General features: G+C 37.8%; 1 protein-coding gene across 1 annotated transcript; it reads right to left on the bottom strand.

Annotated features, from left to right (window-relative positions):
* Nucleotides 1–21,132: 21,132 nt before the first annotated feature.
* Nucleotides 21,133–81,303, bottom strand: LOC128858522 (cAMP-specific 3',5'-cyclic phosphodiesterase-like). Its single transcript, XM_054094884.1, has 2 exons — nt 79,910–81,303; nt 21,133–21,601 (listed from the first exon to the last, which is right to left on the bottom strand). The coding sequence occupies exons 1-2, from the start codon at nt 80,995–80,997 to the stop codon at nt 21,598–21,600; spliced, it is 1,092 nt and encodes a 363-aa protein (XP_053950859.1). The 5' UTR covers nt 80,998–81,303; the 3' UTR covers nt 21,133–21,597.
* Between the last annotated feature and the right edge of the window lie 57,879 nt (nt 81,304–139,182).

The following is a 139,182-nucleotide window of genomic DNA, read 5'->3' as shown; positions in this document are numbered from 1 at the left end:
TGCCAACGTGCAAAGGTCCAAAAATCTTACGCAGAATCTTTCTCTCGGACACTCCAAGCGTCGCTTCATCGGATGTTGTCATCGTCCACGCTTCTGCGCCATACGTTAGGACGGGCATGATGAGAGTCTTGTAGAGTGTTAGTTTTGTTCGTCGAGAGAGGACTTTACTACTCAATTGCCTACTTAGTCCAAAGTAGCACTTGTTGGCAAGAGAGATTCTACGTTGGATTTCAAGGCTGACATTGTTATCGGTGTTAATGCTGGTTCCTAAATACACGAAGTCTTTTACAACCTCAAAATTATAACTGTCAACAGTGACGTGGGTGCCGATACGCGAGTGCGCCGACTGTTTGTTTGAAGACAGGAGGTACTTCGTTTTGTCCTCGTTCACCACCAAACCCATTCGCTTTGCCTCTTTATCCAGTTTGGAGAAGGCAGAACTAACAGCGCGGTTGTTAAGGCCGATGATGTCAATATCATCGGCATACGCCAGCAATTGTACGCTCTTATAAAAAATTGTGCCTGAGTGATTAAGTTCTGCGGCTCGTACGATGCTCTCCAACATCAGGTTAAAGAAGTCACACGACAGCGAGTCACCCTGTCTGAAACCTCGTTTGGTATCAAACGGCTCGGAGAGGTCCTTCCCAATTCTGACGGCGCTGCTGGTGTTGAGCAACGTCATCTTACATAGCCGTATTAGTTTTGCGGGGATACCAAATTCAGACATCGCGGCATACAGGTAACTCCTTTCCGTACTGTCGAATGCAGCTTTGAAGTCGACGAAAAGATGGTGTGTGTCGATTCTCCTTTCATGGGTCTTTTCCAGGATTTGGCGTATTGAGAATATTTGGTCAATGGTGGACTTTCCAGGTCTGAAGCCACACTGATAAGGTCCAATCAGTTGGTTGACGGTGGGCTTCAGCCTTTCACACAATACGCTCGCTAGAACCTTATAGGCGATATTTAGAAGACTAATCCCGCGGTAATTGGCACAAATTGCAGGATCGCCCTTTTTATGGATTGGGCAGAGCACACTTAAATTCCAATCGGCAGGCATGCTTTCATCCGACCATATTTTGCATAGGAGCTGATGCATGCACCTTACCAGCTCCTCGCCGCCATGTTTGAATAGCTCAGCCGGCAGTCCGTCGGCGCCCGCGGCTTTGTTGTTTTTTAGCCGTGATATTGCTATTCTCACCTCGTCATGGTCGGGTAACGGAACGACAATTCCGTCGTCAACGATTGGGGTATCGGGATCTTCACATTCTCTATGACATGCGCAGCTGTCACCGTTTAACAGGTTCGAGAAGTGTTCCCTCCATAATTTAAGATTGCTCTGTATGTCAGTCACCAGATCGCCGTCTTTGTTCTTACAGGAAAACGCCCCGGTCTTGAAACCTTCTGTAAGCCGCCGAACTTTCTGGTAAAATTTTCGGGCGTTGTTCCTGTTGGCCAGCATCTCAAGCTCCTCGCACTCACGTATTTCGGCCTCTCGTTTCTTCTGTCGGATAATACGTCTCTCTTCCTTTTTCAGCTCTCTGTAGCGATCCCACATGGCTCGCGTTGCGCCCGATCGCAGCGTGGCTCTATAGGCGGCATCCTTTCTTTCTGCGGCAGCATGACATTCCTCGTCATACCAATTGTTTTTTCGGGCTCGCCGGAATCCGATTTCTTCTTCGGCGGCGGTACGTAGTGAACGAGAAATGTTGCTCCATTGCTCGCGCATGCCGGTTTGTTGGGCAGTGCTCTCCGAGAGCAGGAGTGAGAGTCGAGTGGCGAATCTTCTGGCTGTCTGTTGTGATTGCAGCTTTTCGAGTCGAACATTCTTTGCGTAGGTAGATGTACGTTTTTTGCTGCACAGAGGCGGGTGCGCAGCTTGGCTGCAACAAGGTAATGATCCGAGTCGATGTTGGGTCCTCGGATCGTACGTACATCTAATACACTAGAAGCGTGTCTTCCATCTATCACAACATGATCGATCTGGTTTCGCGTTTTTCGATCAGGAGACAGCCAGGTAGCTTGGTGTATCTTTTTATGCTGGAATCTGGTGCTGCAGACTACCATGTTTCGGGCCCCGGCGAAGTCGATCAGCCTCTGTCCGTTACCGGATGTTTCGTTGTGCAGGCTGAATTTTCCGACTGTGGGACCAAAAATTCCCTCCTTGCCCACCCTGGCGTTGAAGTCGCCAAGCACGATTTTTATGTCGTGGCGGGGGCAGCGCTCATAGGAACGTTCCAAGCGCTCATAGAAGGAATCTTTGGTCGCATCGGGCAGAGGCACCTTCCCCATTAAGTGCAAATATACATATAGAATATATATACATATATGTAGGAAATGACGGACACGATGAACAGACATAATAGGAGACAGAGCGTACAGTGTATGACCGGACTAATACGGACAACAATGTAACGCAACAAAAATACCGAGATTAGCATACCGCGAACATACCCAACGAAGACGTTGACGATACGAATGACAGGACAGATGGAACATTGTGAACTAACCGGCCATCAAGCGAGGAACGCACAGGAACAAATTGTCTTAGTTGAAGTAATAAAGAAATTGTCTAAATTAAAATAAGAACAAATTGTTTAACTCGGAATCCTACATATATAATTATCAAATATAATTTCTAAGGGGGTCGAAATCTCTAACTGAAGGAATCGATTTAGTGATGCCTGTCCCCACTATTCGGGTGAAAAAGTACACATGATAACTTGAGGATATTCTAACTAAATTTGGTACATACAAATTAGTTTGGGCAAAAGTAAATCCATTATTTGCTCAGTTGATGGCTGTAGTGATCGATGTTTCGTAAAGTATCGATCAAACAATTTCAAATTTATGCCCGTTGTCAAAGTGACATTTAACACTAAAAATTCCTTTGCTGTTTTTTGTTTCTTCCATTCAGTTGTGAGTTACAATGGAAGTCAGAAAAGAGAAAATTCGATACTTTTTACAGTTTTTCTTTCACAAAGGCGATAATGCAAGTCAGACAACTGAAATTGTAAATGGTGTTTATTCCATTTCCATTCAGGCATTTTTGATGTTAAAGTAAATGCCAATAATGTCGATAGAGCACAAACAAAGGCTCAAAGTTGACCGGCATGCTAGTAGTCATAGCATCGCCCAGTAGCTAAAGATCGACCATAAAAGAATTTTAAGCCATTTGCACAAACATTTTAAAAATATGGATTTCTTTTTCCCGAAACTAACATATTTCGCCGCCGCCGTAGCCGCATGGGTTGGTGCGTGACTTCCATTCGGAATTCAGAGAGAACGTAGGTTTGAATCACGGTGAAAGATCCAAAAAAAAAAGTTTTTTCTAGTAGCAGTAGCCTCTCGGCAGGGAATAGCAAACCTCCGATTGTATTTCTTCCATGAAAAAGCTACTCATAAAAAATGTCTGTCGTTCCGAGTCGGCTTGAAACTGTAGGTCCCTCCATTTGCGAAACAACATCAAGACGCACGCCACAAATAGGAGGAGGAACTCAGCCAATTATATATTGTACATCTATATACAATTATGTATTATATATAGATTAATTAATTTTATATATATAATATTTCGCTTAAAACAAGACAGTTCTAACGTACGCTTTAAAAGTGAGGACAGACACAACAGGCATATGTATGTATACCGAAGGGCTCGGAATGATGAGAAGAATGAATGCCATGTCAATCTGTCCATCCGCGAACGATAACTCGAGCAAAAATTAATATAATTCCATGAAACTTGGTACACATCCTACTCTTTGTTCAAGGCCATTTGGTATTGAAAGTGGGCGAAATAGGTCAATATCCACACCCACCTCCCATATAACTGTAATTTTCAAAAACGCAAAAAAAAAACAGATATCTCTGTTACAATTAAAACAGAATTACTAAAATTTGTTAAAAATTACTAATCCATAAAATAATATGACGCAAATAAATCACAAGATTTGGTGGCTCCTAAAACACTCAGGCTAAAGAGCCCATTGTATTTAAAGCTCTGGAAACGTGGTAGATAGTCAAGGAGGGAGGGAGAAAAGTATCAGAGAAAGAGATAGGAAAGAATAGAGACAGAGATAGAGATAGTTAGTCCTGTGAGAATTTTCCAGATTCTTTGGCAAATCTGTAAATATCCTCCAGTTTTAGAGAGCAAATATTACTCATTCTCATGACATCGGAACCCAATACTCGTAGCCTTGCTCTAGCAAAGGCAGGACACTCACAGAGAAAGTGCTCAGTGCTATCCGCCTCCTCCAAGCATGACAGGCTTACCGGGTTCTCGATGATTCCAATGCTGGTCATATGCTGACCCCATGGGTTGTGTCCAGTAATGATATCGACCATCAACCGAATATCTTTCCTTCTAAGTTTTAGTAGAAAGTTTGACAGTTTTCTGTTCGGACTTGTCACAAAACACTTTGCAGTTCTGCAGCGTTCCAGACCGGACCATCGCTCTTTATGTAGATTGCCTACATAATCGCTGATCCAATTCTTGATTCCTGCGGCACTAATCCCTATTATTGACTCTGGCCCCTGTGGGGGCACCGCTGATCCAAGGTTGGCCAATTCATCGGCAATTTCATTTCCTTGAACACCGGAGTGTCCTGGAACCCATATAAGTACAAGCCTGTTTTGTCTTGCGACAGAATTAAGCTTTTTCTTACGTTCTTGAACAATCTTTGAGGTTTGCTTCGCGTTCTCCAGGGCCTTCAGTGCAGCCTGACGGTCACTGAAGACTCCAATCTGTTTCCCGCTCCATCTCCTCTCGATTATCCATTCGGCTACTTTTAGGATGGCAAAAACTTCTGTTTGGAAATCACGCCCATAGTTGTACTCCTCATCGAGACCCGACAATCATAAATATTATTGGGCAGATAAAACCATGGGCACTTTTTGTAAGTTAAGGCTAAATTTTCTTTCGTACCTCTGATGTTATAAACCATAACTTTAATTTTAAATGAGTGTGTTTGGTTCCAAAAATTAAGATTAATTAATTTTTTTTAAGGAATTTTCGGTATTATTTGTAGAATTATTTTAATTTCTACCTACGATTGATGCAGTAACTACCTAAGCGAGTTTGGTCGAGTTCCACAACAGTTGTTAATGAATATCGCCTAATGAAGCCACGCCTTTGGTAAATTGATCAATTGGTCTCTCCCATGCGGGGAGATCTGTGATCTATCCAGTGGAGCCGCTGTTTTAATCAAGAATGATTACAAGGTTTGACCATCATGGGGGATTCGCCAGCTGAATTTTGCCACTTATTTGACACCCAACGAACCAGCCCTTATGCAGAAGGCAAGGAAGTAACATGGCTGTGCTGATTTTCTCTAATATCAATAACACAATCTCAGCTTTGTCGTAAACAAACTGCTTCCACATCATAGGCGGCGTCAGCAAATCGGCTAATTTTTTTAATTCGCTGGGAGCCGGTTAACGATCTGATTTTGGTCACACTTCTGAGTTCTTTCGAACAAGGTTTTAATTGCTTCCTTGCGCATATACCGTTATAAAACTTAAACAGTTCAGCGTTGCATAACCTTAGAATTTCGCCGTCGCCAATGAGCAAAGGTCCATACGGCTTCCGAATAATCGGGTGTTGTCGCTTTTAATTGTTTTGCTTCTCAGCTTACTACTTACTGTGTGAACGAGTAAGCGTACTTCAAAAGTTAAAACTGTTAACAATGGCATGCGAGAAGAGATGTGAGCGCGCTGAACTTTTGTTTGGTGACAGTGGATAATTTGCCTTGCTTCTGTTAATCTGCGGACCCATTCGGAGTTTAGAAAAGGCATGATTGTAGTCAGTTTCATGTACGTTAATGTGTGTGTAACTTATGTACATATATGCTTATATGCACATACCCCCTATTCCAGAAAAACCGAGCTGTATACAAATAGAAGCAACTACCGAATATTTTGTTCAAAATATTTTGCATTAATTAATACAATATATTTATCGGAAGAAAGAAATTTCGATACACAACTTGCCTACTTTTTAAATTTATCAAATGATCCTTTTAAAAAATTATGATTAGAATACTAGCCAAAACTGAATGGTTTCAATCGATTCAACGTTCACATTCCTTGCCGAATGCATTTACGTAATTTTCTTTCTGAAGCATTCGATACATTTCGGTAAAAGATTCATCAGGTTTAGCAAAATGTCAACGACAGCTCTTTAATTAATTAATCTTAATTTTTCGACCATATAATCATTTTATTTATAAAGGGTTCAGTAGTTTTTGGAATAGAAGGTGCACGTTTATGACCAATGCTCACAAAGCATATCAAAATTTCTCTACGCGCCTAGGCGCCATGATTAAAGAGTTGAGTGCGAACTACCACAACAAAATCAACCAAATATATACACATATACGCACATATCTTGTTTTATCATTGCTGCTGAGAGTAGGAATATAGTGCGAGTGTAAGCGCGTGCGGAAGTGCACTAACTGCTCATCGGCAGCAGGATATGAGCAAAGCCCAACGACGGCAGCCCATTCAATACCAATGAACAATGAAAACAGTGCATAAAATGAACTGAAAAGAGAGCGAAAGAACAAATTAGTGAGTGAGCGTACATGAAAAAAAGAAGGAATTCGCTCACATACATACACTTCGCTACTGTTTGCGCAGGTCTAACAATGACAAAGCTGTTGGCAATCAGTTGCGTGATTATACTACTACATTTCCAAGTGAGGTGAGTAGAGAAGTAGGTGGTTATGCCTGTAGCGATGGGCACAGTCTGATAGTTTGGGGAAAGGCCAAAGTACAGAAAGTGAGCCATCTCTGGGTGTATAAAAAGGCAACTGGGAAAGCGTGTGTGAGTAGAAGGTTATCTGAGTATAGCAATTGAAATGTTTGACAAAAGAAAATTTCATTTGAAAATATATCTTTAAGATGTTCATGTAGTCTCCTACTAATGTAGCTGTGCATCTACAATGCTCACACATGCGAGTGTACATACATTTTAAGGCGCTCACCATAAAGTTACTGTGAAGATGTGCGTACGCAAAAACACAAAACGTCGTCATGGGACAAGTGCAACCAGTACGGGGATAAACATTAGGCCACATTTAAGTTTAATGGCGTTATTCGTACGTGTTGTTTTTGCTTTATAGGGCGCAACGACCAAACAGAAAATGTATGAAAGTGAAAAGAGAAATTTTGCTGAACAAACAAATTCACATTATTAAGCGCGGATGTAATATGTGGCACGCACTGGTCAATGACTGTAGGATGGATATACCCAAAGTGGTTTTTCGTAGACTATTTTGAATTAAAGATATGTCAATGAGCGAGGAAAGTACAATAAATACGATTGTTAAAAAAAAATGAGTGCTCTGGAAATATAATGGGTAGCAGGGGCAAAGAAAACCATGAGATAAGTATTTGCTACAGTGGTGATACATGTTGGATGATGAAGATGATTGGAGGCTCAGCTGGAAGTCTTATATGCATGATTATGCGTCCAAATGTTGATGAAATTTTAATTTAATTTGTTTTGGTCATGGTGCTATAGTACAGTTAGAAGGCCTTGTGAAAAATTCACACATGAAATATTTAGAATGTTGCCGGATAAGTGTTGATAAGAGTAATTTTAATGAGCCTTCATGGAATTTCGAAACAAAATAATATTTGGAAAATTAATTTTACATACACACACAGATAGTAAATATTATACACATATTTTTAATAACGCTCGCCCCGCTGCAGGAGGAGGAACTCAACCGAATAATCAACGAATGTTGTAAGCCACAATTATATAGATAAGTATTCGACCGTCGTAGCGGAATGGGTTGGTGCGTAACTAACGGGTGATTTTTTAGCTATTATCTTTTTAAACAGTTGGTTTAAACAGCTGACGCACGTTTCGTGTTTTGTTTCACTGTCAAAAATCTTCAGTTTGGTCTATAATTTAACCATGAATCGTCTTACAAACGAACAACGCTTGCAAATCATTGAATTTTATTATAAAAATGCGTATTCTGTTAAGAAAGTTTATCCCGCGCTTCTTGCATTTTATGGCCAGTTTGATCGACCCACTGAAGCGGCTATTCGAGCTATTGCAACTAAATTTAGAACTAAATTTACTTTATTGGACATCAAACCACCAACACGATTCCGTAGAGTGCGAACTGAAGAAAATATCGCAGCTGTATCGGCCAGTGTTAATGATGACCATCAATTATCGATTCGTCGCCGTTCGCAACAATTGGGCCTCTGTTACTCAACAACGTGGAAAATTTTGCGAAAGGATTTAGGTGTGAAGCCTTCCAAAATACAGCTGGTGTAAGAATTGAAGCCGAACGACCTACCGCAACGCAGAATTTTTGATGAATGGGCTCTTGGAAAGTTGGGCGACGAGCCACTCTTTTATAGAAAAATTGTGTTCAGCGACGAAGCTCATTTTTGGATCAATGGGTACGTAAATAAGCAGAATTGTCGATTTCGGAATGAAGATTAGCCAGAAAAATTGCAAGAGCTACCAATGTATCCAGAAAAGGTCACAGTTTGGTGGGGGTTACGGGCTGGACGTATCATTGGACCGTACTTCTTCAAAGATGCTGCGAATCGTAACGTAACTGTGAATGGTGAGCGCTACCGTGAAATGATATCCAACTTTTTTTTACCCCAAATGCAAGAGCTTGACTTGCATGACATGTGGTTTCAGCAAGACGGTACCACATGCCACACAGCACGCGTAGCAATGGACTTGTTGAGAGACGAGTTCGGTGAACATTTTATTTCACGTTTGAGACCTGTCAATTGGCCACCCAGATCGTGCGATATAACGCCTTTAGATTCTTTTTTGTGTGGCTATGCTAAAGCTCATGTCTATTCAGACAAGCCTGCTTCAATTAACGCATTGGAAGACACCATTAAAGCAATTATAAGTGAGATTCCGGCCGATACATTGGAAAGAGTATGCCAAAATTGGACTAAGCGGGTGTACCATTTGAAGCGCAGTCGCGTTCAACATTTGCATGAAATAATCTTGAAACATTAAATTATATGGACTGTAATATCGATTTAAATTAAAGTTTTATGCATTTATCTGAATTTCACGTGTGGTTTTTTGAAAAACTTTCCTATAGCTCTTAAAAAACACCCTTTACCATTCGGATGTGTCTAAGTACGAAACTCCGTAAACGAAACCCCAAAATGAAAAAGTTTTTTTCTAACAACGGTCGCCCCTCGCAGGCAATGGAAAAACTCCTCACAAAAACTATTTGTCGTTCGAACTCGGTATAACTGTGTGGAAGGGCCCTCAATTTGTGGCCAAACACCCAATTATATAAGTGTACACTTTGCATATATATGAATTTATATATGTATATATATATATATATATATATGTATACATAAAAAAATTATCGTTGATACTTGCTTTATGTTGTTGAAAAAAATAATGGCAGTATATATTATAAATTAACACTATCGTATTTGAGAAAAAGGTGTCTTTAGTTTTACTGAAACTTTTGTTGAAAAACTTGTAAGCCCTTTTTCTCGATTTTTTTGTTTTTTAGTTTTGACGTTAACCCAGTGAAAATGACGATTAGCGTGCTTGCTTTCGAGGGTATGAAACATATTGCTAACTTCTTAAAAGCAAACTCAATAGTTTAGCTTGCTACAAGTTTTAGGAATAATCAAAATGAGCAACGAGAATTTCTATCGACCGTTTTCGATTTTGTTAACAATGTTTGAGTTCTTAATACTGAAGGAATGAGAGACCCAAATTCGAATGCAAACTTGCGCACAAAATACTTTGCAAAATAAATTCCGTTTCCAAAATATGTCCGCTTCAGTTTATTCGAAAAAATATAAAAGAAAAATGCAAATATAACACAAACAAATATTGTATCCCCGTTTCTCTATCCCAGAACCATCCCTCTTTATAGAGCACGAGGAAGCACAATCATTGAACTTATTTGTGGTGTACGTTTTTGTCCAAAATTTTGTTCGTTTCCTTTCAGTGAGCTTCTAAATATATATTTACTTATGCAGAGTAGTGTGCTAGATCCTTTATTTTATTTTAATTTCAATTTTAACCACCTCTACGAGTACAACACACGAATTTAAATATACTAAATTTTAAAGCGAAATATTTTATTTTTGACAATTTTCACTCAACTCAACCGCGATATGTGCCTCTTTGTCAACGACTCTGTCATTGCTAAAGCATATCCATCTCCACTCTCTTGCGAACGAATAGAAAATAATTTAATTTATTCCGAAGATGGTAAAATTTGCCTGAAGAAATGAATATTTATAAATGAATATATATGTATAATGAATATACTGTATCTTAGGCAAGGTACATCCATAGATACTTTGGCATATTTTCTTTAGAGCAATGCATCCGCAGAGTCTTTCTCTGTTATATTTGCAAATGTTCATATTTCTTGTGAAAGTCGAATTTTTTATCATATGTTTGAATGGTTGAATTTTAATTGCAGGTAAAAAAATGTGTTAGATAAGTATTTGAGTATAGCGGCTTTCTTCTGAATTTCATTTATTTGAAGATTAATATTTCTTTCTAATTTACAAGTTAGAATTTGAATATTCCAATACACAAACGAAATGACAATCAGACTGGCGAAGAAGCGTAGAAAGGTTAGCATTGCTGAGTAAACAATACTTTCACACTTTCCCAAGTAAAAAGTCATTGGCCATCCATTTGCTATTCATTAGCCGCAACAGTGAAAAAGAATTCAGGTATTGTAGTCAGCTAACGAATTCGCTATGCGTTACCTCCTGTGATAGTGCAGTAGTGCAGCGACAAAGCATGTGTAAATTCGATAAATTCCTAAACTCTATTTCATGCTGAGTAAATATCATAATGCTATCTGTTTAGAGTATTTCATTAGAACATAATTTTTACCGAGAAGAAGTACAGGGTGGGCCATATAGCGTTTGCTTTTTGAACCACCTATTTTTTTGAGAATGGTAACACAAATGACATCTCAAATGTGTTCATAATTTACATAAAGGTTTGACATTTACGAAATGGGACGCTATACGCTTGAACAAAATTGGGAAATATTGAAAACCTATTTCCAAAGTGGTGAGTCTTCTTCTTCTTTTCTGATGAAGCTCATTTTCACATCGGTGGCTACGTCAATAAGCAAAATTGTCGGATTTGGGGCTCAGAAAATCCACACGTTACTGTAGAGAAGGAAATGCATCCAGTTTGGTTCGGTTTTTGATCTGGCGGCATCATCGGGCCATTTTTTTTTCGAAAATGAGCGAGTAGCCGCGGTTACAGTAAATGGCGAGCGTCACCGTGACATGCTCAACGAGTTTTTGTTTCCAAATATTGAAGAAGATGAAATGGACTATATTTGGTTTCAGCAGGACGGTGCAACTTGTCACACTGCCAAAGTTACACTCGAACTTTTGACTACAGTTTTTGAAAACCGAATAATCAGCCGAAATTCCGATATCAATTGGCCGCCTCTGAGCTGTGATTTAAGCCCGTTGGACTATTTTTTGTGGGGAGCCGTTAAGGACAAATGCTATGCGAACCATCCAGAGACGATTGATGCTTTAAAACTCGACATCGAAGTTGCCATGCATGAAATTGGAGCCCAAACAATCGAAAATGTGCTTAAAAATTGGGTTGATCAAATGGCCTACTGTAAAGGCAGTCGTGGCAGTCATTGGAACGATATAGTATTATTTTTCATTCATAAATAACAAGGTTCAATCTTCAAAATCAAAGAAAAAATTTGAAAAAATATTGATTAGTTTTTTTCTTGATAGCCGATTCAAAAAGCAAATTTTACATGTCCCACCCTATAGTATGCCAGAGGATCCAAAGTGTGTTATGTGCTCTAAATATTTTGGTTTTTAACTATTGAGCCGCGTTTTAGAAAACGCGTGATATGATCTCATCATTTGCTTGATTTTTTCATAAAATATATTTTATAACAACCCCAGCACATTTTCAAAACAATATATAGGGTTTTTTAATAAGAGGTGTTATTTTGATATTCAAAGAAAAATACTATTTTTTAATATAAATGATCGGATGTTGATTTCATTATAAAGAGGAAGGTATGCCGTTAGTCGTGGATAATAACATCAGGCAAATGACCACCGTTCAGGACAATATCCTTTTCATGAATTTTCCATAACCGTATTGCAAATAGGCTGCCCTATGTCCTCGATAGCCTCACGAATCCCATCTTTGAGGTCTTCAATCGACCCTGAGCTGTTAGCGCAGACCTTCTATTTCACGTGGCCCCAAAGAAAAAAGTCACAAGATGTTAAATCGCAAGATCTCGGTGGCCAATTGTGATCCCCTCTTCGAGAGATAACATGGTTCGGAAACTTTTCCCGTAAAAGATCAATGGTTTTGTTGCTTGTGTGGCACATAGGGCCGCCTTGTTGAAAATAAACGTTGCCCAGTTCAATACCACCCAATTCCGGCCATAAAAAATGGTTAATCATCTCTCGATAGCGCATTCCATTCACCTGCAACACCTGTTATTATTATTATTAGAAGGCCATTACGCACTGCGACCAGAGCTGATCTATTGTGAAAGGCCTATTTTGTAACCCCTAAAACTCTTTTTAAAAATTTTAGCACAGTTGTGGGTTTGTTGTTCCAAAGATTGCATGGAGATACCACCAAGGTGGTGAAGTCTCTGTCTGCCCAACGCAGGACATTCATAAAGCACATGTTCTGAGCTTTCTATGTCCGTTTCGCAAAAGCGGCAGACATTGGTTTTGGATAGACCAATATTATTTAGATGATACCTCAGGCTGCAGTGACCTGTAAGGTATCCTGTTAAGAGACGCAGATCTACTCTGTTTAGTGAGAGAAGTTTGTCAGATATTCCTTTGTTGGGACTTAGGAATAGTTTGGCTTGACGCTGACCGGCACAGTTTAGCCAGTGTGCGGCAAGTTTTCTTTCTTCCCATTTTCTAAGGAATTCATTAATGTGGGCTTTTGTCAGTCCACAGAATAGCTCAGGACCAGTAAGTTGCATATTTGCTCCTTGTTTTGCAAGGTCGTCAGCCATTTCATTTCCCTCATGTCCTTCATGTCCCGGAATCCAACATAGTGTTACTATGTTGAGGTTCCCTAACGTGTTGAGAAGGTTTAGGCAATCATTTACCAATTTAGAGGTGATAGTTGTTGATAGATGGGCTTTTAGAGCCGCTTGGCTATCTGAAAGTATGAAGATGTGAGTACCTCTTATTTCCTTGCTAAGGCATTCTCTCACACACAGGTTTGAAAATGATAGAGTTAGTTCTCCAGTCTGTTCGTTCATTAATTATAACTTGGAAGTTCCTGAAGAGTATTCGTTTGGGTGATAGTATATCATCCCTATGAAGAATGGGACTATGTAGGAAGTCTTCCAGGATCTTTAAATGTCCTTTCATATCCCCACTTTTAAGTTCAGATATACCTTTTAATCTTAAGGCACTCGAGCGAGCTTCCCTTTCAATTAGAATTGGAAGCGGTGGTATGTTCAGGAGCACACCCAATGCACCCGTGGGACATGTTTTCATAGCCCCTGTAATACCAACACATATCAGGCGATGCAGTTTGCTTAATTCGTTTGCCGCCTTTCTTTGCTTGACTTTGGGCCACCATGCTAAGGATGCATAAGTGACTATGGGTTTCACAACTGTGGTGAATGTCCAGAAGATCATTCTAGAGTTTATTCCCCATGTCTTACCAAAAAGCCTTGTACAGGCAAAGCCCTTGTGGCTTTTGAAGTAACTCTCTCGACATCGGAATTCCACGTAAGCGTTTTGTCAAGACTGACGCCAAGATAGTTCGCTTCTGTCGAGAGTTCAAGTGTTGTTCTATTAAAGGTCGGACATTTGAGATTTATGTTTCTTCTCCTAGTAAACGGTACAAGTGTTGTTTTGGATGGGTTGATGGAGAGCCCTTTTTCCGTGCACCTTTTTTTATTATTGTAAGGGTTTGCTGCATGCGATCCGAAATGGTTTCCTCATGCCAGCCTAATACATAAACTACTAGGTCATCAGCGTAACCCTGAATGTGAAATCCTAGGTTATTCAGTTTGTGGAGAAGTTCATCTATGACTAGAGTCCACAAAAGAGGAGAAAGTACGCCGCCTTGACTGCAAACTCTTGTGGCTTTAATAGATTTGATTGTTCCTCCTACAAGACCTGTTATTGGGAAGCCTTTTATTTCGATCAAGTATCTAATTTGTTTATGCCGAAGCATAACGAAATACTAATAGAGCAACACAGTCTCTCAAAGTAAGTGTAGAGTAATAAGCACAGAGAAAAATGTAATATACTATTGAAATATTCATGTGTGCTTATAAACTGAATGCACTGTAAGTCAAAAATACTGTGACTACTGCTGTACTGTAATAAAACAAAAAATTATGAGACGTGAAAAGATAACCTTGGCAACGAGTAGGTCGACAAACTTCTTTATATTATATTTAATCAAACAGATTTCTTCAACTACTCCTCTACTTTTTTTATACGCACTGCAGATTCCAGACTAATTAACCGATTGCATACATTTCTGGAAACCATTACAATGCAATGTAAATGGCCACAAATGATGGAACATGGTTTTTCTAAAAGCGGTTGCCGATGGCTAACCAGTGACAAGGCTACTAATACAACCACTATCATAGAAAGCGTGTGACATTTGTAGGCGGTATACAACTGTAAGTCTATCTAATTTGTATGAACAAACCTTTAGCGAATAATATGTATACCAATATTTACATATTTACATATTTATATATATGATGCTTTGCTTTATTTTAATAACTCTGTCTGTATGCAACGCCCCGATGTTGCCCAAAGAAAAACAGGTGTATATATATGTATATACTCCTAAATATTGTCAGCTTCCGGCCTACTCAGACAACAACTCGTCCCAACTGTGTGCCTTCAAATAGCAACTTTTGTCAAGTCAGAAAACAATAATGGATTTGTTATTGCACTCAAGGGATTGACGCCCATCCTGCGCTTACACGACTATTGTAGTAGGTATACTACATACAACCGTGTCACTGAAACTGATGACTGCCTGTAACTTTGCCGTTTCCGCCTTCAATAGTAGTTTATGTCAACTCAGCTGCCATTTTGCCTTTCATTTTTATTTTTGTTTGTCTTTTCGTTGTTTCAATAGTCTTGCCTTTCAGCGCTGAAACGCTCAACGTAGTTCTTTTATTCAACTTCCCTCTCCGTTTTGTGTATATTTCCATTCAAGTCCGCTTTTATTTTGTTTGGAATTTACATTCATAAACATTCCCATACACCCACGAATTTTTGGCGACCTTCGATTGTTGAGTGGCATTCTACGTTGGTGCTTAATCTTTAATATTTGTGCGTGCATGTTGGATGGTTGATCAGTTTAATACGAGTAAAAGAGTTGGCTAATACTGGTAGGAAGACGAAATTATAAGCATATTTTATCGCTTAAATGCTTTTAAGGGCGCGGAATTTTAAAGGTGTTCACTTCGTCATACTCATAAATGTATTTGTTTATGTATCGTTCGTTTTGACACCGCAAAAATAGTTGAGGGCACTATTTATTTCTAATATTCAATCTACTAAGGGATACCTGAAATGAATTTCAGCTATGGGTGAGAGTAAGTAACCCAATATTACTATATGAGATGACGTAATTCCATTACTCATAGATGGATCAGATGGATGGAGTTTAAAAACTTAAAGACTACAATAGTGATTTCCAAGTGGTGATTTATATGCAATGTCAGCCTTGAAATCCAACGTAGAATCTCTCTTGCCAACAAGTGCTACTTTGGACTAAGTAGGCAACTTAGCAGTAAAGTCCTTTCTCGACGAACAAAACTAACACTCTACAAGACTCTCATCATGCCCGTCCTAACGTATGGCGAAGAAGCGTGGACGATGACAACATCCGATGAAGCGACGCTTGGAGTGTTCCAGAGAAAGATTCTGCGTAAGATTTTTGGACCTTTGCACGTTGGCAACGGCGAATATCGCAGACGATGGAACGATGAGCTGTATGAGTTTTACGACGACATAGACATAGCGCAGCGAATAAAGATCCAGCGGCTACGTGGGCTGGGTCATGTCGTCCGAATGGATACAAACGCTCCGGCTTTGAAAGTATTCGATGCGGTACCAGCTGGTGGTAGCATAGGAAGAGGAAGGCCTCCTCTGCGTTGGAAAGATCAGGTGGAGAAGGACTTGGTTTCACTTGGTGTGTCCAATTGGCGCCGGTTAGCACGAGAAAGAAACGAAAATCTCGTAAGCGGTTATCGCGCCAATTAAGAAGAAGAAGAAGATTTATGTGCATATCATGATAGGTTTCCAAAACGAATTAGTTTTATTTACAATTTAGTATATGTTGAGCAAATGTGCAAGTGGGTAAAGTTATGTTCAGAGCGAATTCATATCTTTCTTTTCCCAACGTGTGCGTGGCATAGGTATTTTTTATTACTTTTTGGAGGTAAATAACAGTATATTTCTCTATTGGTGTTAAACGCCGAAGCAGTCGAACTTCAAAGAAAAAAGGATGTACCATCAGATAATCTTTATACAATACATACATATGGATCAACAAAAGCCATTCCAAGCAGCCCTATACGAGTACAATAATTTTACAACAAGTATTCTCGTTAACTTTTTCAGAAGTCTAAAAAATGCTTTTATACATAGATTACATTCAGTGCACTCACATCCAGCAGACTGCAAAATATTGCCATTGGCCCGCATATGCATATATGTGAATATAGTTGGGTTCGCTGTAGTGATTTTGTTGTGGCAGCAATGTAAAAAATCAGTAATTGCAATTTGTGTTCATACACAACATCACTTGGCATTGACGCATGTCAATCAACATTCTTGTAATTTCGTTTTTCTTTTTTCTAATCGCGCCCAAAATAGTGATGTGGTTATTATTAAATTCTTCAGCGAATGCTTATGAATTAAGAAAGTTGTCACGCTTAACATTTTTATCAAGCAGTCCTTTTTGTCAAAACTAAAACAATCGATAACGGACTCAAAATAAATACATAGGCGTGAAACCTGTGATTGAAAAGTTCCTATTTTCTGAAAAAAATGAAGAACTTTACAAAAATTAAATTTCCTTGAAGAGTAAAAATCCATGAGTTAAACATGGCGTGCAGAAAGTATTCATGCATTCCAACTGCACCTTAAAAACAAAAAGCGTCTTAAGTTTAGAGTTTAACTAAAATTGTAAAAGTCTAAATAGTTAAAAAAGTACAAAAAAAAAATATATACAATATATATATATATATTAAATAGAAGTGAAAAAATAGGTATGGTAATGAATTATTATTATTGTTTAAACTTCTAAAAACCCTTGTAACTTTTTTAAATATTAATATTTTTCAATCCGGTTTGGCTTATTTTCTTCACCAAAGACCACAGTATCAATAAAATCACAGAAGCAGTGAAAAACATTTTTTATATATAAATAAATAAGAAAAAGTTAACGCAAATCACAGAAATCGTTTTAAAAATAAGTTAGCTTTTGTACCGACATCCATGCCAAAAAAAAACTTCTAAGACCCGGTGACAAAGATGTTCTCAAACCTGACGCAGAAAAAAGTTCATCTTCTTTACAACCAATACGTAAAAAAATCCTGAGAAAGACGGCGACGAAAAAAAATATAAAAACTTGAATAACGTAAATTTTTGTGCATAATATTTTATAATAATGTTTTTTTATCTTAGAAGTCGATATATTTTCATTATTTTAGTTTTTAAATATCTCCGACTAAAAAATTTCAAACGAATCCGATGAATTTTGAGTTTCGAAAACCATATTGGATCCATCATTTAGAATCTTTTAAGTTTGATATTGGATTCGCAATTAGCGACACCAGAAAACCCTAAGTAACGAGTTTAGAAAGAATTCGATGCATTTTTTAAAATTTGTCCGCCATATTGGATCAGCTATTTTGATTTTTTTAAATCTCACAACAGATTCGTAATCAGCGACCTCCAAAAGCCCCGAGTGAACAGTTTCAAGCGGATCTGATGAATTTTGAAAAAATATGTCCGCCATATTGGATCCGCCATATTGAATTTCTGAAATCTGATATCGGATTCGTAATCAGCAACGCCAAAAACCCCCGTGTATTGAATCTTAAGAGGATCCGTTAAATTTTAAAAAACATGTCCAACATATTGGATCAGCCATTTTGATTGTAAATAATCTACTTCATATTCATATTCAGCGACCTCGCAAACCCCCGAATAACAGTTTTTAAATGTTTTAATTAACTTTTGATGTTGAAACAATGCCACAATTTGTGACAAAAATTTTGACAAATCATTAAAAACCACCATTTACAAAGTTATGAATAAATTTTGTGTAACAAATTTTTTGAAAACAGACTTCAGTATCGTATTCATTACACCTCAGACTGTACTTTTGTTTTTTTTTTTTACTTTTAACAAACTTTTAAACAAATTATTACTTTCTGGTTGTCACCATTTTAAAGAGTCTTTCACACACTATTCAAATCAACAAAAAAGTGAAAAAAGATTTTTTGACACGTAAGGTACCTTTTCATAGACCAGGTCACATATAAGAATCTCTACGAGTCTCTTGAGCTGAAGGACGAAGAATTCTATGTCCAATAACGCTTCGATGGAACAAGATCCCGTTATTTGAAACATGTATTTAATATTTATGAACCTAGTGGCTTCTGATTTCAGTCAGCTTTTTATTTGTAAATTATACTAATATTTCCTACAAATGTTCTTCATTTCATTACCCACTTCATTTCATTACCACTACCCCGTTATATGAAATTTTCAAATACTAATTTTTCTTGCCAGCGCGTAGTTGCTTTCATCATTGCATATGGACAGCCTCATTTCAACTAAAAGCTTAAAGTACAAAATTTTCTTAATTTTCTCAAAATGAGTAAACTTTTTTCACATCTCCATACACATCAGCGTATAGATATACAGATGTATATGTAGATACATACATATGCACAGCCATAGCCATTGCGGAGCCCGACATAGTAAAATGAGAATATCCACTGGTATTTCGAAAAGCATTTGCCAACGCAAGGCATTCCTATTGTAGTTATTATAGTTTTTGTGAATGACTTTCTGCTATGCCGACGTATCTGTGCGTATTGTACACACAAACATACATGCAGAGGGGCTGCTGCAGAAATGTTGATGGTTGCTTTTGCGCTAAAATGGGTGAGGAATTGAAGGAGACAAAAGAAAGGCTACGACAAAAAGAGAGAAGTAAGCTGGAGTAGGGCTTTGCAAAAAGCATCAATGATTTGTATGTTGCTTTGCGATGAAAAATGCTGCTTCTTGGAATGTGTTGAACTATGCATATAGAGAGGCCTGACTTTTTTCTTTATATCTATATAATATACTTATAGAGGAATATGTGACAGACAATCGACGGCAGCGTCTGCGAATGAGCATGCAGGTCGTCATCCCATTAGTCAGCATGCCAACAAGCAGACGAATGGGTGAATAGGCGGGCGATTAATCCCATTTCATTGAAATACAAGAAACATAGGGAACATAGAGAATGGAGAAATATAGATCGATGTACAGAAAGGAAATTGTGAAAATACTTGTAGAGATTAGTGGTTGTACTTTCTGTCTTTAAGTAGCGTAGTTAGCCAATCGATAAATTATTCAGTGCGGTTTATTCAACTAACTTTTTTCACTTTCACTTTCGCCTTTATAAGCCGCTTTTTATTACTTATTCTCAATGGGTAAAAAACTGTGCTTCTGCCCCTTTTGTTTGAGGTTTCTCTCTAGCTTGACTACAATTTTTTATACAGAGATACGATTGTTGTGCTTCGTGGTCGGTCGCAGTTCGTATTATTGAGGTCTTTCTCATTTTACATATTTCTGGTACTAAGTCTTTTTTTTTTATCAAATGCTGTTTTATCACTATTATTTTTGAGTTAAGAGCATAGAGATTGGATGGCAGGCTGTAATCAACTAAAGATTTGTCAATATACTATTGTCTACAGTGGATAATATTAAAGTAGTAGTACCAATTCTTGAATATGAAAGAGACACCTCCACTTTAAGCTCCATTTTGGCTTACTGAGAGTCCTTACCTTAATTGATGTTCTGAAAGGCATCCTGGAGGGAATATATTTGTGAGCAACAGAAATTGGATTTTAGTCAAGTGATCCTGGTAACACTAACTTTCTGAGGAGAATTTTTATTAGAAATCAGAGTTTGTTTAAATGATTAGACTAAATTTTTAGCACTTGAACACCAATAATTTTTGTTTACCATAGATGCGTTCCCAACAGTGTTCACGTAGCATTCTTTGTATAAAAGATAGTATTTTACTTCCAAAAACTATTTAGATAGGGCCAGAGGCTAGTTATTTTTTTCTAAGCCAAGATATATTTTCCATTACGAGGCCAATAAAAACTAAGTAAAGAAGAATTTACGAGAACTTTATTTCACTTTTAGTGTTATTGTCTTTTAAATGCAATTGAGATTCGTGAGCCAAAGTACATCTATCATGATTTTGTTATTCGACTATTTGCTATTTGAGGGCGTGGCTGAATCAGGTGTATATGCAATTTTTAAGTATACGAGGCGAATTTTCAAATTTTGTGGACTACGTACATTCGATTTTCGACAATTATTTTTTTTAAGTTGGTACACTCATCTCGCAGATATGTTCACAGTTTTAGCAATAACGCATATTTATTTTGTTTGTGATGAGGTATAAATAAGAAAAGTGTTTTGCGTGTTCGGCGATTTTCTGCTCGCTGGCATATGTAAATAGCTATAGAAGTTAATGTGATGACAAATGCGCTTTTCAATAAAGGGTTTAAAAGAGATACCCGTAAATGGTTTCTTTTTCAATTTAACGCTTTTAGAGTACCTTAACAAAACACAGAAAAATACGATATTATTAATTTTATGGAAGGCTTTGCGTTGCACATGAAGAGGTGGAAACTTTCAAGTTATAATCAATTTGATTATAAATTGGCATATAAGAAATTTTAGAATCGTATTTACTACTTTTATCTTTTATAGGCACTTATATTATATATACTAATTCTACTATTTTTTCGCAAATTAAGGAATCTTGACCAACTTTGAAAAACAAAATCAAAAGTAAGTATTGGAAGAAATACGTGAAATGAATGAAACAATAAAATCAGAACTATATTAATCAATATTTGTAGGCATGTATGCATCCCGAGATTTTCGGTCGCACAAACTGCGTTAATGCATGGCTCAGCCCTGCGTATACTTAACTTATTTCATTTTCTGCTTTTAGTCTAAAAGTGACGTGCCACTTTAATTGAGTTTAAGAACTTCATTAATTTTATGATATACATGAAATGTGTACCCAACACTAGCCTCACCATTCCCGCTGTATATCTCACTGGTGTTGAGAAGAGCGTGACGAAAAAACGCCAAATAAATGATTTCGTATACGCAAACCTTTCGCGTCAATTCAACACCAAAACTTAGTTTTGAACTCAAAAGTATGTGTTTATTACGAAACTTTAACGAGTGCATCGTTACTAAAACCTTACCTGCACTGAGTATTTGCAAAGCCAAAACCAGCATTTTCGCCTTGTGATTTTTGAAGGTGAAAACTTACCTGCAAAACAGTAATAAAAAAAGGTTATTATCGAATAGGTAGTATTTTTTCTTTTTTTGGGAAGTAAATATATTACACAAAAAATTACAATCAATTGAGTTTTTTGTTCCACTTATTGAAAATACTAGTTTTTATGCCCCTTCGCAACCCTACGAATGATGAGTTATAATTCGATATTTTTTTCGAAAACTTTGGTAATTTTTAGCATAAACTTACATTAACAATGTAACGTTGTCATTAACGATCTTTATTCGTTCTTTCTTTAGATAGTTGAAATGCTCGTCGCACTATTAAACATTTTCGAGAAAAAGTGGTGGAGTAAATTAGAAGTTAAGCAATGATTGGTAGATTATTATAACATCCGGAAAAATTACTGTGAAAGATTAGAATAGCATTAGCTTCCTGAAGGTCTAAAACCAAAACAGTATGAAATTGGTACTCAATCCGTAGTACACGACAAACAAACTCGTTTAGTTTTCCACGAATTTTCAAACAAGTTGGGTCAAAAAAAAAAAGGAAAGTAAGTGAAAGTCTTGTTACCTTTATCTACATTACACTCTCTATCTCCATCTCTATCTCTATCTCTATCTCTATCTCTATCTCTATCTCTATCTCTATCTCTATCTCTATCTCTATCTCTATCTCTATCTCTATCTCTATCTCTATCTCTATCTCTATCTCTATCTCTATCTCTATCTCTATCTCTATCTCTATCTCTATCTCTATCTCTATCTCTATCTCTATCTCTATCTCTATCACTATCTCTATTTCTATCTCTATCTCTATCTCTATCTCTATCTCTATCTCTATCTCTATCTCTATCTCTATCTCTATCTCTATCTCTATCTCTATCTCTATCTCTATCTCTATCTCTATCTCTATCTCTATCTCTATCTCTATCTCTATCTCTATCTCTATCTCTATCTCTATCTCTATCTCTATCTCTATCTCTATCTCTATCTCTATCTCTATATCTATCTCTATCTCTATCTCTATCTCTATCTCTATCACTATCTCTATCTCTATCTCTATCTCTATCTCTATCTCTATCTCTATCTCTATCTCTATCTCTATCTCTATCTCTATCTCTATCTCTATCTCTATCTCTATCTCTATCTCTATCTCTATCTCTATCTCTATCTCTATCTCTATCTCTATCTCTATCTCTATCTCTATCTCTATCTCTATCTCTATCTCTATCTCTATCTCTATCTCTATCTCTATCTCTATCTCTATCTCTATCTCTATCTCTATCTCTATCTCTATCTCTATCACTATCTCTATCTCTATCTCTATCTCTATCTCTATCTCTATCTCTATCTCTATCTCTATCTCTATCTCCATCGCTATCTCTATCTCTATTTCTATTTCTATTTCTATTTCTATTTCTATTTCTATCTCTATCTCTATCTCTATCTCTATTTCTATCTCTATCTCTATCTCTATTTCTATCTCTATCTCTTCACCTTCACATGGCGTATATGTATATTGCTAAGAAAGGCAAAAGGCAGATGGCTTAGCTTAACCAATTTCAAAGTTACCAGGATCATGTGTAAACACGCATATGATGACAAGTATACTAAAAGGGTTATATCGTTCGATAGAAAGAACTGTAGAACTATAGTTGGTATTTTAACAGAGCACTGGCAAGTTACAGCTACTCTCCAGCTCTCTCGAAAACTAGATTATGCTAGAATGATATGAACAGGGGCTTGAGCGTAGTATCTGGATGCATATTATCGCTAAAAAAAGAATTATGATCTGATATCGCTATGGACCAAAAGGGTCTCTGCGTGACTTCCTCCATTGCAACGCAAAAATATGTGACCTCTAAGAAATCACTGATTATAGCACTTTACACGTGTAAGAGAATGTTGGGGAAAAAATGTGGTCTCCAACCAAAATTATCCAACTGGTCCTACACAGCCATTGTAAGGCCAATACTAACATATGCGGCACTAGTTTGGTGGCCTGCAACAGAAAGGAAATACAACAAAACTAAGCTGAACAAGATACAAAGAACAACGTGTATCTTAACTATAGGAGCGCTTAGCACCAGTCCTACTGAAGCGCTCAATGTACTAACACATCTATTGCCATTAGATTTACACATTAAAACAATAGCTACTTGCAGCGCGGTGAGACTCAGAGACATAAGAAGCTGGACAACAAGGCCGTACGGTCACAGTAAGATCCTCCTACAGGGACCCCCACTGCTCAAAAACGGATCAGACTACACAGTCCCCGACCTCAACTTCAAGAAAGGCTTTCCGGTACGTTTTCCACCGAGAGCCGAGTGAAGCAAAGGAGAGGTGATTGGAAGACACGATATCGAAATTTATACCGATGGTTCTAAGATGAACTGTGGTGTGCGAGCTGGCTTCCATTCGGAGCCACTCAACCTATCTCAATCAATTCGTCTTCCTGATTATGCCACCGTGTTCCAGGCAGAACTTTTAGCGATCAGAGAAGCATGCAAATCCCTAGAACTCTACAAGGTAGTTGGTGCAGCTATTAAGGCCTTAGACTCTAACTACATTTCATCCAAACTGGTCCTACAGTGTAGAGAGGAGCTGAAACTGCTCAGCCATTGGCTTGAAATTACCCTGATATGGGTTCCCGGTCATAGGAACATACGAGGCAATGAGATAGCGGATGAGCTAGCAAGAAAGGGCTCGACACTAGACATAGCAGAGGCGGTGGCAGTTTCCACCCCACTGAACACACTAAAAGCATCTATTGCTTCACACTATCATGCTTTAGCCGAAAGAAGATGGAAGCAAATACCTACATGTATCACAACAAAAAACACATGGCTGTCATATAAAATCCAAAGGACGAATGACCTGTTAGGATGTTCTCGGGCAAACATTTCACGTATCACTGCAACCCTTACAGGACATTGGAAAGTAGGGGATCATGCAGCTAGACTCAATCTACCCTTCAATCCTATCTGTAGAAGCTGTCAAGCGGAAGGGGCGAAGGAAAGTCTGTTCCACTATTTATGTGAATGTCCGGGACTAGCCAGGGCACGACTCCGATCCTTCGGTAAGCCTTTCCTACAGCAAATTAAGGAGATCTCAGTCATCGAGATAAAGGATACTAGTTAGGAGCATTTCAGCTAAGAAATGTTCAACCACCTCAACAACAACAAAAAATCACTGCAAAATTGCAGAGGTCAGCCCATTTTGCGACCAGCAAAGTTATCTACTTAAACTATCCAACACTTAACGTATTAGTAACAAAAAGCATTAATAAAAACAACAACTGGAAACTAAAATTAGTAATGAAGCATTATAAATAAGTAAATTCCCCAAAGTAAACAATCGCTTAGAGATTGGACTATGAATAAGTTCGTGCGGTTTTTTTTCGAAATTTGAAACTTTATTGACGTAAAATGGTTACAAATTTAATATTCAAAATATTGTCCATCGCTTACTACTACTTTTTCCCATCTTTCTGGCAATTCACGGATTCCCTTTGTGAAAAATTCGGTCGGTTTTGCCGCAATCCACGAATCGATCCATTTTTTGACTTCATCGTAATTACGGAAGTGCTGGTCAGCCAGGCCATGTTGCATCGATCGGAAGAGATAGTAATCGGATGGCGCAAGGTCTGGACTATACGGCGGGTGGGGTAGGACATCCCATTTGAGCGTTTCTAAGTATGTTTTGACCACTTGTGCAACATGTGGCCGAGCATTGTCATGTTGCAAAATAACTTTGTCGTGTCTATCGGCGTATTGCGGCCGTTTTTCTCGCAGTGCTCGGCTCAAACGCATCAATTGTCGTCGGTAGACATCCCCCGTAATCGTTTCATTCGGTTTCAGTAGCTCATAATACACAACACCCAGCTGGTCCCACCAGATACACAGCATAACCTTCAGGCCATGAATATTCTGCGCCGACGTCGATGTTGAAGCATGGCCAGGGTATCCATACGTTGCCCGACGTTTTGGATTGTCGTAATGGACCCACTTTTCATCGCCAGTCACAATTCGATGCAAAAAACCCTTTCTTTTGTGCCGTTGAAGCAGTTATTCGCATGCCATAAAACGGCGTTCAACGTCTCTTGGCTTCAATTCATACGGCACCCAATGGCCTACCTTTCGGATCATTCCCATGGCTTTTAAACGTTTGGAAATGGTTGATTGATCAACTCCCAAAGTTTTTGCAACCTCTTCTTGCGTTTGAGCCGGATCTTGATCGAGCAATTCCTCCAATTCGGTATCCATGAACTTTGGCGGCGCACCCTCGCGTTCTTCGTCTTCCAAGCCAAAATCACCACTTTTAAAGCGTGCAAACCACTTCTGGCACGTTCGCTCAGATAGAGCATGCTCACCATAAACTTCCACCAAGATACGATGACTTTCGGCTGCTTTTTTCTTCATATTAAAATAATGAAGAAGAATTCCCCGCAAAAACACATTATTTGGCACGAAATTCGACATTTTCAAGTGTGGTAAAAATATTGTTGTTTACGCTTCAAATAAAAAACTTATACTGACGTTTGTGCCTTACGACAGTAGCTCTCCAATGAATGTTTGGAAATGTGGATCGATGGAATAATAATCAAGTTACGCCATCTGTTGTAAAACCGCACGAACTTATTCATAGTCCTATTACTTATCGCCACAACAATGTGTTGAGTATACGTCGTGGTGGTCCCGATTACTTTCGGACAGCAGTTTATGCGTGCAGGTACACAATTTCCAGAAGGATGCATAAACGAATATATACACAAGTTGACTAATATGTTATTAGGAATGTGTTAAGAGTTTCAGGACATTGAAAAGTGTTTGAAAATAATGTTACTAGTACAAAAGCATGGTGGAAGAACTTTTGATAGTCAAAGGAAAATTATTTATTACACATACATATGTTCATGATGAAAATGTAAAAATTTAACAACCAAAGTTAAGATATACTCCCCGTATCTCCACATCACCTTTGTTGAGTAAAAATTAAGAGATGACATATATAATAACTGAGAGATTATTATATTACAAATCTCCTTTCTCGTATGAAAATGTCTTCTCTTTTTTTTTATTTTTAAAATGTTCATCGAATTTTCTACTCTGTTTTGTATTTCTAACTCCACGGGCCCGAATTGGCTGAAATCTTCTAAGCTATAAAATATTCCATACCTTATACTACCGGCGGAAAGCTCAAGACAATATTTTAAATCTAATTGAACAACGAAGAGAGATTAGGGAGAACCGAGAATAGCGGTAGTAGTATCCAAGCTTCTGGAAGAACCCTTAGCCGAAAAGGTGTGAGTACAAAACACCAAAAAATAGAACCATTTTGTTTTTAATTGCGGTCACTACCCGGCTGGCAATGGCAAACCTCCGAGTATATTTCTGCCATGAAAACTCTCCTCATAAAAAAGCTATCTGCAGTATGTCCCTCCATTTGTGGAATAACTTTAAGCCTTACGTCGCTAATTAGAGCTCAGCCAGACATCTAATAAAGAGTGCACGCTCATAAGGTCTATAAGCGCACATCAAGGGCTTCAAAAGCCGTTTATAAAAATATCTTGAAATCTATTTTTGATCTGGTTACGTATATATAAAAGCAATAATGATAATCCCCATTTAAGGCTTATAAGTTCATACAATTTTTGTGGAGCTTTGTTTAGGTTATTCAATAAATTAATTTCTATCATTCACTAATCATAAACTATGACAATCTGTCAGTCTCATGGCGAACAAAAGTGTAATTTAGCGATTTAGTGCGTCATTTCGTTGCAGAATCAGTTCATCAGTTGAACTACGTAACATTTTTTTATCATCAATAAAGACGTCCAGGTACACAAGTTTGCTTGTACGTTTGTACTCCCCTTCAACAATCATTCATGCGACAATCATTTACTCTCCCACTGTGTCATCACACGGGCGCAACAAAGCCATTTACCAACGACCACCGATAGCAGTCTAGCAATACCATATTTTCAGCATACTTACACTACGCATTCACATTTAATAACATTCATTATGATTTCTTCTATTATCATTCGTATCGTTTATCGCAGATTTGTATGTGCGACATTTCAATCATGGCCCACTTTTTCTTATGGATGCTAGTATTTTTGTGACATCCTACACGGACTCGAAGTGACGGTAAAAAGCGGGTGATGACGTCTGTGATGCTGAGTGAATGACAAAAAAACTATATGACGGCCATCGAGCCGCCGGATAAATTCTATGCCTTGGAGGGCACAAATTCTGTAGCGAAAATGAAAGGAAAAAACTCTGTAATCAAATGTTATAAAGAGCTTCTTTTTGGCTATTAAAAGGAATGGGACTCCTAAAAAATCAAGCTCTGAGCTATCTACTTGAAAGAGAATGAAGAGTGTTTAAATTTGTTAGTTGCCACGCCTTTGCATGAAGTGCTGTATAATGTTCATATTCGTGCTCGTAAGCATACTCGTGTAAATGCTTTTATGTGCTTTTATGTTTGCAATACACTGAGTGATTTATTTCTGCCTATTAAGCACTAATTGAAAGCATTGTGGAGCGCTTCTGCTTTCACTTTATTTACCTCTACGATGCTACCAATCAATTCGACTTGCTGGCAAACTGTGTCTTAATGATAACAATAGGTGCCTAATTTGATAACAGAAACTAAACAAATAACAACAGTTATTGGAGAATTTCTTGCTATTAAGCTTTTTGCTGCAAAGAGAGTAACAGAAACTCAGCTGAAATTTCATATTCGTGTGTAGCGGATGTATTATTCTGAAGCGTGAGCATAAAAGCATTTAACAGAAAGGGTAAGAGAACCAGCAACAGACGAATTGGCTGAAATGAGCTACCAGATGCCAAATATTATAAATAAAATGTTAAACAATTTTATGTAACAAAATAAAATATGTATCTATAAGCAGTGCAAAAGTAACATTAGGCATTTATCTAAATTATAATTTAAATTTACTGTAAGCTTAAAGAAATGCAGTGGAAAGGTTTGTTTTCCGTTGAGTCATTCGTAAACTTTTAAGGTGAAATACAATGTTTGTGAAAAATTATGTATAATTGAAGAACTCAAAGTTTTTAAGAATGCTAGAGTGTTCGTAACTTAAGTCTAGCCTATGGCCCGAACACCATAATCTGATTGCGGCGCGTGCAGCGGTAGTCTTTCCTACAATGTCCACGGGCGCCACATTCAGCATAGCGTTAAGCGCTAGAGTAGGAGTGGTACGGAGAGACCCACTGATTCCAATGAGGGCAGACCTTTGTACCCTCTCCAGCTTCTTAACTGATACCATCCTTTCTAGCGAGTTCCACCAGACAAGGACTCCGTATAGCAAGATTGGTTTTATAATCGTGTTATAAAGCCAAAAAGTGACTTTAGGCGAGAGGCCCCATCTTTTACCGATAGCGCCCCTGCAACCATAGAGGGCGACTGTTGTCTTTCTGATTCTCTCCTCAATGTTTGGCTTCCATGTAAGACCTCTGTCAAGGATGAGTCCCAGGTACTTCACCTTGTCAGAGAGCACCAACGCAGCGCCCGATATTGAGGGGAGAAACACTCGTGGTATTTTGTATTTCCTCGTAAATAAGACGAGCTCCGTGTTCAGAGGATTTATCGATAGGCCGCAATTTGCGGTCCAATTTATAACTAGATTCAGATAACCCTGCATCAGTTCCATCAGAGTATCTAGAAACTTGCCTCTGACAATAAGTGCCACGTCATCCGCGTAGGCAATCACCTTACAGCCCCTCCCCTCCAGCTCCTCCAGCAGACCGTTAAGTACGGCAACCCAGAGTAGTGGCGAGAGAACACCGCCTTGCGGAGTACCTCTGTTCACCTGCCGGCGGAGAGAGGTGTCACCCTATTTTGCCACGACCTTTCTATTGGTAAGGAGGATAAGCCTTATAAGTTCGGTTCCGACTCCTAGTTTACCTAGCGACCTGGTGATTGCCTCCGGGAGGACATTATTAAAAGCCCCCTCAATGTCGAGGAAGGCACCCACAGCGAACTCCTTCTGGAGGGACACCTCGATGTCCTTAACAATTGTATGCAAAGCAGACTCTACCGATCTTCCTTTACAGTAAGCATGTCGAGCGTACGATAAACGCCCCCCGAGGAATTTCACTCCTTATGTGCAGATCAATCAGCCTCTCCAGGGTTTTTAGGAGGAACGAGGAGAGACTGATTGGTCTGAAATCCTTAGGGGATACTTGTGAAATCTTACCTGCCTTGGGTATGAAAGTTACTCTCACAGCCCTCCAAGATCTGGGTGTGTAACCCCTATCTATGCAGCTCGCCTAAATGGGAAGAAGCCAATGACAAGATACCTCAGCAGATTTCTGCAGTTGAGCCGGTATAATGCCATCGGGCCCAGGTGACTTGAAGGGTTTGAAAGAGTCAATCGCCCAAGCCAGGCGTCCCTTTTCAGCCAGCGGTGGTGGGTGTGTGGAGTGCTATGCGTCCTATCCCAGCCGATATTAAGCGAGTCCGGATTTGTCGGAAAATGGGCGTCAAGGAGTAACCGGAGTGACTCGTCGCTGCTCATGGTCCAGCACCCCGAGCTGTCTTGCAGGTACCCCACAGGTGTGGAGTTCCTCGAGAGAATACGTCTGAATCTCGCGGACTCATGACAGCCCTCCACGCTTTCGCAGAATCTCCGCCATGAGTCTCGCTTCGCTTTCCTGATTTCGGACTTGTAAATTCACAGTCCTACTTTGTACAGTTCCCATCCCGAGGGAGACTTAAGTCTTCTGGCTCTAAAAAAGAGCCGCCTACATGAAGCCCTGATTTCTCGCGGACTCATGACAGCCCTCCACGCTTTCGCAGAATCTCCGCCATGAGTCTCGCTTCGCTTTCCTGATTTCGGACTTGTAAATTCCTAGTCCTACTTTGCACAGTTCCCATCCCGAGGGAGACTTAAGTCTTCTGGCTCTATTAAAGAGCCGCCTACATGAAGCCCTGATTTCCGTGAGCTCGGTTGTCCACCAAGGCCGCTTTTCGCTCGAAGGCTCTGTTGCACGCAGCGGTGAATGTCTCCACCAATACATCTATAGATTCTTCCGAGAGATCCGCGTTTTCTTGCGGTGCTTCCGGAAGGAAAACCTGCAGGTTTCTGCAGTATAGGTCCCAGTCCGTGCTCCTAAGGTCCCTGTAGGAGGATCTATTCGGTTTGGTTTCATTCAGAGAAAACTGGATGTATCTGTGATCCGAAAAGGAATGAGCGCAGAGCACCCTCCAATCAGATATTCGATACCTTAGTGTAGAAGAGGCTAAGGTGAGGTCAAGCATATTATTAATATATTTAAATAATACTAGTTGCAGTAGTCACGGCTTACCAAATATTCAGCTGCTATAGTTAGATAAAAAAAAATCAAGTTGGTGGTCAGGTATTGATTTTTCGAATGTGCTCGGAAAGATAAAACTAATCACTTATTTCATTCAATTACTGAATATATTCAAAGTTTTAGTTTTTAGAAGAGAGTATTAGCAAATACTAAGTCTTTAGAATCATTTACAACGAGTTCTTCTTAGAGCTTCAATTCGTTTAACATAAGCAGATCTGTTAATTTAAAATAAATGGTAAATGCTTCTGCAATAGATCTAATGTAAAATTAAAGAGTTTTTGATACGGCAGAAAGAAAAAAGATTAAGTGGTGCCACTACAATTTGAGTAAGAGTGGTCTATGGTAACCGTGACCGCCGCAGCCGAATGTATATATGCATACCTAACCTAAAGATACCTTAGTTTGGGTCCCGGAACATCGGAACATTGGAGGAAATGAAAAAGTGAACAAACTGACAATAGGGCGAACTGCCATGAATAACATTCTTGCATAATCGGTATTCACACAACTGGGTGCAGTCAATAATGTAACATCCTTAAAATATTATATCTACAAATCGCTGATTGCTGATGGAGGGATCAGACGTATTACAAAGTTAGCAGAAAGTTAAGACCCTCCCAAAGCATACGACATTCGAAAACATACGTCCCATGCACATTTTCCTCGTGCAATGTTATGCTTTTGTTACTCGACTAAGTAATCCGATTGAGTTTAAGGGGGGATTCTACTGTAAAAATCAAATTTTCATGGATTTTGTTTTCATACTTGTATTAATTTAATTAGTAAAAAAAAGTTTAGGGTTACATAAACACAGGTCTTGAGTGTACAAACAAATTTTTTAAATTTATTTTCATTTCAAAATGGCAGCTGTACAGCCGCTCCCCCGAAACGCCTTTTGAAATCTGCCCACACTGTCGCGCATTTAAAAAAAATCTGAAATGAAAAAAACCAATTTTTTTTTATTATATATCATTATTTTTAGTTGTTAAGCCTATTACTTGCAAAAAAAAATTTTTTTTGTAAAATTTTTGAAGTTTTTTAAAAAATCGACATTTTTTTGTTGTCATTTTGTTATTAAAAAAGGGGTTATAAATAATAAATTTTTTCCCACCATAGCTTTAAAAACTAGTAAATATTGTTAAAAATATACTATCAAAGTTTGAGCTTGATATGTTAATTTTTCACGGAGCTGTGATGTGGGCAATTTTGAAAACGTGGTTTCGAGAAAAACACGCTTAAACAAGCGCATTATCAAGCGCATATGACCGTAAACCGCTCGAGCGCTCAGTTTATACCTGCTTTGCTAAAACTTTTATAACTTGAAAACTATTCAAGATTTCTTTTTAAGATTTTCATGGAACATTCTGGAGTTGTTTCTGAGTATGTTTCAACAAAAAGTAAAAAATCGATTTTTTTTAAGTTTTACAGTAGAGGCCCCCCTTAAAGTATTGTAGATCTGGCTATACTTTATTTATTGATAAACATACGAGTACATCACTGATTTATTTGGCAACACAGGAAAACTCTGCGTACAAATAGTAAAACGGAGATTTCTTGCGTTAAAGTTGAAATGAGTTATTGCAAAAAGGAAGTTATTTTATTAGTGCTTATAAAAGTAATGTTTTAAAACGTGTTTGGGCCCAACACGTGCTTTTACTGTGAAAATAAACAATGCCATCGAAAGGAAAATAAATAAGCCCCGCTGAAAGGGAAATTAATTTCAAACTTTTCAAAAACGGAAAAACATCTAGAGAAATTGGCCAGACTGTTGGAGGAACCCACTCTTCTTTTTAAAGAGTGGTAAAAATCTTCCACAGATGTTTTTCTCTCCCCACAATGTTCGGAATGGCGCACGATATTAACGACTCGGGCAATGTGCAGCATTTCACACAGTTTTAAGCAAAATGCAAGTCTGTCAGTCGCTCAGCTTGTTCGAAATCTAAATGAGTATTATAATAGGTCAATCGGTACTGATACTATTCGGGGAATTTTGTAAAAAAAGTGGCGCGTAAGTACTCATTCATTTTTTTTGTTGATAGACAAAAGCGCATTGCTTTTGCGAAAAATCCTATAAGCAACTCTTGTGAGTTCTGCAAGAGGGTAATTTTGACGGATGAGAGTAAGTTTTGTATTTTTGGAATTAAGGCTCGTAAGATTATAAGGTGAAAGAAAAGAACGACACTACTATAGAAGTTGGTTGAGGTTCAATAATATGGAGGTGCATGGCAAGTAAAGTTGTTGGCCGTTGGATTTAGTAAATGACTACTACTTCCAGCAGGATAGTGACCCCAAGCATGTTGCTGGCATTGTGAAGCTTTAGCTGCTTTAGTTTATAATGTTCCCAAACAGCTTCACAGCTTCGAATGCCACCACAATTTCACACCGGAGCTCAGTAAAACGACGCTGAAACGTCTAGCAGAAATTGTGCTATGTAAGGGATGTCCAAATAGTTCTGCTCTGAATAATTTTTAGTTTCTTGTACGCATACTTTTTCTAATGACGTCACTTGCGTGTTCTGTTTTGTTTGTACCTAATCGCCAAGAGTTTAACTTCTTTGGGAAAGTACAGCATAGAACATATCTACCTATTGGAAGCATTTCATCGGTTTTTGTGAAAAGAGGAAATCTTTAGTTGTATTTTTGAATAAGTGAACTCTGTAATTCTGGGTAATCATTTGCTTTTACCGAACCCATAAATACTTATAAATATTTGGAAATAATAGGACTATGAATAAGTTCGTGCGGTTTTTTTTCGAAATTTGAAACTTTATTGACGTAAAATGGTTACAAATTTAATATTCAAAATATTGTCCATCGCTTACTACTACTTTTTCCCATCTTTCTGGCAATTCACGGATTCCCTTTGTGAAAAATTCGGTCGGTTTTGCCGCAATCCACGAATCGATCCATTTTTTGACTTCATCGTAATTACGGAAGTGCTGGTCAGCCAGGCCATGTTGCATCGATCGGAAGAGATAGTAATCGGATGGCGCAAGGTCTGGACTATACAGCGGGTGGGGTAGGACATCCCATTTGAGCGTTTCTAAGTATGTTTTGACCACTTGTGCAACATGTGGCCGAGCATTGTCATGTTGCAAAATAACTTTGTCGTGTCTATCGGCGTATTGCGGCCGTTTTTCTCGCAGTGCTCGGCTCAAACGCATCAATTGTCGTCGGTAGACATCCCCCGTAATCGTTTCATTCGGTTTCAGTAGCTCATAATACACAACACCCAGCTGGTACCACCAGATACACAGCATAACCTTCAGGCCATGAATATTCTGCGCCGACGTCGATGTTGAAGCATGGCCAGGGTATCCATACGTTGCCCGACGTTTTGGATTGTCGTAATGGACCCACTTTTCATCGCCAGTCACAATTCGATGCAAAAAACCCTTTCTTTTGTGCCGTTGAAGCAGTTGTTCGCATGCCATAAAACGGCGTTCAACGTCTCTTGGCTTCAATTCATACGGCACCCAATGGCCTACCTTTCGGATCATTCCCATGGCTTTTAAACGTTTGGAAATGGTTGATTGATCAACTCCCAAAGTTTTTGCAACCTCTTCTTGCGTTTGAGCCGGATCTTGATCGAGCAATTCCTCCAATTCGGTATCCATGAACTTTGGCGGCGCACCCTCGCGTTCTTCGTCTTCCAAGCCAAAATCACCACTTTTAAAGCGTGCAAACCACTTCTGGCACGTTCGCTCAGATAGAGCATGCTCACCATAAACTTCCACCAAGATACGATGACTTTCGGCTGCTTTTTTCTTCATATTAAAATAATGAAGAAGAATTCCCCGCAAAAACACATTATTTGGCACGAAATTCGACATTTTCAAGTGTGGTAAAAATATTGTTGTTTACGCTTCAAATAAAAAACTTATACTGACGTTTGTGCCTTATGACAGTAGCTCTCCAATGAATGTTTGGAAATGTGGATCGATGGAATAATAATCAAGTTACGCCATCTGTTGTAAAACCGAAACGAACTTATTCATAGTCCTATTACATAGTTAAAATATTAAAGAAACTGGCAAAAATAAAGACAATTCGCAGCCCGTTTATTATGTAAATTAAAAAAAATCAATTTGGGAAGATAGTGAATTTCATGTAATGCAACAACAAGAATTATAGTAACCAATGGTGGCCATTGCTGGCAGTCTTTGTAGGGGGAATAACGCAAAGGCCTTCGTGGACTTTGTGCCGTAACTGCAAGACTGTCGGAAGTGCGACTATTTCCTCCCCGTGGTGGCCACTGGAAACAGGATACCCCAGCACGGTCATGTCTCTGTTGGGGTCCTGGCTAATATAGTCGGGCGGGAAGAGTAAACTTCCTTGGGTAAGTATAAATCCCCAATCCAAGGTGGAACAGCATACGCCGAGGGATGCTTGGCTAGAGGGGGATCTAGTCGCTAGTATGCGGACTTGGGGCGCCCTGGCGAGGCCCCATTTCAAAAATGCCTTCCTGCGCTACCGGGGCACTGGCGCAGGTGACCGATATACCCCTTTACTCGTGGGAACAAAATGAATACCAGCAATCAAAACCAAAAAATGGCGGAAGCGGCCAAGAAGGCTTCAACCAAGAGGCGAACAAAAAACCTCAAAAACCAGAGGCGGTCACACCTCAACAGGAAGAGGCCACCAAGCCTCAAACTAATAAGGAGGAACGGTCCGCAGTTGAAGGCGTGAGAACTGCCAAGACGACTCCAAACACCGATGGCGAAGGGCCGAAAACGGAACAGTCAAAAAGGCTCAGTGGTGCGGGCAAGAGAAGACTTGTACACTTCCTAAAAAAAGGGCTACCCAGAGAAGAAGCTTATGCTAAGGCTCTGGAGCCCATGTGCAAAAACACAGGAAAACCAACGACGGGGCCGAAACGACTAAGGTCGGTTGAGGACACACCACCCGAAGCAACAGCAAAAAAGCGGCCTAAAGATGATGGTCCGTCCACATCGAAAGACACAGCTCTAAAGAGTAAAAAGTGGCAGCCCACTGCCACATACAAAGACATAACAACAGGAGTCAGGTTGGCAGTACTTGCTAGGGACTACCCCAACACGGTACTGACAACCGAACAAATGGACTCCATCCAACAACTCCTGTTAGACAAAATACTGGCGGAGAAAAACATGGCCACAAAACCAGCGTTCTTGGGCACTACTTACAAGGCAGGATACCTTGTCCTGCATTGTAAGGAGAGCACTTCGGCGGAATGGGTCAAGGCGGCCATTTCTAATGCGTCGCCGTGGGAGGGTGCAACACTGTGGGCCACAGAGGAATCCAAAATTCCTCACTCTCGGATCGCAGTGGGGTACTTTCCCAACTCAGTCAAAGTCGAGACAGCCAGGATACTGAACTTTGTGCAGGGGCAGAATAAAGGCCTGCTAAAAAGAGCCTAGTCGTAGCGGTAGACCAAAAATCAGCCGCCAGCCTGAAGGAGTACAATGGTAGGGTAAACTACCGTTTCATACAAGTGACCCTCAGGCTGAAATCTGAAAATATAACGACCGAAGAGTTAGTTGACCAAATGGAGTCAGTGGAGTTACAAGAAGAGGACGAAAGTCCTCCCAAAGACTCCGAAAACCAACCGGCGAAATGAGGTGCCTCCAGGCAAATCTTCACCATGCTAAGGCTGCCACCCCTGAGCTTAGCAGAAGCCTTGCCGGAGGAATCAACATAGGGCTGATCCAAGAGCCCTGGATCTACAGAGGCCGTCCTCAAGGCCTCAATGTCCAAAACACACAGGTAATTTATGACAAAAGCGCTGTCAAACCTAGCGCTGCGATAATCATAGATACCAATATTAAATTCTTGCCATTCACAGAATTCATGGATGGCGACACATCAACAATACTGGTCGAAGCGGAGTCTGGCGGAAGCAAGAGAGAGGTCGTAATCGCCTCAGCTTATTTCCCCGGAGACGCCGACATACTACCACCAGAAAAAATAAGAGGCCTAGTGGAGTATTGCCAAACGCACAATCTAACCCTCGTAATTGGATGCGACGCCAACTCCCACAATGTGGCATGGGGAAGCACAAATACAAACAACAGAGGTGAGTCAATCCTTGAATTTTTATTACTTAGTAATATAACAATAGTAAACAGGGGTAATAAACCCACTTTTGTAAACGCAATACGACAAGAGGTACTCGACTTAACTCTAATTACTAACAAATCTTTGAATATGATCAGTAACTGGAGAGTCTCGGATGAGGACTCAATGTCTGACCACAAACACATACTCTTTGACCTAAATGGGGTAGTAAAGTTCTCCACATTTTACAGAAGCCCAAAAACAGCAAACTGGAAAAGATACAATGAATGTCTTTCAGCTAAGCTTAATAACAGCGTAAGCAAAATAACATCAACAGAGGAACTAGAAGAGGCAGTAACAGAAATGACTGACTCAATCATGGCCTCATATCAAGACTGTTGTCCACTAAAAATTAAATCCTCCACGAAGAGGGTCCCCTGGTGGAACAACGAACTTGACAAACTTCGGAAAGCAACGAGAAAACTATTCAACACTGCAAAGAAAACAAACAAATGGAACGAATATAGGAAATCCCTAACTAACTATAACAAAGAACTAAGGAAATCCAAAAGAAACTCTTGGAAAAACTTCTGCGAGGATCTAAAAGATACTCCAGCAAGAGATAGAATCCAAAAATCACTTTCCAAAGGTGACTCAAGTCCCATAGGCACACTAAAAGGTCCAAACGGAACTATTACCAACACATTCGTAGAAACACTAGAGCTTCTTCTAAAGACTCACTTCCCAGATTGTAAAAGTCATGACCCATCAATCGACAATAGTCTAGACATGGTAACTCACCATCAACGGAGATCTACGGACTCATTTGTCAATAAAATCATAAATTTCGAAAGGGTAGAGTGGGCAATTAACTCCTTTAAACCCTTTAAATCACCAGGGCCGGATGGAATATTCCCAGCAATTCTATCCAAAGGCACTGTGGAACTGATCCGAGTCATGGTGAAAATCTTCAGAGCTAGCCTAATATTGGAATACATTCCAAAGATATGGAGGAAAGTGAAGGTAATATTTATCCCTAAGGGAGGTAACAAACCCCCTGACTCTCCAAAATCTTACAAACCAATCAGTCTATCATCGTTCATGCTAAAGACAATGGAAAAACTACTCGAATACCATCTAAGAGAAGAAGTAATCTTCAAAAAACCCCTTCATAAGCTGCAATTTGCTTACCAAAAAGGGAAATCCACAGTCACAGCACTGCACACACTCGTTGTCAATATAGAAAAGGCCCTAAATCAAAAAGAAATAGCCCTATGTTCCTTTATGGACATAGAGGGAGCCTTCGACAACGCAAATTACAAATCCATGGAAACAGCACTCGAAAAAAGAGGTGCAAACCCAATATTAACTCACTGGATAAGCCAAATGCTTAATCAGAGGATTATTAAAGCCTCGTTAGGCCAAGCTGAACTTAATGTCACAACAGTAAAGGGATGTCCGCAAGGAGGAGTTCTTTCTCCACTGCTATGGTCCCTACTAGTTGATGACTTGGTGCAGCACCTAAACAATAAGGGATTTATAACCATTGGTTATGCAGATGACATATCTGTTATAATAAAAGGCAACCATGAAAGGACACTAACAGACTTAATGCAAAATGCCTTGAACGCAACATGGGAATGGTGTAAAAAGGAGGGGCTATCGATCAACCCTAACAAAACCACAATAATCCCCTTCACAAGAAAAAGAAAGTTAGAGTTTCCTGCATTGAAACTAAATGAAACAGTGATAGAACTAAAGGAAGAGGTCAAATATCTAGGTTTAACCTTAGATAAAAAACTCACTTGGGAATCACACATAAATAATATAACAAAAAAAGCCACGAAATCCTTGTGGACAACCAAACAACTACTAGGGAGATCCTGGGGCCTCAGCCCTAGTATGGCCCTCTGGATATACACCCAAATGGTTAGACCAATCATACTGTATGGGGCACTAGTATGGTGGAGCAAATCTATCCAACAAACAGCGATAACCAAACTGGGAAAAGTACAAAGGCTTGCTTGTCTATGCATCACAGGGGCTATGAGAACTACCCCAACAGCTGGCATGGAAGCACTCCTTAATCTCCCACCACTTCATATAGCAATCCAAGAGGAAGCAGCTACGCAAGCACTCATGCTACACATGAAAGTAAATTTCAAATTAGGCAACCTCACCGGTCACCTAAATATCCTAAATAAAATCAAAAACACCATAAGCATGGCTCAAGTTTCAGACCACATCGACCCAATCCTCTGTTTCGCAAAAGGATACACAGTTACCTTTCCTGAGAGGATCGAGTGGAAAACAAACCCGAAATGGATGAATGATGATTCACAAAAATGGTACACTGATGGATCAAAAACACCTTATGGTGTAGGAGCAGGTGTAGTGGGGGCCAGAATCCACAAATCATACACTCTCACCAAGGACACCACTATCTTCCAAGCGGAACTATACGCAATAATGGAAACAGTAAACATCATGCAACGTAGAAACCACAAGAGAGTAAGGATTAAAATACTCTCGGACAGCCAATCAGTCCTAAAAGCTTTAGATAGCTATACATACAACTCAAAAACCCTCTTAGAATGCCACAAGGCACTCAATAATCTGGCATCCAAAAACAATGTATCATTAATTTGGGTACCGGGACATGAGGGATATGACGGCAACGAAAAGGCAGACTTTCAAGCCAAAAAAGGGGCAGATGAAAACTTCATCGGACCTAGTCCTATGTTCGGATTCAACAAAAACAACCTAAAACAAAAAATAAAATACTGGGCCAAAACTCTATTAAATCAGCATTGGAACAATGTAGGCCAAAAAGTTCTTAAGTTTCAACGCTAAAAGAGCCAACATGGCCCTCACGTTAAACAAAAAGAGCATTCGCACTCTCACAGGCGCCCTCACGGGCCACTTCACCTGCAACAAACACTTACATAAATTAGGCATAACTAACACCAGCACCTGCAGATTCTGTTGCGAAGATGAGGGGTCTATGGAACATCTCATTATCGAATGTCCGGGGTTGACGCACAGAAGGAAAAGGTTTTTAAACAAGTTCATGCTTACAGATGAAGACCTTCAATCACTCCCTCAGAAGGAGCTGGTACAAGCATAGGGTGCACAATAGATCAATATGGTCGCAGTGCTAAAGGGCTACTCCTTAACCCTTTACAACCATTAACCATTAACCATAGTAACCAATGACCAAAACCATAGGCTATTATTGTATTGCGCTGCAAAATAAATATTTAATAAAAGTTGCGCTGTTGTGAATGGGTTTTACAAATATATTTATATGGGAAATTTCGAACTCCTATAACTCATTGTTTCATTTTGTGTTTTTAAGTAATAAAAATTAACGTATGTCACAAAAACTCGGCAGAATAGGTGTTTTCGTTGTATCAACTAAAAATTAATATTTTTAAGCCTATAGTTTGCCTATGGTATAAAGTTCCCGAGTCGCTTCCGCAACGTCGAACCGACTGCCATAGGTTCATGGCTGTGCGTGCATAAGTCAACAGTTTTTAACCTCGTTTTTTATCCATTTAAGGGCGAGCCTGGTTTATAAGGTCAAAAAAATCAATTTTTTTGTTTTCGTTTTAAGCGATTCCTAATATATTTCAGAATATTCACACAAAGTTACAGAGCCTAATTCTCAATATTTCCGTAGATACAAAGTCAAAGGCAGGCGAGCGTTAGGTAGTTAGGCTGTGACCGGACAGCTATAGTACAAACTTTATCTTCTTTTCTCGACTTTTCATTTTTATGATTTCTTTGAATAGGCGTACATGAATGAAAAAAAACTAATGAACCTTTTGAAATGAATCATAGCTTGTTCCCTTCAGTATTAAATTATCTTCTATTTGAACTAACAAAATAGATAAAAAAAAAATTTTCAAGATTTTTATACCAAGTTGAAGTGAATTTTTTTTTATAGAAAGACATTTTTTTCTTTAAAACCTCCAAAAAGTTGAAATTTTGGAATTTCTCTCAGTTTTCTTAGTTCATCTAGAATAAAAAATCATGATAATTAGAAATCCATTTGAATTTTTTGCTTTAGATAATAATTACGAGCTGTATCTTGTACGCCAGTTGGAAGCTCCAGCGCTGCAGCGCTCCACTAATTTCTGTGTTAAACATTTGTTTCAACTTATTTTAACCAGTACAAAAATTGTTTATACTTTTTAAATGTTCATTAAAAGATAGAAACAACTTTGCAGTGCTAAATTAATTTTTTCCTTAAAAAAAAATCCCAAAGCGGTGCAATTTTTAGACCTCATAAACCTTAATACATGGACATATATTGGACAAACAAAATGATTTTTATTTTCTTCATTCATGAGAGTCATGACCAATTCGGCAGTTATTTTTTTAGAGTTTTTCTTGCCTAAACTTTGTACCCTTTTTCAATTGATTAGAAATTTGTATGGATATGTATGTTGATTTACAACCAAAACAGTACTAATAGGGCCCCAAACGTTTTAGAAAACTTACAAAAAATAAACAATCAAATCAAACAAATTTTATTAAAAGAACATATTTATTATAGATGAGAAATGAGAAGAATATTGCGCATACCTTTATTCACAGCCATTTTCTAATTGCAAATCATCAATTCTCTTATCCAGCTTTTTTCAGCATAACATCAGTGATACTTTTAATAAACTTGCGTTGAAGATCATGTTGCTTTGCTTAAAAATGTAGCAACACTCGTTTTGGAGAAAACACTCAATAACATATTTGTTTTGCTTCTACAACAAAATATGTTTTAAAACACAAGCAACAAAATAAATCCTAAATGAATAGAAGCCTTTACACCACCCGGTAAGAAATAATAAGGCTTTCGCAAAAGCTCGCAATTCACTAGACCTGCGCCAGTGCTGAATTAGAAGTGAGCAATATTGTATAAATGTCTCTGGTAATTTTTACGTTATAGTATTTCTCTTTGAAAGCTTCATTTATAGAAGCACAAAATACAGGACGCTTCGTTATATGTACATAGTTTTTCTCATGTGGTTCTGACGAAGACTTTCTGTGTTAAATTGTAAAAGCTCATAACAGCTATCTATGAATTTCCCACATGTAATCCTCTAAATGTGCCATTAGCTTTTCATGAAAATAGCTTTAAAAGCTCTCCCGTCTTAAAAGATATCTAAACTTTGGTTTGTAGTTTCCGTTAATTTGAGGGTGGAAATGCTTAAAGCTGTAAACATAGAATGTCAATGTTTAAAAAAAATATTAATGTTTCACTAACATTCTCTGCTGTAAAGGCTTTCTAATTAACCACTGCGTTGATTTATAAATTTCAATATAAATGCGATTTTGTCAACTCCTTTCTGAAAATTTTCTTCTGGACTTGTTGGTAGTTAACCTTTCTCTATATATTATTTTGTCTGATTTATATTCAAACTTGAATTGTTTTTATTGGGCAATGCATATTAAATGGTATTTCTAGATAGAATTTATTTCTTGTCATTGAACCGAATTTAAGTTAAGTAGAGAACAGTAACATCATCACTTTTTATCTCAATTGCCAAATTGGGTTACAAATGGAAACACAGGTATTTTTAATATTTCTCGAGGTCACTTTTTCTTATCATACTCCCTGCTCTTTTGGTCCAAGTACATATTATTCTTCTTCTTATTTGGCGCGATAACAGCTTATGTGGTTTTGGCCGAGTTTAGCAAAGCGCGCCAGTCGTTTCTTTCTCGTGCCAACCGGCGCCCGTTGGAAACACCAAGTCAAGCTAAGTCTTCCCCACCTGATCGTTCCAATGCAGAGGAGGCCTTCCTCTTCCTCTGCTACCACCAGCTGGTGCCGCATCGAATATTTTCAGAGCCGGAGCATTTTTATCCAGTCGGACGACATGACCCAACCAACGTAGCCGCTGGATCTTTAATCACTGCGCTATGTCTATGTCGTCGTAAAGCTCATACAGCTCATCGTTCCATCGCCTGCGATATACGCCGTTGCCAACGTGCAAAGGTCCAAAATCTTAAGTAAAATCCTTCTCTCAAATACTCCAAGCGTCGCTTCATCGGATGTTGAAACTGAAATCTCGTTTGGTATCAAACGGCTCGTAGAGGTCGAACCAGGAAACGTGCTGTTTTGACAGGTGAGATATAGAGGGAGACGAGTGTTGGGTGAGTGGGTTTAAGAGGGCATGAGTTGATGGTTAGTATCGTGCGGGGTATCTTCACATGGCTTATATATTTCAATATTATCGTGTGTGTGTTATCCTTCAACTGAAGAGTTTAATTTGACTTCTTTTAGGCCATTTTTTATTGTAATTTTCCACCTATATTCGAAACAATGCAATGTGGCAGAATCTTGTGTAATTTATTGCTTACTTGCGACTATCTAAACACACAGTTTCCCTTGAATTGACTTTTGTGTGCTAAAGCCACTTGTGGACTTAAGTGACCAGATCAAGTCTTGTGGTTCGGTTCCACCTTTTTGGACATGGAAAACTAAAAATTATGGAACAAGTATGCAGGTACAAAAATCCTCAGCTTTCAAGCTTCAGTAATGTAATATATACTCCATAAATTCAAACCGAAGCACCTGCTTGAATGAATTAAAGTTTTATGCGTCATAATATTGGTATTACATGAAGTTGCTTTACAGCGCAATGATACACTAACTTAAGCTTGTGTGTATATTTCCACCAGTTTGTTTGCATCGGCGCTATACCCACTATGCTTTCACTCAGTCTATTTATTTAATAGGGCATATCAAAGTCAATGCAGACATTTGAAATCCGCTGTACAATAACTTCCATCTTAACGTGATTTTCATAATCACTTACCCTAGCTCCGACTTGGCAGCCATTCAGCAGCTTCAGTAATGTTAGCCAGCTTTAATTCAAACAGTCAGCCAACTTCGGAGGCGTTCAGTCGGAATGCCTATCACAGTCACTGCTTGCACATTGAATAAGCAATACCCGTATGGAATTTACTGATACAGCATAGTCAGTATTTTCTAACCCAAGTTTTTTCGCTATTCCTGGCAAAGTGCAAATGCAGTCTTTCTTTATTTTATTGCATTTTCGTTGCAACAGCACACACTTTATATGTTATTACTCGCCTGTGCGAGCTATGATTACAGGTGGCTTCTCCTTCATTCAAGATAAATTACTTAGAATTCACAACATCCCTTCTTTCACGTGCTCAACCAGAACTTTTTTTCGGGGGTTTTCTATAAAAATTAATAATATTTTATAGGTTTATTCATATTGTAAAAAATGAGGAAGAGTGCATAGTGGGAAAGGTACATAAAAGTATCAATATGCTAACAAATATATTAATAAAAGATGGCATTTTGAGGATTAAATAACGTATTGGAAAAAATAAAATTTCCAGGGAAGATACAGTAACTGACGCTTGGTTAAAGGCCGATAAACTCAGAGTATGCCAATCATTTCGCTTACCTGACCATTGTAGGGTATTTTAGGCGGAAGTCACTGCCATAAAAGAGGGACTTACAGAAATAAAAACGAGAGTATTATCCACAAATGAAGTCTTTATTTACTTGGAGAGTCAAGCGGCAATAAAAGCGCTTGAGTCAAAAACGCACTCGTCAAAAACAGTTCTAGAATGTTTTTAACTACTAAATGACGTACCTAAGTGCTACAAGGTGCACCTTATCTGGGTGCCAGGCCACAGGAATATTGCAGGAAACTGTAAGGCGGATGAACTTGCACGAACCGGTACAACGCTCGATCTCGCACCGGATAAGGCGCTTATACCCATGCTCATAGCCACTTGTAAATTACTTATAGACAGGGAAACCATCAAAAAGTAAATACAAGCTGGCCTCACAACATGCGAACTAAGCAGACAGACATGGCCGAACTGGAACAGCGGTCGATCGAAGATCTTGCTAAGATTTAAAAGAGAATCTATAAGAAAAATGATAGGTGCATTAACTGGTCATTGTTTAATAGGCAGCCACGCTAGAAAATTAGGACTCACGTACTTCGATTTCTGTAGAAACTGTCTTAATACAGAAGAAGAGGAAACAGTCAGACACCTTTTATGTGAGTGTGAAAGCCTAGCTATGAGAAGGCTGCGCACTCTTGATACAGCATTTCTAACCGATGTAGCGGACATAGCTCATCTAAAACTAACGAAGCTCTGCTTGTTTATTAAAGCTACCGGATGGTTTGAAAGGGAACACGTAGAGTAAGGATAAGCTCCAGTGGTATCACAATGGACCTGCGAAAGGTCTAAGTGTGTCTTTATGACAACCACCCCACCTACCTAAAGGCAAAAAGCAATATTGTTACTGCCGCCTACGAAGCTATTGGGGAAAAAGTTAGCACAAACAAATCTGGGGACTCTAACCATGGTTTACACCAGAGGTCAAAAGACTGGCAGCAAGAAAAATAGATGACTTCCACACTGCATAAAAAGGGGGATAAACAGGATCCTAATAATCATATACGAATAACTCTTTTAAGCACAACACTCAAACTTTAACGAAAATCTTCGTAAAAGAAATATATGAAATTGGCTTCAATGACGAACAACAAGGATTTCTTCAAAATTTATCAACAATTGACGCCATATTTATTATCAGACAATCAGCTGAAAAAGCGATCGAATATAATCTGGACGTTGATTCTCTGTTTCATCGATTTGACCAAAGCATTTGATAAAATTTTTTGGTCAGATGTGTTAACCCTTTCGGTCCGAACGGGACTTATATGTCCCGGCACATGTTTGAAGATACCTAGCCTGGAAATTAAGAGAATTTCGTAGTAAATGCCATTCTTAACGGTATTTCCTTCCGTTAAATGGTAAACACGTGTTCATTAGTAAAAAAAAAAAACGCAAAAGTGGACGCGAATTTTGCAAGTGGTAGGTTTTTTTGCGATTTTTCGTGGTTTCTTATCTTCGAAGTTTAATCAAAATATATTATATTTATTTATTGTGCTAGTGCTCTATTATTATATTGAGGTAAGTAAGTATAAGTTTTTGTGTTATATACAAAATTCCTGGCATTTTTATCCTGGTGGGACGTATGTGCCCCATCAGTATTCTTGTGGGGCTCAAAGTGTCCCAGTCAAGATCAAATATGCTTTTTCTTGGAAATTTATTGGAATAATTTAAACTATTTTTTATTTATAAACTCTTATTGTTACTTTTGTACAGACGCATAATGCCTAAAGTGCTTGAGGTTTTATCTGCTGATGAAAGAAGCACGGATGATGATAGTGAATAGGATGCGGAAGAGGCTTTGCCAACAACGCACTCCACAGATTGTGCTCAAAACACCATATGGTCGTCTCCCAACCCAGAATTTGTACCAAGGAAAACATTAACCAGTTATCGACTTCCCGATATAAGCCAGCGCTTTGATAGGACTGACAATCCTTATAATTTATTTATGAAAATTTTCCCAGAAAGCCTCTTTATGCGTATTACCCAAAATTACAAAAACGTAAAACTAACAGATATTGGAGAAATAAAAGTCGTCATTGGTTGCATGATAATTATGTCAAATAATCGTTTGCCATCTGTGAAACACTATTGGTCGAAACATAGTTCTATGGGAAACGGCAATATCGCGGTATAGATTTATGTCACTGTCATCAAAAATGTATTTTGCCTCACTTGAAAAACCTGAAGGAGCATCCAAGCTGTGTTATGTGGAAGATATTGTGGAGTGCCTAAAGTCTCGATTTGCAAGTGCAAGGAACGAAAGTCCTTACCAAAGTATCGATGAAAGCATGACGCAGTTCAAGGGCCGTTCTTCCCTGAAACAATACCTACCATTGAAGCCTACTAAGCGCGGTATTAAAATGTGGCTCAGGTGTGATGCTCTTACTGGCTATACTTACGATTTTAACATCTACTGTGGGAGAGAAGAAGGAACTGTCGAGGGAACCCTAACAGATGTCACTTTGTGCTTCGATCGGTTCTTCACAAGTATCAATCTCCTAGAGACTACTAGTTATGCAGCGTTGGGAACCGTTATGACAAACCGCAAAAAAACGCCAATTATCGACGTAAAGCTGAACAAAGGTCAATGCGTTTTCCGAGCAAGCAACACAGGTTTGATGTATACTAAATGGCATGACACCAAGGAAGTAGTCGTTGTTAGTAATTGCCATTCCTCTATGCAAGGACTGTTTTGCTCCTTACCATAAGGAAAACCAATTTTTTTATACTGTATTACTTGCTCATTGTTTTCTTCTTTTCACTTTACTGAAACTAAATATAAAACCACATGGTATTAATATTTTAGATATTGGATCATAAAATACTAAATGGGACAAATGCGTCCATAAAAATACTGACGGGCCATATATGTCCCAGCCCCTCCCACCGCCCCTTTTTAACCGAATACAATTTTGATGGGACAAAACACTTTTATTTCACCCATTGCACCTATTAAACATATAAAATAATTTGTATTTTATACATATTGTCATATTGTATATATTGACAGGCGAATAGTTTCAATAATAGATGATATCAGCAAACAGAATAGCACCTCTCATAAGAATAAACTATGAGACTTCTTCTAAAATACTTGTACAGCCAGGTATCAGTTAAGGCGACAGTCTCAGGCCCGTTCTGTTTGACGTGATAGTAGACGAAATAATTAATGAATAAGACAAATATGTGAAGCTCAAACAACTGTAAATGGGTACAAAGAAGACGGAAAGAATGGCACAAACATGTTGAAAGGATGAGAGCTGACCAAATGGCTAGAGTTGCAATGGATGGAAGAGTGCAAGAAAGAGTGCAATATGCATGTACCTATACTAATGTATCATATGTTCATTTATTTAGTGCTAATGTATCAAATGTTATATGTTATTATTATAAGAACTTTTTTTAAACGTTGTAGAAAATTAAATCTTAAATAAAGTGGAAGAAGAAGAAGCATTTGAATTCTCTTATTAGGCTCATCTGGGTGCCTGGTCAAAGTGACATTTACTGGAAAGTTCGGGGCGGCGAGTTAGCTAGACTCGGGACATTTGAGAAAGTTTCCCCGCGAAGTGGGATGATTTCGATTCCCTCGACCATCTGTGGTCTGCTACTGAAAAGGTGGAATCCCGTCAACTCATACAAACTTATGGGGTTGCGAAATCCTTCTCTTGGCATACTTCAAGGGATAGCATGGGTTTCGTTGGTTCAAAAAATCGATTTATTTTTTTTTGGCTTATTAATTTCTACAATATCTCAGGAATAATATCCTAAATTTTCAAGTCGATCCGAATAATAAATTCGGAGATACAGCCTTTGGAATGTGTGCGCTCCAAGCCACTTTTATTGTTACTCAAAACTTTAAACGCGTTTTTCTCGGAACCGTGATTTAAATGTCGGTTGTCAAATGTTCTCGAAAACTGCTCAACCGATCTTGATGAAATTTTACACAGGTGTTCGAAATACAATTGAACGAAGGATTTTTTTTCTTCAATTACAACTATTTAAAAAAAACAAAATGTCAAGCAAATTTGACCGAAAATTTTCATTTTTTTGGAAAAATCTCTGCCAAAATTCCAATTTTTACTTTTTTTCTTTCCTTCGTTCAAACACGAGTTTATGGTCTTAACTAAAACATTTATTTTTGTTTTTTCATTTTTGATGAGCCTGTCAGGAGTTATGCTGACAACGCGGACGCACCTTTTTTCCGAGGGGCCACCGGAAATAACGTCACAATGGAGGAGTTTTAATTTTTTTTTTTTGAAAATTTCAGAAATTATTCTTAAAATATGTATCTACGAGTATAAGACAGAAAAAAGTTTGAATTAAATAAATAATTTTTTACATAGAAAAAAAATATTGAAAATAGGCCTTTTTTACCCGACGAAACCCATGTAACCCCTTAAGTCCTTTTTGCATCAGCTGTGTGGAGGATGAGGTGGAATAACCGCAGTATCTTTCCATTAGCTGTCCTTGCCGGCTAAACTTTAGGCACCCTGACTCTTACTTCTTTGCTACGCCTGATGATAACATCATAGCTGATATAGTTGACAAACTCCCTCAGTAGCATGAAGCAGTTAACGCAACTGTACCTGTAACTTATCGTTCGGCTATCATCCACAGATTATCATTAATTAATATAATTTTTGAGAAATGCCGTGTGATGGAAAAGCGCTCCCCTATATTGATATGAAAATCTAACACTAAAACCTTCCTTGGGTGCGCCCATGCGTTCTTTATATGTGCAGTGCTTATTAGAGTGAGACAATCACTTGAGTTGAGCTGTTACAAAAAAAAAAAATTCATTCCATTAGAAGTGGATCGAATTAATAAACTTTATTATTTTTCCTTATCTGAGCAATCTATGTACTGTTTTTGCTACAAGTGCTTTTAGTCAAATGGTCGTGTTTTCCATTTGTTCAATGTAGTCCGTTGGGTGTACGCACTTGTCTCTAAGGGATTTTAGTTCTAGTTCTGAATCAATAGATTTTTAAAATCGTTTGCGACAAGGCAGCAGCAGCCCATTTAATATCCCGTGCTGGACTACCGCAAATCGTATAGATAAAGTTTTAATCTGCTATTGATGGATTTGCAGGTTTTGGTAGAAGGTGCATATAAGAATTTTCTAAATTATTTAATTTTTTTGTTTCGGTACTACGCAATTTTGCGACAAACTCTACGAGCATCGCTATTGTTGTAGTTTATAACAAAATAAATTACCCGTATATTCTTAGAAGCATTACTCTTAAAGCCTTTAAAAAAACCTACCTCGATTTCATTCACTCAGAGATAACGTAAGTCTATTATCTTCTTACAATATTTTACAAAAGAAAGGAGTGGTGATGATGGGAATTCGAGACTCAAACGGCTTAATTTTATAGTTACAGAAAAAGCAACAGAAATACAACAATAAAAGTAAGCTTATTAAAGAGAAGGACGTCTAAATGAAGTCGCATCCAGTAACATTTGCAAAAGCTGCATTTTCTCCATATGAATTTATTTTTCAATTGAAAGTTGCAAGAAAATATAATATACAGAATACTCGTATACTATACGTATACTATACTTAAATGTTAGCACCTATGAGGATATCTATGACTGCATCCTAACTTTACTTCAGCTTACCAACAGCAGATGTATGCCAATTTAACACGTTGACTGCCAAGGCCATTTTCAGAAATCTGGCCAAAAATGACATTTTGATTTTTTCACATTATATTACTAAAAACTCTATTTCTAGATCATTGGTATCATCAAAAATCGAAAATGATGTTTTTTAAAGGAGAAAGAGGACCTACGAGTTATCTCGTAGTTGGCGTCTGGGAAAGAACTCGCTACGAATTATCTCGTAGTAGGTAGGTCCTTTTTTCCTAAAAAAACATCATTTTTGCTTTCTATAGTATTTTGTTTTATAGTTATTATTATTTATTATAATTATCATAATTTTATTATTATTTTCTTTCTTTTTAGATTTATAAACATCCTCTAAAATTACTGTTATAATTATCAAGAACCCAATATGGATAAGAAAAGGGCACTGAATCAAAGTGAAATCGATTACAACGCAAATCTAAGTGATTCAGAAGATGATTTCAGCAATGGTAGTAACGACATTTATGAGCCTTCTGAGAATACAAGTGATAGTGAAGATGAAGTCATCTCCGAACCTGAAGACGTCTCCGAATCTGATAATAATGACGATGACTTTGAAGCAACAATGTGAAATGAGAATGCTGATTTGTGGAAGGAAGTTCAACACAATCCTGAAATATTTCTTTTCGAAGAAAATGTTGGTGTGAAATTAGATACATACATCAAATTTTACAGTACAAACGCCGGTGGATGAGTTTCTTGCATTACTGGTAGAACAAACTAATTTAGGTATATGCTGCGCAAGAAATTGCAACATTGGAAAGTGGCAATCAAAATGCTATAAAAAAATCTAAAAGGATATCAAATTGGCAAGACGTAAGTGCTACAGAGATGAAAGTTGTTATTGCACTTTTATTGCAAATGGGACCTTGTACTTTTCCAACAATAGAACATTACTGGAACACAAACAACCTATATAATGTAAACTTTTGGCGCACACATATGAGCCGCAACCGATTCCAGTTGATACTTCGTTATTTTCATTTGGTTGATAACTCACAACCATCTACCGACAGACTATACAAGGTGAGACCAATCCTAAATCATTTCAACGTTGTTATGCGTGAAAACATGTACCAAGTAAAAATATTTGTATTGACGAATCCATGATGCTATGGCGGGGAAGATTGCTTTTCCGCCAATACATAAAAAATAAAAAACACAAATATGGTGTTAAACTATATGAACTATGTGAGTCCGACGGTCTTGTAATAAAAATAAAAATTTACAGCGGAAAATCTGAGGAAACTACCCATAATGTAGGTCACACTGCTGACGTTGTTTTACATTTACTTGAGGACTATCTCGATAAAGGCTACGCGCTTTACATGGATAATTTTTATAATTCATTTAGCCTTACAAAACTGTTATCTACACGAAAAACTTATGTGTGTGGAACCCTACGAAGTAACAGAAAAGGAAACCCCAAAGATGTGGTAAATCGTAAACTATAAAGAGGGGAGTGTTTTTGGCAGAAAAATGGTCCTGTTACTGTATGCAAATGGAAAGACAAACGAGAAGTCCTTTCCATTTCAAACATGCACGCTATTGAAATGGTAGAGGTGCAAAAATCGCAATGGAAGAATTTCTATGAAACCGAATATAATTCGAGATTACAATAATGGAATGTCTGGCATTGACCGATCAGATCAAATGATTTCGTACTACTCATCTCTAAGAAAGACTATTAGATGGTACAAAAAGGTTTCACTTCATATTATAGAGATATATATACAAAATGCTCACAGAATTTACCAAAAACTAACTTCATCTAAAATAAAACTGATAAAGTTCAGAGAAGAATTCGTCTTGGCGTTGATTGGAGATTTTCAACCAGTTTAAAAAAAAAATAGATCTAAAGAGCTCCATTATTTAGAGTGTTTACCACCAACGGAAAAAAAACAGCGTCCGACAAAGCCATGCCGTGTATGTACCCAAGAAAAAAAAACGCCGAGTTACTTCTGTCCAGCCTATCCAGAGAAGCCAGAAAAACTTCCACAAACAATACTATATTACTTTATTTCTTGTATTTGAGTTAATTTTTCCATTATATTGAATGAATTTTTTTTTTAATAAAAAAAAAGCTCACGGAAGCCAAACCCAAAATTTTTTTCTTTTCCCAGAAGCCATTTATCGATACTAACACTATTATAATACGGTTTTACTCGTAGCTACACAAAAAGTGGTAGTTTTAGGTAGTACGGGATAACTCGTAGTTGGCTTCCTGGAAGGAAAATCATACTACGAGTTATCTCGTAGTTGGCAGTCAACATGTTAATATATACATATATTCTCCATATGTGTTTTCGTGTGTTTGATTTTTGCTTTTTGTTTCTGCATATTACTAAATTATGTATCTTCACTGGAAATACGAGGAATGAGTTTTTATTGAATTGGTTTGCATCACTATGCGTTACATTAGTAGAAAGAACTATGATCAAAGTTGAAATGTATAAAATAATTCTAACATGCATATATTTGACTACGATAATTCGTACCATCGGCGAAGTTAAAACAGATAGAAATTAAGGTCATAAAAGTAAAAGGTGTTATTTTAATATATGATATTTAGCATTCATTTTTATAGTGATGGAAAATGACGTGGATGCTACAGCATTCAAACTTTAAAGCCAAGTTTTGTTCATTTGATTTCATGTAACTTTAAGTTTTTGTAATTAATATACATTTCAAAGTAATGAACAATTGATTCATTAAGTACTTTCATATAACAGTTATAATACGATGTTCTGATTACTCGTATATATACATATAATCAGATCCGCGAACGTGTTGAGAAAATAATTCGATACTTTTTCCTTCTTTTTACTGTTTTGTGTTGAGAAGTTGCGTTAATTACTCATATCCATATTTTTATGTTATTATTTATTGGATTTCAATATTTTATAACAAGAAATAAAGACATATAAAAGTTCCCTGAACAATCGCCAGGTGACACTCTAAGTCAACTGATTTGAGTTCTTTTTTTTTTTTGTTAGGTTGCCCATCTGTGATTAATATTCCTATCAAAATTTGATCGTCATAGTCATATAGAGTTACGCCGTCTTGTGGAATCTACCCCTGCATGTGTTTTCGATTTTTTCCATTTTTAAACATGGATTTTAATTTGCAAAAATGAGTTTGTATTAAATGGTGTGAAAATTGTTGGTGTGGAAACATGTTGGAACACTGATTTGGTAATGATCCTCCGAAGAAAACAGCCGTTTGCGAGCGGCACGAATGCATCAGAAGTAACCGTGAGTCCATCGGGGTTAACGAAAGTAGTGAAGTGAAAAACTTAGTAAAGAAAGGAACCATTAGAGAGCTGGCAGAGGGCTTGAAAGTTGCCTATGGATTAGTTGAGGACATTGCAGTTAATGATTTGGATTTGCGTTAGTCAGAGGGCGGGGGAGGGCACCTGCTTTATGGTTTAACCGGCAGGTGGCCATTGAGAGACCAGGCAGCTCAAAACAGGTTTGAAATATAGGCAAAGTAGGCCGAATATTATGAAAACAAGGCGGCCATCAGGGTCTATTCAAAATTAAGAGATCTGCTAACTTTCAATTGAGTTAGATAAATGTCACTGTCTCCCGCACTCCGTTGTCCACCAAAAGAAAACGTTTCTATTGTTGGGCAACGGAGATAGCCAGTATACGCAAAGCCTGTAATAAAGCGCGAAGAAAAGCGCAAAGAGCAAAACATCGTCCAACACGTCAGTGCTGCAAGCCAAATACCGTGAATGCAGGTTTGAGCTGAAAACAACAGAGCAAAAATCTAATCTTTGAGGAAATGCGAAGCAGCGCTGACAATGATCCCTGGGGCCTTGCTTACCGAACGATAATGCAGGAAGTGAAAGGACCGCGAGCACCACAACTTACATGTCATATCTCATCTTAGCAAAGTGGTAAAGGAGCTTTTTCCCCAAGAGGAGGAAACTAGTGAGCGACACCAAATGGTGATTGACATTGACTACATTCCGCCAGTTACAATAGAATAAGTCTTAAGCACGTTGAGGTGCATTAAAGACAACAAGGTACCAGGCGCAGACGGCGTTCCTAACATCACCTACTGCTGTTACTCAAAGCAGGCAAGCAACCTGAGCAATCAGCTACATTCAGACGCATGTGTATGCTCGACACGGTGGGTAAAGTGTTTGAGCACATCATTTGTAACCGGCTCCAAAGCAATCTGGAATGCCCCACCGGCCTATCTGACAAAAAATTTGGGTTCAGACGGCCTAGATCAACTGGGAACGCTATTAGAAAGGTGACATATTATATATAGCGCGCGACGCCATTAGCGGAGGACACACACGCATGAAGTTCTGTGCAATTATCATTCTTTTACTTTAGGGATACAATCTTGCAGTATGATTCGGATGACGGTCTAGAGATATACAAAGTATGTGGCGTCCCTCAGGGATCAGTCCCTGGATCCTCACTGTGGAATGCCATGTACGACGCCTAAAATTGTCTGATAAATCAACACTGGTAGGCTATGCAGATGACATCCCTCTCGTGGTCACAGACAAGAAGCTAGACCACCTGCAGCAGCATTGTAAAGATGCAGCAGCTAGATTCCAACTGTGACTCTCTGCAGCGGGGCTAAATTTGGTAGCACAAAAAACAGAAGTCATCATAACTGCGTGAAAAAAGAGTTCATGAAATTGCGGAAATGTGGCCATGAAATACTGTCACTAGAGCCAATAAAGTATCCAGACGTAATGATTGATGCACGGTTCTGCTTTAAGCAGCACTTAGCAACTGTGGGTTTCAAGGCAGCGGCAGTCAACGGTACTCTTAAATGAATTTTTCCAAACATTGGCGGACCGCAAGGCGCCAGGCGGCACCTCCTGCCAAGGGTGGTGGATTCAGTCATTTTTTTTTTTTTTTTGGTGGGTGAGGTAGGGTTCAAAATGCCCAGAACGGCATCCATAAAGGACCAATTCTATTCACCCACGTCTGGGTCCACCATATTTGTAGCCAGCTTTCATGCTATAGGCTCTTCTTCTTGTGCCTCTATCTGTGCGGCTTCACTTTGTTGCACTGTGTCGAGGTCAATCTTTTTTTTCGTAGTACATTCTCGATGTATTTATTTACCGCGATCCAGCTGTCCCCACGTTCGAGCATTCTGCTGAGTATGTTGCTCGGTGCGATGTCGCCAATCTGCTCCCTCAGATCTTTCTTTCCGCGAGCCATCTGTCACAACTAAAAAACGTGTGTTCAGTGTCATCGCTGGGTGCTTCGCAGTATATGCACTTAGAATCGTTTACCTTGCCCATACGGTATAGGTAACTCCGGAAGTATCCGCGGGCCGAGAGGAACTGAGTTAAGAAGTAGTTCACTGCTCCGAAGTTCCTTTGGACCAATTTGTCAATTAATGGAATAAGTTTCGCCGTCCATCTGCCACTCGGTTCAGTGACCCATCGGCTTTACCACCGTAGCATGGTTTGGCGTCTCCGTTCTGGGAAGCAAGTGATGACGTGTTTCTTCTTGGAGTCCCACGCATCCATTCGTGGGGGAGGTCGATGGGTATCTGACCGCTGATCACAAAAATTGCAGCCGTTGAGACAGTGCGGTACGCTGAGGAAACTCTGAGTGCCGCTGTTCGTTACACAACCTCCAGTGCTTTGCGCTTGGCTTTGCAGTTTAGCACAAATGCCCATACTTCGCTGCCATACAGGAGAATTCAGCTTGTGGTCGCCATAATTAGCTTTCTTTTGCTCTGTGTTGGCCCACCGATGTTTGCCATTCATCTACTCAGCATACCTTTGCTGCTTTGGTAGCCGTATGCCTAAGTATTTTACTACTTTTTGGGTCGCTAAGGACGTGTCGCCTATTTGCATGCTGACCTCGAGTGGCATGTGACCTCGTGTCATAAGGATGACTTCAGTTTTATGTTTGGTGAGTTCCAGGCCGTGGTCCTGAAGCCATATTTGCGTTCTTATCATGACTTGGTTCAGCTTCCTTCTAGCGTCCTCAGTGTCCCGAGCTGGTATGACCGCCACTATATCGTCCGCGTGTCCCACTATATATGTATCTTCTGGTATTTCTATGCTCAATATCTCATCGTAGCTCAGATTCTAGAGATCGGGGCCGAGAATAGATTCTTGAGCACCGCCAGGCGTTATCGCTTTTTTTCTGACCATCTGGTGTGTCGTACAGCAGTTCGCGTTCGCTCAGGTAGCTCTAGAGAATCCTTAGCAGGTATGCAGGTATTCGAAACCTTTCTCATAGTGCCTTTATAGTGTCTGTCCATCGTAGGCTGTTAAAGGCGTTTCGTACATCAAGCGTTGCCAGGTCGGCGATGTGGTTCGGCGGTGGCGTGGGCGTTGAGCCCTGCTTACTACCTTCTCTATTGCGCCAAGGGTTGATCTTCCGCGTCGGAAACCGTATTGTCTTGCTGACAATCGTGCTGTTGTCTCAACAGACTCTGCAAGTCTACGCTGTATGAGTTTCTCAAACAATTTCCCGGCGCCAAGCTGACGGTTGCGCTGGGCCACCCCTACCCTTACTGAAAAGTTCAAGTTCCAAATCACTAGAAAAAGTACATACAGAAGTATTGGTGCCGCATCTTGGAAAGAACGGGGCCGTAGGAGAGGTAATGTACAACACTCTAATCTTTCTCCTAACCTTCCAATAAGCCCACATTTATAGTAGACTTCGTCCTTGAACATTCCTAAGCTTACTCGGTAGATTAACGAAACCAACGCAAGACTGAGTCTTGTCGAGGCCCTATGCTCCCTAGAGGAGTGAACGAGGGGAAAAAATTATTCTAAATTCACACTTGGCAAACCGTTCGACCTATTGCTCTACTGGGAATTGCATAATTTAACTTACGCATGCATTATACAAGCATTAATATAATTGCCCCACAAATTCTCTTCGGTATCAAGTTGGACTTGACATAAAGGACTTGGCGATTATAACCATTGTGGCATCCGGGATGTTACATATGTGTGCACTAACATAACACTCTTGTAATTCCATAGCCAATATAAATAACAGTGACTATTACCCAAACAAAATCAGACACATTATCACACAACACTACCCAAAAATTATTTTAATATGGGTGCCTGGGCACAATAATATTGTTGGGAACAGCCTCGCTGACCAATCCGCGAAACAAGCTCATCGAAGCCCAGTAACTAGCACAGACAATTTCAACTTACTCGATATTAAAAATCATATTAAACAACACTTCTACAACAAACAACTCCTTGAATGGAATCTAACCAATGACTGGTATAAAAACGTTAACTACACAAAGACCAATATAACAGATTTTCTACAAAAAACTAATAAAAAACCTTCACGACTAGACATTATAAAATTCGAACGCCTTAGGTTAGGACACACGAAAATAACTCATGGCCATCTTATGAATAACACAAACCCATTATATTGTACTTGCAACACAGATATCTTAGTCACAGTAACTCATCTTCTACTGAGTTGCCCCCTGTATGCTACCTGTAGAGAACAAATATTCACTAACACAAACCCAATTTCACACCTCTCAGTCCCTTCTCTTGAGTCAATATCCCTAATAACAAAATTCCTCAAAAGAACCAATCTTTACCATAAGATTTAAAATAAAATTGTATCTACTAAGTTTAAGAATGGAAGTATGCATATGTATATAAAATTATCGAGCTTAAGGCCTCGCTGCTATAGCCTCTAACTTAAAATAGCTTATAAGATTTATGTTGTAAGCTAATTTTATATAAATAAATAAAAATCAAGTTGGACTTGATACAAAGGACTTGGCGATTATAACCATTGTGGCATCCGGGATGTTACATATGTGTGCACTAACACCTAAAACATACTAAAAACTTGTTTTCGATTTCTAGAACACATCAGGGCAAATAATTTTAGATGAAAATAATGCACATTTTCAATAAAAGAATATATGTGTATATATGTTAAAATTCTATGTGTTACAGCATCATATCGAAGCCACGTTTTTATGCCCAATTTTACTGGTTTTCATCAATAATTTGGTTTTACTGATTTCGGCCACCATAGCCGAATGGGTTGGTGCGTGATTACCATTCGGAATTCACAGAGAGAACGTTGGTTCGAATCTCGGTGAAAACAATATTAATAAAAACATTTTTCTAATAGCGGTCGCCCCTCGGCAGGCAATGGCAAACCTCTGAGTGTATTTCTGCCATGAAAAAGCTCCTCATAAAAATATCTGCCATTCGGAGTCGGCTTGAAACTGTAGGTCCTTCCATTTGTGGAACAACATCAAGACGCACACCACAAATAGGAGGAGGAGCTCGGCCAAAAACCTAACAGAAGTGTACGCGCCAATTATTTATTTTTTTTTATACACTTAGGGAAAGTTTTTTTTTACTCGACCAAATTGTTGTTTACATAATTTAAGCCGATTTCGGGATCAGCTTAAGAATAATCTCACGAGAAGAAAGTTCCGTTATTTTTGGTTTTGTTCGTATGCGTTGTCTACTCGTAAATTATACTCAGTTTCGTGGCAAATTTCACTTGTTAACAATGGAGTAGGAAGCTAAGGAAAATCGCATTGCAGTGATTGCATTACATAAGTGTCGTAAAAGTGCAAGTGAGATTTACTAATTGCTGAAAAAACTTATGATTTCGATAAAATTTGTTAAATCGTTTTCCCCAAACGTCTGAAGTGACGGACAGAAATGGAGGTGGTTCAAACCAGTGCAGTCATAAAAGCCGTTCGAGAAAGAATTCGCAGAAACCCCCTTAGAAAGTAGAAAATAATGCTGAGGGAAATGAATATATTTACCAGATCCATCTCAATACTGATTAGAGATGGTCTCCATATGAAAGCCTTCCGTAGTTCAACTGGTAACCGCTTGAAGAAAATTAGACTCGACAAATGCTAGCAGCTCCTTCGGTGCACGGCCATGAAAATATCATTTCCACAGATAAGAAAGCTTTCACTGTTGAAAAAGTTTTAATAAGCAAAATGACAAAATCTATGCTAAAACTTCTAAAGATACAAAACATATTGTTCTACGGTTTCAGAGTGGCCGACATCCAGCATCCGGAATGGTTTGGTGGTGCGTGTCTTTAAAAGGTGTTACATCTCCTCGTTTCTTCGAAAAAGGGGTTGAGACCAAGGCAAAAGTGCACCAAGAGGATGTCTTAGAAGGCGTGGTGAAGCAGTTGAGCAATACTCGCTTCAATGGAGAGTATTGGATCTTTCAGCAAGCATCCGCTCCAGTTCATAAGGCAAAAACCACCCATTAGTGGCTATAAAACAATATTACTGGATTCATAGCTGCAGAAGATTACCAAACATGGCCTGCCGAAGACCTCACAGAAATTTATAGAGTTTCAAACAATATTTGGTTCGAGCAGCGACGTTAATATCCATGAAAACCGCGCGTGCTGCAATAGCTGAATGGCCTAATAGTTTGAAGGCTTGTGTGAAAGCAAATGGTGACCATTTTGAATGAAAATTAAAAGCTTGTTTTTTGAATATTTGCATGATTAAATAAAACTGACTTCATTAAAAAAAGTATTATAATTTCATATCTAAGTACATATTTTAAAATACTTCGTGGTATTTCGGCATTTACATTAATATTGTGGTGGGTTTCCTATGTATTCCGAATTTGTATGGCTATTGTTTTCGGATTTTTGTCTGCAATACTTTTAATGTGTCGTTGAACTCTTTGACAAATTTTAGGCGTTTGCTTGCAGGTGGAATTCTAGGAATTTCCCTCTTCCTTTAATCTTATATTTGTTCTCGCTCTTGTATTAAGAGATTCCTGTATGACGGTACGAACCGTCCGGTTGAAAGGGTTTCGATTTTCACTTAATTTTTTTTATGCAGCGTGGATCATGTAAAGGTTAGCAATATTTTTGAACATGAGGAAATATCTACAGTTTTAGCTTAACCTTTATATACAAGTACAAATAAAACATACTGTTATTTTACAAACTAAATTAATTATTATTTTTTATTTGCAAACTGTGTATTACAAGTGAGTGAGTTTCCAGATATGGATGCGTCGGCTACCTACCTACACAGACCTGTGTATGCAGATCTGGTATTACTTATGGATGAACAAATATGCAATATAAAAAATAAATCACATTTTATTACTCGATGCTCCATTACAATTTCGTCATTGTTCCTTGAATGCCATTGTTTTCGCTTTGTTACACATATTCACCCACAATTCGCGCGTCAGTTTTATTTGTTGTTGTTTACATGCATAAATCATTTGTGTATACAATGTTGTCCTTTCAAATTTGTTGTTGTCGCTTTGTGTGGTTTCTCCTGTCAGGACTTGGAGAGAGCTAAGCTCACTTTCACATGAGCTACAATAGCAATGAATACAGGCAGATATACTCATATGTATGTGCATATACGAGTGTTTGTAATCAGAATTTGCAAACACGCGGTTCTTTCTAGACATGTGACCTCAAGAGACTTGCTACATGTTCCGCGTGGGTGTGTGCGTTTTGATTTGCTTGTAGCTGCACGCGCGAAAACTACAATATCTAGTTACTAGCTGGGTCGTACGAATCATTCGTACTCACCAAATTGTTAAAATAACACTGATCGACAAGGCTTTTACCGAACCAGACCACCCAATTTCTATGTAAATTCAGTCGTTGAGTAAAAAAACCTACATATGTATAAGTATATATTTTTTTTGTCAAGTGCAAGCGAGGATATGTGCGCCGATCATCTCAAGGGAGACAAATATATTTAAAATCGAGAAAGCAAATTTTTAAATTTTCTGTATAAAGGGAATAGAGGGGAATCCATGAAAGATGGACTCTATACAAGAAAATACCAAATACAATACTTCAACCTCAACTAAATACAGTCTGTCTAATAGAAGCATAGCCGCCATAACGTAAAAACTGTCTGACGAATTCGATTCTAACAAACTGAATGGGCTTTCAACTGAATTTTATGGGCTTATAATATTTATATATTATTACGCAATATATTCAGTCAAATGTATACTCATTATAATGGCTTTACACCTTCGCGCCAAACTTTGCGTTAATCTCTGCGTAAGTTGAGAAGGCAATCGACTTCAAATCAATCGAATTTGCCTTAATATCTATTGGTCCAACCACATTTCTTTTTCCTTGAAACATTTTCAGTAGGGTTGGCTTCAAGCGACTATGAAGACCACAGTCCAACATTTCAATCCCATTTTACTGTTTCCACTCTCAACACCTTCGACTTAGATACTTGGGTGTGATGTCTTCTTGTAAAATCCAAAATTGGCTGGTACTTCCAAATATCTTCGAAGCTGACGGTAATAATGCTTTTTGGTAAATTTGATTCATTAAAACAGTATTCACATTGGCGGTGAACAAAAAAAACGACTAAATCTTATTTCGACGAAACAGCCCCAAACATTAACCTTAATTGGTGCTTAATCGTTCATTGAAGTTATCGATTATCAGTAGTACAAAAGGAAGATTTATGCGAGGATATTATGTTTGCCTAATTCCGTTCTGAATTTGCCGAGGCCCATGGAAGTCTTTTCCCAAAAGTGTGATAATGAGAGCAGCGGCCATTTCAAGCCTTCTGCGCGTAAATGTCCTCAAATCGTGTCTTTGGATGCATTAGCCCAACTTTTCCTTAAAACAGCCTCAGCTTCACTCAACGATAAGATTGGCTTTCACACAAACAAATCAGTGATCTTCTCAACTTACTTTGGAGAGATATTTTGTATTGGGCCTTGTCCGAGGAAGTCATCAAAGTTGTTAACTTCGGTATACTGTGGCACCCATTTATTTATGAATGCCTTTGACTTCTCCAAATATTTTGCTGCAGATACACGTGACACACACACACTATTTCAAATCGTTTTCTACAAATTACGCAATGTGCCATGCCAAAAAGATGCTGCTTTGTTATTTATCAGGATTTATTTTGAGCTCTACATATCGATAAATAAATCACAAACATGATATAATTAAAACAGCTACACCAGTCTTGAGTTTATAAAATACGAGCACTAGAATTGTGAAGCCAAGAAAACGATTGCAATAGCTAAAAGATGGTACGCTCTTGAAAGCGTCTTCAGCATTTCAGCAGTTCCTCTTAAAATTTAAATATAATGAAAGTGAACCATACAATCACAAAAGCTACAATAAAAGAAACACAATTTGAGTAGACAAAAGCTGCGGACTGGAAACAAAAAAAAGAGGTTTTTTAAGTCAGTAGACGACAAGACTTTTACTATATTACATAACTATTCGTGCATCGGCATATGTGCTACATATCAAGGATGGTTGTTTCTATTTAGGCTGTTCCTGAAACAGGATATCTACCTTATTTTGTTTTCTTTTGCTTTCGTTACTTTCCTTTGTCAAAAACGAATTGATGACAGACGTGAGGTGTTAAAAGAATCACACGCGCATTGACACCAAAATAATCCATTGGAAGGGAAACAGAAAAATGGTAAAAAAAAAAGAAAACTAAAAATATGGAAAGCGCTGAGATACGGCAACGAATTTGAACAGATAGTTAAATAGATTACGTGTTTTTGATTCGAAACACCGTACGTCATGTTAGAATATGCAAAAGCTGGCAACTTTCGTTTTTGCAGTACGGCAAGTTTGGTATAAATGACAATTGTTTAAAGAAGAATAATTTATCATATCAAACTAAATACAAAAAAATAATGGAAATGAGTCAACTCAAACGCCATGTATTGAGAAGGTTCGGCTTAACCAAGTTGAGAAACATAGCACATTTGCTTTCAAGAAAAGAACGCTTGTTTTTAGTTTATATGTGACAATACTTTAATTGTGACTCCACGGCACGTTTTACACGTGACGTCTGTCAAGGGACCTTTTGTGACAGGCCTATGAGCTTTCTTCTTCTGCCGTTGTAGATTAATTTACATGAAAGCACTACAGGACGAAACAAGAAGAATATGTTTTAATCCTGCTGAGGTTGGGATTTGCCATTTCGCTACTACGTTTTAACTCAATGGCTTCAATTGAATTATATTGAATGGAAAATGCGAAAATTCCTCAAAATCTAAATCTAAAAAAAAAAGTGCATGTCGGAATTATTCTGCACCCCCACACATTTAGGGAGCCTTAGATACAAATGAATTAATTTCTAAAAGTTTTAATTTGAGAACCACCTACGTACGTTGCGTGTGTCATTTATAATTCGAAATAGGAGAACAGGGTACGGAATTTTATTAGTTTCAAGCTGACCGCCATTTTGGTTCATTTTCATTATTTCTTCTTCAAAAGTTTTATATGTGAGGTTTTCACGGGTATGATCTAGGAAACGTCTCTATGCTTAACGCACATTCTACCTCACTTCCCTTCTACTTTACGAAATTTGTGCTTTATTGGATAGATAAGGTGAAGTAAAATCCGTAGTTACACCTCTTTTTGAAAATATTCACTTTAAATTAGGATAGAATCCGATTGCAGATTTACATTTTGCTTTCCTATTAAACTGCGCAGTTCACGAAGTCCACAAGAATCACTGCAAAGTGCTCTTGTGTAATTAATTAAGCATTGCACGTAGTTGGTGTTTCATATGCCCAAGTGCCCGCAGTTACTGTTGCCAGTGTCCTATTTTTTAAGATGTTTCATTTCCATTTCGAGTTCATACATTTCCTTAGTGCGTGCCTATTAATATACGCTGCCCTATGTGTGGTTAGTTATTTTTTCGTTTCCACTGACTCAACTTTCAAGCTAGCCACCTGAAAATCGTTTTTTGTGGTTAGAAAATGAAATGGTATGTATGTATATATGTGTACTTTAAACATCATGAATACTTGCAATACTCGTTGGTACAAGTATGCAGGTATGTACGAGAATGCAAAATTTTTGCTGGCTTTTGCCACATCCACACACAGCAGCAGATTTTTCAGGTAGAAGTTAGCGTTAGCAAAATGAGACAAAGGTTAGTGCAAACTAGACCTGCTGGGATATTTTTAGTATACCTCACGTTGGTGTCCATCATCACATAAGCAAACATCGAGGCAATATTTTGAACTTCATTTATTGTCCCAAAATACACCAATTTTAAACTTTTAATATTCACTCCTAGCATGTGTAATCAAAAGTTTGTTAGCTCTAAATTTTCCATGTGACTGTATAACGCAGCATAGCTTTTTATACTCCTATGGTAGATTTGTGGTTAACTTAGTGTTGCGCTGAAATTAGTTTGCATAGTATAGTGAGGATAGTGTGAAGATAAATTTATACGAATATACTAATTCAGATGCATTTATGAATACGCTTATTTCAGCATTGCATACTATACGTGTGCCCATTAAACTCACAAGCAGCTAGTAGAGAAAGACAGTATTTAGTTTGGTTTTGTCGTGTGGAAAATTATTATTTATTTGTTAAACTTCGCGGCGACTTTTGAAGTTCCGGGATGGAATATCTAAATTACTTGTTTACGAGGGGGTTCACTAAGTACCCGTGTTAGAAATGAAGACACAATTTTTTCAAACATTTTTTTTCAAGTGAAACTTCTTAGACGTCGATGGACGAGCGAGAATGGAGAGTAAAATTTCAAGGACATGCAGCCTTTTGGGCATTTTCGTTCCGCGAGAGAAAAAAAAAGATATAACATAGAGGAAGAGGAAAGATAAAGCTATCCCTTATGCATATCTTAGATACACTTTAAGCCATTTTTCCTGAGTTTTTCCTTGTGGTTGCTAATTTCCAGGGAGAAATAACACTGCCTTCTTTTTGGCGCTTGTTTGGTGCCTACTTTTTGACATTATATTTCCTTGGTGCCTACTGTTTGGGGCGTTTTTTGGTCCCAACTTTTTTAGCATTCATTTCTCCGCTGCTGTGGTGCTTCGTCGTAGACTCTATTAGTGGAGATGCAGGAACTCGGTTTTCACGTCCAAGCATATGCGAACGATGTCTGTGCGATAACATCGGATAAATCCTTAAGCAGGCTTTGCACGATAGTGCAGAGGATTCTTGACAAAATCGATGACTGCTGCATGAGACAAGGTCTTTCCGCTAATCCCTACAAAACAACCATAGTCTTGTTTATGAGAAAACGGAAATTGGATGGCCTCAGTCTTCCAACACTGAAGGGTGTGACACTTGGTCTTTGCGATGAAGTTAAATATCTAGGAGTAATCTTGGATATGAAGCTGACTTAGGAGACACACGTTTCACTGAAGTTGAATCGTGATTGAAGATTTTTCAACAACGCCGTAGAGCCTTTGGTAAAACCTGGGGTCTGAAACCTGCTGTGGTCCTATGGATATACACAGTATTTATCAGACCAATCATCACTTACACTTCTGTGGTTTGGTGGCGACGGAGCATGGTTAAGTCCACAATCCGACAACTATACAGGCTACAAAGAATTGTATGTTTATGCATCACGGGTGCCATGAGTACAACCTGTGGTGATGCCCTAAATGCTATGCTTGATTTGCTCCCCCTGGATCTTAAGATACAACAGGAAGCAATAAAAGCAATGTGTAGGCTCCATAAATATGGTTTCTGGCACGAAGGCGGAACTTTGGGACACAGAGAAATCTTTAAGTTGCTATCTGAGCAGTATCCTCTGTTTTTGGCACCTAAAGACGACCTGATACCCACAGTTTCATTTGGAAGGAAATTGTCAGGTGTCAGATTTCCAGTGCGTGAACAATGGGTCCAAGAATGAAATAGGGTCTGGAGCCGGATGGTACTTAAACGATAGTAATAAGTATCACTATGCTATGGGGGAAATGGCAACTGTTTTCCAAACAGAAGTTTTTGCCATCCTGAATGTAGCCGGATAATGGAGCGGGAAACAGATTGGAGTTTTGAGTGACAGTTAGGCTGCACTGAAGGCCCTGGGGAACGCGAAGCAAACCTCAAAGATTGTTCAAGATTGTAAGAAGAAGCTCAATTCTGTCGCAAGACAAAACAGGCTTGTACTTATATGGGTTCCGGGACACTCCGGTGTTCAAGGAAACGAAATCGCCGACGAATTGGCCAACCGTGGATCGGCGGTGCCGGTGTCCGGTCTAGAACGCTGCAGAGCTGCAAAGTGTTTTGTGACAAGTCCGAACAGGAGACTGTCTAACTTTCTACTAAAACTTAGAAGGGAAGACATTCGATTGATGGTCGGTATCATTACAGTACACAACCCATGGGGTCAGCATATGACCATCATTGGAACCATTGATCACCCAGTGTGCCTGTCATGTTTGGAGGAAGGGGATAGCACTGAGCACTTTCTCTGTGAGTGTCCTGCCTTTGCTAGAGCACAGCTACGAGTTTTAGATCCCGATTTCGTGAGAATGACTAATATTCCCTCTCTAAAACTGGAGGATATTTACAGATTTGCCAAACAATCTGGAAAATTCTCACAGGACTAACTCTCTCTATCTCTGTCTCCATTCTTTCATATCTCTTTCTCTGATACTATAAGTGTTTCTGCAGACAAAACGTGTTTTTTCCAGAAGGGTGTATAAACACAGACGGAGTTCAACCGCAATTTCATACTGAATCGAGGATCTTTCTAACTGAGAATCTTTCTTTAAGAATATTTCTTATTATTATTCTCATTACTCTGACTACTTTCAAGGCTTTCTGCAAATTAATTATCAAATACATTCTATAATTTCTATCTAACATAAGTATAATTTATGGATAGCGAATTATGTTTGCGCAAAAATTATATATTTTGAAATGCCAATGTGGTTTGCCATTTGCTAGAATATTATCCTACCAGCGTATGTTACCAGTTAATTAAGGCAAAATGCAAGCAAGCTGGTGGTAAGCGTGTTTGAGAAAGCTTATAACAAAGCTTTTGGCTATTGTAGACTGATGGTATGGTTGCCGCACCCTCACGCGTTTCTGGGCAATAAGTATGCATGTATGTATACATATCTCGAGACACATAAGTTCTCCTCGGTCTGTGCTTGTAGTTAGTTCTCGGGGTTGCATATTTGCTGAACAATTTTAGGTGAGTTAATGATGTGTGCTGCAGAGTGGCCCATTATCAATTATCAGTTGTTGAAGAAATAGCGATAATTATGTTCAACCAGGCACATAATTGGCAATTAAGGCCATTTCAATAAAATTTCCCATACAAAAATTAAATATCATAACAACGATATGACAAAAAATAAAAGAGAAAAAATATAACATGAAATTTTCAATGAAAGTTATACTTATTTGCAAACCAAACCTCAAGAAGAGGCTGGAAGGGAGTGAAGGGTTGAAGTCGCTGTTCTCGACTTATGGGAAGCGCGAGTGGAGGAGCTCAGTGGCCTGTGGGAGAACGTAGTTGCATTAGATCTCCCAATAAAAGATTGCCGATTCTATAAAAAAGAAAATGTTATTGATTGGAACAAAACTTATAATTTCATTTACCAGTTTTTACAACAACTTTTGAGTTTAATTCTGTTCCTAAGCTACAAAGAGTATTTGCTGTTGCCTATTGAAACTATTATTTACATATTTCATTGTTTCTGAACAAATCCACTGAAAGCTTGATTGTATTCAACTCATTCTAACTGCGTGATTGAATGGTATGTATGTGAACACCACACTCAACAATGCAAGTTCCCACGGACCCTGCTACTAGAATTACAACAATGCAATTTGAAGGTTAGTTGCCACGGCTAATTGGTCTATTTGAATATAGTCTTAGGGGGGGAGCCTGGTTTATAAAGTCAAAAAAATTCATTTTTTTTTCGTTTTAAGCGATTCCTAATATATTTCAGAATATTCACACAAAGTTACAGAGCCTAATTCTCAATATTTGCGTAGATACAAAGCCAAAGGTAGGCGAGCGTTAGGTAGTTACGCTGTGACCGGACATCTATAGTACAAACTTTATCTTCTTTTCTCGACTTTTCATTTTTATGATTTCTTTGAATTGGCGTACATGAATGAAAAAAAAAATGAACCTTTTGAAATGAATCATAGCTTGTTCCCTTCAGTATTAAATTCTCTTATATTTGAACTAACAAAATAAATAAAATAAAAATTTTCAAGATTTTTATACCAAGTTGAAGTGAATTTTTTTTTTATAGAAAGCATTTTTTTCTTTAAAACCTCCAAAAAGTTGAGATTTTGGAATTTCTCTCAGTTTTCTTAGTTCATCTAGAATAAAATTAATAATTTCTATGTTAAACATTTTTTTCAACATATTTAAATCAGTACACAATTTTTTTATACTTTTTAAATGTTCATCAAAAGATAGAAAAAACTTTGCAATGCTAAATTAATTTTTTCCTTAAAAAAAAAAATCGTAAGAGATGCAATTTTTAGACCTCATAAACCAGGCTCCCCCCTTAAGAGATATTGTGCTGAAAGGAGCAGAACTGAGTTTTTAATTACTAAAGCCAGTTGTATAGGGTGAGCCATGTAAAATTTGCTTTTTGAATCGGCTATAAAAAAAACTAATCAATATTTCTTCAAACTTTTTTTTTATTCTGAAGATTGAACATTGTCATTTATGAATGAAAAATAATATCGTTCAAATGACTGCCACGACTGGCTTTACAGTAGGCCATTCGATCAACCCAATTTTTAAGCACATCTTTGATTGCTTGGGCTCCAATTTGATGAATGGCAACTTCGATTTCGTGTTTTAAAGCATCAATCGTCTCGGGATGGTTCGCATAGCATTTGTCCTTAACGGCTCCCCACAAAAAATAGTCCAATCGGCTTAAATCACAGCTCCGAGGCGGCCAATTGATATCGGAATTTCGGCAGATTACTCGGTTTTCAAAAACGGTAACTAAAAAATCGAGTGTAACTTTGGCAGTGTGACAAGTTGCACCGTCCTGTTGAAACCAAATGTCGTCCATGTCATCCTCTTCAATTTTTGGAAACAACTCGTTGAGAAGATAACGCTCGCCATTTACTGTAACCGCAGCTCCTCGCTCATTTTCGAAAAAAATGGCCTGATGATGCCGCCAGACCAAAAACCGCACCAAACTGGATGCATTTCCTTCTCCACAGTAACGTGTGGATTTTCTGAGCCCCAAATCCGACAATTTTGCTTATTGGCGTTGCCGCCGATGTGAAAATCAGAAAAGAAGAAGAAGACTCACCCCTTTGGAAATAGGTTTTCAATATTTCCCAATTTTGTTCAAGCATATAGCGTCCCATTTCGTAAATGTCAAACCTCTAAGTAAATTATGAACACATTTGACATGCCATTTGTATTATCATTCTCTAAAAAATAGGTGGTTCAAAAAGCAATCGCTATATGGCCCACCCTGTAGCATTACTGCTCATTTTAAAAACCGGAAAAAGGGTCCTCATATAACGGCAATATTGCAAAAATTTTGAGAGAAAATAATAAGAATTTATTATTTGTATAAAATAAAACTGAAACATTCACCCCCATTTTTGAAAAGTTTATGTCAATTCGCTTTCCTATTTACTTGGGATTTCAGTAGAATATTTCTTTAAACAACTTACAAAATGAGTTCGAACCCCAGCTGTAATTAAATATTTGAAAGCTTGTTTCAAGATTCATCGAGTTTTATTAAAAATATAGGTTTCAATTCACATTTATTATAGGCATAGTTAAATAAATTGATATGCGTTGAGGTTGAAAATGAGTGTGGGAATAGGGTGGTAAAACGTTTTTTTTTTAGCCGCACTGGTTAACTAAACTAAAACTATTTGCGCATTCGTTGGTAGTTTCTGCTATCGCCTAAAAATAAGTAAAATAATTCATTAACAATTCCATTGATATTCTTGTAAAAATTTATTAGCGAAATTATAATTCCGAAGTTAGAAATATTTTGAAGAATAAATACTTTCCTGTTTCAGCAAACTTTATTTTGTTTTTTATTTTTGAAACATTTATAAGATTGCATATGCAAACTTACCAGAACTTCGACAAACATAACGGAAAGCTATACAGTTTTAACGATTTAAAGAGAGCTTAGAAGAAAGTCAACAAATATCAGTTAACTTAAATTACTAACATAAATAAAGTCTTACTCTTTATGAACGCTTTCAGCGCGTTCTCCTTTAGGAGGATTTAAATAATCGAAAAAAACCCTAAATAATCAATAAAAAAAACCATAAAAATCCATGCATGTATATGGTGGAAGGTAACAAGGCAAAGTAACTGTTTATAATTTTTGGGTGGGCATCGAATCTGTATTTGCAATAACTTTCCCTTGATTTTTGTGTCTTCACTTTGCTAGTTACTACTACAAAAAGTGTACCAAGAAAATACTCAATTGCTGCCTGAAGAGGTGTGGCTTATTTCTAGTAGGACTTTAAGCCTCATTAACTTTAAGTAACAGCAAATCAGAATTGAAATTAAAGCGTAGCGGTAGTGCGTAGTACCACTTAAAAGAACTTCATTATGAAGATAGCAATTTTTTTATTTTCTCTCTTTACTTTTGACTTTGTTTTTCTTGACAGGCCAATTTCTTAAAGTGGAATCACCAAAAGCCTATTCCAATTAAGTGTTGGAAGCACAAGCTTTAGGACTTGTGTCTTCATGCAGTAACCATTTAACAGCTGGTATTGACAGGGGAATTAAAAACCATTCATCTGTGCCGTTCACAAACGGTAACAGACAGAGTAAGAGTATTCTTTTACAATTAAATTTACAAAATGTGTAAAAGCCATGATGGTTGAAATATTGTAAATATTTCACTAAAATTTTTCTGTTCCTGTTTTCCCAAGAAAACTATTATTCTTTCAGCAAACCTATTTTGAGCCTAACGGCAGCAATTTTACAGAAGCAGGTGAACGATAGTTAGAAAATGCAAGAAATTAAGGATGAGAGTCCTTGCGGAAGATTCGTGCTCAGACCACAGGTACATTGAGTTTCAGTGTGGCGAGGAGGCACAAACGCCATTGCCCTCTAGAAACCCCAGAAAAACAGACGGGCAGAAGTTTAGGGGGCGTTGCGGGACCTTGACGTGACGCCATCAAGAACAGGCCATTGAGGTGGTTGTTGAGGAACTCAACGCTGCCCTAACTGAATGTTTTGAGTCAGCCTGTCCAATACGACTCTGGGGTAGCACAAAATGTAACTTCAGGGAGCATAAACTCATGGACTTCATTCTGTCATCTCGTTTGGTCATACAGAACGTTGGCACCAGTCCGACTTTTGTGACCAGCAGAAGGCAGGAAGTGATTGATATGACATTATCTAATGATAAAATATGAGATCATATCACTGGTTGGAAAGTACTCGATAAAGATTCCCTGTCGGACCACCGTTATATAGAGTTCAGGCTTGCAGCCGAGTCAATCTCGACCCCAGCAGGCCGGGTGTTCCCGAACTCCTGACAATAACTGCGATTGAAGAAGCCACAAACTCATTGAGGCGAACTTTGATCGACCACTCTTTTGCCCCGTCCTGTTGAAACCACATGTCGTCTAAGTCCATACCATTCAATTGCGGCCAAAAATAATCGTTTATCATGTCGCGGTATCGATTTCCATTCACAGTAAACCGCACCAAACAGTGATTTTTTCGGGATGCAACGGTGCCTAATGAATCACGTGTGGATTGCTTTCTGCCCAGTAACGCATATTTTGCTTGTTGACAAAGCCATTGAGCCAAAAGTGAGCTTCATCACTGAAGATGATTTTTTGGAAAAAATCTGGATTAAAGTAGCAGCAACAGAACGATTATTTTCATAAAAAATTTACACGATTTGCAATCGTTGCTCAAGTGTGTAGCGTTCCATGATGAAATGTATACTAATGAAGTTTACAAATGACAAGCGAAAAATAAAAAATATTGCGTCGTTCGCCCTCCCTATCGGAAAAAAGTTGAAGCGCACCTATTGAAAAACGCCTTATAAGGACAGCAAATAGCAACAGCCACTTCACAGTCCCAAAGTGAGAGGCAAGAGAGACCATGGCGATATTACATTATTTTCCCTCTAACAAACTGATAAGCAGTTTCGGTGACATATCCTGGACAACAAAGTTGTGCGATCGTATCCCTATGAAATATTTTCTGTGCAAGTACCTCAAAAGAAAAGTATATGAAACAAATCCAGCGCACATCTAAGCACTAAAAGAAAAAATCGTTCGCGAGGTTAAAGACATCCCGACATCATTTCTCCAGCTAGTGACACGGAATACGGGGGCAGATTCCAAAAGTGTATTCGATATTTAGCGGAAATAATTTAAGAAAATAAAATCCGCATTTGTCTTTTTTGTAATAGTTATTGAAATAAACTTTTATAATTACTAATTCTTTCTTAAATCAGCTATTAATTCCTTATTCAGCCACCGGATACCCTGTACATAAACAGGAAAGATGAATTGTATTGACCTGAAAATGAATACTTTAACACAATTTCAAGATTTATAGGTATTTACATACTTGAAAGTCAATTTTCATTTATCTGAAAATTATTCGATGAATACATTTTTATTTAGCTGTTTGCTTTAATTCGAATAAAATTGTTGATGAAAAATCTAAACAAGAAATGTAATTTAATTGAACTATTCTAAAAGTTTAATTTTTCAAAATCTTCATCGTCCAGAGGATTTAAATTACTAAACAATTCATTTTTTCTCATTTTTTTCTAGTAAAATTCGTTGGCAATATTGTTTGCCTCAGTTGCGTGAGCGAGTTGTTCTATTCATTATCTGAACGTTTAGCAAAATTGAAATATGCATATGAGTACGAGTTTTGGCTGGCACTAGTCTAGATCCACTACGATTTTGCTATCGTTTGCTCTAGAAATTCTTGAGGCAAGCATAAAGTTAAACCAAAATTTGTACCTGAATGGCTCATCCGAATTCAAACTGTTTATGGCGAAATTAGCGTGAAGCTCCGAGAAACTGTTAAAAGAACTCACCAGCTAATGCTCTACACTTTACAAGTAGAAGTCAGAGTAAGGATTTTTTATTGTATAATCTTGCTGAAATACTATAAGTGCATCTGCTGAATCAACTAGAAATATCGCCGGTGGTTGATTGACATTGCTGTTTTCGAGACTTACCTGCAAATAAAATAAAAATACATTAAATTATAAAATTAGTAGACAAGGCTGAAAGTCTCAAAGTGTGATAATTTTCAAATGAATTTTTGTTTAGCATCGGCGATTGCTTTAAATATAAAAATAATTCAAAATATTTTAGATGTAGTTGTTTGAATATATTTTTTTAATAAAAGCGTGCATTCATCTTACACAAGTCTACCGCAGCACATTTGTGAGTAAAACAGTTTCCAAGCCGTAAGCCATTTGCTCAGTACAATTTTTATTATGTTAAGAAATTACAAGAACTCCTTGTTTGTGAGGCATATGTATGTCCTATATACATATATATATATTACATAATTTACATGTACATGTACATATATATTTAACGACTAGGGTTCGCAATACTAATTGACGTAGCCATTAGAGGTGCCAAACTATCGATGGCACTATCGTCACCATCGATGGTAGGGCACTATCGAGCTATTGAACTATCGATGGTTCAAAGCCTCGATAGTGGACGATAGTATCGTCAAAAGAGCGATTTACACATCACCAAGCAAATATTCGCGCTTTTTTTATTTGTGGCGTCGATTGTGTACAAATATTAAAAAGTGTAAAGTTGTAAAGTGTTTAAAATAACAATTCGTAAAAATATATAAATTGATCGCTTTCTTAAACGAGGAATACATTTTTTAAATAATTAGTAAGAATGCTTAGAACACTTTTGCCTAATTATAGGACGCAGTTCTGCTGCAGCAAGTTGCGATTGCAACAGCAGCGACAGCGAAAAAAATTTTGTGTTGGAGAAGCCTGCACAAAAAAAGAAAAGTAAAATTTCGGATGTGTGGAATTCTTTGATATCTGCTGATAAGAAATTTGCCAAATGCCTTAGTTGCGCCAAGGAATATAAAACCAGTGGCAACACATCGAACCTGCATGATCACCTTAAACGGTTTCACCTGAATTTGGACAGAAATGCTTCTGATACACAAGTTGCTGAAGATGTTGTACAAGACGAGAACATTGCGTCTTTCAGCAGCAGCTGCAGGTCAAGCATGCGGTCAGTGGAGTCATACTTTAAAAGGGCTGTGTTGTATGATGCAAACTCCAAGCGTAAAAAGGACTTAGATGAACTCGTAGCAGAGATGGTTGCTGAGGATATTCAGCCCTTTAGCATAGTGAAGGACAAAGGATTAAATTAATTACAGCCTTAGATCCACGTTACAAGCTTCCCAGCCGGAGTCATTTGGAAAACGTCCTGATGACCAATTTGTTTAAAAAAACGACGGAAAAATTGTCAACAATTTTGGAGCAGGTTTCGAACATTGCTATCACTTGCGATATGTGGACATCTAGTGCTAACGTGAGCTTTTTAATGGTAACGGTACATTTCGTACATGAATACGGCATCAAAACGGCATCGCTAGCAACCAAAAAACTGATCGATACTACAAATCACTCGTCACAAAATATTGCAGACACTTTAAAAGATATATTAACATCTTGGCATATCTTTGAAAAAACTGTCTGCATTGTAACTGACAATGCAAGCTCAATGCTGAAGCATGTGAAATTTTAAAAATCCAGTATCTGCCTTGCTTTGCTCATACAGTTAATTTGGTAGTCCAAGATGGCTTGAATTTCAATCACAACGATGTCACAAAAGCTTTGTTTGCAAAATGTAAAAATATTGTAAAATTTTTTAAGAAAACTTCAATTGCGAACGAAAAATTGAAACAAGTTAAAGAAAATTTTGCATATACCTTGTTGCAAGAAACCCCAACAAGGTGGAACAGCTTCCACGACATGATTTAGAGAGTTTTATTAACCCATGAAGCCATTGCCAGTGAGTTATTATCAACAACAAATGCACCATTACCATTCACTGCAGAGGAAATCAACGAGTTGAAAGATAGTGACAAAATATTAGCATTATTTAAGAACGTGTCCGAAAAAGTTTCTGGTGGCAAATACGTTACAGTGTCATTAATAATACCATTGGCATATGGACTATATCGGCAAATTGAAAATCTTTCATCTCAGTATGCATCCCCGCAACGTCTGTGGAGTCGGAAAGAGCTTTCAGCAAGGCGGGACAAATTGTTTATGATAGGCGAACACGGCTTAAAGAAGAACATGTGAACATTTTGTTGTTTTTAAACAAAAATCTTACGCTCCAATAAATAAATCATATTATAGTTTTCAAGTTTTAGCTTTTAAGTCTTTTATAAGGCTTTTGTATTTTTAGCTTTTCCCTTAAAATGTAATTTCATAAAATGTAAGCAATGTTCCTTAAACTTATAAGTTCAATATTTTGGTAGAAAATACCCATAGCCTGTACTCTTACTCTTTTTTTCCAAATGTAAATCACTCACACTTGTGAAAATATATAGTTGTTTTAAAGTGTTCCTTATGAATTAAAATAAAATTCAAATTATTTGTGTTTTCTTACAAATTTCAATGATTTTCAATCACTGCTTTTTATTGCGACTATCGACCACCATCGATGGCTTGAAAATTACTATCGTCCACAATCGATGGCACCCACCATCGATAGCTTGGCACCTCTACTAGCCATAAGATGTGTCTTTGATTGCGGGGGAAATAGAGTAACTATGGGTGTACCCCCTCCATATACTTATGTATATATACTTAAGGATGAAGGTATACATATAAACATTTGTTAACAACTTTGAATGCATTATGGCATGCCTAATGGAGCTGTGTGCAGCGTACAATTGCATTTCTAAATTCCTATATAACGCGATTTATGTAGAGCAAAACCAATAACATGGCTTAGAATGTTGAGTAAACGCGTTTCAACAGCATAAAACAACGAACTAATGGACCAACCAAACCAACTGGTGTCGAACTAAAAATGGGTAAATGCATTGGCCGCACACACGTTTTTGCCACCACATTGTTTACTTATTCAAGAATGCCACTATGTCATCATGTCTCTCTATGTTTCTGTTTGTATGCCTAATTGCTCTTGCAAATTTGATTTCCCACATCGACCATGACTTTGGCTGTGTTTGAAGCGAATGAATGTATGATGTATACTCATTTTCTGGAAATTATGGCCGAACTCTGCTTCACGAATGCGTTAAATAGCAGCACAAAATTTGTGTGCCTCCGACATATGCAGAATGCAGAATACCACGGTTTTAATAAATGCCCACTACTGATTAAGGAATTTTAAATTTATGAATTATGTATAGCCAAATACCGCGAAGAAGTAAATTCATACACCACCGCTTAATTCCATGGCTGTTATGCAAATGAGTGACACTTTTAATTAGGTTTTTAAAAAATAAACGCATTGCACCTTTTAGTCAATCAGAATAACTAACATTTTTAAAATAATTGAGATAGATAAATATGTGGTAGATGGACTGAAATGAAAGTGTTCACTGACCAGTAAATCTATACTAGTACCCTAAAAAATGTGTTCATTTGTGTGAAGGACTGTTTGATTAGACAATCTGGGACTAGAATTTATAAATTTGTTTCCATTACCGAGCAGATATTGATGGCGTTAAGGTATCAATAACATGTTCCATCATTCAATTATAAAAGGTTAGGTAAGTAAGCAACTTTCTCGCTCCCCCTTAACAGATCGGCTCCTTTACATGTAAACGTACATGTTTTATAAAATGTATTTATCAAATTGTTGGAAAAATTAAACTTTTGGTGCAAATTATATGGTCGGCAACACCGTTTTCATTTTGACGCTTTGCCTTGTTATAATTCGTTCCAAATCGTTTATAAACTGCAAACATTCGAGTAAGTATTACAATAAAAACCTTGCACATGTAAGTGCAGCGTCCAACACCTACTTTACATCTACAAATACGAGGAGTTGTAATCCATATATTTGTGAGCCAACTATTTTTAAGACTTTTGGTACCACATCTGCACGAACAACTTCAACGTTCCAACACCTATGCCAGGAAGTACATCCGCTTTCCGAATTTTTCTGTCAGGGTGCATCTGATCAACTTAAATTAACAAACACGACTTAGTTTGCTACAACTGGATTATATTAGCAATAAATCTATGATATTTTCAGGTGTATTCGTTTTACATCGTGTGAATACCTTTTCTTAACTGTTTCTGAGGTGACGCCAAGTTATTAGGGACGCCAGGTATATTAAGGCAGACAAACTTCATTAGTTTTGTCAACTTTTGCTCGTCTCAAATTTAACTTGACAGATTTAAAGCAGGTCCCTTATATTGGGAAACAATCCTATTAATTGCAACGTTTTAGACATTTCTTTTTTGCAGCTAAGAACCAAGTTGAAACGCATATGTGGCTTTACGTGCTTTTGTGTCGTTATATAAGGATAAACATTTTTTTAAATAAATACTACATCATTATCATTATTTATTGCATAAAAAGAAAACAATAATCTGTCACTGGTTTTGTTCTTGCTTAAAATATATCTTTAGCTACCTTACAACCAATCTTAAACATGCCGTCAGCGAAAGAGACATACAGACCATAGTGATGGGCCACTAAGGTCGAAAACCGGAAAAAGGTCTTCAAATCGTTTGCCGGCAACGCTTCAGACAAAAACAAAGAAATAATGCTGGCCACAAGTAAAGCAGTCGGCGGGTCGGCACTACATACACTGCGCTACGCCTGTATGGCCGCCTGACGTAGTGATTGTCAGTGATCAAAGTTCCATTCCTGTCAAAATTCTGCTGACAGGACAGCCACGGGATGCCTTCTGATGTCTCCCGTGCAACACATTCACAAGGAGCTTCCATGCTCTCGGGCAAGGATCACAGTAAAATGTTTAACAAGCATTTTCTAGAGTCTGAGCCATCTCTTCGACTGCACTGATAGGATCCATTACTGCAACTACGGAGAGTGTATGGATAGGCATAAAAAGGCATTCATCACTCATCACCTTCCAAAACTCCCGACTCCCGACTGCCGAATGCCGTTATCGGACCCCAACTACAACTCATTGCAGACGAAGAGCTCCAGCTACCTCGTGAGACCCGCGCAATTTTGACTCAATTTCGTTCTGCATATTACAGGTTAAACTACTGTAATCGACCCCAACATTGTCTGATACTACTAACCACCTATTTACATGTCCCCTTAAATCCAGTCACCTAAAATCACTCTCCATTTGCACCTAACAAATCGAGGCTGCATGAGTGCTGAGCATACCGTTAGATAAGATAGACAATCATGTCAGGTGATGGCACTGACAGGACCTAGTGAACTGCTGAACTGCTGTTAACAGCCATTGACAAAATGCTTATTTAAGAACTTGTACGTGAAATGATTTATGTGTGTTAGTAGTTTGCTCTATTAACCAACAGAAAGCAAATGAAAAGAATCTAAAAGTTTCATATTTTATTTCAATCAAAATTTTGTAAAATAATATAAAAAATACGTTTGGAAAAAAAAATTACTTACCTACGTATATATTTTAAGAAGTTTTTTATTTATACACAGTAATATTATATTTATTTTTTGTATAGCTTTAGCTTCAAAACTTTGATCAAATGTTTAATTCGAAAATGAGTCCTATTTTTGAAAAACAGTGTTTTCTAAATCTAAATATGTCGATTGTGACATTGCTGTTTTCTTCCTAAAATACATCACATATATTTTTTACTGCTAATCGTATTTCCGTTAATTTTTAAAAATAAAATTTCCAAAAGATGGAATGTATTTAAAATATGTACCTCTGTTTGATCAAATTTCCCCCATTTTGGTCCATCCATGACCATACAATCCAGTCCGAAATTTTTATTAAATTTAGTTTCTTAATAACACAACCTGAGATATATTCCAATGCGTCTTCGTAAAATTCATCGTCCATAATACCGTCCTCGATTTTGTTATTGTTCAAATGCGTAACTATTTTATCTAAGTCATGGAGTTAGAGCCACTTTGTCTTATCGACTTCACCATTAAGCGTTGTACTCAGTAAATAAATAAATAAAATTATTTAATTTTTTACCGAACAGGTATTTTTTGAGCTCCGAATTTTTTCTGAACATAGTATAAACCTATAAGACCGGTCAGAGGTGCCTATATGCCCTAGGATCAGCGATTTGTAGAATGATAGCTTATGTCTTCAATGTCCCACTGAATTTTTTTTTTTGAGTTCTTAGTTTTCTTATTTTATTTCGAGTCAAGATCAAATTGTAATTATTTTCTAGTTCTCTTAAATCTTGCATCCCTTTCTAATGTTGAATGCAAGATTTTGACGTGGGAAATTAATTATTCCCCCGCTCAGAAGAAACATTTTTTAGCACCAAAACCCACATCGCAAAGAAAATAATGTTTTATCGTCGTCAGAAACCTTAACAAATCCGTAAATTACATCTTGAGTCCTAAAGTGGAGGGAGTTTAGCATTATCTTCTCTTACAGTTATTTAAAAGCTCTAAATGTTTTATACACCATGGGTATTGTTTAAATAACAAATAAAGGCGCATGAGGTATGTATTGCTGGGTTCGGTCACGTAGTCCTTTGGCACAAAATTTATACATTTAACTAAAGATCAAATAACTCTGCAATTTGCTAAAAAATTTACCGTTTAAATGGGCAAACCACAGCTCACAATAAGCTCACTGCGTAACTATAAAATCAATATATCCGAAGTAGCAAATAGCGCAACAGCGTGTGCCTATATTTAGAATTATGTTTTCATTTCAATACCAGAACATTTTCATCCCTCATTTTTCACCTACCTCTCACAGCCAATGTGGTGGTATGTTCACAACGCAGTATAATATTTTCAATTTATATGCTCAACGAGGCGTATGAGTAATCAATGAATAAAATTAATTTCTTCCTGAGATATGTAGGGCACGATATTTCAAACCACTCAAAATTTGCATAAATGTAGGCGTACATACACAACTCTTTATTCATAAATTTGTCTCTTCAAAATTACTCACCCAAAAAGGTCCGCTTCACTGCCTGGGAAGCTGATGCGCGGCGACAACGGTGATCGACCCGAACGTTTCAAAAGCTCGTGCAAGCCAGCTGGCGCGTGTATGGGACTTAAAATCGTAATTTTGCGGTTCGGTGGCGCCAATAGACCACCAGACAATGTCAACTGTGTGCGTATGCCTGTTGATTGGGATGATGTCTTCATTTCGATGGTTTCCGCTGACTTTGAGATTAAAATCGATGAGGACTGCTGAAGTCCCAACTTGTTGGTGGACAATGTTACCACTCCAGCCTCACCTGCCTCAGCTAAACCAATCTCTTCGATTTGAGTCGAAGCACTACGTATACATTTATCAGGACGTTGGCCGCCCAACGAACTACTCACTGGCTGCCCTGTGGCTTCCGAATGCGCCGAAGTGGAGCGCACAAATTGACGTACATGTTTTTGATGAGCAGTGAGAAAACTGCCACTGCTCGAGCTAATGGGATGTCCGGTGGTATCGGGATGTTGTAGGAAGCTCTTAAAATTCGTTTTAGTCGATGAGGACGAAGTGGTGGACGCCATCTTTTGTATGTAATTGCGCTGTTCGTTAGACACAATTGAAGTACTAGATTTGGCCTTCAACTGTCCGCTCAGCTGTGTAACTGCAGTATTGCCAGTACCCAGTCCCCCGATGCTTCCACCCAGCTGGCTTAATAGCGAATGATCGCCGCTAATCATTGATGATGATTGCAAACTCTGGCTGCGAGTATTTGTCGTTATGGTCTTCTGTGAGTGCACCACCTGACTGCTGAGCTGTTGCTGTTGCTGCGTGGATACGGTGGAACCAAGCACGGCGCTGCCCAAAGCTGTGTCACCATCGAATGAATTGCCGCCTCTTTTAATTATAGAGGAGCTAGTGGCGACGGAGAAGGAACGACTGGCCATTTGTGTAGCCATTTGACCTATAAGCTTCTGCTGCGCAGTCAGTTCATCGGCAACGCCATCCTCACCGCACTCCAAGTCCTGCTCCGAGCGTACTTCTTCCGCGTCCACCTCGCTAGGGGTGGTCACGATATATTGGGGTGGTGAGACTTTACCGTCCTGCGACATGGTCGACGCTTGCGTATATTTTGGCTATGATACGTTTTTTGGTAGTTTTCTGTTGCGGTTACGTTGATGGTTTTGGTGCCTTTAGCAATGAGATATCTTCAGGGTTTTCGTAAATTGGTGCAGCGTTGCCGTTGCGGGCGGCGAATACGATGGTTTAAGTTTCCCCGTCCGCAGTGCAAATGCCTATACATGTGTTGAGGTTGCGAATTTAAAGTATTTTTCTTTGAGCTTATGGTCTTTACTTTTTTTTACTTCTTATGTAGTAGTCTATTGATGATTTTATATTTTTAACATACTTTGCCTTCCTGAAAAGTAGGTGAGAGTAAATTTATAAATCGTTCTTATAGATTCATTATTCATGAATTTCGAGAAATTTTTGCCACTGCCATTAGAAAGTGTACTGCGTTGTTCGCATATACATAGTAAGAAGAGTATGGAATTAATTTTCCAAAGACAAGTTTAGTCAATAGGAAACTTTCTTTCATCCTTATAAATGAATCTTTAATTTTTTTATGATATATATATAATATATATATATATATTGTACATATATAATTGGCGCGTACACCCGTTTTGGGTATTTGGCCGAGCTCCTCCTCTTATTTGTGGTGTGCGTCGTGATGTTGTTCCACAAATGGAGGGACCTGCAGTTTCAAGCCGACTCCGAACGCCAGATATTTTTATGAGGAGCTTTTTCATAGCAGAAATACACTCGGAGGTTTGCCATTGCCTGCCGAGGGGCGACCGCTATTAGAAAAATGTTTTCGAGTTTCTGCGTGATACTGATTATTGTTCGGCAGATATCGGACTCGAAACGCAATGTAACCCCAAATAATAAATAAGTTTTTCAATGTTGCTGTATTGAATTAATACGACTAGAAATTAAATAGATTAAAGCAAAAAATAGAGTAGTAGAAAAATATGGTTTCTATTTAGAGAGAGCGAAGTTTCTTTTAAAATTTAGGACGACCGCACATAACTGAACTCGTGATAATAAATCTCGACTACAGAAATTTTGTGGGCATTAGAAGTCTGGGACCATTCTTCTATCCTGTGTGGAACTATATGCCCTTGACTTTCGAGACAGAACAAAGCCCGATAACCGCATACGCGATTTTGGACAAGTATAACGTATCACGTCAGTCGTTTCTTTCTCATGCTGGAGACAGTTGGACACATCAAGTTAAGCCAACAAGTCTTTCTCCCCCTGATCTTTCTAACGCAGAGGTGGCCTTCCTCTTCCTCTGTTACCACCAGCTGGAATCGCATCGAATACTTTCAGAGCCGGAGCATTTGTACCCATTCGCTTTGCTTCTTTATCCAGTGTGATTGTTAATAAGGCCGATGATGTCAAAGCATCCCAGGATAGCTGATTTTGGGCTGGGTTGTGGACTCGACACATAAGAGAAAGAAAGCAAATGGGACCATTCCGATTGAAAATTTAAATTTATTTGTTTATACTCACATTATAAATAAAACTAACTTCATTTAAAAAAAGTGTTATCATTTCATATCTATAGCGGACTTAACTTGTAACAGAACTTATGGCAGACCTAAGTAAAGCGTCGTCTAAGTCCATACCGTCAACGAAAAAATATGGGCCAATTACGCCGCCGGCATGTAAACCGCACCAAACAGTGATTTTTTCGGGATGCAACGGTGCCTCATGAATCACGTGTGGATTGCTTTCTGCCCAGTAACTCATATTTTGTTTGTTGACAAAGCCATTGAGCCAAAAGTGAGCTTCATCACTGAAGATGATTTTTTGAAAAAAATCTGGATTAAAGTAGCAGCAACAGAACGATTATTTTCATAAAAAATTTGCACAATTTGCAATCGTTGCTCAAGTGTGTAGCGTTCCATGATGAAATGTATACTAATGAAGTTTACTAATGACAAGCGAAAAATAAAAAATATTGCGTCGTTCGCCCTCCCTATCGGAAAAAAGTTGAAGCGCAACTATTGAAAAACGCTTTATGATATATGTATAAGTACAACTGCAGTCGCCGTGGGCAAATGAGTTGGTGCGTGACTACCATTCGATAGAGCTCAGGTTCAAAGTCCCAAACAACAGATAAAGTTGTTTCAATTAGCGGTTGGTTCTCAGTAGGCAAACCTTCGAGTCTGTTTCTGACACCAAATGTTTCCTTATTAGAAACCATTGCTGTTCGGAGGCAGCATAAATCTGTAGGTCCTTCGATTTGCAAAAGCAAGACGTATACGACAAATAAGAGAAAGTTGAACCCCAAAAGGGGGTGGGAGTGCGAAGAATATGTATACATGTGTACCGGTATATACAGGGTGGGTCATGCAGCGTTTGCTTTTTGAACCACCTATTTTATTGAGAATGGTATATTAACACAAATGACATCTCAAATGTGTTCATAATTTACTTAAAGGTTTGACATTTACGAAATAGGACGCTATACGCTTGAACAAAATTGGGAAATATTGAAAACCTATTTCCAAAGTGGTAAGTCTTCTTTTTCTTCCGCGGTTATAGTAAATGGCGAGCGTTACCGTGACATGCTCAACGAGTTTTTGTTTCCGAAAATTGAAGAGGATGACATGGACGACATTTGGTTTCAACAGGACGGTGCAACTTGTCACACTGCCAAAGTTACACTCGAACTTTTGGCTACCGTTTGTGAAAACCGAATAATCAGCCGAAATTCCGATATCAATTGGCCGCCTCGGAGCTGTGATTTAAGCCCGTTGGACTATTTTTTGTGGGGAGCTGTTAAGGACAAATGCTATGCGAACCATCCAGAGACGATTGATGCTTTAAAACACGAAATCGAAGTTGCCATTCATGAAATTGGAGCCCAAACAATCGAAAATGTGCTTAAAAATTGGGTTAATCGAATGGCCTACTGTAAAGCCAGTCGTGGCAGTCATTTGAACGATATTATTTTTCATTCATAAATGACAATGTTCAATCTTCAAAATAAAAAAAAAAGTTTCAAAAGATATTGATTCGTTTTGTTTATAGCCGATTCAAAAAGCAAATTTTACATGGCCCACCCTATACCTATGAAATGAAACTTTCTGCTATTAGTCCACCGATGTCGCTAGGAGTATTTTTAAACCTTTCCAAATTTCTTGTTTTTTTCGTCTGCCATCTGTCAACAATATTCAGTTCATTGTTTGTATAAATAAATTAGTTTCTCGTGCAATTACTGATCAAGGAAATAATTCAATCGATTTTAGTAATTGCATATGCCAACAAATTTGTAAATAGCAAATATTACTTCCCTTCTTGAATATAAATTGGTTTCATCAAATAATATTCACCTTGATGAAATGTCAATCCAACATTGATGAAATGTAAATCAATGTATGCACTTCTTGTGCATGTGTGTGTGCATGTAGGGATGTGCCATGCTTTGCAAGGACTGCTGAGAACTGCATCTGCTCATTGTCACACCGCATTTGCAATATTAAAATAATCAGGAAATGAGGTCTTAGGAAAAGACAGAGAAATGTGCAAATCATTAACTACACGCATACATATACAAGTACTTCTTGCCACGTAATCCTACATATGTAAGAAGAAGAGTGGCATATACTTCATGAAATGCATATGGACGCTGCGAAATTGTGTTGCTGTATATTGTAATTGACGACAAAACCCAGAAAATGCGGTGGTCTAGTGATAAATGAGGGAAATATTTGTATTGTGAAAAAGATGTCACATCCAGGGATATCTTATCCACTCCCTTGAGTGGAGGAAAGCTGAGTGACGGAGTTACAGCAAATGAGAAAGGTAATTGTGATTTAGGAAATCTTGGCGAGCATGAGCAATAAATTACAATATAATGCCCCTGCGGTATAAACGATTCCAGCTCTTTCGAAAATACGTTCACGTATTTATTGCTCCATTGCGGTTTTCAGCTCCTTGCGCTTTAAAGTATACCAACAGCTGGAAAGAAGACTATTAAAGGAGCTTGCACTTGAGTTGCACTTTTCGCAGCAATGACATTTAAATAGCTTTCATGGCTTTTGCATCGACTTCATTACAGTCTGGCAGCCATATAGTCGCAAATGACGCTCAAACTAAACACATAAACACTGTGTAACAAGTACTTTCCCTTGACGTTGACCATGGTATCACGTTTATCTCTCTTGCATAATTTCCGGCACTTTATTGTGCCTTTGTACCTTTATTTTGTTGCCGTCTCTCAAGACCGCACGGCTGCCACATTTCTCTCTATTACCAACCTCGCTACGTGCTTTACGAAATATTTCCTCTATCAAACAACTTGTAATTTCGTAACGTTCGTATTGTTGCTTTGTTTTCACTTGGTTATATGCCGAGATGTATTCCTGTTACGTGTTGCATACGCAATCATGAGAATGAGTGCAAAAGAGAAGAGGTAAATGATTTCGCAATAGTTTTTGTGCCGTAGAGCATCGATAGAGTGAAATTGAAGCCAAATATTTTGAAAGCAAATCTATTGGTCTACTATTAAGAGAAAGTATATACATATATAGCGTTTTTCAATAGGTGCGCTTCAACTTTTTTCCGATAGGGAGGGCGAACGACGCAATATTTTTTATTTTTCGCTTGTCATTTGTAAACTTCATTAGTATACATTTCATCATGGAACGCTACACACTTGAGCAACGATTGCAAATCGTGCAAATTTCTTATGAAAATAATCGTTCTGTTGCTGCTACTTTAAATCCAAATAATTCCAAAAAATCATCTTCAGTGATGAAGCTCACTTTTGGCTCAATGGCTTTGTCAACAAGCAAAATATGCGTTACTGGGCAGAAAGCAATCCACACGTGATTCATGAGGCACCGTTGCATCCCGAAAAAATCACTGTTTGGTGCGGTTTGCATGCCGGCGGCGTAATTGGCCCATATTTTTTCGTTGACGAGAACGATCGCCACGTTACTGTGAATGGAAATCGATACCGCGACATGATAAACGATTATTTTTGGCCGCAATTGAATGGTATGGACTTAGACGACATGTGGTTTCAACAGGACGGGGCCACAAGCCACACAGCACACGCTACAATTGATTTGTTGAAGAGTAAGTTCGATGAGCGCATTATTTCCAGAAATGGACCGGTCGAATGGCCGCCGCGCTCGTGTGATTTGACGCCTCTAGACTATTTTCTTTGGGGTCATGTGAAGTCATTGGTCTACAGTAACAAGCCGGCGACGATTTGTGAGCTCAGAGCCAATATTGAACGCGAAATTGCTGGAATTTCGGCCGATTTATGCAAAAGAGTGGTCGAAAATTGGGTTCAACGATTGGACTTCGTAAAACGTGCACGCGGTGGTCATGCAAAAGAAATCGAACTTCATACTTAAATGTATATGTTCAAACTCGATAATAAAAAAAAATTAGTTAAAAAAGTCAAACCGTTTGTGTTTTATTCAAAAAAAAAGTTGAAGCGCTCTTACTGAAAAACGCTTTATTTGCCTCAAAGACGCATTGCGGGTCGATGGCGCACGAGATATTGTAGCATTTGCATAAATAAAGTATGGAGAGAAAAAGATTATTCTCTGCCATTGAAATGTTGGTAGAATTAAATGGTCCATTCCTCTGAAGACGAGGATCTTTATCACCAGGTATTGACGACTAAGATAGGTAAATATGATTTTATAAAAAAGCACCATATTTAAAAAAATTTCATGCAGCAGAAAAATAGTGCTAATAATGAAAAATAACACAGGCCTGCGAAATCTCGCTTTTTCACAATTTCTACAACCGCTATGGGTGTTTCTTGAAGGTTTTTTTATGCTGAAAACGAATATGAGCTTGAAAATGCTCCAGCACGTCAGGATTTTTGGCAATATGAGGTTAAATAGTCAAAAAATGCAGATTTTGGCCATTTTTTAAATCTTTTTTTGAGCAAGGTAAAGTTTTTTTTTTAATTTTCCACAACGGCATCGCAAAGTACTACTCTTTAGTTTTAAGGTCCTTTTTTAAAAGTATTTTTACGATTAATATAAAAAAAGTTATTCTGTGAAATATATCCGATACATTTTGGTACATAAACTTTATTTTTACTTAATTGTAAAATGTGAAAAATTGATGGGTGATATAACTTTTTAATAATTTTTTTCGTAATCAGGACACCTAATTACAAAGTAATTAGTTAAAATTATCGAAAAAGTTTTTTGATTGTTGGCCTGTGTAATTAATCTTCCTTGGCTGTTTAGCTTGGTCTATTTAGCATGAGAAACGAAAATCGACCAGCAGGCTATTAAAGTAGCCAAATTGACCGTTATTGACACTCGGAGGTTTGCCATTGACTGCCGAGGTGCGGCCGCTACGAGTATTAGAAAAAACTTTCTAATTTTTCACGTTCGCACACGAAGATTCGAACCTACGCCTTCCCGAATGGTACTCACGCACCAATCCATTCGGCTACGGCGGCTTAATTTAATTAAGTTAATACTTCCACAACTTTTTTTAATACTTCCACAACTAACACGGCTGTATCAACTGCTACTCTCACCTAATCTACTACTTGAATTCGCTTCTCTATAATTTTTAGTTTCTTGTATTAGTGACAAATCATTGAAGGTCACTATTTTCAAAACCATCAGCAGGCTCGGACGCATTTATTGTCGCTTCGCTTGATTGTCCACTCCGTATTTGTTGCCAACCCCTTGCATCCGTAATGGAAGTTCTCACGGAATACATAGTGAATTATTCGAATATTGTGAGTACTTCAAATGCACAGCGACGTGTCCTTGAACAATAATAAGGCATTCAAAACAGACCCAACACCATAAGAGAATAAGAGTTTTCGAAATTTTCGTGCTTTAAAAATGTTTTCAACTGGTTTTAGTACAGCAAATGCAAGCACACAACTACACGTATACTCTTTAAATATGATACTACATACATATGTATATTTGAGTGCCTGCAATTGTCTAGAATCTGGAACGTAATGCGGCAAAACCATTTTGGCACTCTATTAACTACATATTTTCGAAGCATATTGTATTGAATGCTCAGCAGATTCTCAAAACCCCAACTGAGTTATCGTTTTTTGTTTTGTCACTGAATGCAAAATTTGTTGAGTGAAATTAATTAGCTAATTGCAATGCTAATGAAATTGACTTACGTTTTTATAGTATTATAGAAGGTGTATATATTTCATGGGCATTGTGCAGCTTTAGCGTGTAGCTTTTGGTCGGGACCGAAAAACTTCTATTCCCACATCTACTGAAATGAAAGATAATACTTAATGCTTTTTTTTGCACTGAAGGGCCACATCTCTCTGTCGCAGCTTTTCATACTCACGCTATAGCTGTCACTCTTAATTAAACATATTTTGGCGAATAGGCAGCTGTCAGGGTCATTGTGTGCCGCAAAACCATCGTTAACAAGCACCAGTAGCCAACAGGAGCCCTTTAGCGACCACTAAACTTAACGAAATTTGCTTAAAAGCCAATTACAAGAATGACCACGAGGCATCGCGAGTTATGTGGTGGGGGAAATTAAAACGGATGTTGAAGAAGAAAGTTACTGCCATAACTACATACACATACACATACACAAGTAAATTTAGTACTGCAATAAAATCGATTTATTTATTTATCTTCTCTACAATATTTATTGATTAATTTATGTTTAAGAGGAATAGAAACAAAGCGAACTATACGCGTGAGAAAAAGTATGGAAAAAATAACGGGCGATTTTTTAGCTATTTTCTTTTTAAACAGTTGGTTTAAACAGCTGACGCACGTTTCGTGTTTTGTTTCACTATCAAACATCTTCAGTTTGGTCTATAATTTAACCATGAAGCGTCTTACAAACGAACAACGCTTGCAAATCATTGAACTTTATTATAAAAGTACGTGTTCTGTTAAGAAAGTTTATCGCGCGCTTCTTCCATTTTATAGTCAGTTTAATCGACCCACTGAAGCGGCTATTCGAGCTATTGTGACTAAATTTAGAACCAAATTTACATTATTGGACATCATGCCACCAACACGCTTACGTAGAGCGCGAACTGAAGAAAATATCGCAGCTGTATCGACCAATGTTAATGATGACAATCAATTATCGATTCGTCGCCGTTCGCAGCAATTGGGCCTCTGTTACTCAACAACGTGGAAAATTTTGCGAAAGGATTTACGTGTGAAGCCTTTCAAAATACAGCTGGTGCAAGAATTGAAGCCCAACGACCTAACGTAACGCAGAATTTTTGGTGAATGAGCTCTTGGAAAGTTGGCCGAAGATCCACTTTTTTATCGAAAAATTGTGTTCAGCGACGAAGCTCATTTTTGGATCAATGGGAACGTAAATAAGCAGAATTGTCGACTTTGGAGTGCAGATCAGCCAGAAGAATTGCAAAAGCTACCAATGTATCCAGAAAAGGTCACAGTTTGGTGCGGTTTATGGGCTGGAGGTATCACTGGACCGTACTTCTTCAAAAATGCTGCGAATCGTAAGGTAACTGTGAATGGTGAGCGCTACCGTGAAAGGACATCCAACTTTTTTTTGCCCAAAATGCAAGAGCTTGACTTGCATGATACGTAGTTTCAGCAAGACGGTGCCACACAGCACGCGTAACAATGGACTTGTTGAGAGGCGAGTTCGGTGAACATTTTATTTCACGTTCGGGACCTGTCCGTTAGCCACCCAGATCGTGCGATATAACGCCTTTAGATTATTTTTTGTGAGAGAAGCAAAGCCGTTACCAACCTTGGTCTAGACTCAATAGGCTTGAAGTTGTAAGCGTCGCAAAAAAGTTCTACTTTGAATAGGGCCATGCATAATTGATGCTACTAGCATCAATTCTTCGCAGTATTTTTTTTAAAGGAACTTTTTTTTTAATATGAATCTTCTACCCTCTTGTCGACACTTACCCTTTACGTCGAAGGCTATTAGCAAATATCCGGCTAGTAGATGTATCTGCCTAAAAATTTCCCATGATATTTTTTCTTAGATGGTTTTTATATGATTCCCACTTTTCTTCAGAGCAGTTAGCGAAAACAAATGAAAATCACTTAATTAAAATGACAAAGACTCTGATTTAAATGGGATGTAGATAATCTCGAACGATTTTTAAAATTTTCTCTAAAATCAAATTTGTATAGGAACTCCACAATTCGTGGCTATAGTTGAGTTTGTGTAAATTTGTGCATGACGGTGTTGGGGACTTTCTTCCATATAAAAAATTGTGGGGTCGGCGTGAAATGGAAAAAAATGCACAAGACCCTGAACAAAAAAGACTTACATTTTATTGCAAAGTTCAATCATCTATGAAACTGCATACCCGGAAATTTTTTAAAAATTCTGAGTAAATGGTTTGAAATTTTTATGAAAGTTTTACAAATTTTAAATAAAGTTAAAAACTTTCTAAAAACTAATTCAAATTACAAGATAAATAGGCCAAACGTATCAATATGTTGTGCACGATTTCGTTTGACGTTGACTGTAGATAAGCTAGGGATACATACTTTAGGCGTATATAAAATGGATAACGCACAAAATTGAAACTTCAAAGGGAATAATAAAACCACAACTCACATATAAATTAGTTGCTCTCATATGCATACGAGCAGGTCAAACACCAGAATAAGGAGAGCAAAACAAATTGTTTGCATTTAAAAAAACCGTATAACAGATTGCAGAAGTGAAGAGTTAGTAGACCAGTTCTTCCGCCCACAACTTGAAATAATTTTCTTGTGAAGCTCAAGCACAAATTCTTTCTACACATGAAGTAAATGTATTCACTTGTGTTAAAAAAGACCGTTATGCTTGCCTATTTGTTGCAAATAAATCTATATAAAGTTATTATTTTGGAAATTCTTTTCCGAGGTAAATGCCTTCAGTGTTGCCTACAAAGGCTAGCACTTTGTGAGTTATTGCTGGTATTGTGTTCTGCTGTTACTAATAATAACGCGACCTCCATACGCAACACAGATTACGTGGAATGGAAAAAAACTGGTAAACAAGCCTCTGTTCAAAACGCATCACTAGTCCAGTCAAAAGAAGATTTAACTTAGTAATTTTAGGAGTATGCGAGTTTATGGTTTTATTATGTAAAGCCCATCACTGTGAACTTAAGTTTGAGTTTTCGGGGTCGGGGGTTGTGTCCCGCGGCCGCCATCTTGGAAATAAGGGTGCAACTGGGTGCAAATTAGTAATCGACTATATCATGTCTATGTTATCTTAATCAATTTTCAGGTGTAGGAAAATTTCGAAACATGAAAATTTCAAAATGCGATATCTCTGCGAAAGAAAATGATATTTGAGCAAACAAAACACCATTAAAAAAAAGAAGGCTTGTATTTAAAGATGCCATCCTTTAATTTTGGTGAAAGAAAACATCTGCAAGGCTACATAACCTCAAATATGGGCAAAACTGGTTTTTTGGCACTTTTAGGTTAGGATATCTCGAAAACCGTAGCTGATAGAGCAATTCTGAGGCCAGATTTGGATTCAACGCATCATAAACCTTCGGAAATATATAGTCTGGTTTGTGGGTCTGAATGTTGGTTAAATTTTGTCGGCCTGTGTAATCATGTACGCGCTTCGCTAATGTATTGGTTGCTCCGCTTAGCAGCTCAAAATCATACGACTAAATAAAGATAGCGGAAAAAGCTTATAGACAAAAATGTTCACAAAAGAATGCTCTATAAAAAAGCTCTGATGTATATTTTGCATAAAATCAATAAAAAAAAAAGTTATTACGCTTTAAAACAATTCATCCCTTAATTTTTCGCGTAATTTTGTTTATACCTTTTTTATGATTAATTTTACAATAAAAAGTTTTGAATGAAAGTTGTAGATAATATTATTATCTACAAAAAAGTATTTTACAAAATTTTCGTAACTTTCGAAGTTCACGAGATAATCGCAAAAACCAGTTGCACCCTTATTTCCAAAATGGCGGCCGCGGGACACAACCCCCGGCCCCGAAAACTCAAATTTAAGTTCACAGTGATGGGTTTTACATAATAAAACCATAAACTCGCATACTCCTAAAATTACTTAGTTGGCTATTTTTTTTGTCTCTTTTGACTGGACTACACAGACAAGCGCGTTTATACTTCGCTCAGTGGGAAACTGAGTGGGACAATGTTATGTTCTCCGATGAAAAAAATTTCCCTAGATGGGCCAGACTCGTACAGTTGTTTTTGGTACGATTTGCGCAACAACGACGAACGTATGTCTAAAAAAAGAAACTTTGGTGGCGGCAGTGTTATGATGTGGGCGGAATTTTCATCAAGAAGAACAACAAATATTTGCTTTGTATCGAAAACATGAATTCTAAAATATTCACGGAATCGTTGGACGATGCTCTCATCTAATTTATATGATATAATTGATGAAGATAGCATTTTCCAACAAGATAATCGTTGAAATAGTTTGAAGAGCGCAGCATACCGCTTATGAAGTGGTTTGCGTGCAATCCCGACTTGAATCCGGTGGAGAACCTCTGGGGTGCATGTCACGCAAAATTTATGGGCAAAAACCGCAAGGGCACCAGTATAAAACTGTACTGGAGCATAAACTTTCTATAAAGGAATTTTGCGAAGAAATTGCGAGAAATTTGGGCGGTACTTTGCTGCAAAATTTAGTAAAATTAACACCAAAACGTATTTTTGAAGTAATTAATAGAAATAGAGGGCCAATTCAATATTAAAAGTTCTGTAAATATGTCCATAGTAATGATTAAGTAAATGCATTTAAACGAATGTGTTTTTATTTTTAGTCTGACATTTAAAATGTAACAATTTAAGTACAACAACAAAACTTGGGTTTTACATAAAATCTAAATTTCCGTTAGTTTGACAAACAATATCAGTTAGAAGTTCTTGTGAACAATGCATCGAAAAAAAATAAAGAAAGTAGTAAAACTCAAATTAAAAGTGCGTTTGTACGAAAATGTGGTACTGTAGGCTTCCGGAGCTGCTGCTGGATGTTAACTCTTAGCTGAATATAAATGTGGGCGTGTCAATTAAAGGTTATTGTGATATCCCAGGAATATAGTCACTACATATATAACTAAATGGGTAGATACATATGGGGCTTTTCAAATCAATCGGCTCGGAGCTCTGTCCAAATTCTACGTTATAAAAGCTAACGTTACTGCGCGTTAAAACTAAGATGTTTGCCTAATAAAAATAAACGCACATTTTCAGCTGAAATTGAACGTGTAACAAAAAAAAAAAATCAGTAAAGTAAATTAAGAGAAAATTATGGTTATTATTGTATTTCAACTATCATTCAGTTGAATACCATTTTAATATATTAACCACAGCCGTAAATATAGTGTTCTTCCCGGAATGTGACTCTCTTCCAAAAAATTATTTGCACATTTTGTGAAAATAATTCACATCTAACGAAATATATCAAATTTTACTATTTTTCCTCGGATGAACTAGCGCGATTGAAAATTCGTGTAAAAAAAAAACTGGATTTTGGATGGAAATATCCTCTACAAAGCAACAAAGTTCTTGCTAAAATGTTAAAACGTGGTGCGATCGATATCAATACCATCATATCGTAAATAAGCCAATACGGAGTATTGGTATGCCCAACGGAAGATGTGCCCTTTCCCAGAATTATTTTACTTCAAGCTCTTCTGTCATTTGCATAGTGCATAATAAGAGTTATCTTACGGTTGATGGTAATAAATGGACTCCAAAAAATTGCTCTTAGTTTCCAAACATTTAATCACCTGCTAAGGTAAACGGTACGGATTTGCGGAACATACAGAGTGTACATATATTGAAAGTTGTCTTCTTGTTCTTAAAAATTTCATTAATAATGGGCATACCATTGTGCAAGTCAACAATGTATATAACTTCGCCAGGGAAGCATTCGAAATGAGAGAATACTGCGTCGTACTTATATCGTAGACATAACACAAGTATTTGACAAGACGTGGCACGAGAGGCTGCTATAAAAATAAAAAAAAAATAAATAATTGGACCGTACACTTCTATTAGGCGCTTGGCCGAGCTCCTCATCCTATTTGTGGTGTGCGTCTTGATGTTGTTCCACAAATGGAGGGACCTACAGTTTCAAGCCGAATCCGAACGGAAGATATTTTTATGATGAGCGTTTTCATGGCAGAAATACACTCGGAGGTTTGCCATTGCCTGCCGAGGGGCGACCGCTATTAGAAAAATGTTTTTATTAATTTTGGTGTTTCACCGAGATTCGAACCAACGATCTCTCTGTGAATTCCGAATGGTAATCACGCACCAACCCATTCGGCTACGGCGGCCGCCCAGGCTATACAAACTAAAAATTAATCTTCTTCATAATTTTGTTATGCTACTAAAATCATACTTACACAATAGACATTTTCGAGTTAAGATAAACGAAGTACATATGCAGATGAGACTGTAGTAATGGCTAGAAATAGTCGCGCTTTTGGCTTCTATTGCTTCTAATCAAATTCAGCAAAACTTCGACTGTCTTAGCACATGGCTGAACAAATTGCGTATAAAAGCCAAGAAGCAGAATTAGCGCAAATAACTTTTACGCTCTGCAAGGATACTTGGCCCCAGCACATCTTAACAACTGGCAGACACAAAACAGATCGCGCTAAATACATAAGGACTCATTTCGATCCACTTATTACACGGCGAGATTATATATTTTCAAAGTGGAGGCGGCTTGGAACAAAATTTCATTCCCTTTATGGGCTCTTTGGCTAAAAATCAGTGTTTTCGCTGCGCTACAAACTAGTCATTTAAAGAGCAATATTCGAAGTAATATGGAGTTTGGAGTCTAAATCTGGGGCTATGCTCCAAAATCAAATCTTGACAACATACAGAGGCTCCAGACAAAAATGCTGCGCATGTGTGCCAACGCCCCAAGGTTTGTCTACAACGATATAATTCATCGTCATCTTGGAGTGCTATCGGTACTTGAAGAAATTTGAAATATCAGCATAAGATGTATGTAAGACCCGCCTTGCTAACCATTCGAATCCTCGGACGCCAAACCTATCAAACCAAACCAACAGCAGCCTTAAAACATTCATGCCTATTGATCTACCACAAAGCTTTAAAATGTAAACTTTAAGTAATAAAATCTATTACACTTGCCTGCTTTTCAAAACTATTATTAAAAATAATGTTATTTTATGATAGGTTGTATTTAATAAATGGAGTTACAAAAAAAAAATATTAGGAAAACGATCTAACTAAGCAGTCAGCTCATATTTAAAATTCAAAATGGCGCTATTAGTGAGTTACATAAAATATGCAAATATATAATTAATTCTTTTAAAAAAATGTTTTTTGTTTTTTAAGTTTTCATTACAAATCTGTAGTCGGACTTCCCGAATATCGGACGAATTTTTGAAAACTCCTTGAATTCTTTCGAAAGTTGTTAATCGGAATTTAAAATCAGATTTTCAAAATTCGAAAAGGGGGTCGAAAAAAATGCATTGAACTGTTGAGATATTTTTAAAAAACGCTGGTGTAAGGGTTAGTTTGAGCCCACCAACGGCTTATTTTTTAATCGGGGTCGATAAGTAACCAACTACGGGAAATGGTTGATAATCGTTTGGTAACCTCGAAAAAGGCCAATTGGTATAATTTTGCTAATTACATCTCAATTAGTATCAGTGTAATTCAATACTGACAGCTGAGAGAGGCTCAGAAGCATTCGAGTACTTGAACATATCTGCTCTCATCACCAGAAATTATAAAAATTAGTGCGCAGTTCGGATCTTCGTAGCAGAAGAGGCCACAGAAAATCTCTTTGTAAGCGATATAATAATATACAAGTATGAAGAGCATATATGTATGTAGAGTGTACTATTATGATGAGACATGAAGAGCGAAATTGAACACACGTAACACAAAACTTTATTCGCAGTGTACCCATTGGATACTAAACATCAAATTAGCGTAAGAAAACTTTTTCCTAGTGCATTTCTGCCATGAAAACGGTTTTAATAAAAACATTGTTTATTTTCACTTTGACCTAACACCAACCACTCAGCACACGGATTATAGTAAGATGGCGCTCGAGCAACATCTGTTATTGGATTAGAGCTTTTTAAATGTATTTTGCTTTATATTCGCACACAAAAACTGTTTATTTTTTAGTCGTTTTATTTCACTTTATAAAATGACAACAACTTAAATAATATAAGATGGGAAATCCAAAGACAACATCCATGGCGGTGACCACTAACCAGAAGAATGGAAATGGAATATACAAACAATGTTTTACTTATACATATTAGGTGAACGAAGAAGTTTTAAACATTGTTTCACTTTCACAAAGTTATAATTTTCCTTATAGCAGTTACAGACATACATAATAGCACAGCAAAAGGACGAGCTGCCTTTGGCATGCTTGATAAAGTTTGGAGATCAACGCCCTAACCAGGCGTACGAGCTTAGAGATTTTCGGCGCCAATGTCAAGTAAGTAGCACAATACGGTTGTGAAACTGTAACTTGACTGCACGCGTCCTGCTAGCGTGGGAATCATTCTTCAATCGTTGTCTTTGTTAGATCATGCGGATATTCTCTCCCAGCAAAGCTGACCCTTGGGCTGCAACTAAACAAACACCTATCCAGAAAGCGCACGCACCCACAGAAAGCAGACCATTCCTGGAGGAAATTAAATTTGTAGCTTTAAGCACGGGAATATGTATATATACTTACACAGTATGTTCAATAAATAACAGAACTTTTTATTTAAATCATGGAACACGTAGAGCTATCTATTAAACTTTGATCATATTGAAAAGGTAAAAGCGTCAGCTTTCAACCGCAGCCAACTTCATGTAAATCGTTTGACAGGTTAAAAAGTTACGCGCCTTTTATTGACAGTATGTTTCGTGCTCGTGTCGTAAAAATACAATGGAGCAAAGAGCAAATATTAAATTCTGTGTTAAACTTTAAAAAACATTTAGTGAGACGTACGAATTGATGCAAAAGGTTTATGGTGATGATTGTTTAGCTCATTCAAATGTATATAATTGGTTTAAACGATTTAAAAATGGTCGTGAAGATTTGAAGGATGATGAAAGACCTAGTCGTCCACAGGCAAGTAATTGTGCTGAATTGGTGGAAAAAGTCGGCGAAATCATTGCTGTTGACGGAAATTTCAATGTAAGAATGTTGGCTGAAGAATTAAATTCATTTACTGGTACTATTTGGAAAATTTTACCTGACGATTTGGGTAAAAGAAAGGTTTGTGCACGCTTTGTTCCACACCAATTAAATGAATATAAAAAATCGCTCGTGTAGAGCATTGCAAAGACATCATTTCAACAGCTGAAAACGATCCAGATTTTCTTGATTCGATCATAACTGGTGACGAAACATGGTGCTTCAAATATGACACTCAAACTAAGCGTCAATCTGCAGAATGGAAGACGAAAGGGGAGCCTAAAGCAAAGAAATTGCGTTTTCAGAAGTCAAGAATCAAAAAATGTTGGTCACGTTCTACGATTCTAAGGGTATTGTACACAAGAAATTTGTTTCAGAAGGTCACACTATTAATGGAGAATACTATTTACAAGTTTTAAATCGTTTGTGGTCAAGAATTGTTCGTGTAAGACCTGAATATCCAGAGGGGAAGCAGTTGTTTTTATTGCATGATAATGGACCACCTCACAAAACCAAAAATGTTCGTGAATTTTTGATGCAAAAACATATTTGTGTCATCGACCACCCTCCGTATTCTCCTGATCTATCACCATGCGACTATTTTCTGCCCCCTAATTGAAAACTGCCATGAAAATTGCGTTTTATGATGATATTCCAGCCATTCAAGCAGCCGTGACACAGGTGTTAAAGAACGTTCCCTTAATGGAGACTATTTTGAATAAAAATAACTTACAAACACAGTACGATACGTGTTTTATTCTATATCTCAAAAGTTATGTTACTTATTGAACATACTGTGTATATATATATATACTTATATATATATATATATATATATATATATATATATTGTATATATATACTTATATATATATATATACATATATAAAGGGTGTTATTTTTAGAGGTTAGGTTTTCAAGTTGGCACTACTTTTTTCGTAGATGGTCTTTTTGACAGCTGTCACTTGACTTATGCTCAGTTTGGTTTGCCATTTCATAATGAATAGACTTACACCTGATCAAGCGCGTCGCACGTTCGGTGAATGGGCTCAAAACGAGATGACCACCGATCCCGATTTTCACAAGAAAATTTTGTTCAGCGATGAAGCTCACTTTTGGTTGAATGGGTATGTCAATAAGCAAAATTGTCGCATTTGGAGTGAACATAATCCACAAGCCATTGCTGAGACGCCGTTACATCCTCAAAAAGTCACTGTTTGGTGTGCTCTATGGGCAGAGGGAATCATTGGTCCATATTTCTTTAAAAATGAAGCCGGCCATAATGTTACAGTCAATGGAGATCGCTATAGAGCCATGATTAATGACTTTTTCGTGCCTGAATTGGACGATGTTGATGTGGACGACCTTTGGTTCCAACAAGACGGCGCTACATGCCATACAGCCAACGCAACTATCGATTTATTGAAGGAAACTTTTGGTGAGCGCATTATATCGCGCCGTGGAATTGTGGCGTGGCCTGCAAGATCGTGCGATATAACACCGCTGGACTATTTCTTGTGGGGCTATGTAAAGTCGCTTGTCTACGCAGATAAGCCCGAGACGATTGACGTCTTGGAAGAGAATATTCGGCGCGTTATTGCTGACATACGGCCCCAATTGCTGCAAAAAGTGGTCGAAAATTGGGCCTCTCGGCTGGAATTTATTCGAGCCAGCCGCGGCGGCCACTTGCCCGAAATCATTTTTAAAACATAATGGCAAACCCTTATCTTTATAATAAGGCTAAATTCTTGGCCATACCATTAAATTATATACGTTTTATTTCATCTTGAAAACCTAACCTCTAAAAAAAACACCCTTTATATATATATATATATTAGTTTGGGGGAAAGGAAATCCATTATTTTCTCGGTAGATGGCTGTAGTGTTAGATATCTCGAAAATCATCGATCAAACAATTTAAAGTTTATGCTCGTTGTCAAACCTACATTTCACACTAAGAAAATGCTTTTGCTGTTTTTTGTTTGTTCCAATTCAGTTTTGAGTTACAGGGTGTTAAATATGGAAGTCAACATAGAAAAAGTTCGGTATATTTTACAGTTTTTCCTTGTGAAATGTGAAAATGTAAGCCAGGTCGCTGAAGTGAGAGGTGTTTATATGTAATGCCGATACTCTAACAGCTAATTACCTACAGTTTTAGTTTCGTCGATTGTGTTAGTCGCAAGGCTAAAGATCGACCTAAAATAGATTAAACGATTTGAGCAAAAATTTCACGCAAAAATAATAGATTTTCTGGTTAAACTTCAATTCGTGGACAATAGTAAATGCTCACAAGCCGGTCGACTCCACAATTTCTATAATTTTAAAGAAGAAACTTAATATTATAAGTATATTAACTTATTATTACAAGAGGGTATTCATATCTGTACTCCTCGTTATTAACACTTTGTGTACGGGACACCGGACTAGTCCGTTTTCTGGCGATTGATACTTGAACGCGAGGCACGTACCAGTACGGGTTAGTGTAACGGAAATTTATCATATTGCATTTCAATATAAACTACATAAAGTGTAGGTTAAAAAATTTAATAATTTTCGATTTATTGAGATTTAACTGAATTTTTAACTAAATTTGCGCGCAAAATTCCTGCGCCCCCCGTGATTCCGTACCGAAATGTACCATCATGTCCAATCTCACAGCAGTTATCGTTCAACAAAGCTCTCCTCTTTAGCCAACTTCGACTGACCCGCTTTATAAAAAAATTCGTTGTTACAATTCGACTAAAGCTGCATATTTTCTCCTCGCAAATGAGGCCCCCGCCATTTAATCCCAGTTCATAAAATCTTTATTTTTAGTTACCTTTGTAAAGCGTCTGTAAAACATTAATCTAAATTTGAAAATAATATACCTTCACACAAAAATTAAGGGTGCAGTAAAATTTCCTAAATTTCTTAGTGATTTTTGAAAAGCTGTATCTCGGTGAAAAATGGGCGAACGGAGTTCCGAGAAAAATGATTTAAAAGCTTTAAACTTCTAGTTTTAAGATCTTTAAACAAAATTTTTTTTTTATTTAACGGTTATTTTGTAATCGTAATCCGCAAAGACCATTTTATCTTTGATCATTGATATCTCAACAACTAACAACCCCAGAATAAATCAAATAATGGTTTTGGAAAGTGGAATAAATTTCCTATAAGATCCTAATTTAATTTTTTGAGAAAATTTTTTTTTACCCTTAACGTTGGTTTGAAGTTAACACAGAAAAACGCCTTTTTACGGTTTTTCAGAAACTCTATCGCTCACTTACAAATATTAATGCGGGAACTCATGTTTCCAGGGATTTTTACAGTTTAATATTCCACTAATAACCCTGTAAATTTTTAAATCGATCCATCAAGCCGTTTTTCTGGACCGATTGATCAAAATTTTACAAAATGATTATAGGAACAAGTGCATTGTTTTTAAACATTGGCTAAACATTATTACATAAAATTGAAAAAACATTTTTTTTCAACTTTTTTCGCATTTTTGCATTAGTAACTTATTAAATTAAAAAAAAAAAAAATTTCAAATTGTTTTGAAAAACATTTTCAAATCCTTGTTAAAACTTATTTCTTGTAAATGTAAAAAGGGATGTCAGAAGGTCTGTGGATGCAGAAAAGCTGGGTTAAAATGCTCCGTTATATGCACAAATTGTAGTGCTGCTTGTAAAAATTCGCAAGTGCAATTGGATTACGATGAAGAAGATGAAACTGCGACTATTTTAGAGCAAACGTTTGATGAAACGGACAATGAAGAGGATTGTGATGAGTCTGATAATCGTATCGCAGATGATGCGTATGAGATTTCAGTCTGCGACGTCTTGATCGGTGCCCAAGACGAACTCGCAACGCCTGGTCCATCAGGAACGGTAAAACGTAGGAGATTGCGCTCAATTTTCAAAAGTGTGCGTTACATGTGGATTAGGCCTACAGGGGGCACCACGAGAAAAAAAAACGAGCCGCTAATTCTACCTCCAGGTGGTGTGGAAATGAGTTTTTTTCGAAAACGCTTATTAAAATGTACTTTGTGGCGCTCATACGCCACAACATAACATAAAATGTAGGAAATTATCTCTAGTTCAATTTTGTATACATATGTTTTTCTCATAAAATGCGTCGGAATGGAGATATTGTAAAAAATTGTTTTTAGACGCCATTTTTTCAATATGGCGGCGCTAGCCTCGCAGATACGAGGTGGCGAAATTGAAATTCGAAAGGAGCATCCCAAAATCTATAAAAATTATCCAGTTTCAAAACTTCCGCAAAACTTTCCAGGTCAAACTACCAGATGACTGGACTAATATAAGCTATCGAAATTTTTGTGATGGTTTAAAAAAATAACTCAAATGAATATGACTTACGTCAGGAAAATCGCTATCAAGTATTGGAATCTAGTGATTCTAATTGGTAAAGCTAAATTGATTCTCATAAAAAGCTAAACGCGTGCATAGAGTTGATTAGCACATATGTAAAATATTTATTAATTTATTTCGTAAACCAATGAATATAATGGATTTTTATAGACTAAGTAGACATATTTTATGGGTAATAGGCAATAAAAAAAAGAAAGTACAATTAAACTATTTATAATAGGTGATTTTTTGAAAATGAAAAATCTATCTCAACAAATTTAGAAATTTTATTAAACTCAATTAAGGTTATGGAAATAGAAGTATTCTGAGCATAAAGGGACTTTGAAAGACCAACATAGAACAGCTCCGACTCACGCGAAATAATTAAAGAAAATCCTCTCAAGAAGCATCGGACAGTCAACAGCCTCTCGGATTAAGTCGAAAATGAAAGATAAAGATAGTACTATTCTCCTGCTTTGCAATGATTTTAAGTTGATCAATAATCATCGCGCTTCATATGTAGGGATAGGATTTGAAAAGCGTAAATTACGCAAAGCGAAATGTAAGAATACTTTCTGGATTGAATGAAGGATGCATACTCTAGTTTAGAACGGACAAACGCCGTATACAAAAGCTTCAGCGTATAATGGTCGGAGAAATCAGAGCTATGGCGCCTAACAAAAGCAAGCGTGGCGTAAGATTTGGCAATAATTAAATTTATATGACTAGTAAAAGTAAGCTTCGAATCAAATATTCCACCCAAATCTTTAACTTCACTTACACGTGACAAGGGTGTTCTCAATATGTGATAAGAGGATGTAAGTAGTCGAATGAACCCCTGAAAAATGGTAGGATGAGAATTATTTATCTTCCCCTAACACTACAAATACAAAAGCTAACAAACATCATTTTGTGCAACTTGTGTATCCAAATACGAACCCAACCGCAGTGGAAAGGGGACAAGTAAAAAATGTGGTTCGATAAACTTTAAGCAGATCAAACAACTAAGTTTAGAAGCAACTAAGTGAATGTAACTAACAGGTATCGAGCGTTTTTTTAGTTGCGTGAGAACTATCAAGATCGATAACTGTTGTTTGAAAGCTGGAAATGGCAAACTGTATTGTACGCCAGAACAACGTAATGCCGACTCCTCATCATTCTCAACTTGTTGACCTTTGTCCTTCGACTACGTGGAAAATTTTAAGTAAGGATCTGGGCTTACGTGCCTATAAAACACCGCTCGTGCAAAAATTGCCAATACTTTCGTTTGTATCGCATTTTTGTTGATTAGAAAAAGTGGTCGAGGCTTGGACTGATCGAATGGCCCATGTAACTCGTTTATTCAAAAAACAAATGTTGAATTGAATTGAATTTGTCGAGCCAAGGAGCACCAGGAGATTTGGTGGCTCCTAAAACACTCAGGCTAAAGAGCCCATTGTATTTAAAGCTCTGGAAAGGGGGTAGATAGTCAAGGAGGGAGGAAGAAAAGTATCAGAGAAAGAGATAGGAAAGAATAGAGACAGAGACAGAGAGAGAGGTAGTTAGTCTGGTGAGAATTTTCCAGATTCTTTGGCAAATCTATAAATATCCTCCAGTTTTAGAGAACGAATATTACTCATTCTCATGACATCGGAACCCAATACTCGTAGCCTTGCTCTAGCAAAGGCAGGACACTCACAGAGAAAGTGCTCAGTGCTATCCGCCTCCTCCAAGCATGACAGGCATACCGGGTTCTCGATGATTCCAATGGTGGTCATATGCTGACCCCATGGGTTGTGCCCTGTAATGATGCCGACCATCAACCGAATATCTTTCCTTCTAAGTTTTAGTAGAAAGTTTGACAGTTTTCTGTTCGGACTTGTCACAAAACACTTTGCAGTTCTGCAGCGTTCCAGACCGGACCATCGCTCTTTATTTAGATTGCGCTGATCAAATTCTTGATTCCTGCGGGACTGATTACGATAATTAGCTCTGGCCCCTGTGGGGGCACCGCTGATCCACGGTTGGCCAATTCGTCGGCGATTTCGTTTCCTTGAACACCGGAGTGTCCCGGAACCCATATAAGTACAAGCTTGTTTTGTCTTGCGACAGAATTAAGCTTCTTCTTACATTTTTGAACAATCTTTGAGGTTTGCTTCGCGTTCACCACTGTCACTGAAGACTCCAATCTGTTTCCCGCTCCATCTCCTCTCGATGAGTAAACAAATGTTATGAAGTCATCTACCAGTTTATAATAAAAAAAATTCATTCCTGTTGTTACATTTCTTTGTTTTAAATATCATTTTATGTCCTCAAACGCTTAAAAAAACATCCGATATGTAAATATTTACCCCTGCCTTCAATTCGGCTTCGAATCTTATCATCTTATTCATTACTTATGTGCACATGTACTTATGTATGACAGTACTAGTGAACATATTTTAATGGCAGGTAAGCTTCATTGGCGTCACCGTAGCTGAGTAACTTTGTGCGTAACTTCCATTAGGTTGAGCCCGACAGAAGATGCAAATCGCCATTTATGTGCATTTATGCCATAAAAAATAATATGTCATTCTGCCAAATACAGTTATAGCTCCTTTCATATGTAGAGAAGAACCTCGATCTACAATATACAAATATATAAATGTAAATATATTTGGCGCTTACACCTTTTTAGGTGTTTGGCCGAGCCTCTCCTGTTTGTGGCGTGGATCTTGATGTGGTTCCACAATGGAACATATGGAAATATATATATAGGGTTTTTCAGTAAGAGCGCTTCAACTTTTGAACTTTTTTGAATAAAACACAAACGGTTTGACTTTTTTAACTAATTTTTTTTTATTATCGAGTTTCAACATATACATTTAAGTATGAAATTCGATTTCTTTTGCATGACCACCGCGTGCACGTTTTACGAAGTCCAATCGTTGAACCCAATTTTCGACCACTCTTTTGCATAAATCGGCCGAAATTCCAGCAATTTGCGGTCAATATTGGCTCTGAGCTCACAAATCGTCGCCGGCTTGTTACTGTAGACCAATGACTTCACATAACCCCAAAGAAAATAGTCTAGAGGCGTCAAATCACACGAGCGCGGCGGCCATTCGAGCGGTCCATTTCTGGAAATAATGCGCTCATCGAACTTACTCTTCAACAAATCAATTGTAGCGTGTGCTGTGTGGCTTGTGGCCCCGTCCTGTTGAAACCACATATCGTCTAAGTCCATACCATTCAATTGCGGTCAAAAATAATTGTTTATCATGTCGCGGTATCGAGTTCCATTCACAGTAACGTGGCGATCGTTCTCGTCAACAAAAAAATATGGGCCAATTACGCCGCCGGCATGTAAACCGCACCAAACAGTGATTTTTTCGGGATGCAACGGTGCCTCATGAATCACGTGTGGATTGCTTTCTGCCCAGTAACGCATATTTTGCTTGTTGACAAAGCCATTGAGCCAAAAGTGAGCTTCATCACTGAAGATGATTTTTCGACTTTAAACTTTCTTAACAGAACACGCATTTTTATAATAAAATTCAATGATTTGCAAGCGTTGCTCAAGTGTGTAACGTTCAATGATGAAATGTATACTAATGAAGTTTACAAATGACAAGCGAAAAATGAAAAATATTGCGTCGTTCGCCCTCCCTATTGGAAAAAAGTTGAAGCGCACCTATTGAAAAACGCTATATATAAATCAATAAAATAAAATAATTTTTGGTGGCAGAAAATAATAAACATTTTATGGAAGCTGCTATCGCTCTTTGTTTCTCCACTAGAAATTCTCAAACATTGTTAAAAAGGCGATTTAGTGACCACGTTTTTCTCAAATTTCGGAGCCATTGGAACATTTTTATTTACAAATTTGTAATCAGCACAAGAAAAAGTATTGAACACCATCACGCAACAAATTTTGTTCCCATTTTTTTTGCCCTGAGCTTTTGATGGTTCACGCAGTAAAAGAAGAATTGTTCCACTTCTGTTGATACTAAAATTGACTATTTTCTCCTTGGCACAACTTTACTCCTGCGTTCGTTATAAGAGGTGTGGCCTTTTCTGTGGCCTTAGTGCACTATTTGTAACAGGTTAACATTTTTACGCCGGTGTCACTACCGGCATCCGTCACTCTTCTCCTGGTCTTCTTTTGAAACCTTTTTGGCTATGGCAGCTGCTTAAATATTCATTACTTATGCAATTATTTGTTCTTTTGACAAAATACTAGCAATGGGGGAAAGCCTTTCCACACGCCATTAAGTATTTGCATTATGCCAAAATTGAATACCATAATAATTGGGTAGAAAAATTCCATTGTAATAGAGCGCCTACAGCACTTTGCTTTTCTCTACATTACATGCCTTTAAGTTGTGGTGTTTTATTGAATTGAATGCCGATATTTGTGATGTTGACAACGAGCTGGATGGACTACAAGCATGCGTTGTATTTTCCTTCGTTCTTATTTTCCCTTCCGGCACTTCCAATTCGCTCATTGTTGCTATGGTTAAATAAGTGACTGCAATTTGTGCTTGTCAACAGGTTTGCCAACTTGTTATTCAATTTCCTCATCGTATTGTGAACCACAGCTGTTTATTTTTGTGTTTGCACGCTGTTGTAACTGCGAGCAGATTTGGCTTGCCTATGCTGGCACATGTATTTGTGTGTTCCTGAAAAGGGCTGGAACGCCGCAGGAGTCTTTAAGCGGACGAGCCCTTTTATAAGGTATTTTCGTAGATTTAATACAGGGTATAGAGATTTTATTGGCAATGTGTTCTATTTCGCCAAAATTTCATAAAACTAATATAAATTTCGTTGATTTTCATATTTTTGGGAAAATTATTCGTGATTTTTTTTTCGACCGTTATAATGGTTATAAGATGCGTGCAGTACAAATATTTAAACAATTGCAGCTTTTCAAAGTTAGTTTACAAATTTCATTCGACCCTGCTGTGCCAACATATATTTTCCCCCAGTCTGAGCTCCTAAAACTAAGTTAACGCTGTTTTTGCTTTGAAATATGGCTGCTGCCATTGAAAAGCTACGAAGTTATTTATTTATTTCACTTAAATTGAGCGAAAGTTGATTTGGTCATTCGCTTACTTTGCTTCTTAGCACCTTCACTTGAACGGCAAATATGTACGAGTACATACAACATACATACGGCGGCCGCCGTAGCCGAATGGGTTGGTGCGTGACTTCATTCGGCCGCTTAAGCCGAATGGGTTGGTGCGTGACTACCATTCGGAATTCACAGAAAGAACGTTGTTTCGAATCTCGGTGAAACACCAAAGTTAAGAAAAACATTTTTCTAATAGCGGTCGCCCCTCGGCAGGCAATGGCAAACACTCAGAGTGTATTTCTGCCATGAAAAAGCTCCCCATGAAAATATTTGCCGTTCGGAGTCGGCTTGAAACTGTAGGTCCCTCCATTTGTGGAACAACATCAAAACGCGCGCCACAAATAGGAGGAGGAGCTCGGCCAAACACCCAAACAGGGTGTTAGTGCCAATTATATATGATGCTTTCCATTTCAATTCAACCGGGCTATTCGGGTCATGTTCTTCGATTTCGATGTAACTGAAATATGTTGCTCTCTGGTCAAAATAATGAGACACGTATTTTTTTGTTCGCCCGAAAAAAATTTTTTTCAAGAGTTATCGGCAATTTTGTTTTTCGGCTCAAACTCGATTTTTTTTTAATTATATAAAAAAAAAATTTTTTTAAATGCCCATAACTTAGTCAAAAGTGAACCGATTTTAATAGTTCTGGGTTCAAAATGATCGTAATTACTTACACGAGCGACTTCATGTAGAAACAATTGCAAAAAGGTAGTTGAAAATTTTTTATTTAGCAAAAAAGAAAAAAAATTGAAATTTTTTCGAAGTTCAATATTTCAAAAAGTGTCTTTTTTTGTTTTTTTATAACTTTTTCCAAATCAAGAGGACATCTCAAACTTCAATTAAGCTGAATGCCCAGTAGCTAAAATGAGTTGTTTTTGAGTAATGCATTTTTGAGTAAAAAACCTGTTTCGCACTTTTTGTTTTTTGCAAAATAAAAAATTTTCAACTACTTTTTTGCAACTGTTTCTATATGAAATCGCTCGTGTAAGTAATGACGATCATTTTGAACCCCAAAGTATTAAAATCGGTTCATTTTTGACTAAGTTATGAGCATTTAAAAAAAAAATTTTTATATAATTAAAAAAAATCGATTTTGAGCCGAGAAACAAAATTGCCGATAAAGCTTGAAAAAAACTTTTTTCGGGCGAACAAAAAAATACGTATCTCATTATTTTGACCAGAGAGCAACATATTTCAGTTACATCGAAATCGAAGCACATGACCCGAATAGCCCGGTTGAATTGAAATGGAAAGCATCATATATATATTATATACCATATATATACATATACATACAACTTTAAAAAAATTTTAGCCATTCCCCTGTTGGCATTTTTGCATGTCTATTTCTTGTGTGCATTAAATTTTTATACTTTTTTCACTTTCCGTCGAAAGTAAAATGTATTCATGTTTCCAGCAATGCTTAAGCAAATATTTCTGTTTGGGCTTTTTTGGTGATGAGTAACTACTTAATTGGATTAGACGGCACTGGAATTAAATAAACTTCTATATGTACGCTTGAAGCTCAGAAATTATTTTCATTATAAATATTTAGTAGATTTAATTTATGTCGAAAAAGTTGGTCATTGATAAGAAGTTTTGTTTTAAAATAGAAAGAGCCTTTTTGAGACACAAATGAATAAATTAATAATATTTTGCTAAAAAGGTAGCAGTTACGGGGATTTTGTGGTTAAAAAATGGACTGAACTTGTTTGAGCTAATTTGGTAATATTTTTTTTTTTAGTCCATATTAGTCGTTCCTCATTACCAGTTGTGGGTGAAGGAATTAAGTAAATATGTAGATGAGTAGCATCGACCGAACATCTCCCATGCAGGCAAATGAAACAACTCAACTGCAGAACATAAATCTATTTTCCAAGTATATATCGTGCAAGTAATTTCTGTACTTTCCTAAAACGAATATAAGGGGCTATGCTTCCTGAAATTTTTGCAAAGTTGACCAATACGTGGGATGAAACAACGCATGCAAGAAAATATTTCCAATACCTGCAACAATTGCTGCATCTACAACGATGTATATTTATTTCGCAGATTAAGAAAATTTAAGGTTGTAACAATTCTGCAAAATGAATACTCTTTAATTCTACAATTGAATTTTTGCATTTCCTGCTATTCCGTAGTTATTCAAGCCTTAGGAATCCCCCTATTGTTTATCCCTCGGCGTGCATTATACTCGTATTGCACATAGAACAATTAATAGAGAAAACCTCATTATCCAATTGTAATTACTAATTATGCAGCACCGGCTAAGCTGCCATAAATCCGTTGATCACTTTGCGCCTAAATGTATGTAATGCAAAGCTCTAACAAATAGTTAATTATTAGCGTAGGCTGTTAGTATTAAGGAAAATAATATACACTCATGCGGTTTCTGTTGTGTGGATTTCGTACGCTTTGATCAAAAGCTAATAAAACATGAATGTCAGTTGCACATCAATCATGCGCCCCGTCGGGACAGGCCACTGAATGAGTGAGTTGTTAAAAGCACGTATTCACATACACACACACACACACAGTAACAAAATACCCACGGAGGGCTATTTAGCTTTCAGTTAAGTGAATGACGAGCTGGCTTGAGAGGGTCTGTTAAACCAGCGGACGCATAGGCCAACTTCAGCACAATTTCGAGAGAATTGGTATGATGCACATTGCGAGAATAAACATAAATCAAAGTTGAGAAAATCGTCAGCTATTGGGCTGAAGATTATAAGTCTGTGGAGAGTAGGTCGCTGGGTTTTATATGGCTTGTCAATGAGAATTGATATTTTCTAACTACCGGTCTTTCACTACTCTGTTAAAGTAATAACTAAAAAAAATGTCGATGTTTTTGGAATTGTAGATCGAACAAAAGATATGAAACCGCCGTCAGAAGTGTACCATCTAGTTTTATGTTGGTGCAGCAAACGTGGCCGAGTTTAGGGAACAACATAGGTTTTTTAAAATCTTGCTACCCTCCTCTCTGACCGCTTATCTTGTAATATTTTTAATAAGTCTAAATATATAAATACATATAAATAAATGTAAAAACAGTGTTTTCAAAAAGACAAAAGCTTTTCTTTACAATTTTGTATCAAGTGCCGCGAGAGTTAATTCAGTTTCATTTTGCTGCATTTCCGCTACCAATGTCAACATTTTTGCCGGAGACTGGCTGCCGCTTCTATCCTCAGTTAGACAGCTGTCAAGCGCTTAAAGTTGCCGCATTGCAGGTGCTCATACGCGTTTCAAAGGGTAAAGAAATTATGAGGTTTGGTTCGCGTGGAAAAAGTAAAATGTATGCAATGTGTTTCAGTGTACCCACGCATCATAATTTATGTAAAGTCATATGTACATACATACATAGGTTCCCGTTTCTGATTTACATTTGTATGTAGTGGAGTGAGAGAAAAGGTTCTCAGTGTATGAAAACTGAGCCGTTTGAGTCCTTTCTCGGGCTCGTCATTTTACAACGTGTGTAAATAAAATTTGCATACCAAATCCTAAGGAAGGTAGGGTAAAGGCAAACAGGTGTTGAGTGAATGAGTCATGCACTTATGGCAATCCCATTAGTTATTTATATTGTTAAGCAGAGAAAATTCCTTGGCCTGGAGAATGCGCGCATGTAGCAGAAACCAATTTTTAACATTTCGAAGCCTGTCAGCCAATACAAAAAAGGTTCAAGCGTGTAAAATCCCCCAGAGATAACTTTGTTCAAATGAGCCGGCACTCCCGCATTACCTGGCACTCAGAAAGAAAATAGTCCGTTATTTTATTGAGTTTGCTTTTGTTAAGTAGATTTTGAGCCGAATAATTCCGTTATGGCTTAGAAAAGAAAAATATAGTCGAAATTAAGCATAACATTGGACACCACTAGACATTGAAGTTGAATGTAATACCACCAATCCACAAGTGGAACATATCTTTTTATATAATAATACGAAAAAATTGTTTATTAAAAAGAATATTTACTTGCATTTATTATTGTAGCTGTTTTGAAAGCAGACAACAAAAAGCACCTGTTTAAACCTATTTACGAAATATATTTGTGAAAATATCCTCCTTTTGCAAAATAAATATACTCATAATCTGATTATCGCATAATTATGCTTTTGTGCGTAAAACTGAGACATTCATTCAAATTGGAACAACAAAAAAGTAATGCAATGACATCGATGAAGGAGAAGCTACACGCAAATAACACGTAAAGTCTAAATACAGGGTAAGTGAGATCTTCCAATCGAGAAATAAAGGAGCATTCATTTTGATATGATTTTGGATCAATATTTATTATTACGTGCCCCGAAACAGAAAAGGCGAGGAGAGTTAAAATCTGCGTTCAAGAAAACGTACCCTTAAAAGTAAATAGTAATAGTTAGTACTTTAAAAATTAAAAATAAAACATTAATATAGCTTTGCATAAAGCATAAGTCTGGTTTCATAAAAAAATGTATCAGCTATGGTTTTTTGTTTATTTGTCTTCATGAATATACCGAGCTATAGGAAGCAATGGGGAGCATACTTGCAAAGGAGTACTCCATGAGTTCTCGAATGATGGTTCCAAATTCTATTGGCTGGCAGATGTCTGTATTTGGAGCATCCTGTAAGTACAGACATGAGTATATACACATGCACATAAATAATGAAAAATATCACTTATAATCAATTTGACTGCCTTTATGTGTTTATGTTGGTATATTCTACTTATATATGTACATACATATCATAAATCATTAAAATAGCTGAAGCGCCTACGCGTGGCTATTTCATTCCACCAAATCTATAGCAACATTCGTGGTTGTTATTGAAATTCTTTGCCAATTTTATTATTCGGCTTTAATTGAATCGAATTACTGCTGGAGCGAATGCCGGAATAAAACAAAAATAATAAGCGCTTGCCGACCATACTCGTTATCGTTCGATTTTCCCGAAACAAATTTGTGCGAACTTTGTAAATGGAGCGACACAGTTACTGGTTAAGGGCGAAAACTGCATAAATATAAAATGCAATGGCTCGTGCTGATAGCCCCCAAGCATATATACCTACATATATAAGTTATACAGAAATCGAGTGAGTGTCTTCGAATCTGATGACCATATGGTCCACGCTTTGCTGCAGCATTAGTTTCTCTAAATTTGTAAACCTCATTAAGTCCTGCTATTTCCATGTAAGGTTAGGTTAGGTTAGCCTGGTTGGCAATAAGCCGCGCATAGACCTTTTGGTCCCTAGCGATACCAGATGGAGACCGACCTCTATGAATACCTGAAGTAGACATCATGTAGGATGTCAGCGCTTTTGGCGAATCTAAGTAGGGCTGGGAGCTCCGCTTTTGAGACGTCTTCCAGACCCTCAAACAATGGGGCTCCCAGACATCTTAGTCGCGTTTTTAATAATGCCGGACAAACGCACAGAAGGTGTTCTAAAGTCTCCTCAACATCCTCTCTGCATTTTCTGCATTTGTCCGTGTTAGCAATCCCTATCTTGTACGCATATGCAGCCAATAGATTGTGGCCTGTTAGCATACCTATGATGGTTCTGCATTCCTTTCGCGAGAGCGTAAGTACGAATGGAGTCAGTTTTTTGTCGTTAGTTCTACACATGACTTTAGCTGTTTTGCATGTGGTCAAGTTATTCCAACTAGCTTCCACTTGCCTTTTCATGTGGTCGTCCATTTCGTTGTATATTGTATTTAGCGGTTTTGGTATGTTGTTCTCTTATTCAAATGGTAGTCTCACAGCACTTTTTGTTATCTCATCTACTATTTCGTTCCCCATAATGCCTTTGTGACCAGATACCCAGTAGATATGCAGCCTATTGTTTCCGGCTAGCCTTTCTATGGCCTCCCTGCTCCGTCGAACATTTTTGGACTTAATACAATATGAGCTTATTGCTCTTATTGCTGCTTGACTGTCCACGTATATATTAATTGTTGAGTTCTTTCTTGTTCTACAGTAGGCTAGCTCCGCGGCCTTCCCCACAGCAAAAACTTCCGCTTGGAAAATACTGCTGTGGTCTGGCAGCTTGATAGGCTGCCTTATTCCTAGTTTTGAGCAGTAAATACCCGTTCCCACTCCGTCTGGAGTTTTCGAGCCGTCTGTATAGATGTGAAAAGTTCTATGGCCAGGCTTCATGCCTTTGTGCCATCCCTCCTCTTCAATTGTAGTGCGAAACCTTCTCTCCCAATTAAAGTACGGAGTCGTGTAGTCCGTGCCACCTGAGCTCCACTTTCCTATTGAGCTGTGACCGAAGGTTCTGCAGGTGAATACCCCCGCAGCCATTAGCCATGTAAAGTACGGCATAGATATTATTAAGTTTTTATTTTCCAATGCCACTCCAATTAATAGAGCTTTCAACCCCCCTATTTCTGAGACTTAGTTTGATTCTTTTAATATATTTTCGCATAAAACAATTTTTTTTGCAATCGATTTTCGTCCAATTCATATCAAGAAAAATTTTCTGTTTTTTTTGCATTAATTTAAAGAAAATTCAAACGAGTAAGAAAGTCCCGGATTGAAGAATATATCCCGCGCTCATTTTTAGTAAAATTAACTTTGGGCGGGATGTCAATTTTACGAATCAAACAAACTCATAAAAAATGAGAGTTAATGCGTGCAATACCAGACGAACTGATAGAAATTTACTTTTAATATTGAAGGATGGGCGTGGTTTTTATCTAAACGCAAGAATATTGTAATTATTTTGAATCTAAATGAGGTGCGGAGAAACATGTACTAACTTTGGGGGAGTTTCATGAAGTCGTTATCGAGATACGTGCATTTAGCCGAAAGTGAGTGTGGCACCGCCCATTCGAGTCGTATTTATTTTTTTGTTTTGCGGCATGGACTTACGTTATATATATCTCGAAATGTTATAGACGCGGCTGCCAGGGAACGTCATTGGGAGGTCACGTTCACATTGGTGGTCACGAACAATGAATGATGTGCGTTTGAGACCACTCTTGAGACCAAAAATCTGTCACTTTTTCCGTATAGCATTACCCGAACAGCGCATAACGCCTATATAATGCATATAGGCAGTGAATGAAAGAAAAAAAAAATTTTATTTTCTCTTAGTTCTCTTTAGACTTCCAGGGAATTAAAATAGTCATTTACGTAGTAGCTCCCTAGAAAATATAGTCCGTATGCAGTTCGCATGTATGCTTATATTTATGTAGTATGAGCTTACAGGGAAAAGCCAAACTCTTATGCAAGTATTTTAGTTCAGTTATTGGTATTTAATAGAATAGATCATACGAGTTCGTCATTGACTCGAAAATACCGGTAGTAAAATGATTATTTTGTCTGTAAATGGGTTGGATTTTTTAGATAAGAAAGTTTAAGACTCGTCTATGGGAGCACCAAAGCTTCACAATAGTTAAAGGACTACGTATATATAAGTAGATACTGATGAATCCATTTGAAAAACCCTATACTCAAGGCTAACGAATAAAGGCAACAATTAATAAATAAATTCTTTGCCTGAAATTCCTTCACTTTACATGAAATGTTTTTTTTTTACTTAATTGGTCTAAGATTGGTTGTTTTAGAACCATATTGGAGTATATTTGGACTAGATTTTGTTTTGGATAGTATGAACTGGTATATTGTCAATGCATGGCCGATGATTTCGTAAGATATCACTGATGATGTAAAAACTTGTCCTGTCTTACCTTGTCTGTTGGCATGAAGCAGAAGACCAATGCCAACTTTTGTATGTTTGCATTTAGGACTTTATTTTTCGCATCCATTTGTTAAATTCGTGTGTGCGCAGGGCACTGCCTTTGTACAAATATACTTCTTAACTTAAGTGTTGCTATTAAGGTTTGTTTACTTCCGCCAGAGGTTTGTTGACATCCGACTTATCATGGGCGCAAACTACTTGTGAGTTGATGGTACTTAAGGGGATATTTCACAGACATAAAAGAAATCATCTTTGATTTGACTTTTATTTGAATATTTCTTTTGCTACCAACTAACGGTTAGGTCATGAATGAGCCAGACATTTGAAAAATAACCAACCCGCCCATTATCGCCCTACAACTTTACGTTATTCTTCCCACAATATCCGCCTTATGCTTTTATACTTTATGCAATTTTCACGATTTTAGTTCAAGGTTTTTTCGTGCTCTCTTCAACCATTATTCAACGCTTTTTTCGTTTATTCCATTCAAGCAGCTGAATTTAAATCTTTTAGGTAATTTGTTAGTTCTCATTCTACTTGCTATTTCGCAAATGAATGTCAGCATGTTAAGCCTACAGTAATGAGATTAGCATACTCAAGAAAATGCAAAGAATGAAAGTGAAAGAAAATGCATGCGGCAAGAGAAAGGACTCAAAACGAAACATTTTAGACGTAAGATTAATTCAAAGCTTGGCAGCCACGCGTATTCTCACTTGCAGTAAACTTACTTGTATTACCGCGGCAAGTTCCAAGTTAAGGTTGCAAATAAATTCACTTGTAAAAAATATTTGAAATTTAAACAATGAGTTTCCAATAGAATTTTTCGTGTATGGCAGATATGAGATAGCCATAATGTAATGATAATGGGATAAAACAATATCTAAATGAACACAGTTTAAGAAAATTTCCGAGTTAGGTTGACCAGAATAAGAAAAAAGGTATAAGATATAAGATATGAGATATAGAATATAAGATATAAGATACAGGACATAAAAAAATGTTATTTGTTAAATCAGCAAGCCCGAATCTCATTACTCAAACGAATTAAAACTCTGTTAAGGTTTAGAAGAGGAGAGTGAATGAAACACTTGCCAGAATTGTTGGAATAACGTCACAGCGTAAGAGACATGACGAAGTATCACTACGCCAAAAAAGTGTCTAGGCCGCAAGACGATTTTCGCTCTATTTTTAGTTGTTGTGGTTAGTTCTGGGAGAAGGCTGAAGAGGAGTAATGGAATTTCGTATGGATTATTACTAAAATTATTGACAATACGAGGGGTGCCTTTTATATTTCGGGACTTGGCAACCCTGGTGTTGCAATCTGGCAACTGACAGCTGTATCCCAAAGTTTGACATTTTTTGGCTTTTACGTACTCAGAACGTTTTGAAATAAAGGGTGTTTTTTTTAGAGGTTAGGTTTTCAAGTTGGTACTACTTTTTTCGTAGATGGTCTTTTTGACTGCTGTCACTTGATTTATGCTCAGTTTGGTTTGCCATTTCACAATGAATAGACTTACACCTGATCAACGTTTGCAAATCGTGCAAATTTATTACGAAAATAATGGTTCGGTTCGCGCGACGCATCGCGCGCTGCGTCCACTATTCGGTCGACATAATCGTCCATCAGAGTCACTAATTCGATTAACCATGGATCGGTTTCGCACCACGTTTGCTCTAGTGGATAATACGCATCCTCAGAGACGTCGTACAGTGCGCACCGAAGACGCTATTGCTGCTGTGGAGCAGAGTATCGAAGAAGACCCGAATGAGTCCATCCGCTATCGCGCGCAGCAATTGGAGATGTGCCCATCCACTTTATGGATGATTTTGCGGAAGGATCTTGGTTTGCGGGCTTACAAAATCCAACTCGTGCAAGAATTGAAGCCGAACGACCATCAAGCGCGTCGCACGTTCGGTGAATGGGCCCAAAACGAGATGACCACCGATCCCGATTTTCACAAGAAAATTTTGTTCAGCGATGAAGCTCACTTTTGGTTGAATGGGTATGTCAATAAGCAAAATTGTCCATTGCTGAGACGCCGTTACATCCTCAAAAAGTCACTGTTTGGTGTGCTCTATGGGCAGAGGGAATCATTGGTCCATATTTCTTTAAAAATGAAGCCGGCCATAATGTTACAGTCAATGGAGAGCGCTATAGAGCCATGATTAATGACTTTTTCGTGCCTGAATTGGACGAAGCCATACAGCCAACGCAACAATCGATTTATTGAAGGAAACTTTTGGTGAGCGCATTATCTCGTGCCGTGGACCTGTGGCGTGGCCTCCAAGATCGTGCGATATAACACCGCTGGACTATTTCTTGTGGGGCTATGTGAAGTCGCTTGTCTACGCAGATAAGCCCGAGACGATTGACGTCTTGGAAGAGAATATTCGGCGCGTTATTGCTGACATACGGCCCCAATTGCTGCAAAAAGTGGTCGAAAATTGGGCCTCTCGGCTGGAATTTATTTGAGCCAGCCGCGGCGGCCACTTGCCCGAAATCATTTTTAAAACATAATGGCAAACCCTTAACTTTATAATAAAGCTAAATTCTTGGCCATAACATTAAATTATATACGTTTTATTTCATCTTGAAAACCTAACCTCTAAAAAAAACACCCTTTACCAGCGCTATTTGTGTTGTTTACGGTAACTTAAAAGATTCATCGCGGTCCAAAAATGGAATTAAATCGTGAACATTTTCGTACTAATATTTTTTACAACTTTCGACGTGGATTAACTCAGCAACATTTCATGGATGAACTTAATTCATTTTTTGGCGATGAAGCTCCATCAAGGACCAGTGTTTGTCGACGGTATGGTGAATTCAATCGTGGTCGTAGTTCACTCCAAGACGAATTTCGTGAAGGTTGTCCAAAATCAGTTGTTGTTCCAAAAACCATTGATGCTGTGCGCGAACTGATATTGCAAGATCGTCATGTGACCTATCGTGAGATTGAGACAATCTTAGGCATTAGTGGGACCAGCATACATTCAATATTGCATAAACATTTGAGTGTCAAAAAAATTTGTTCGCGTTGGATCCCACACAATTTGTCATTCGCTCAAAAAAAGGCTCGTGTCGATTGGTCGAAGGAAATGCTCAAAAAATACGATCGCGGGACTTCGAAATACGTCTATGACATCGAGACAGGTGATGAATCAAGGATTTACGCGTATTAGCCCGAAAGTAAACAGCAGTCGACTGATGAGCCAAATCCAACAAAAGTTGTTCGCGCACGAAGCACTTCCAAGCAAATGGTCGCCTGGTTTTTCGGAAAAACTGGACATGTCGCAACCGTACTACTAGAACAACGCAGAACAGTAAATTCTGAGTGGTACACAACCATTTGTTTGCCGGTTGTCTTCCAAGAAATTAGGAAAACCAATCGCCAATGACGGATCACTCTTCACCAGGACAATGTGAGCTCTCACACATCGGCTCAAACAATTGCATTTTTGAGCACCCAAAACATCGAATTAATGGTTCATCCGCCGTATAGTCCTGACTTGGCACCGAATGACTTCTTTTTATTCCCGTAAGTAAAAAACAAACTGAGAGGTCAACGTTTTTCGACACCTGAAGAACCGGTTGCGGCATTCAGAATGCATGTTTTGGAGGTACCTCATTCAGAGTGGCAAAAGTGCTTCGACAATTGATTCAAACGCATGCAAAAGTGTATAGATCTTCATGGAGAATATTTTGAAAAACAATAAAGTGATTTTCGATGATTAAAATTTGTTTTTGTTCTCTAATCCCGAAATATAAAAGGCACCCCTCGTAATACCAAACCGTCTAAAAATATTGCATTAAATCAAACATGATTTCTAGTCAAATTAATACAAATTGTTTGTTTGTTTTTGCTGATTGTGATAAAGCTCTTTATTGCGAATAATAATAACAACGACAGTTGGCAGACGCGCCGTTCTTTGAAAAGCGCTTAAGGCCAGTTTCAAAGTAGCCTAAATGGATTCGAGAAGAAGTTTTTCATCTACCTATGACACTGTCACATCTCTCCCCATTACGTATTTGTATTTTATTATTTATTTGCAATGTACCACTAGAAGCTATTTACTATGGCATTGTGCCAATCAAATTCTTAACCACAGATTGGACCAAGCCTGTTTTGTAAAGAGCGGAATAATATATATGAACATAAATATATAGAAACCGATTCAACATATCTTAAATGATTTACATACATGCGAGTACATACTATACATATACACATAGGTTCTGCACTGCAACGTACACATTTGGTAAACTATCACACGCACCTACATAGATATTTCTACTACGCAACAACATTTAAGCTTACAATAAGTAAAATACATAGGTATATGCGCGAAGTTGGGCATAACTCTCTGGTTTTGTACTATAAATACATAGTTTCGCATGGGCCCGCCTTAAGTTAAGCGATGGTATTGTATTGTATTGATTTAAGCCTTTCGTGGCATATAATTAGAGGTATGTGTGTATTAACATATTTGTACATATGCACATATTTGTTGATTTCGTCCCTGTCGTTTGGCATTCACGCCTTACTGACTCTGCAAAACGTTGTCAAGGATATGCGTTTTTCACAGCTGGACATAGGTATGCATGTGAGGGAGCAAACGATATGTGAAGATTAATTTCGCGCAAAGGTATACCTTTGATAAGTACTTAGGGACCTTTTTAATGTATGCGCAAATGCGTGAAGATTTGTACTCGTTTAAGGTAGTAGTCTGGTAACTTATTTTGAAAATTTCGAATTTCGGATTTTTACATATTTTGAAAGTGCGATATATTGGTAATATACTGTACAAATTTTAGACCGAAATTCGAAATATTGACCAAATTATAGCACATACATGAGAGCGGCTCGTACTTGCGCGCGCTATAAATAATAATTTATTATTATATTATAATCAATTCCTAAAACTTTAAACGCGCTTTTCTCAAAACAACGTTTTTCCGGATGGCCGTCGTGAAAACAAATTTTCTATCTAACGGATTGAGCTGAAATTTAGATATGTTTTTCTACATATCAATAGTTCTAGCGGGTAGTAGATCTGATTTATTTCGTCCCTAACTTTCCATTTTTTAGTCCGATTTCCACTTTAAAAAAAGGCAATTTTCTTACGAAGTCCGCCATTTTGTTATTTTTTGTCAAAATCATTTGATCTTACTACCCGCCAGAACGACAAGTACACTGATTAATAAGCAATTTGTTTTTTCTGTTTCAGATGACCACTAGTGACGAAATCACGCCGGCTAGCCACTGTACCTCTTTTTTTTGCCGCTTGCTGCAGTGTACAGAAATAGTATCAAAACATTAAAAAAAAAAATTTTTTTGTACACCTTCTGATACCTTTAATAACATATCAGAAAATCAAACCGATTGAATTTTATTGTCCCTTACAAAAAATGTCCCAAACATGGCCTTATTATATTCGTGTTAAATTAAAAAAAGAAAAAAATTATGGCTAAAAAAGTTTCTGCTTTGATTAAAATTAAGTTTTTATGCAGTTCTCATTCTATTTTATTTCAAATTTTTTATTTAATTTGACCGCAAATGAAATGTCACTCCAAATCACTTCGATTTATTTCACCCTCGCGAAATCTATCAAATCTATCCTCACAAAAAGTAAACAATTTTTTGTAATTAATATTTACTATTTTTACTGGTTTGCAAGCAAATATAATTTTTTTTAGTGTCTAATGAGTGTACGTAACTGCCATTCAGATATGCAGATGCAGAAGCACATATAACTCAACTCCCTGCAGGGATGTCTACATGTACCGAACTAGTGGGCTTCTAGTAAATTTGGCGTAAGATTAGTTTGCGTTCCAACTCTTTTTTCCAACCGAAAAAACTGGTGATACTTTCCATTTCAATTCAACCGGGCTATTCGGGTCATGTTCTTCGATTTCGATGTAACTCAAATATGTTGCTCTCTGGTCAAAATAATGAGACACATATTTTTTTGTTCGCCCGAAAAAATTTTTTTTCAAGATTTATCGCCAATTTTGTTCTTCGGCTCAAAATCGATTTTTTTTAATTATATAAGAAAACATTTTTTTTAAATGCCCATAACTTAGTCAAAAATGAACCGACTTTAATGATTCTGGATTCAAAATGATCGTTATTAATACACGAACGACTTCATATAGAAACAATTGCAAAAAAGTAGTTGAAAATTTTTTATTTTGTAAAAAAATTCCGAGAACTAAACTCACCAATTTTTGTTTAGCTGCTTAAATTGGTCAGAGGCTCGAAAATTTTCAACCAAAATTTGAGCAGTTGAGCAATGAACGAATTTGAAGCGAGTATGTAGTTTTTTAGTGTCTATTAAGCTCGAGACATAATATCTAGTGCTTTCCGTTTGCTCATTTACTTGTTCCGAAAGTGTACTGAATTTGAAAAATTATATCTATATTACCTACGATAAACCAAACTTTTTTCAGCTCGTGCTAAACTCAATAATCGATTGGGGGAGGAATGAACTTTTCCATTCTTAATTCTTTCTTCTAGCTTTTTATACCCGCGCACTTATAAATTAAAATTATATATATTTAATTATATTAACTGAAAATTAATATATTTGAATTAAACTTGATGCACAAATAATATTACTCTTTATCAATGTAGGTTGGTGTGGAAAGTTGGTAATTTTCAAAAAGGCAAAAACTTGTTACCATTCATACAAAATTACACAAATTTGGAAAGGAATGATTGTGCAAGTACAATTTGAAGGAATGTGTGGTGCCACACCCACTTTTGATTAAACGCGTGCATTTCGTTACGACTTAAAGAACTTGGAAATTTCCATCCGCCCATTTGATGTTAAAACTACAACTCTCATTGTTTACAAGGCATATGAAGTTAGGCTCGAACCAAATTTAGCGCCTCTTCCCTTCTTTTTAATTATTGGACTTGGTAATTAACATTTCAATATTCTCTTATTATCGCGTAACCTTTGCATTCTTCGCTACACCTCTTGGTTGATACTCATGTGATTCTGCACTCTCTGCAAGGTTTGTAGATGTTGCAATCATCCCCGAACCAAGGGGAGGTTGGCAGCCAAAACATGAAAATTGTGCAGTTGCGCTTCGAGTTTTTATATCAACATTTACTATATGTAAGCACGTTGTAATTCTTTAGCTTTTCAGACGATCTTCACTCCGTTTCGCATAGACGTCTATGTAAAAGTATATTAGCCTATATATTTAGCAGCAAACCCGAAATATAGCTAAAATTAACAGTTATATTAAAAAAAACCCTGTTCATCAGCTGCGCGAGCGGTCTGAAGTTGGTTACACTTCGCTGCCTGACCCTGTATATATAATTTTTAGATTCGTTTATTCGCAATCTAGCCGATAGATTTTTAAAGCAAAGAGATACACTCCTTCACTTTTAAATACTTTTTGCCGATATTACCTGGAATCTAGACGATAGTATTATTACTATTGAAGCTAAGAAAGTTTCGTACTTTTTATTGTGATGACTAGGGAAAGCCAAGATATGCACTTAAATTAAATATTATTATTGATATTATTATTTAGTACGAATACGAAAAGTAGAGTAACTCCCAAACATCATGAAAATACCTAAAAAAAGAATATAAAGAAATTAAAAATATACTTTTCAGAAAAATCTAGCTGAACAGAACGCGCGACTGAATTCACTTAAGGCTCGAACAAGAGGAGTATTATGCTTTTAGTGTCCAAGCATTGAACGACGCCAATGCCAGAAAAGAGCTTGGCAAACTACTTCTCAACTAATTGGACAACAACTTGGTCAAAAATTGCTTGGGAAATCTGAAGTTCCGTCATGGGATGTGGCAACCTCTACTTTGAGACAAGTTGCGCAGGATAAACTGGTTACAAAGAAACAAGTTTCTTGTAAGTCGTGTATCTCGGATGCTACTTGGGACATCGTACACTACTCTTACCTACAAAGTCGGCTGAGGTTAAGGTCGTATTTATTCCAAAGGTAGGGGAAAAACCCGAACAATTGCCTAAATCATACAGACCAATTAGCTCATTTTTCCTCAAAACAATGGAAAAGATAGTTGATCAGTATATTAGGGAATACAATCTAGCTAAATTCCCACTGCATCGACTTCAATTTGCCTATCAACAGGGAAAATCCACTGAGACTGCAATACACAGCCTGGTAACAGTTATTGAAACGGCTATTGAGTCCAAACAGATAGCTCTATGTGCATTTATTGACATATCAGGAGCTTTTGATAACACTTCCTATGAGGCAATCTATAATGCCCTATATCTAAAGGAGGTACCTGAACCCATCACTAGATGGATAATATTCATGCTGAAATCTTGGACGATCAGCACCGAACTAGGAGGAACAATCAAATCCATTAAAGCCACAAGAGGTTGCCCTCAAGGTGGCGTACTTTCTCCTCTTTTGTGGACTCTAGTCATAGATGAACTTCTCCACAAACTGAATAACCTAGGATTTCACACTCAGGGTTACGCTGAAGACCTAGTAGTTTATGTATTAGGCTGGCATGAAGAAACCATTTCGGATCGCATGCAGCAAGCCCTTACAATAATAAACAAATGGTGCACGGAAAACGGGCTCTCCATCAACCCATCCAAAACAACACTTGTACCGTTTACTAGGAGAAGGAACATAAATCTCAAGTGTCCGACCCTTAATGGAACAACACTTCAACTCACGACAGAAGCGAACTATCTTGGCGTCAGTCTTGACAAAACGCTTACATGGAATTCCCATATTGAGAAAGTTACTTCAAAAGCCACAAGGACATTCTTTGCCTGTACAAGGCTTTTTGGTAAGACATGGGGACTAAACCCTAGAATGACCTACTGGACATTCACCACATTTGTGAAACCCATAGTCACTTACGCATCCTTAGCACGGTGACCCAAGGTCAAGCAAAGAAAGGCAGCAAACGAATTAAGCAAACTGCATCGCCTGATATGTGTTGGTATTACAGGGGCTATGAAAACATGTCCCACGGATGCACTGGGTGTGCATACCACCGCTTCCAATTCTAATTGAAAGGGAAGCTCGCTCGAGTGCCTTAAGATTAAAAGGTATATCTGAGCTTAAAAGTGGGGATATCAAAGGACATTTAAGGATCTTAGAAGACTTCCTACATAGTCCCATTCTTCATAGGGATGATATACTATCACCCAAACCAATACTCTTCAGGAACTTCCAAGTTATAATTAATGAACGAACAGACTGGAGAACTAACTCTATCACTTTCAAACCTGGCTCCCAGCTATGGTTTACTGATGGGTCCAAATTGGAAAATGGTAGAACAGGGGCAGGAATCAATGGGCCCAAATTCAAAAAATCGATTCCGATGGGATCCTACCCAACAATATTCCAGGCAGAAATACAATACATGCCATTGAAATATGTGTGAGGGAATGCTTTAGAAGGAAAATGATAGGTACTCACATCTACATACTTTCAGATAGCCAAGCGGCTTTAAAAGCCCTTCTATCAACAACTATCACCTCTAAATTGGTAACTGATTGCCTAAACCTTCTAAACACGTTACATGAAGGGCATGACGCTTCCGGGACATGAAGGACATGAGGGAAATGAAATGGCTGATGACCTTGCAAAACAAGGAGCAAATATGCAACTCACTGGTCCTGAGCCTTTCTGTGGACTGACAAAAGGCCACATTAATGAATTCCTTAGAAAATAGGAAGAAAGAAAACTTGCCGCACACTGGCTAAACTGTGCCGGTCAGCGTCAAGCCAAACTATTCCTAAGTCCCAACAAAGGAATATCTGACAAACTTCTCTCACTAAACAGAGTAGATCTGCGTCTTTTAACAGGATACCTTACAGGTCACTGCAGCCTGAGGTACCATCTAAATAATATTGGTCTATCCAAAACCAATGTCTACCGCTTTTGCGAAATGGACATAGAAAGCTCAGAACATGTGCTTTATGAATGTCCTGCGTTGAGCTGACAAAGACTTCACCACTTCGGTGGTATCGTAGTATCTCCATGCAATCTTTGGAACAACAAACCCAAAACTGTGCTAAAATTTCTAAAAAGCCTAAAACTCTAGGGTTACAAAATATGCCTTTCACAATAGATCAGCTCTGGTCGCAGTGCGTAATGGCCTTCTAATAATAATAATAATACACTAACGAAACGAGATGAAGAGGAAACTCATCAAAGATGACAACTTTCGGCCTGTATACAGGGATTTAGCCAAAAAGGTGAAGAAAACCGCCAGAAATGACAAGAGCCGCTTAACTGAAAAATTTGCCAACGCTGCCGAAGTGACCGCTGGAATGAACAACATGTGTGAGCCAGTTAATACCAAATGATGTATTCATCGAGAAACTAACTTGCGGATGCAGTTTCATCGGATTATTTAAAATATTTGCTTTCACTAATTTAACAAAGAAATATGTGAAATAAAATTAAGAATTATAAGAAATTTTGTCATCTTATACGTATTTTATTAAAAATGTGCATTTGTATGTTAACTTTCTTGGATTTAACGCATTTGATTACTTTTGGAGATGAAACTAGTAACTCCTCCTAGCAAATTTCACCCTCACGAAGTCGGCAACACGTACATACTTACATTGATAAAAGCAAGGAATTTTGACCTCCTTTTTTATCTCTGGTTTTATATGTTTTAGAGTTTATTTGCTCGCAGTTTTCTTTTTAATTTCCTTTACGTTTAAAATTGTTTGCACGCTTTTCTCCCTATTCTTTCTTAACATTTTGTTTTGAAAGAACAACTTTCATTCTCCTCCACCCTCCTCTTACACATTTCCGTTAATAAAAGTGTTTTTACTTTTTATATTAAGATAGTTCACTTGAGTGCTACAAATTTCACAATAGACGAACGAGCAGCTGTACGTTGGCGAATTGAAAGCGGGCTCAGTAATTCAACAACAAATGTGGCAATAATATTTACACAGGAGCAGTATTTAATGTCAACAAAAGCTACTATAAAAATCCTGCGAAAATCCCCAATCAACTTTAGACAGCGACTTTTAGTACGTAACTTTGAATTGTGAATGGAGACTTTTGAGTCTGTGCTGGAACTTTCTAATTGTAATAAAAGTTACAGCTGCGTATGGAATGTAAAGATGTTTATCAATTCAATTTTAGCTCTCACATATACATACATATCGCGTTAGGAAGGTTTAGCGGTGCTATATTATTCCATTTTCCAATACAAATGTCCTGTACAATTTTCTTTATTCTGGTTTTTATCTATTTATATATAATGACTTGTGACTTTTTGGTGGATTGACTTGTCAAATGAAAATTAATTACAACGGTGATTGATGCGCGCCTATGATTTTTTTTTGTATTTTGCAGTAAAATGATTATAAAGTTTATTTAAATTATTTTGTGCTCTTGACATTTTTTAATCTCTTTTTACTTATTTCCTATGTTGACACAACTTTCGCATAGCTTTTTAATTGCCATTTTAAAATTCTTATTACTCAATGGTGTTTGTTTGTGTTAATATTCTGCTTCCCCTTAAAGCCGGCGGGCCAATTAAAAGGTCAAAAAAAATCAATTTTTTTTTGTTTCCTGAAATCAATAGCTTAGATATTCAAGAACATGAGACACAAATTTTCAGAGTTAAATTCCAAGTATTTGCAGAGCTACAGAGCCGAGCGTAGTGCGGCGTCGAGCAACCGTGCGCTTATTGTTGTAGTGTATTGTTTCTGTGTACGTCTCTGTAAGCGCGTTTTCTCGGCATTTCATTTTCACGATTTTACCTAATTTATGTACACGATTGCAAAAAAACTAAACGAGCTATCCATTTCATTCAAAATGCGTTATCTTCAGTATTGTTTTCTCTTCTATGTGAACTAAAAAAAACATCCAAAAACTTTTTTAAGCGACTTTTTTACCCAGTTGAAGAGTTTTTTTTCCCTTGAAAACCCACTTTTTTTTCTAATATACCTTCCCCAAAAATTCGAATTTTACGTGTTTCTCCCAATTTTCTTAGTTCACATCGAAGATAATTACATCAAAATTAATAATCTTTTTTTTTTTGTTTTCAGATAAAAATTGCAAGTTGTATCTTGTACAGAAGTTGGATACTTCAGTGGCAAGGCGCTCTGGGAATCTATTGATAACTCGGCTTACAATATATTGTTGGAGATTGTACACATTTTTTTTTTTTAGTTCAAATATATATTAAACTATCCCCAAAACTTCATTTGGCTAATTGTTTTTTTTCTCATCCTACAACGCTTCGCGAAAACTACTGAAGGACATCTAATTGGCCCGCCGGCCTTAACTCCTTTGCAAATTCTTTTTATTAGCTGCTTTTAAGATTTCTTATTACGCTGCTTTGTTTGCATTCCATTTTTCAGTAAATGCAGCCTGTTATATCGCCTCATTTACAAATTAAGAGACTAATGCAAAGTTGAGCAAAAGAATACAACAAAATGTGTAATTCTTGATAAAAATAAAAAAGAAATAAAGCCTTTTTTAATTTTAAGTATTTGAAGACTAAAAAATATGAAAAAACTTCTCCCGCATACAGGCTGTCCAACTGATTTTTGGCTGTCTATTTTTATGAGCCAAAAAATTTTATGAAGTAGAATTTTACAATACAGAACTTTAATAGCCACAAGTTGGAATACAGAATATTGGACAGCAATGGATGTACGCACCCAAAGTGTATGGGCGTTGTTGTTGAGGTGGTTGAACATTTCTTAGCTGAAATGCTCCTAATTAGTGACCAGCACCGTTTTAATACCACTATCTCGTGAAATGATGATGATGTGTTTTTTTTTTTTTTGTTTTTTTTTTTTTTTGCTTCCAAGTCAGATCCATTTAGTGAGGTCCAAGAATAGGAGCAAATCCTTTATCTCGATGACTGAGATCTCCTTAATTTGCTGTAGGAAAGGCTTACCGAAGGATCGGAGTCGTGCCCTGGCTAGTCCCGGACATTCACATAAATAGTGGAACAGACTTTCCTTCGCCCCTTCCGCTTGACAGCTTCTACAGATAGGATTGAAGAATGGGCGTAGTCTGCGGTCAATTGAAATCCACATATCGCAGAAAGTCGGGGAAGGAGTAAATATGTAGCACTTACGCACACATAGTTTCAGCAAGATGCCTCCAGACCGCACACGGCCGCGATACTGCGTATTTTGTTCCCTAACAAAAGATAAGCCGTTTCGGCGACCTACATTTTTTCAAAAAAGTACCAAGATTTGTTCAATAAAACGTAAACTAATTGCTTAATCATCAAAATTTATTTTTTCGCCTTCAAAATAGGCTCCACTTGAAGCAATACTCATACGCCAACGATTATTTCAGTCATCAAAGCACCTATTAAACGCGTTTGAAGAGATCTTCTTCAGCTCCTTCAGCGAATTCTCCTTAATGGCCTCTATAGGCTCAAAGCGGCGTCCGCGGAGTGGCAATTAACTTTTGGGAAAAGGAAAATGTCACAGGGGGCTAAGTCCGGTAAATACAATGGTTGTTCGATGATATTTGTAGAGTTTTTGCTCAAGCATCTCCTCAAGCACCTTCTTCTGACGAATTTTTTAAAAATTTTTTTTTAAATTTTTGGATCGAGTCGAGCAGCCACGCTTCTCATGCCCAATTGATGGTGTAAAATGTTACATGTTGATTCGTGAGACTCGCTAAGGTCACGAGCTACCTCCCTCAAACTGAAATGATGGTTTTCCAGCACCATTTCCTTGACTCTATCGACGTTCTCATCCGTTGAAGACGTTGATGGGCGACCAGATTGGGGCAAATCTTCCACGACTTCTCGACCCTCTGCAAAAGCCTTATACCACTCGTAGACCCGGGGTTTTGATAAAGCACACTCGCCATAGACTTCCTGCAAGTTTTTCAACTATTTTTCCCACAAAATCCCGTTTAAAACACAAAATTTAAGACAAATTCTTTTATCGATATTTTTAACCATAATGAAAATCGTAGAGCAGACCTGTGGTTGGCTGATATAATTAAGCGCCAATAAAAAGCTGATTAACAGATCACACACAAACTCTGCGACACTGTTGAGAACAGTTGTACCAACTTCCCAGCAAAAAAATTTAGACATGTGTAACGCGCGCTTTTTAAATAAACAATTCCCGATATTTTTTGCCAGAATATATTCTGGCCACCCAAGTCGCCCGATCTTACCTCAAAAGTAAAGTTTACAAAACACACCCAGATACCATCTCAACAATAACGGAACATATTGTTTGCGGTGTTAATGGCATCAGTAATGTGATGAACAACACTCTCAAAACGATACACCAATGGGCATTTCGCGCAGGGCTAGGGATAAACGCCGTAAAACGGACATGGTACTTTTTACCAGGAAGTACAAAGTTCCGGCGTGGAACCTCCCGAAGCTAGGCAACAACGAACTACTCCTCAAAGACCATGCGAGGTACCTCGGAGTAATACTGGACAGCAAATTGCTGTGGAAGCACAACGTTGAGGAGAGGGTGAAAAAGGCCAGTAATGCATTGTACGCATGTAAAAGAATGCTGGGCGTTACTTGGGGTATATCACCCTCTCTGATGCATTGGTGCTACACAGCAGTAGTCAGACCGATATTGCTGTACGGAACCTTAGTATGGTGGACTGCGACAAAAAAACGGACATACTTAATGCCGCTAGAAAGGATTCAACGACTCGCTGCGCTGTGCATAACAGGAGCGATGAAGACCACTCCAATGGCGGCGCTGGAAATGATACTCAGCATGCCACCTATTGACCTCATGGCGGAAAACCTGGCAGCGAAACCCACGAGGAGGCTAATGGCTGCGGGGGTATTCACCTGCAGAACCTTCGGCCACAGCTCAATAGTAAAGTGGAGGTCAGGTGGCACGGACTAAATGACTCCGTACTTTAATTGGAAGCGAAGGTTTCACACTACAATTGAAGAGGAGGGATGGCACAAAGGCATGAAGCCTGGCCATAGAACTTTTCACATCTATACAGACGGCTCGAAAACTCCAGACGGAGTGGGAGCGGGTATTTACTACTCAAAACTAGGAATAAGGCAGCCTATCAAGCTGCTAGATTACAGCAGTATTTGCCAGGCGGAAGTTTTTGCTGTGGGGAAGGCCGCGGAGCTAGCCTACACTAGAACAAGAAAAAACTCAACAATTAATATATACGTGGATAGTCAAGCAGCAATAAGAGCAATAAACTCATATTGCATTTAGTCCAAAAATGTTCGACGGAGCAGGGAGGCCATACAAAGGCTAGCCGGAAACAGTAGGCTGCATATCTACTGGGTACCTGGTCACAAAGGCATTATGGGGAACGAAATAGTAGATGAGATAGCAAAGAGTGCTGTGAGACTACCATTTGAACAAGAGAACGATATACCAAAACCGCTAAACACAATATACAACGAAATGGACGACCACATGAAAAGGCAAGTGGAAGCTAGGTGGACTAACCTGACCACATGCAAAACAGCAAAAGTCATGTGTAGAACTAACGCCAAAAAACTGACTCCATTCGTACTTACGCTTTCGCGAAAGGAATGCAGAACCATCATAGGTATGCTAACAGGCCACAATCTATTGGCTGCATATGCGTACAAGATAGGGATTGCTAACACGGACAAATGCTGAAAATGCAGAGAGGATGTTGAGGAGACTTTAGAACACCTTCTGTGCGTTTGTCCGGCATTATTAAAAACGCGACTAAGATGTCTGGGAGCCCCATTGTTTGAGGGTCTGGAAGACGTCTCAAAAGCGGAGCTCCCAGCCCTACTTAGATTCGCCAAAAGCGCTGACATCCTACATGATGTCTACTTCAGGTATTCATAGAGGTCGGTCTCCATCTGGTATCGCTAGGGAGCAAAAGGTCTATGCGTGGCTTATTGCCAACCAGGGTAATCTAACCTAAACTAATGGCATCCCGACATCACTTCACCAGCAAGTCGCACAGAGTAGGGAGGAAAATTCAAGAGTATTCGGATGTAATGTTCAACATTGATTTATTTATTATAAAATCAGTAAACAATTAATTATTCATATTACAAAATATTGTTATCAAAAAGTTTAATTGGAATACACAGTTTAATTGAGCAGAAAAACGTAGTTTAGAAAATGTTAAGTCTTATTCAGAGATCTCATTGAGTTCATGAAGAGAGCGAGCAATAGGAGAATTGCAAGCATAATTTGTTCCGAACCTATTCAAATGGAACAGATATGTCTTACATATGTATATGTAAGGATCTGGTAGAGACCGAAAAGGTAATCATTTCTAAGCGAAAGGAACAGTAAATTGCATACTGGATAATATCAAACAAACTTTCTACTTGTTTCAGATTAATTAGAGGTAAGCGGGATTTATATGGAATGGCATACCTCTAGGAAGTACAGAGGTACACCAGAAGACGCAGTAAAAGATGTTGGCGAGGCACCATTAGCAGAAGCAAGCCCTATTATATAAGTAAGATAGCAACTAATCTGCTGAGTGAAAACCCAGATATAGAAATTTATCTAGTAAATGGTTTTGTATTTTTGTTTTTTTTTGACCCTTTATTATTGTTTCTATTTCAACTTCAAATATTTAAAACTTTTCTTTCTTTTTGGGTTTCAACAGTATTTAGAAGCCAATACCACTATATACATTTCTCTAAGAGAAAAAAAAAATTAACTCGTTATTTAATTAATTTAATTATTTAATGAATAAGTATATTCATAAAATTGTGACACCATTTACATCTGCAGGTCAGTTGGTCGTTTGCGCTTAAGTCTCCTCGTCTCGGTTTCCTCTTTTAATGGAAGCTGCCGAATTTCCCTGTTAGAATGTTCTAGTAGTCGGTTTGTGTGTCTTAAGCTGTTGTTGCGTATTTCTTCATAGACTGTTTTTACTTTAAGTTCTCTTTATATAGATAAGCCTCTTCTCTGGGAGTTCTCTTAAAATTTTTCCAGTTATTAGGTCGTATCCTGGCGACTTCTTAGGATCAGTTCTCTTACATATGCATTGTTTTATTTCTTCTAATGTAACATTTTTTGGCTTGCATGGATCTTTTTTTGCGTGGGTCGGGAAAAGGTTTATATTAGGCGTATTGTTCGTAAAAGTACTTTGTAAGTGTTTTGCGAGAACTTCAGCCTTGTCAAGATTTGTTCTAGTCCAGCTGCCATCAAGTTTTCTGATAGATGGTTTGTATAAAATTTTATTTTCGATTTTGTTTGTAGCTTTCCATAGTGAATAGTTTGTCGTTATACCGGGTCCAAAGTTTTTCGATGCGTCTCTTAAGTTTCATATTTTTATGGTCGAATAGCCTTTGCTTGATTTCCTTTGTAGCAGCGTTTAGCTTGATTTTGTCAAGTGGCAGCCTTGTTATTTGCTAGCGTTTACGTAAGCGGTTTTTGATTTTGATTTTTTCTTGGATGTGTGCAGGTGTATTGTAGCTCGAGGAACAGATAGTTTCTTGTGGAGTTGATTTCATAGTGGCGTTCATTATTGTGTGATTACAATAGGCTATCACACTGTCGATTTCGTCAAAGGTCTTTAAGCTTATTTTATTGTTAAGATTACGGATGACTATTTCTCTAAATGTATCCCAGCAGGTTTTTTTGTTATATATGTTTCTATTCGAAGATTCCTTCGTATATGATCTCTGATATATCATTATTATTGGGGAATGGTCAAACGACAATTCAATTAACGATTTAATTGACATATATATCTTCGTGGTTAACGTTTTTGGTTATAAAAAAGTCGATCAGATCTGGACTTTTTTTTGGATCAGTTGGTCAGTATGTGGGGTCACCATTACTTATGAACTTGCTGTTGTTCCTTTTTATGGCGTCCAGTAAATTACGTCCTTTGGAGTTCGTCAATCTTGAACCCCAAATTGCATTTTTAGCATTATAATCCCCGCCAGCTATGTATCGTTTGCCAAGTGTTTTCAAAAAGTCGTAGTATTGTGGTATGGAATTTATGTATTTTTGGGGACAATATACAGCAGAGATTGTTAGTTTGCCGCCTTCATCTTCAATTTGGATCGATGTCGCTTGTATGTTTTCTTTTTCGTATTTTTCTAATTCAATGCATTTAATGTCTTGCCTAATTATTATCGCTGTGCCGCCATGGGCTTTGCTGTCAGGGTGGTTTGTGACAAATATTTTATAATTAGGTATTCTTGCAAAGCTTTTGTCAGTGAAGTGTGTTTCAGAAATTAGTAATACGTCTATTGAATTATGGTTTATAAACACTAACAGTTCTTTCAAGTGTTGGCCCGAGCCGTTTGCCATTTTGCCGTTTTGTATTTAGAGGAAACAATTAAAAAAAAATAAAATCCGTACTTGTCTTCTTTGCAATAGTTATTGCACTGATAAGAGCTGAATCACTAGTAACCAGAGCTGTCTTCGATTTTTCCATTACTTCCTTTCGGCTGTTAAAACGCCGAAGTGGTTCCCCGTAGTGTTCACTCAGTTGACTTATACCGTCATCAGGCGTCATTGATCAAGGCGGAATTAAAACATTTATTCAATCAAAGTAGAAATAAAATACATATCTATATATGTTTATACATAATAATATGTATGTTTGCATATGTAATATTAGTTACTAAATATTTATAAATTCTTAGATGTGAAATAAACCACTATTCCTGATTAATTTAAATAAATATAATGAGCCATAGTGCAAACATTTGAGTTGAGCATCTATTGTCCATCCCGTTTGATAATACTTTACAATTAAAAAATTGTGACGCAACTAATTTTAACTTACCACGTTTTTTCACAAGTATAGAATATCAAACTACTCAACTCCCGCCAGGGAATAAAACGATTGCTGTTGCATAGTTCGGTTCATGAAAGAAAATTGTTATGTAGTCAAATTTGAATTCAAACTCAATTTGCTGGAAAGCAATCCGTTAAAGTACTTCGAGAAAATGGAAAATAAGAGCCTGGCATTGAATTTTCAATAAAGCAGAGCAATATATGAATGCAACCATATATGCACATCATACCTGTAGTGAAAACTTTCAATCACTTCACAAACGCATATTTCTCTTATGCATTCCATTTCATTGATATTCTTTACACTCAATAAAAAGGAAAGAAAAGTGCTGAAAATGGAAAGAAATTCAACAAATGAAGAAATAAGACAGCTGCAAGGAATTTTGTTGCTACGCTTCGTTATTCTTCTTTTTTTTCTCTTTTCAAATTGCCCCTATAAAACAACGCCAGTAACTTGAATTGCACAGCAGCCGTTTATAACGGTAATGTGCTGCTTTGACATATAAAAACAGTTGTTGCATGAACAAAGAACAGCTGCAGCCAAACAACTGCAATTGCAACATGCAATGTAACGTGACAAGCAATTATTGTCGGATGCTAAAGAGTAAAGCGATGAAAGCATGGAAACAAGTTATTTAATAGAAAATAATGAATGTAATACAAACAAGGCAGAAACAGCTATTAAAAGTTTGGCGAACAATTAAAAATATATGTATGTGTAAAAAATTCAGTGAATTAATTGTTTTTATGTGGAGTGGGTTTTATGTTCCACATAGATTTTAATCATCTTTAATAAAGTAGAACTTTTTTAAATGTTTATTTTATTGATTGATTTTATGATCCTTAAAAATGTTATCATTTGCCATATACAGGAATAGGTTGTAATACAGATTATAATACCCATGTATAAGAAGCTCCTAGCCAATCTCCTGGTGAGGCGCTAGCGATGTGTGTTGCCTCGCATGCTCCTGATAGAACACAACTTTTCCACCATTAGCCGGCGCTAGACCTCTACTACTTAGTTTTATTTATCAACGATATTTGTACCTGCTTCTCGTTTGACAATTTTCTTTTACTTATGTATGCTGTGATTTGAAAATATTTTCTGCGATTAGAAATACAGTGGATGTTGCGGAAAGAACATCACCGGCACAACCTTGATTTATATCCGGCCAATGATTGCAACCCCGGCAACTTTCTCCGTACGTACATGTATGGGGAATTTTTATCTTGCTACTCAGAACAGAGGATGTTGTTATGTTGCAATCGGATATTAAATGCCCTCGTTCATTGGTGCACTAATTCTGACATCTCTTTAAATATCAGGAAATGTTTCCACGTTAATTTCGCCAAAACGCGTGCTACAGAGATGCTAAAATTTTACATCAACAGTCTCATTAGCTTTGTTTTATTTACTTCTTATTTCTCGTACTCTCTAAGTTACACTCTCACATTACTGTTCCCTTTATTTGTTCGCTCTAGATAAGAGAATGCATCATTTATCTGGAGGTCCTGCAAGCAATGTGCAGTATAGAGAATTGAACGTGTACAGAAGGTGTTCCTTAAATATGTTCTTAGTTAGCTAAAATTCTCCAATACTATCCCTACCCACAATTCCCAATTTAGTGTAATTAATTTAAAGTGGAGGAGGATAAAAAGGAGGATGCTTCCATATGTAGAAGTCCACGCAAGTCCACTTGGAAGTGGCCAGGACGATTCTTCTGCATAAGGACCAAGCAGCTCACAACTCCTGGGATTAGCCCAAGTATCCTCTGGTTAGCTTCCGAACACCCGTTCAGGAGTGAGCTAGCGTGAGAAGGCGAAACATTCCAGGATAGCTGGTTGTGCGCTGGGTTTGGGACCCACCACTTAAAACTCCTCCCCAATGAGAACACACACAAAGCCTCCAATAAAACTTCCAACACTGATGACGACAAACGAACTAAGGACTATGATTTGAGGACATGCACCTGGAATGTCCGGTCCCTTAATGGAGAAGGTGCCTCTGCCCGGCTGGTTGATGCCCTCGTGAGCGTAAAGTTTGACATCACTGCCATTCAAGAGATGCGATGGGCGGGGCAAGGCAAGAAAACCATAGGACCTTGCGACGCCTACTACAGCTGGCATGTAAAATAGCGCAAATTCGGTGTCGGACTTGTTGTGGGAGAGAAACTTCGTCGCCAAGTACTGTCGTTCACTCCGGTGTACGAGATTCTCGTAATACTCCGCATTAAAGCGCGATTTTTTAACATCTCGCTCATTTACGCGCACACCCCGACGGAAGAGAAGGACGATGCAACCAAAGATTCCTTCTATGAGCGCTGCCCCCGCCACGACATAAACGACGTGCTTGGCGACTTCAACTCAAGGGTGGGCAAGGAGGGAGCTTTTCGTCCCAAAGTGGGAAAATTGCACATCGAAACATCCGGTAACGGACAGAGGCTGATCGACTTCGAAGGGGGCCCGAAGCATGGTACACCAAGCAGCGTGGCTGTCTCCTGATCGGAAGACGCTAAACCAAATCGATCATGTTGTGATAGATGGAACATACACTTCCAGTGTTTCAGACGAACGTACGATCCGAGGACCCAACATCGAATCGGATAATTACCTTGTTGCAACCCAACTACGCACACGCCTCTGTGCAGCAAAAAACGTACATCTAACTACACAAAGAATGTTCGACATCGGAAAGCTGCAATCGCAACAGACAACCAGAGGATTCGTCACTCGACTCTCACTCCTGCTCTCAGTGAGTACTGCCCAACAAACCGGCATGCACGAGTAATGGAGCAAAATTTTTCGTTCCCTACGTACCGCCGCAGAAGAAGAATACTGTTTCCGGCGAGTCCGAAAAAACAGTTGGGACGACGAGGAATGTCATGCTGCCGCAGAAAGGAAAGATGCTGCCTATAGAGCCACGATGCGATCGGGCGCACCGCGAGCCATATGGGACCGCTACCGAGAGCTAAGGAAGGAAGAGGGCCGTATCATCCGACAGAAGAAAAGAGAGGCCGAAATACATGAGTGCGAGGAGCTTGAGATGCTGGCCAATAGGAACAACGCCCGAAAATTCTACCAGAAACTTCGGCGGTAAGAACAAAGACGGCTATCTGGTGACTGAGATCCAGAGCGTACTTAGATTATGGAGGGAACACTTCTCGACCCTGTTAAATAGTGACAGCTGCGCATGTCACAGAGAATGTGAAGATCCCGATACCACAATCGTTGACGACGGAATTGTCGCTCCGCTACCCGACCATGACGAGGTGAGAATGGCGACAACGCGGCTTAAGAACAACAAAGCCGCGGGAGCCGACGAGTTGCTGGCTGAGCTATTCAAACAAGGCGGCGAGGAGCTGATAAGGTGCATGCATCAGCTTCTATGCAAAATAAGATTGCTTTCATCCGATCATGCCTGCCGATTGGAATTTAAGTGTGCTCTGCCCAATCCATAAGAAGGGAGATCCTGCAATCTGTGTCAATTACCGCGGCATTATATACATTAGGTTCTAGCGAGGGTATTGTGTGAAAGGCTGAAGTCCACGGTCAACCAACTGATTGGACCTTATCAGTGCGGCTTTAGACCTGGAAAGTCTACGATCGACCAAATATTCAAATACGCCAAATCTTGGAATAGCTCTATGAAAGGAGAATCGACACACACCATCTTTTCGACGACTTCAAAGGTGCATTCGACAGTGCGAAAATAAGTTTCATATATGCCGCGATGTCTGAATTTAGCATCCCCGCAAAACTAATACTCGTACGGCTATACAAGATGACGTTGCTAAACACTAGCAGCGCCGTCAGAATTGGAAGGGACCTCTCCGAGAGGTTTGAACCAAACGAGGTTTCAGACAGGGTGACTCGCTGTCGTGTGACTTCTTTAATCTGATGTTGGAGAGCATCGTCCGAGCCGCAGAACTTAATCGCTCAGGCACAATATTTTATAAGAGCGTACAATTGTTGGCGTATGCCGATAATATTGACATCATCGGCCTTAACAACCGCGCTGTTAGTTCTGCCTTCTCCAAACTGGATAAAGAATCAAAGCGAATGGGTCTGGTGGTGAACGAGGACAAAACGAAGTACCTCCTGTCTTCAAACAAACCGTCGGCGCGCTCGCGTATCGGCACCCACGTCACTATTGACAGATAAAATTTCGAGGTTGTAAAAGACTTCGTATACTTAGGAACCAGCAATAACACCGATAACAATGTTCAACATGCCAACATCCGTTGAGGCGACGCGTGGACTGTTAGAGAGAAAGATCCTCAGCAAGATTTTTGGACTTTTGCACGTTGGCAACGGCGAATATCGCAGACGATGGAACGATGAGCTTTATGAGCTTTACGACGACATAGACAAAGCGCAGCGATTAAAGACGCTTCGCTGGCTGGGTCATGTCGTCTGAAGGGATACAAACGCTCCAGTTCTGAAAGTATTCGATGCGGTACCATCTGGTGGTAGCAGAGGAAGAGGAAGGCCTCCTTTGCGTTGGAAAGATCAGGTGGAGAAGGACTTGGCTTCACTTGGTGTGTCCAATTGGCGCCGGTTAGCACGAGAGAGAAACGACTGGCGCGCTTTGTTAAGCTCGGCCAAAATCGCGAAAGCGGTTATCGCGCCAATTAAGAAGAAGAAGAAGGATTTAAAATACCTAGAAAATAGGGTTCTCATTTTATTATTTTACTGTAATTTTGATTGTTCTTCTAACTAACTAAATAAGTAAGTGTTCATCTCTGTTACTTTCCCATTTTATTTTAAATTGTTTAACACGAATTATGCACGAGTTGCCTACTCACTCAATGAAATTTCTCGAAACACACATACAAATCTTGATGAAAGTCAACCTTGGCTTGGTCAGACTGTTTTCGCTTGATACTGGCGCAGGTACCTTACTTTTTACCACCAGCAACCATCAGTCCCAGAAATGAATCACTTTAGTTGCGATTCGTTTATTTATTTTTATAATTATTAAATGAATTTTCGATTCGGAAGGAACGTTTCAGACTGTTCATTATTGGATATTTTTCGAACTATTTACAGTGACACAATGTATGTGAGATAATTCGCACCTATTAGCTCCATTCGGAATTCGGAGAACGTAGGTTCGAATCTCCGTGAAGCACTAAAATGAAGAAAAAGTGTTTTCTAACAGCGGTCGCCTTCGGCAGGTAATGGCAAGCCTCCGAGTGTATTTCTGCAATGGAAGAACTCCTTATAAAAAATATCTGTCGCTCGGAGTCGGCCTAAAACTGAAGGTCCCTCCATTTGTGAAACAACATCAAAGACGCACGCCACAAATAGGAAGAGGAACTCAAAAAAATACCCAACTATTATATATCACCAAAAGCATAAAAAAATAAAATTGGACTTAAATATGGTTGGGTCGGCTTTTCAGAGGTTAGCTCTCGTAAAGCGTGTGCACAAATTGGTTTATAAAATTTAATTGTGTTTCACTTATTGAAAATATGATTAATTGCCTCCCATTGCTTTACTGAATGCATATTGAAACGAAACTACCAATTGAAATAGGTAGCACCCCTGCAGGGAAACCAACCGCCTTATAACTCGTGACCATGGCACAAATAAAAGTGCTTTTATAGATATAAATATTATTACAGTTTTATAAAACATATAAATTATTCCTTTATTATACCCACTGGCTTTTCTGTGAGACTACTTTGCCCTTTCCGCAATACCACAGACACGTTTGGTAAGTTTTCCTTCCAGTGATAGTTTTCTTTTCCAGCAGAATGTGATAAAACACTAAGCACATAATGGGTAAACTTTACCTAATTATATCTTTAGTGCATGCAGCAATAAATATATCTTCGCCCAAGCAAACAATAAGGTGGGGATGAATGGATGGCCGTAATTTATAGTATCACATATTCACACAAACATACTTGAAAGAGTTCACACCATAATTATATCCATAATTTACTTGCAAATACACAAAACAACATCCAAGTATATTTGTACTGCGAGTATGAATTACTTGTATGCGGATAGTACATCACATAAATATTTGCCATTATGCATTAATGGTTTCAAGTATAAATATCTTTACGTAATTATTATATGTGTAATATGTCCCCGTTGCTTATAATTAATAAAATTAACAACACGTTGCAATCGCAACAGACAACCTCCTTTCCTACGTACCGCCGCCGAAGAAGATATCGGATTCCGGCGAGTCCGAAAAAACAGTTGGTACGACGAGAAATGTCATGCTGC

The sequence above is a fragment of the Anastrepha ludens genome, chromosome 3 (genome assembly GCF_028408465.1).
Source record: "Anastrepha ludens isolate Willacy chromosome 3, idAnaLude1.1, whole genome shotgun sequence".
Taxonomy (NCBI): domain Eukaryota; kingdom Metazoa; phylum Arthropoda; class Insecta; order Diptera; family Tephritidae; genus Anastrepha; species Anastrepha ludens.
Note: the sequence above shows the minus strand (reverse complement) of the source record. Positions and strands in the feature narration are given on the sequence as shown.

What these genes read in the sequence shown, in the direction of transcription:
- LOC128858522 (XM_054094884.1), bottom strand. Translation starts at nt 80,997, where the DNA reads ATGTCGCAGGACGGTAAAGTCTCACCACCCCAATATATCGTGACCACC.